Source organism: Ranitomeya imitator, chromosome 4 (genome assembly GCF_032444005.1).
Source record: "Ranitomeya imitator isolate aRanImi1 chromosome 4, aRanImi1.pri, whole genome shotgun sequence".
NCBI lineage: Eukaryota > Metazoa > Chordata > Amphibia > Anura > Dendrobatidae > Ranitomeya > Ranitomeya imitator.
In genome coordinates this window covers 171,894,549-172,038,727 of record NC_091285.1, presented here as the reverse complement: position 1 = coordinate 172,038,727, position 144,179 = coordinate 171,894,549, and the positions used below count along the sequence as shown (strand labels likewise).

Sequence of the window (144,179 nt, the reverse complement as noted above, 5' to 3'; positions counted from 1 at the left end):
CTTCCTATGTGGGCTGCGTGAAATGGTAGTCAAGGCTGGTTCTGTAGTGCCAGTAGGCCCAGCTCCCCCTGTAGGACTGTTGGGGTTCGGTAACTGCGGCTGCCTCGCGGCCTAGCTGTTCTCTCCTCTCCTGTGGGCCTTCGGGTCCACCACCTGGTTCCAGCACCGTCAGCTGGTTCCAGGCCGAGCCTTTGGCTTAGGTGCCTCCTCCTGGGTATCCGAGTTCCGCCAACGTCAGGCGGTCCTTGGTAGTGCTTTTAAGCGCGGGCACCTACAGCTTAGTAACCGGGTTCCAGCACCGCCAGCTGGTCCTCGGTCGTGCCATTGGCTCTTGCACACTGGGGCAACGCATCTGGGTTCCAGCACCGCCAGCTGGTTCTCGGCAGTGTTCTTGACACAGGTACTCCCTCGTGCCAAGCCTGGTTTCATCACCGTCAGCTGTTTCTGGGTTGTGTCAAGCTCACTGAGACGCCTATGCTTGCCCCGTCGTGGTGTGGTCGGGTTAGCCAACTCCAGGGTGCCTCCAGTTTAGGAGCTTCCTATGTGGGCTGCGTGAATTGGTAGTCAAGGCTGGTTCTGTAGTGCCAGTAGGCCCAGCTCCCCCTGTAGGACTGTTGGGGTTCGGTAAGTGCGGCTGCCTCGCGGCCTAGCTGTTCTCTCCTCTCCTGTGGGCCTTCGGGTCCACCACCTGGTTCCAGCACCGTCAGCTGGTTCCAGGCCAAGCCTTTGGCTTAGGTGCCTTCTCCTGGGTATCCGAGTTCCGCCAACGTCAGGCGGTCCTTGGTAGTGCTTTTAAGCGCGGGCACCTACAGCTTAGTAACCGGGTTCCAGCACCGCCAGCTGGTCCTCGGTTGTGCCATTGGCTCTTGCACACTGGGGCAACGAATCTGGGTTCCAGCACCGCCAGCTGGTTCTCGGCAGTGTTTTTGTCACAGGTACTCCCTCGTGCCAAACCTCGTTTCAGCACCGTCAGCTGTTTACGGGTTGTGTCAAACTCGCTGAGACGCCTATGCTTGCCCCGTCGTGTTGCGGTCGGGTTAGCCAACTCCAGGGTGCCTCCAGTTTAGGAGCTTCCTATGTGGGCTGCGTGAACTGGTAGTCAAGGCTGGTTCTGTAGTGCCAGTAGGCCCAGCTCCCCCTGTAAGACTGTTGGGGTTCGGTAACTGCGGCTGCCTCACGGCCTAGCTGTTCTCTCCTCTCCTGTGGGCCTTGGGGTCCACCACCTGGTTCCAGCACCGTCAGCTGGTTCCAGGCCGAGCCTTTGGCTTAGGTGCCTCCTCCTGGGTATCCGAGTTCCGCCAACGTCAGGCGGTCCTTGGTAGTGCTTTTAAGCGCGGGCACCTACAGCTTAGTAACCGGGTTCCAGCACCGCCAGCTGGTCCTCGGTCGTGCCATTGGCTCTTGCACACTGGGGCAACGCATCTGGGTTCCAGCACCGCCAGCTGGTTCTCGGCAGTGTTCTTGACACAGGTACTCCCTCGTGCCAAGCCTGGTTTCATCACCGTCAGCTGTTTCCGGGTTGTGTCAAGCTCACTGAGACGCCTATGCTTGCCCCGTCGTGGTGCGGTCGGGTTAGCCAACTCCAGGGTGCCTCCAGTTTAGGAGCTTCCTATGTGGGCTGCGTGAATTGGTAGTCAAGGCTGGTTCTGTAGTGCCAGTAGTCCCAGCTCCCCCTGTAGGACTGTTGGGGTTCGGTAACTGCGGCTGCCTCGCGGCCTAGCTGTTCTCTCCTCTCCTGTGGGCCTTCGGGTCCACCACCTGGTTCCAGCACCGTCAGCTGGTTCCAGGCCGAGCCTTTGGCTTAGGTGCCTCCTCCTGGGTATCCGAGTTCCGCCAACGTCAGGCGGTCCTTGGTAGTGCTTTTAAGCGCGGGCACCTACAGCTTAGTAACCGGGTTCCAGCACCGCCAGCTGGTCCTCGGTCGTGCCATTGGCTCTTGCACACTGGGGCAACGCATCTGGGTTCCAGCACCGCCAGCTGGTTCTCGGCAGTGTTCTTGACACAGGTACTCCCTCGTGCCAAGCCTGGTTTCATCACCGTCAGCTGTTTCCGGGTTGTGTCAAGCTCACTGAGACGCCTATGCTTGCCCCGTCGTGGTGCGGTCGGGTTAGTCAACTCCAGGGTGCCTCCAGTTTAGGAGCTTCCTATGTGGGCTGCGTGAATTGGTAGTCAAGGCTGGTTCTGTAGTGCCAGTAGGCCCAGCTCCCCCTGTAGGACTGTTGGGGTTCGGTAACTGCGGCTGCCTCGCGGCCTAGCTGTTCTCTCCTCTCCTGTGGGCCTTCGGGTCCACCACCTGGTTCCAGCACCGTCAGCTGGTTCCAGGCCGAGCCTTTGGCTTAGGTGCCTTCTCCTGGGTATCCGAGTTCCGCCAACGTCAGGCGGTCCTTGGTAGTGCTTTTAAGCGCGGGCACCTACAGCTTAGTAACCGGGTTCCAGCACCGCCAGCTGGTCCTCGGTCGTGCCATTGGCTCTTGCACACTGGGGCAACGCATCTGGGTTCCAGCACCGCCAGCTGGTTCTCGGCAGTGTTCTTGACACAGGTACTCCCTCGTGCCAAGCCTGGTTTCATCACCGTCAGCTGTTTCCGGGTTGTGTCAAGCTCACTGAGACGCCTATGCTTGCCCCGTCGTGGTGCGGTCGGGTTAGCCAACTCCAGGGTGCCTCCAGTTTAGGAGCTTCCTATGTGGGCTGCGTGAATTGGTAGTCAAGGCTGGTTCTGTAGTGCCAGTAGGCCCAGCTCCCCCTGTAGGACTGTTGGGGTTCGGTAACTGCGGCTGCCTCACGGCCTAGCTGTTCTCTCCTCTCCTGTGGGCCTTGGGGTCCACCACCTGGTTCCAGCACCGTCAGCTGGTTCCAGGCCGAGCCTTTGGCTTAGGTGCCTCCTCCTGGGTATCCGAGTTCCGCCAACGTCAGGCGGTCCTTGGTAGTGCTTTTAAGCGCGGGCACCTACAGCTTAGTAACCGGGTTCCAGCACCGCCAGCTGGTCCTCGGTCGTGCCATTGGCTCTTGCACACTGGGGCAACGCATCTGGGTCCCAGCACCGCCAGCTGGTTCTCGGCAGTGTTCTTGACACAGGTACTCCCTCATGCCAAGCCTGGTTTCATCACCGTCAGCTGTTTCCGGGTTGTGTCAAGCTCACTGAGACGCCTATGCTTGCCCCGTCGTGGTGCGGTCAGGTTAGCCAACTCCAGGGTGCCTCCAGTTTAGGAGCTTCCTATGTGGGCTGCGTGAATTGGTAGTCAAGGCTGGTTCTGTAGTGCCAGTAGGCCCAGCTCCCCCTGTAGGACTGTTGGGGTTCGGTAACTGCGGCTGCCTCACGGCCTAGCTGTTCTCTCCTCTCCTGTGGGCCTTCGGGTCCACCACCTGGTTCCAGCACCGTCAGCTGGTTCCAGGCCGACCCTTTGGCTTAGGTGCCTCCTCCTGGGTATCCGAGTTCCGCCAATGTCAGGCGGTCCTTGGTAGTGCTTTTAAGCGCGGGCACCTACAGCTTAGTAACCGGGTTCCAGCACCGCCAGCTGGTCCTCGGTCGTGCCATTGGCTCTTGCACACTGGGGCAACGCATCTGGGTTCCAGCACCACCAGCTGGTTCTCGGCAGTGTTCTTGACACAGGTACTCCCTCGTGCCAAGCCTGGTTTCATCACCGTCAGCTGTTTCCGGGTTGTGTCAAGCTCACTGAGACGCCTATGATTGCCCCGTCGTGGTGCGGTCGGGTTAGCCAACTCCAGGGTGCCTCCAGTTTAGGAGCTTCCTATGTGGGCTGCGTGAATTGGTAGTCAAGGCTGGTTCTGTAGTGCCAGTAGGCCCAGCTCCCCCTGTAGGACTGTTGGGGTTCGGTAACTGCGGCTGCCTCGCGGCCTAGCTGTTCTCTCCTCTCCTGTGGGCCTTCGGGTCCACCACCTGGTTCCAGCACCGTCAGCTGGTTCCAGGCCGAGCCTTTGGCTTAGGTGCCTCCTCCTGGGTATCCGAGTTCCGCCAACGTCAGGCGGTCCTTGGTAGTGCTTTTAAGCGCGGGCACCTACAGCTTAGTAACCGGGTTCCAGCACCGTCAGCTGGTCCTCGGTCGTGCCATTGGCTCTTGCACACTGGGGCAACGCATCTGGGTTCCAGCACCGCCAGCTGGTTCTCGGCAGTGTTTTTGTCACAGGTACTCCCTTGTGCCAAACCTGGTTTCAGCACCGTCAGCTGTTTCCGGGTTGTGTCAAACTCGCTGAGACGCCTATGCTTGCCCCGTCGTGTTGCGGTCGGGTTAGCCAACTCCAGGGTGCCTCCAGTTTAGGAGCTTCCTATGTGGGCTGCGTGAACTGGTAGTCAAGGCTGGTTCTGTAGTGCCAGTAGGCCCAGCTCCCCCTGTAAGACTGTTGGGGTTCGGTAACTGCGGCTGCCTCGCGGCCTAGCTTTTCTCTCCTCTCCTGTGGACCTTCAGGTCCACCACCTTGTTCCAGCACCGTCAGCTGGTTCTCGGCAGTGTCTTTTGCTCTTGTACCTTCTGCTCCCCATCCTGGTTCCAGTACCGTCAGCTGGTTCCGGGCAGAGCCTTTGGCTTAGGTGCCTCCTTCTGGGTATCCAAGTTCCACCAACGTCAGGTGGTCCTTGGTAGTGCTTTCGGGCACGGGTACCTCCTGCTTAGTAACCGGGTTCCAGTAACGTCAGCTGGTCCTCGGTAGTTCCATTGGCTCTTGGACCTTCGGCTACCCATCCGGGTTCCAGTACCGTCAGCTGGTTCTCGGCAGTGTCTTTTGCTCTTGTACCTTCTGCTCCCCATCCTGGTTCCAGTACCGTCAGCTGGTTCCGGGCAGAGCCTTTGGCTTAGGTGCCTCCTTCTGGGTATCCGAGTTCCGCCAACGTCAGGCGGTCCTTGGTAGTGCTTTTTAGCACGGGTACCTCCTGCTTAGTAACCGGGTTCCAGTAACGTCAGCTGGTCCTCGGTAGTTCCATAGGCTCTTGAACCTTCGGGTAGCCATCCGAGTTCCAGTTCCATCAGCTGGTTCTTGGCATTTTCTCAGCCTTCTTGTATCTTCTGCTACATTTCCAAGTTGAAGACCCTAAAGTCGACGACCCGGAAGACAACCCCGATGACGACGACGACGACCCGGAAGACCACCCCGATGACGACGGCGGAGACGACGACGGCTGAGACGACGACGGCGGAGATGACGACACTGGAGACGACGACCCTGGAGACGACGACATGGAAGACCGAGAAGCAGAAGAACAAGAGGCTGCAGAACAAAGAGCAGAAGAACATTAAGCATAAGACTTAATATCAGAGCAAAAGATATTATCTAAATTATATGCAGAAGAAGACTAAGCAGTGTATGGGGGTGAGTCCGTTCCTCCTCGTGGTGCCCCTGGATAAAGCCTGATGCTGCAGGCCAAACTGAACGCGGACAAATGTAACTTTTGTGACTGGCAGAACGGAAGGTGTAATCTTCCAACTTTTATAGATAACAACTACGGGAATGCCTGTCACAAATGAGAATATGATGAAGAAGTAGAATAGGAAGAATAATAACAATGGAATAAAAAGAATATGTAGAATAGGAAGAATAATAATAGTTGAATAAAATGAATATGAAGAATGTAATCAAAAAAAAAAAAAAAAAAGGTAAAGGATGAAGAAGAAGATGAATAAGGTGAAGAAGAAGTTGATGTCAAAGATGCTGATGATGATGAAGATGAAAGTGTGGGAAAAGAAAAAAAAAAAAAGAAAAAAAAGAAGGGGAAGGGCGTGGAATAGTGAAACATCAATATCTGACAAAATAAAAAAAAAAATTTACATAGTCAATATCTTTGTCACTCCGAACGTCTTAAATAAACCCAAAAAACATGCTATTCTATTTGATTGGGATAAACCTCTATGACTTTAATGTCTCCGCCACCTCCCCAAATACATCCGGCATTATTCTTAGTTGTTTTCCTTCATGTAGAATGAACCTACAAGGCAAGAAAGGGTTTATTTTAATTCCGATATTTTGTTCCCATTAACTTGCATTGGGATCGGGGATCGGTATCGGCGATATCCGATATTTTTTGAATATCGGCCGATCCTATCCGATACCGATACTTTCCGATATCGGAAGGTATCGCTCAACACTATTTAGGACTTCAATATAATAATTTGTTTCTAGATGAATGCTTGGCTCTATTATAGGCCCTTTTTATACTACGGTGGCTATAACCGCGGTCCATAAATCTGATTTTGACTTCCTGTGCACATGTCTCGAAATCACTGTCTGTGGAACACAGACGTCTGAGTCTCAAGAATTGGCCAACTGGGATCGATTTAAATAGAGACTCAGGATGTGCAGATGAAGCGTGTAGAAATGAATTGGTTGAAGTTTGTTTCCGAAATATATCCGATTGAAGAATGTTATCAGTATCGCGTTTAACAGTAACATCCAATAATTCTATATAAGACTTGTGATGATGATAGGGTAATGAATAAATGATTTTTTATATATATCCATTAGTAGAGAATATCCTTCAGATATGCTCCATCTATGCCGATATCAATATAATAATAAAAATATATGGCATATATTTATGCCCCGTGGACATTTAGCGATTAATATCATCTATTTTATCTTTGCTTTTGTTGCGCTGGCACTCTGGGATGATGCGTTTCTGTTCTGCCCGCTTAGTAATAGTGATTTTTGGCGCATGCCCAGTATGCCCTTTGAGGTAAGTGATATGCGCTGATCGCTAGAGCATTGTTTTGAGACTCTTGAAACAGGAAGTGCCATTGTATCCATCCAAGCAGCACTTCCGCCCGCTTGCGTTCCAGGCTGGAGTGCATAGCGCTACTTTAGGTGCCTGTTCCAATTCTCTGATATCTTTATATTGATAGTTGATCCTGTACAGCCGTGCTAAGTGGGAATAGGCATGGATTCATGGAAGTATATAATAAATGAGTCAAATTAGGGACTTTATTATTACGACACCTGGTGCATTCTGGTTATAGGGGTGTGCTTCTAATGGCTGACCATGATTGGTTGAGGGAGTCCATTTTGGACTATTTGAACTGGCCCCACATGGGTCTATACAGGTCTGTCTCTCCATCGTGACACCTGCATCTATGGAGTAGCTGGTTCCATATTTTTGCCTCCTGATGAACCGTATGGACGGGGAAACGCATCGAGGCTGTGGCTGAAAGCTAAGTTTTTTGGAATAACACCCAGATATGCTTTTTCTTCATTATTTGGTTATAGAATTCGCTTATCTTTATATCCTGATGTGAATTATCATGATTTTCTTGTCTGAACCAGGCTTGTTGAATTTATGATCTCTCCTCCTCTTTTGCGATACAGGTCTTGTTTGACCGAGAAGTGGCCTTAATATTTATCTATTGTGCATCTATGTTATAGGTATCTTAAGTATAGTGTGCATTGGCACCACTGGCTATATGTCATTGAGAGACCAGTATTGTGTGGATGAGAGTATCTTTTTTTGCACAATGACCATTTATAATAAGTTCTTTCCCTTCCTTTCTTTACACTGCTTATTGTTTTCCCACCTATAGCAAAGTAGGATAAAAACAGGGTTAGGTTGGGATAGCCGCTGTTGAGTGGGGGCACCAAACAACCATATCTTTTAGGGTTCCAACCTCCACTGATAGGAAGGGACAGCAGTGAAGTACAGGGAAATTGTCAGGTTATTGTTATAGACCTACTATTTTATTATATGTATTATTGTCTGCACTGAAAATGCCAAGCATCCTGCACGGTGTTGGGCTGTGAGCACAACCCCCATCTGTGGATATTGGGCACTCAGATGATCCTGATGAAGTTGGTTTCTAACCGTTTGTGCAGACACTTGCACATTTCTGACCTGTTGGAGGTCATTTTGCAGGGCTCTGGCAGTGGTCCTCCTGTTCCTCCTTGCACAAAGGTGGAGGTAGCGGTCCTGCTGCTGGGTTGTTGCCCTCCTATGGCCCCCTCCACGTCTCCTGGTGTAGTGGCCTGTCTCCTGGTAGCGCCTCCAGCCTCTGGACACTACGCTGACACACACAGCAAACCTTTTGCCACAGCTCGCATTGATGTGCCATCCTGGATGAGCTGCACTCCCTGAGCCACTTATGTGGGTTGTAGAGTCCGTCTCATGCTACCACAAGTGTAAAAGCACAACCAACTTGCAAAAGTCACCAAAACATCAACCAGAAAGCATTGCTACTGAGATGTGGTCTGTGGTTCCCACGTGCAGAACCACTCCTTTATTGAGGGTGTCTTGATAATTGCCAATAATTTCCATCTGTTGTCTATTCCATTTGCACAACAGCATGTGAAATTGATTGTCAATCAGTGTTGCTTCCTAAGTGGACAGTTTGATTTCACAGAAGTTTGATTTACTTGAGTTATATTCTGTTGTTTAAGTGTTCCCTTTATTTTTTTGAGCAGTGTATATGGGGCTGACCTGACCTTGCAATTGATCACTGTACTAAGCTTGTTGATGTATTCAAGTACTAATGATGGTTCTGTCGATGTATTTATAAACTGATGGTGATTCTGGAAATGTATGTATGCACTGATATTGGTTCTTGTGCTGTATTCATGTAGTGATGGTGGTTCTTGTGATTATTTATATACTGTGGTGGTTATGGTGTTGTATTCATGTAATAATCATGGTTCTGGTGATGTATTCATGTGCTGATGGTGTTTCTGGTTATTTATGTCTGTATTTAAGATGGCTCTTGGTCTGTATTCATGTACTGATGGTTGTTTTGATACTGTATTTCTGTACTGTTGGTAGTTCTGCTGTATTTCTGTACTGTTGATGGTTCTGTTGATACACCTCTGTACTATGATTGATTCTGATTCTGTACACATCTAGCAATCCATAGTTTATCAGATAATGGAATACATGGCTATGTGAATAAATTCTATGCCTGTAAAAATGACCAGTTACTCAATAAACAAGCATGTTCTTTGTATATTGGGGGATTACTTGTACATATGAGTGAACCTTTTAAAATTCGGTTTGGTTTGGATTCGGCAAATGGACCGATGTTCAGCAAATGTATTTAAACCTCATTGAAAGTAATGGGAGAAAAAATTTAACTCATAGACAACACCTTCAGGGGGAGGGGCAAAAAGCTGCCCAAAAAGCTCATACTAGAGGCACACACCATGAAAAGTGTCATCAATTGACCAACAGTGGAAATTTTATAATGGCACAGCAGTCATGCATGGACCATGGATGATATAGGATCTGAGTCAGAATTTACAGCTTGAAATTGAAGTTTGAATGAGGACCTGGTGGTTAAGGGAGCGGTGTAAGCCTTCTTAGCTGGGAGTCCTGATACCTCATGAAACACTTCCAATTTTTTTTATTCTAGCCACACTCAGATGGCACGCACATCAGTTTCATAGACTACTATAGATGGAAAAATGTTAGGAAAGTAACACAACTAGTTGACTGAAAGTAAGTGCAGGCCTGCCTGTCTGGGAGCTCTACTTACATTGGCAACCCACCAGATGGAGACCCAACTTTGAGACTCAACATTACAAGAAATATTTGTCACACAGCACTAAAGTGGTATCAATTTCCACAAAGTAGAAACAGAATAAAAGGCCTCTGACACACCTTCTACTACAGGAAACCAACCAGATGGGCACCCAACTTTGAGTTTCCACATTTCAAAAAAATAATTGTCACACACGACTAAAGTGACATCAATTTGCACAGAGTAGTAACAGTATAATTGGCCTCTGACATACAGTACTTTTTACTACAGGCAACCCATCAGATGGAGACCCCTTTGAGTCTCCACATTTAAAAAAAATGTTTGTAAGTGTACCATCAGCAGCACCAATAGCAGGCACAGAGGACACCACAAAGATGGCACAGACTGCAATAATGCAAGATCATTACATGACACTAAAAACGACACCATCGCCTTGTCTGCCCAATCTGTGACTGGGGTGTAAAAGTAATCTGAGATTCATGGCCTGTTCATTTTAATGAAAGTTAGATGGTCTACACTTTGAGGGGACAGCCAGATGCACTTATCCATCAGGACACCACCAACAGAGCTGAAGACACATTCTAAGAGAACTCTGGCTACCGGGCTTGACAAAACCTCCAAGGCATGGCACGTGAGCTCAGGCCACTCCTCTATTTTTGAAGACCAAAATGCAAAAGTGTCCAAACCCCCATGATGGCATTGATATTGAGCTCCAGATACTTCTGCACCATCATCTCTAGTTATTTACAATGTGTCAGACTTGTACTTTGTTCTCTTAGTGCATGGGCTGGTCTAAAAAAATGTTTTAAACATCTCACAGAAATTGCTTATGTCACAGATTGTCTACAAGTTTGTTTCAATACTCCAGCATGCGTTCATCCCTTTCCTGAGGGGGGGGGGGGGAGGGGATTCTGGCTGAATTTACTCTTGTACCATGGATTTAACAGAGTGTCAACCCAGTAGTCAGCACTATTTCAAACGAGCATCCTATTGAAGATATTGTAGCAAGAAGGTGCTCATTTGTTGGGCGCTTCCATGATGTCCAAGTCCATGCTGTGTTTGTGGTGGGGTAACACTCAAGGTTGCTTCCTCCATCCTTTCCTGCCAACAACGGACAACAGAGAGCGGATCATTATCCTCTTCATCTCCTGACTGTTGGGCGTCTATCACCTCATCTTCCTCCATTTGTTCCTCGGCTTCTGCATCTTTACTAACAGTTTGTCTAGTACCATGGGCCCCCCTTGATTGCTGTAAGCCACCCTCCCATGACACCAACCTATGCAAAGACAGTTATCCCTTCTGCAACCTCTTCTACGTCCATCTCTTCCACTGGGACCATCACCTCCTCACGCAAACTATTCAGAGTGTGCTCCATCATGTAAATGACTGGAATAGTGATGCTGATGATGGCATCATCAGTGCTAACCATTTTACTGTGACACTAGTCACAACCCACGGACAGGCTGTGAGTCAACAAAGTCAGACATTCTGGGGTCAATACCAAAAGAGCAAGTAGTAAACCAAAGGAAAATATGAAGTCGTAAGACAGGTCTCATTCCAGGGTCAGAATACCAGAGAAATAGCAGATAGGCAAAGGGGCAATGTCAAAAAGGTAGATAGAACATGGTCCAAAGGACAGTAGCAGAAGATCAGAAGCAAAGGGGCAATATTAAATGGGTAGTCAGACTGTGGTCCAAAAGTCAGTAGCAGGAGATCAGAATTTACATTACAGGGACCAGGCAAACACACACTAGAGAGCACAAGCTTTTGACTGGCACTGATCTGGGCCAGACAGCTCCCCTTAATAGCAGGGCAATTACCAAGAACTGGGAGCACCTGTGGAAATATTCGCACATCCCAGTCTCAGATAGATCAATCAAGCTGTCAATCAAAACACTGACAGATCAGCAAGCCCCAGCCCCAGCCCCAGCCCCATCGGATGATAGAGCTGTCTATCACTGAGTCTAAGACACTCTGAGCAGATTTATTGTATCACTTAGTAGCCCTTTCAAAACTGTGCTTAAGGGTGCAGAAGTCCCTCACCTGTGCCCACTCTGCAAGGGTCATTTGCACCACATCTGGACTGCATTGGCCAAGGCTATGCAAAAGGATATAATGCACCAGGGATCATCGCTACTGCAACAGTCGCTGCAACAAGGGTAGAGTGGAATTCCATCATGTCGGAACATCGTTAATCATACTGTTAACTGGTAGGCCAAAAGACTTCTGTAGCTATGCAAGTTGATGACCTGCGGCATTTGATCAGGAAGTAAGCACACAGCCACAGTGCTTTCTATAGCAGAGCAGCCAGGCCGGGATATTGGCAGAGAAATTGCTGTACCACCAGGTTTTGGACATGAGCCATGCAAGGCACGTGTGTGAGGTGGCCACGGCGTAGGTACGCCACCAGGTTTGCACCTTTATCCCACATGACCTGCCCTGGCTCCAGGTTTAGTGGAGACATCCATTGCTCTGACTTGGCCTGGATACTTGTCCACAACTCTTGAGCTGTGTGACTGCGATATCCAAGGCATATTGATTTTAACACTGCCTAATTGCGGTGAGCTATGGCTGCGCAGTGTAGAGGTGGGGGAGATTCTATCTGCGCTGTTGGAATGCGTGTCTGATTAAGGGAGAGGTTGAGGGCACAGGTGGAGGCCCTAGAGGAGGTGGAAGAGGCAGAAGCCTCTGGAGGAATTGTTAGATACAGAGGTTTGTCCAACAAGCCTTGGGGATTCCAAGACTTGTGGAGCAGCCCCTAGCCCACCTGCCTACACAGCCACCAGAGTCACCCAGTGCTCAGTATTTGAGATGTAACGCCTCTGCCCATATTTGCTCATCCAGGTAACAGTGGCGAAATTAACCCTGGCAGATATAGATTTTTTCAGAGAATGGATGATTTTGTCAGTGACAAGCTGGTGTAGCTCAGGAACAGCTTTCTTAGAGAAGTAATGGCAACTGGGCATCTGGTACTGGGGGACTGCGACAGCCATCAACTTTCTGAAATCGTCTGTATCCACCAGGTTGAAAGGCAGCAATTCCATGGCTAAAAGATTTCAGACGGTGGAGTTCAAGCCCTTAGCTTTGCCATGTATAGGAGGAAACATTCTTTTACGTGACCACAACTGCAGGACCGAGGGCTGGCTGCTGTGCTAAGAGCAAGCGGAGTACGGAGAACAGGACAAATTGCTGGACTGTGAGTGAGGTGCAGGTTAAGATGTTATGGTGAATTGAGGAGAGAGGTGTGTTGTGTTAGATGATGCAAAAGCAGCAGTCATGTCTACTTCCATAAAAGCTGACCGACTTTCACTCACGCCGACTATGGTTGGTAAACCATTGTAGTTTCTGTGGCCGGAGACCTGTGTAAGAAGATTTGTAATGGTGATGTAGGAGGAAGAAGCTGCAGATGGAGTTGATGGCACAGCCGGTGGTTGGCGAAGCCTGCTAGTCCGCATTTTAGCACAGTGAGATTAACACACTAAGGCATGTTGATCACGCATGTGCCAGTTCATGCATGTAGTTGTCCAATTATTGCAATTTTTGCCTTTACTGAGTTTTTTTTGCAAATTTGACAGATAACGTGTGTGTTGGGTCATCCTTTGCGATCTCAAAAAATGCCAAGGCTAGGCAACCCTTACCGCCCCTGCGAACTGCACACTGACTGATGCTGGCCACAGCCAGAGTTGGGGCTGAGGATGCAGTGCTTGTCATGGTTGCGTCACTTCATGTCTGTGTAGGAAGCCGCAACTTAACCTCCTCATCTTCTTCCTCCTCCACCTCCTGTGCTAAGCTACTCAGCTGTGTACCTCTGAGTTCACACCAAGTGGGATCTACAACCTCATTGTCATCCTCTCTGTTTTCACACTCCTCACCCTGAGAGTCACCCTCCTCCTCTTCTTGCCCTGAAACCACAGTACAGTAAACGTGCACCTCTGATATCTGAGTCTCATCAGGATCACCTCCACCCTTAGTTGTTAACATCTGGTGATGAGGGTCTGGATTCTGTTCGGACCCTACTTTGTCTGGCCTGGATCCAATATGAAAAAATGTTGGGAATCGGTGCAGATATTTTCCTCCTCTGGATTCTGTGATTCTTCGGAGCAGACCTCTGATGCCGATGTCATAGAATGTGCGAACAGCTCTTAAGAATGGCCCATCTGAGGTTCCCCATATTCAGTTGGACATTTAGAAATTTTTGACTTGGGGAAACAAGAGTGATAAAGGTGCCATCTCTGAGGATTGTGCTTTTGTGTGACGTTAAGGTAGAGGAAGAGGAGGAGAGGCCACTTGATACAGCATTTGCTATCCACTGTAGCACATGCACTTTCTGAGCCTTATCAAGGCGTAATGCCGTATGGCTGCCAAAGAAAGGGAGTTAAGTAGCCGGTCCAGTAACAGATGTCAGCGGTCTTTGGAAAGCATGAGACAGTGTTTGTTCAGTTGATCTTTCATTCACATTAACACCCAATATACGTACACGTCGAACACCAAGCCTATTCCTGCTTCCACCTCCCATTTTTCTCACTCATGTTGCAAGTAGCCTTCCCCTCTTGTAACGTACTGTTTCATAACTTTAGGTCCACAGCTGTCAGTCATCTGTCACTAAATGAATAATCGCTATTTATTTTCTTAGGTAGTGTGCCTGAACAACACTGTTATACTTAATGATTTTAAGTGGAAATCTGGCCTTCTGATTTGCCACTGAAAAAGTTTTATCACACACGATTTGGAATAGCTAATTGGGCATCGTGGCTGCACCACAATATTTGCCACTGAAACACAGTTTTAGCACAAGCGATTTGGAGTTGGTAATTGGGCCTCATGATTACGCCTAATGATTTTTAAGTGGAAATCAGGCCTTCTGATTTGCCAATGAAACACCGTTTTAGCACAAACTATTTGGAGTTGATAACTGTCCCTCCAAGCAGCAACCTAATATAAACCCTAACGATTTTTAAGTGGAAATCTGGCCTTATGATTCGCCCTGAATCACAGTTTTTGCACACAAGATTTGGAGTAGCAAATGGGGCTTTTGGAGACTGCCACGCAGTTTTTGCACAATCTACTTCGATGTTGGAAGATCTATTTCATAAAGGACAGGATCCTATCTATTTAACTGACAAGTTCACTATCAACACCAACACTAGTGCAAGAGCAATCTCTCTGCAATGTGACACTGACCAAATGGCACCAGCAAAACAAGATGTCCGCTTTTTATATGACCATGAACATGTGACTTCGGCAGCAAATCACAGAAGACTTTGTGTCATGATGTTGTGGATGGTTTCTGCTCCATGATTGGTCGCTGGAATCAGCACATGTAAAGTTAATGGAAAAAAAAGTGTGCGCTGCTCCTGTAATCTCTTCACACACTGTTCTAACCTCTCCACATCTCCTCCTCTCATCAAATTGTTCTCCAAATCCCTCCCACTCATTATACAGCAGCACTATCCAAGCCAAAGTAATAATAAAAGCATTAGCAGAAACGCGATGATTTAGGCTAGGTTCACATTACCGTATTTGTGCGCAGCGTATCATCTGCATGCGCAAACACGTACTAAAATGCATTTAAACACATGTTTATGCTGCATTTTTTAATCCGCATCAGCTTGCACATGATGCAAAAAAAGCTGTGTTTGTATGCGTTTTTGCCTGCGTTTGCATTGTTTATGTGCGTGTGTGATGCCCACTAGGGCCGAGGGGTACTCGGAACTGAGTCGGACGGTTTTTAAAGCGGTGGTAATGGCAGCAGTGACCTAGTCCATGGCCCTGAGCACGCAATAAAAGTGATGAGGGAATGTTTGTAGGGGATTTCACGTGACACCACCTGTGGTGTTCGGCTATAGATGGCCGACGCTGCTTAAGGAGACCGCTGGGGCTGATGGTGATGGTGATTGTGGACGTTGGGGTGTAGGACTGAGGATGTGGGAATGGGAATTGAGGACACAAAGACTATAGTTTCTTTTACCTTTAATAGCAGATGCAGTCTGTGGCACTAGTGACAGGTGGTCATGAAGATCCGGGCAGCCTGGAATCATTTAAGGGTCCACCTAGCTCCCCACAAGTTCCTGTTAAGTCTGTCCATAAAATGGAACATTTCCCCGCATGGCAGGCAGCTTGAGCCTGTTCCAGGTGTCACTCCCTCGTGGTGACTCCGGGCTCTCGTATGCTGCTGTGCCTCAGGGTGTCAGCTGGGGCCAGGAGACTTGCAATCTCCTGCCCTCCAGCTATAGTTGCTGGGCCAGCAGTTTCCACACAACCATGGACTCCGGTGTTCAGTCTTTGGCGCTTAGTCCTGGGGTGAGCTCAGTCGCAGCTCCAATCCCCCAGGTTCTCCTCACTTGCCTCTTCCACTGTCACTGTTTGCTCCCCAGACTCAGACTCACTAACTCTGCCTCCAGGCCAGAACTTATAGGAAAGCTCCCCTAAAATCAGATGTTAGAGCTCCCCTTCTGGTCTGGAGTAGGAAAGGTGTTGGATGCTTGTATTACCTGCTAAGGGGATCCCTCCTTGCTTCCAAGTGTAATAGAGTGCAGGGTAGACTATGTCACCACGGAACAGACAGACCAACTGTTGAGGGGGGTTTATTAACAGGGGCGATATTCTCCTCGCAGGGAGAAAACAGTAGAATATAAACTGCAGAAATAATGGTGCAAAATATATGGGAAGCAGTATAACAGAAGTAAACAGAAATTCTTGGGAAAAGCACTTATCAGTATCATGAGGACTTGCTTGTAGGGTCGTCTTCTCCAACATAGGCACCGGGAAACAGCAGCACTTGTCATCCCTCTGTTATCCGTGAGCTGTGTAGACTCTGTGAATCCACAACCTGGTGTTTGAGGGGTTACTGTGGTGAGTAGATCGGATGCTAGGCAAACGGGGTCCCTGTGCTCTGAGTCTTCTGCCTCAACAGTGCAGCCTATCTCGGGAGAATGATGCTCAGTCTATTATTGGGTCTCCCAACATGAATCAGGGGCTCTGCACTAATGCCATGGGTGCTAGGGGCCACTGTCTCTGCATGGGTCACTGTCTTTGCACGAGCGTCAGGGCACACCTCTCCAGTTACAGCAGAGTCCGCTTTCACGTACTCACAAGATGCAGTCTTTCTGGGCAATCTTCCTGTCTCAGTCCTCCGGCCGTGAGCTCTCTCTCTCCTGCCCCGGAAGCGCAGCTACGTGCTGTTCTGTCTGCTGGATCCGCTGCTCTCTCTCCTGCACACGCTGCTCTCTCTGCTGTGCCCGCTGCTCTCTCTGGTGTGCACGCTGCTCTAGCCCTGGAAAGCGCACCTCTTTTCTCTCTCAGCCCGGCTTCCTTCCTGTCCCAGCCTCTAAATCTGTCCCGAGGGAATCCTGCTGCACAGCTAAGTGGTTACAGGCACGGAGCAGAGAAGGTAACCCCTTACACAGGCATGGCATCACCCCCTGTGAGGAAGGCAATGCCACTGTGTTGGAATAAGTTTAAATGCAACAACTCCATTCCTGTTGTAGTCTGCATTGAATGTCTATGAGTGTTCATTTGTCAGCTATGCTGTGATTGTTAAAGTTTGTACAAAAAAAAAAAAAAAAAAAGGTCAGAGGACTCTCACTGATTGCATCATTCTGCTGCTTTTTCCTTCACAGAGAGACATGTGTTACATGGACTAGATTATATCGGTAGTTACTGTCAAAGCTTTCTTATTTTGTTCCAGTTCAAGCTGCATATATTAAACACAGTTTGCCTTACGTTGGATTCTGCTGCTTATATGAAGTAACACGCGCTGCTGTGGTAATACTCCGGCTAACAGGTTATGGGCCCAGCCACCGGAAAGTAAATGGTAAAAAGCCCAGTCACCGGAATAAGCAGCGAGCCAAGCGCAGACAGCACAGAGGAACCCCCGGAATACAAGGACACCGGAACGCAAAGGTACCGCAGTGTACAGAGCACCGGACAGCGCAGCTTAAAGGGCCAGTAACAAACAAAAAAAAAAAAAAGGTACAAGAGACAAGAATGTCTACAGAAAGGAATGCAGTGAAGTACACAGTGCCAAGTCTCACAAATCACAATTACAGCTCCTGGAAATTCAAGGTAAAGATGTTACTTATAAGAGAGGGTACATGGAAATGTATTGAACAGCCTGTGCCTGACCCAGTACCGGGTGATTGGCTAGAGACTGATCAGAAAGCACAAAGCACTATTTCCCTCAGCATAGATGATAACCAGATTGTACATGTATGCAAATGTGATACTGCAAAGAAAATGTGGGAAGAATTACAGAAAGTGCATGAAAGGTCAAATCTCAGCAATAAGCTATATCTTATGAGAAAGCTGTATCAGTCTAAATTAAGTGATGGCCAGCATATGCAGGACTATATCAGAAACACCCTAGAGATTGTGGAGCGCCTAAGGGGTATTGGTGAAGAAATTAAAGATTTTCATGTTGCTGCATTACTATTAAGTGGTCTTCCAGAAAGTTATGACACGCTTGTGACTGCATTAGATGCCAGACCAGATGATGAACTCACACTAGAATATGTGAAAGGGAAACTTGCAGATGAATACAAGAGAAAGTCAGAGACTATTAGCAATAATATATGCAAAGCAGAAGCAGCATTAAAGACACAGTACTTTTCTAAAGCTCAGAGTCATTTAAAGGAAACTCGTGAATGTTTTGTCTGTAAAAAGCCTGGTCACCTTAAAGCAGACTGCAGAGTGTGGAAAGCAAGAATGAATCAGTTTAAAAAGCAGGACAGTCATCAAAAGGTTAAAACAGCTGTAAAGAAGGAAGATGCATGTATTGCGACTGCATTTGGGGTCAGCACAAGCCCATATGCAAACCATGTTTGGTGTATTGACTCTGGAGCGACTGCTCACATGACACGTGATAAAGATTTCTTCATTAATCTAGATGAAAGCAAGTCTGAAAAGGTAATTTTAGCTAATGGTCACTATATGACATCAGAAGGAATAGGAGATGGTTATCTCCATTGTCAAGTTCAATCCTCAGCACAAGTCAGAAAAATCCCAGTTAAAGACGTGCTGTATGTTCCCAAACTTGAAAGTAACCTTTTATCTGTAAAGAAGCTTGCACAACAGGGAAATATAGTTACATTTAAGGATGACAGATGCATCATTTCAAAGAAGGGTCATACCCTTGCCGAAGGAAAAATCAAAGATGAACTTTATCAGCTGAAATGCAATGAAACTGTTTACAGTGCTAGACAAGATTTTCATAAGGACTGTATTCATGTGTGGCACAGACGCCTAGGCCACAGAGATCCAGAAGCAGTAAAGAAACTAGCTCAACTTGCAAATGGTATTGCAATCAACCAGTGTAATCAAACAATGAAGTGCACAAGTTGCCTAAAAGGGAAAATGTCCAGAAAATCGTTTCCTAAAGTAAGCACTACTAAATCTGCACAGATACTGGATTTGATACATACAGATGTGTGTGGTCCAATGAGTGTTCTTACTCCCAGCAAGAAGAGATATTTTCTCACATTCATTGATGATTATTCCAGATATACTGTTACTTACCTACTTCAAAGTAAAGATGAAGTTCCACAGAAACTTGAAGAATATCTTGCTGCAGTTCTTAACAAATTTGGAAGAATACCAAAGGTACTGCGAGCAGATAATGGAACTGAATATACAAGTGGTAAAGTGCAAACCATCCTGAAAAAGAATGGAATCGTGTTCCAGACAACCGTTCCATACAACCCAGAGCAAAATGGCACAGCAGAGAGAAAGAACCGAACTCTTTGTGAAAGTGGAAGAAGTATGCTATTTGATGGAAACCTACCTACAACATATTGGGGAGAAGCCATCATGACTGCTACCTATCTTCAAAATCGACTGCCAAGTAAAGCTACAAGTAAAACTCCATATGAGCTATGGAACTGTGAGAAGCCCAACCTGAAGCATCTCAGGATATTCGGAAGCAAAACTTTTGTGCATGTTCCCAAAGAAAAACGTTCTAAGTGGGAATCTCATGCAAAGGAAGGAGTTCTTGTGGGGTACAGTGAAACTCAGAAAGGATACAGAATCCTGCACCCACAGACCAACACAGTAACAATCAGCAGAGATGTAGTGATTGATGAAAACTCAGTATCGCTCAAATTTCATGAGGTTACGCAAATAATTCAACCTAAGGAACAAGAATTTCAGTCAGTGATTCCAGACATTGAAGAGAATCTCAAAGAAAATACTGAAGTCTGGATATGCTCTGAAAGTACTGAAAAAGAAACAGAAGAACCAAGCCAACCTCAGGAGATCAGAAGATCAGAAAGATCAAATAAAGGAATTCCAGCTAAACGCCTTTCTTATATGGTCAGATCAATTCCAGAAGAAGAGCCACAGTCATGGCAGGAAATGCAAAAACTGCCTATTCATAAGAAGCAAAAATGGATAAAAGCTGCTGATGAAGAAATGGAATCCCTTCATAAGCTCAAAACATGGGAGCTCACAGAGCTACCTCAAGGCAAGAAAGCAATTGGATGTAAGTGGGTCTTTAAGAACAAATATGACTCCGAAGGTAATGTTCACCGTTTTAAAGCAAGATTGGTCGCAAAAGGATATTCACAAAAATATGGTGAAGATTATGATGCTACTTTTGCTCCAGTTGCCAAGCAAACTACATTCAGAACTTTATTATCCATAGCTGCTGTTCAGCAGATGAAAGTAAGACATTTTGACATCAAAACAGCCTTTCTACATGGAGACATTGAAGAAGAGCTGTACATGACTCAACCAGAAGGCTATGTTAAAAGGGGTAAAGAGAACCTTGTTTGCAGAATGCAAAAATCTCTCTACGGCCTTAAGCAATCAGCAAGAGCATGGAACACTAAGATGAACAAAGTGTTAATCGACGAAGGATTTAAAAGGTCTCAAGCGGATCCATGTTTGTATACAAAAGGTGTATCACAAGATTGGATGTATGTTATTCTATATGTGGATGATGTAATAATAGCGCATCAAGAAGAGAGAGAAATTTCAAAACTAGGTCAAATTCTGAACAAGCATTTCGAGACCAAGGACCTTGGAGATGTGACATACTATTTGGGAATCCAAATCCAGAGAGAGGGAGATGGAAGTTTTCTTCTTAATCAAAATTCTAAAATCTCCACAGTTCTAAACCAGTTTGGAATGTCAGAAGCCAAAGGCATATCAACTCCAATGGATCCATCTTACCTAAAATTGGAAGGAGAAGAAGATCTGCTACCCACAAATGACAGTTACAGACAAGCAGTGGGGGCACTTCTATACATAGCAACCACAACCCGTCCAGATATCTCAGCCACAGTGGGAATTCTCTGCCGACGTGTAAGCAAGCCACGCCAAAGAGATTGGAATGCAATTAAGAGACTTCTTCAGTATCTTAAGGCAACCCAAGAGTTAAGTCTAAAGATTTCTGCATCAGGAGATCTAATTCTCAGAGGATATGTAGATGCAGATTGGGCTGGAGACTCAAGTGATCGAAGATCAACAAGTGGTTACTTGTTCAAGTTAGGACACACTTCAATCTCATGGTCCAGTAGAAAACAAGTGTCAGTTGCATTGTCTTCTACAGAAGCAGAATATACATCAGCTGCTCATGCAAGTCAAGAGTTAATTTGGTTGAAGCAACTTTTGGAAGAATTCGGCAAACCACTAGCTGAACCAACTGTTATCTATGAGGACAACCAAGGATGTATCAAGCTCGCCAGCAGTGAAAGGATAAGTGCAAGAACAAAGCACATTGATGTTAAACATCATCACTTGCGTGACTTAGTAGAGCGTGAAGTTCTAAAGTTTGTTTACTGTGAATCTGACAAGATGTTAGCAGATGTTTTGACAAAGCCATTGTCAAGAGCCAAGTTTGAAGAATTCAGAACTGCAATGGGACTAACAGGATAAGCAGTTGTTGAGTGGGGGTGTTGGAATAAGTTTAAATGCAACAACTCCATTCCTGTTGTAGTCTGCATTGAATGTCTATGAGTGTTCATTTGTCAGCTATGCTGTGATTGTTAAAGTTTGTACAAAAAAAAAAAAAAAAAAAGGTCAGAGGACTCTCACTGATTGCATCATTCTGCTGCTTTTTCCTTCACAGAGAGACATGTGTTACATGGACTAGATTATATCGGTAGTTACTGTCAAAGCTTTCTTATTTTGTTCCAGTTCAAGCTGCATATATTAAACACAGTTTGCCTTACGTTGGATTCTGCTGCTTATATGAAGTAACACGCGCTGCTGTGGTAATACTCCGGCTAACACACTGTGACAACCGGACTCCTGGGGTCCCACACATTCATTCGATATTTTCAGGAGGGCGTGTCTCAATGGGCGTGTCTCAATCAGTTTCTGGACATGCGCAGTCCGAAGTATGCAAGCGCATCGAACGCATGCGTACGCATGTCCTTGAGTACCAATGCGTTCCCATAGACAGTAATGCGTTGTTTTGACACACTCATCCACATGCGCATGCCTGCGCATATTTGACGTGACAAAAAATGCAACATGTTGCGTTCGGCGGGCACGGCGAAACAACGCATGCTGACACATCCGCATACAAATTGATGCCAACACATGTCCCTGGTTACACAATGTTAAATATACTGTAGGTACGCAAGATGCATGCGGATCTATGTGGATCTGTACGCAGGCATACGCTGCACACAGATACGCTAATGTGAACCCAGCCTTATCAAACTGTGACTTAATTTTGCCGACTATGAGTAAAAATGCTCGTGAAAGAGAACATAAATCCGAATTTGATATATTTGTGCTGAAATTGAGCTTATCTCTAATCACTAGCATGGTCCCTCATTTCTCATCCCACTGAAATGAAGGTATGAAGCAAAATTCTGACACCTATGTTGTTGTAACATTGGGCTACTTGAACCTTAAGACGTGCAGAGATTGTTTGCAGATCCTATTACATTGGTGACAAAAAATCTAATATCTATATTCTGCTTCTTATGCAAATACAGTGGCATGTAAAAGTTTAGGCACCCCTGGTTAAAATTGTTGTTGTGATCAGTTAAGCAAGTTGAAAATGAAACGATCTCTAAAAGGCCTAAAGTTAAAGATGACATATGTCTTTTGTGTTAGGGAAAAAAACATATATTTCCATCTTTTACATTTTAAAAATTACAAAGAGGAAAATGAGCTGATGCAGAAGTTTGGGCACCCTTCATGGTTAGTACCTAGTAACACCCCCTTTTGAAAGTATAACAGCTTGAAAACACTTTTTGGAGCCAGCCAAGAGTCTTTCAGTTCTTGTGAGGAACTTTCATCCATTCTGCCAGTTCTGTGACTTTCCTGGGTGGTATTGCGATAAGATGCCTATCCATTACTAATCCTATAGTTATATTGTACAGCCAGAATAAAGTCCTTTATTTGAAGTAAAACAAAACACACTTTTCCATTTTTATTTAAAAATAACAAACACAGTTATACTCACCTAACGCCTATTACACCAAAGCCCTCGTCTTCTGTAATAAAATAAATAACAATATCCCTCACCTGTCCGTTGCTTTGTCCCATGCCATAATCCTGGACGGTGCCAAGATGCGACTGTCCAAGCTGAGATCCGCTAGGGAATGATCTTCTGCGAGCGCAGCGTCAGTGACTAGTGGTGATGTTATCGTGGTTACCTCCAGTCACTGAGGCTGCGTTCCCCGCTGGCAAATGAACTGCAGTGACCTCTGCACAGTGGGAAAAATCTCACGGTGCAGAGATGAGTTCACCCCAATTCACAGGGAGAATGTCACTGCGGTGAACTCGCTATCTGACCGGCGGTGATGATTTTACCGTCGATCAGAAGCAGTGTTTGCAGCGGTGTCTTTCACATCACAGCACGACAAACACCCAGTGTTTGGGTTGCTGAACCTGAACAGTAACACAAACTTCGTGGTGAAGTCTGTGTTCGGTCGCCTGAACAGTAGGTGCTCAGTAGGGACGCTGTACTTTACTGTTCAGGTTGACCCATCTCTACTCAGGAAAACTGCAGCCTTAGGTAGGTCATTCATGCACGTGGAGGCCACACACATTAGTGAACATCATTTCCTTGTCTTGAGGCATTTCCACTGAAGTTGGATCAGCCTGTAATTTGATTTTCCACTTTGATTTTGAGTATCATTCCAAATCCAGACCTCCATGGGATATTCATTTTGATTTACATTGATCATTTTTATGTTTTATTGTTCTCAACACATTCCACTATGTAATGAATAAAGATTTACAACTGAAATATTTCATTCAGTGACATATAGGATGTGGTATTTAGTGTTCCCTTTATTTTTTAAGCAGTCTTTCTTTCTTCCTTTCTTTCTTTCTTTCTTCCCATTGGTATCTCACCAAAATCATGTAAAAAGTGTTTTTTAAAGATAATTTGTCAGCAGATTTTTGCTATGTAGTCTGAGGACAACATGATGTAGTAGCTGAGACACAGAATTCAGCGATATGTTACTTACTGGGCTGTGTGCTGTTCTTTACTTAAAATAAAGGTTTTATCACTAGGGCAATATCAACTGTCAGGACTGCTGCCCACATGAGCATTTGTCTAACCATGCCCTCTCCTCTGATAAGCAGTTCATTGTCAATAGACAATGTACATAGAAAGCTGTGACTCAGTCATGTGGGCAGGGTTACCTTTCTGACCTCTTTTTCATGCTACATCTAAAAACTCTTTTAGTGTCACAACTGCTTTACCTAGTGAACTAAATGATACATCAATGGAATCAGGCTCATTTGCCCTACATTATGCTACTATCCGAAAAATTCCCTTTAAGGACCCCAAGATCTTAGGGATCTAAATGCTAATCAGGCCCCACGTATTTCAATGGCAAGAATCTGTGGATTCCATAGCAAGCATTCATGTGCTCTTAAATAGTAAATTCATATGTCCGGGCAGTTAAAAGCTACCAAATTTAACTTGAATTTAGGTACAAAATTCATGGCTAATTCTTAACAGAATACTCAATGTATGACCATAGTCTAAAGGTAATATTACAGACAATTGCACTGAACTAGATGAAGATAAAACACTAATAGTAAGCCGTGCCTCTAAAATGAAGTATCGACCCTGATTGGTAAGGAAAGCAATGTACAATAGCCTGCGATTTTCCTCCAAGCACCACAAGATGGCAGAAAAGAACAAGTCACTGTCTATATTATATGGCTGCTATTACGGGGAAACCAAGGGAAATCTACTTTACATGCTAATTTGCAAAGCAGAGGTTGTGTGATGAAGGAGAAGCAACATGATTAATTGCTATGGACAATTAATCATTTTCAATCCATTTCCTATATCAGTTTCACTGGGGGGGATTCTCATGTATTTGCTTTGCTTTGTTCTGTTATTTTTGCTGCTATGGCCGTTTTCTGCCAAGATAGGAAAGAGGGACATGCATTTTTTGGTGCATTCAGCAGCAATCTTTTTTATGTGAAATCACACATCTAATCCATGCCCAGTTCTTTTTATGCACCCACCCATGTATAATGCTGCTAGTAAAGTCTCCTCCTAGTGTTTCCACATTGTACAATACCCTTTTCACGGCTCCAACACAGTATGATGCCTTCAAAACCAGTATGACACCATCACAGTGCACCTCCACATAGTATGATATTCCCTACATACTGTGTATGGCAGGGTGCTAATAGAGGCAGACCATAAGGTTGATATGGGATTTTAGGAGTTGAGGGAGGTGGGCTGCCAAACCACTATGCTTATTCCTCAATCCAGGAGGGGTGAAACACATTTAATTGTGCCCTCAACCCATATTTACAACTATGCAGGCTTGGAAGATACAGTAGCAATAACCAAGGACTAACACTCACTAGCAGTCTGAGGGTTTTGGGCTCCCCATCACGACACAAAGTTGAGACCTTTCTTCATAAAAACAATGTAAAGATACCAGTTGCAAAACCAAAGAAATTAGCAGAAGCATAAGTTGGTGTATAGGGGAAGACCGGGCTGCAGGTACCTTTGCTGCACTGGGTTTGGAACTGTCGAGGCTGCATCCCTTGTTTCCTGGGTGAAGGCAAAAAGGACCGGACGAGGGCTCTGACCCGGAAGCTGGGGGTGCTGTTAAAAGGGAAAGCGCGCTCAGCGTTGGAGAGTTTCCCGCCAGCCGTGAGAGAGGCAAGGTGCATGCGCAGCGGGCTCTGAGGGGTGTGCAGCCAGGCCGCAACGAAACGGGGCTGGCCATATGCCAGGATGCTGCCAAAACCTGCCGCAGTAATAAGGATAGAGCCAGGAGCCCTGTTCAGCTGAGTGCCGCACGTAAGCTTAAGAGCCAGGGCAGGGTGCGGGACTGTTTGTTGCTGCCCACATTGCCTGATGTTGCCACACCATTCGACCAGGACCCTGACAGTATTGTGGCCTTGCCTGCATTGGCCGCAGCCATTTATAGACTAGGGACCCAGTGGAAGGTACCAGACTCTGACCACTGCCGCCAGAAGACAGACCACCGTTACCAGCAGGACCTTCTTGGACAAGCACTGCGCCAGCTGTTGTTGGCGCTAATGACTTTCAAGCAGCATCTACAGTCGGAGGAACTTCTGACACGATAAGTGTCCAAAATGACTGCCGTTACCTTGCTCATTAACCCTGCATATTATTACACGTGAACTGTTTATTCTGCTTAACCATTTGCAGTATATTCCTGCAATGAGTAAATCCCTTGTTTAATTAAGACTGTTAGAATTGTTAACCCTTGCTTTGCCTCCTGTCTGTCACTGGATCCCGCAACCTGCTCACATTGGTATACATGAAACCTGTAGAAGCATGTTCACACTGTAGTCATTTAACACACAAAACCTAAGATAGAAACAAAATGCGCATATGCAATTGTGTGAAAAAGTGTTTGCCCCCTACCTGATTTTATTCTTTTGCTTGTATGTCATGCTTGAATGTTTCAGATCACCAAACAAACTTAAATAATAGACAAAGATAATAACACAAGAAATCACAAAATTCAGTTTTTTGAAAGAAGGTCTTTCTTATTGATGGCAAAAGAAATCCAAACCTACAGGGCCCTGTGTGAAAAAGTGATTACCCCTAAACCTAATAGTTGGTTGGGCCACCTTTAGCAGCAACAACTGCAATCAAGCATTTGTGATAACTGGCTATGAGTCTTTTACAACGCTCTGGAGAAATTTTGGCCCACTCATCTTTGCAGAATTGTTGTAACTCAGCCACATTGGAGGGTTTCCGTGCCGCCTTTTAAGGTCATGCCACAGAGTCTCAACCAGATTAAAGTCAGGACTTTGACTAGGCCACTTCAAAGTCTTAATTAATTTAAACCGAATATTGCATAGAAATTGAGGAGTTCTATAGACCTGATGTAACACATATAAATTAGATAATGTACCCATATTTACAACTCAACAAGACACAAGGCTAAAACTGTACTTCATAAGAAGAATGTGAAAGCACTTCTTCTCTGAATGTCACTGTAGAACTTTCAAAAGCAATTTACAAGAGTCCACTGTTAGCCTGAATAACTTGCAGTGCACCAACGTGTGACATGGCCTGTACTTTTTCTTCTTGTTTCAACTTTCCACAACATAATGTTATTTAGTGAGGCACTTTCTTAATATTTGTGGCCTCATAGCCAGGTGAACATTCACTCTCAGTCACATACAGACCTTTCTATTTATTTTCTTATTCTGATAGGTATCTCCAATTCATGGAAAAAAAGGTGTTGTCCCAGCGTCTGGTAAAATATTTCTTTATTTTAAGTCCATTAAAAATTTACAAAAATTACAAAGGTTGCATAGACAGGGCAAGGGTGGTTATATTCAGGTTGCTGACCAAGCATTGGCCTGGTTGCTCCATTAGGTCCCCATTTACCTGGTTCCACCCATACTACTTGCTGCTGACCTATATCACAGTATCCACTGTTCAGCAAATAAGCTCACTCTTTTTGAAAGACAATGGACTCCCAAAACTGGTCAGCGGTCACTACTCTTTTCCCAACTTGGCCTTCCATTTCTACCCATGAGATTGTAGGGTTACGATTTTCCTCTTGATGACTTCTCTTTTCATCTGGTTCCTTCCTCTGCTGTGCCTTTCTTTCTCAACTGAAACACGCCACCTTCCTGTCTGCCTCGCTATATATCCAGCACACCCAAGTATTTCTAGCGCCACCAATTCATCCATCAATCACACTCCCCTAACATGCCTTATCATGATACTATCTGCACAGTAATCAATCCCTTCTCACAAAGAGAGAAGAGATGGCACTGTTGGATGTGACAGTTTGTTTCATACATTAAAACTCACAACACAGAATAAAATAAGAATGATATAAATATATCATAGGCTCACTCTAATTATACTTATTAACATAATCATAAAGCACTACCATACAATGTGGCCGAGAGCAGGCAGGAAAAGCTCTCCCAAAACACAGCAAGGTGTCAAGTCAAACTGACAACTCCAGACAGGTATAATAAAAAAAAACTGGAGTAAAAATGTCCAAAACACCATATTTATGAGATAAAAAATACACAGTTTATTATTCTAACAATACAAATGGACAAAATGCACATATACATGCTGTGTACAATATACAAAAACCAGGAAGTAAAACGGTGGAACATGACGGAATACCGGGTTAGGGGAGGATAGCAAAATTCATCCCCGGGATATAAGCATCAAAAGTATGAGTTATATAGGTTGTATGCAAACCCACGGGCGTCTATCACAATACATCAGTCATCTTTAGCCCAAACACCCTATAGTATTTTCATTCTCACTGCTTACCCATCAGAACAATCAGGGCAGCATCCCCACCTCGCCTGGCAGCCCCGACGCGCGTTTTGCGGTTTAGCTTTTTCAACAGGGGTTGATCTTTTGCTAGTCTCATGTGTTTATATATTTGAGAACCCGGAACTGTCGCCGACAAGACGGCGCATGCGCGCCAGCATCGTGCGCACATCACCACCAGAAGCCGTCAGAGCAGGGCGCACATGGAGCGGAAATCTGCTGTGTGACGTCAGGTAAAATGTGCACTCTGCCTCTACTGATAGCCATGTGTGAGAGCGGGTACTGGAATTAACAAGCGCGCATCCGCTCCGTTGACGGCCATTTTATAGAAGACCACAGACGCAGCCATGTCCTCAGGGACAATGGTATCATACTACTGCATCCTGGACTCAAATGCCCCGCTGCATAACTACAAATGACTACAATGACCAGGATTGTGTTATTACAATAGTGACAAGTGCAATATAACATCCTACTGAAGTGACCATCATTGCATAATGTGATCGTCACAGTAATATAATATATCATATTCAATCGTACATAGCAATCAATAAAGATTAAAGTGACAATAGTGCATAAGTTGTATAGTCCCAAGAAAAAAGAGAAACATATGCTACATATAAAGAATATAAAAACAGCAGAGAAAATCTTCTTGTTTCTTTACAATATCCGTAGAAAAGGGGGGAAGATGAGTCCATCGTAACTCATATGACATCTGAAATCGTCGTGATCATTTAGGAAAATATAAACTAAAAATTAAAAAACACCAAAAGACAATAAATATACAAATAAAACAGAATGGGAGACAAGTTCATTGAAAGGAGAGGGAAGACAAATTTGTTATAAATCAGGTTTTTACATCCAATAAATTGCATAAACAGGACGAGTAGATGTGGAAATAGAGTATGGGGCAGGATATGTCACAAAAAGGGATCAAAACTCAACTTTTCAATGAGTCCCTTGGTGGCGAGGGTATCAAGGATGACAATCCATTTACATTCACGCTGTGCCAAAATTTTGGCAATATTGTCACCCCTGATTCCTCCATGGATCTTATCGATGCCCCTCACCTTTAAGCCACTAGGTTTGGATCCGTGATACGTCCGAAAGTGCCTTGGCAGAGTCTTTAGACTGGACAAACCAGTGGCTTCTTTAGCAGCCAAAATGTCCCGTACGTGTTCGCGTGTCCTAACCTTCAATTCTCTGGACGTGAGACCAATATAAATCAAAGAACAGGGACATGTGGTATAATATATCACATATGTTTGTGTTACATGAAATAAATTCCCTGTTCCCATCAGACGTCTTAAAGGTCCCACATCTCAGGATGTTAGAGCACGCAACACATGAACCACAGGGGAAGCATCCCTGTCTAGGGCTCCCCACATTAAAGAAATTCTTATTCTTGGCCACATAGTGGCTCCTTACTAAATTATCCTTTAGATTTTTTCCCCTCCCTTGTATCATTAGAGGTGACTTTGTCAATTGTGATGCCAACACACTATCGGTCTGTAAAATCGACCAATGTTTGTTAAGTATCTTCTGGATCCGACCCCAGTGGAAGTTAGAGGTGGAAATGAACCTAACACCAGACTCATTGTCCGCTTTAGATTTTTTAGATTGTAACAACAAATCCTCCCTTCATGATGACTTCGCCCGTCCATACCCTGCCCTGATACACCGACGGCTCTAACCTCGAGCCTTATACTGTTCAGTAAGAATGGCAGACTGTCTCTCAAAGCGGGCCTCCATAGAACATACCCACCTATTCCTCAAGAATTGCCCAACTGGGATGGCCTTAATCACTGAATAGTTATGTGCCGAGTAGGCATGCAAAAGTGAATTTACAGATGTCTCTTTTCGGAACAAGTCCATTTCAATAGAGCCATCCTCGGCAACATATAAAGTAATATCCAGAAAATCAATCTTATTTGCGTGCCCTGTATACGTAAACCTTAAATTAAAAGTGTTATTGTTGAGTTCCTGCATAAATCTGGTTAGGCTGGTCTCGCCACCATTCCAAATCATGAGAACATCATCAGTGTAGCGCAGTGGTCCCCAACTCCAGGCCTCGAGGGCCGCCAACAGTGCAGGTTTTCAGGATTTCCTTAGTATTGCACAGGGGTTGGAATCATCACCTGTGCAGATGATCACATTAACACCAATGCAATACTAAAGAAATCCTGAAAACCTGCACTGTTGGCGGCCCTCGAGGCCTGGAGTTGGGGACCCCTGATGTAGCGAAACCAGCCCACCACCGGGTACGTGGCATGTGCCCCGTCGCCCTGAAAAATCTGTCTCTCCCAATATCCCAAAAATAGATTTGCATACGACGGGGCAAAGGCCGCGCCCATCACAGTACCCTGTGTCTGCAAATAAAATCTATCCTTGAAAACAAAATAATTGTGAGTCAAAATAAACTAAAGTAAATCCAAAGCAAACTCTGAAAAATGTCCATCCCAGTTGGCAGTCTCGAGGAAGAAGCGAGCCGCTCTCAACCCATCCTTGTGTCTAATCGATGTATAAAGAGATTCGAAGTCAATAGTGACAAGAATCATGCCCGCCTCGAGAGACAGCCCATCCACTCTCCTCAGTACATCAGTAGTGTTCCTGACATAGGAGGGAAGCGTTTCCACTAAAGGTTTGAGAAATTAATGAATTTCCATACATTGTCACACAACCCTCCTATGACAGAGACAATTGGTCGGCCAGACGGGCTCACAGTGTCTTTGTGTACCTTAGGCAAGACATAGAATGTAGCGACCCTAGGGAACTTGGGCAGCAATCCGTCAAGAACTCCTCCGTATTACTTCCTGTTTTTTGTATATTGTACACAACATGTATGTGTGCATTTTGACCATTTGTATTGTTAAAATAATAAACTGTGTATTTTTTATCTCATAAATATGGTGTTTTAGACATTTTTACTCCATTTTTTTCTGATTATCACCCTAATTATAGTGGGCCTAGTGAGGACCCTAGCAGACTACAATCCTGTTACTGAGTAATAATCACCATTTAAAAGACCAAGATCAATATATCCACCATATAGTGGCCATTTAGTGGTAGATCCAGTTCTGTAGATTGTATCAAGGTACCTTCACACTGAACGATATCGCTAGCGATCCGTGACGTTGCAGCGTCCTGGCTAGCGATATCGTTGAGTTTGACAGGCAGCAGCAATCAGGATCCTGCTGTGACATCGTTGGTCGGAGCAGAAAGTCCAGAACTTTATTTCGTCGCTGGACTTCCGCAGACATCGCTGAATCGGCGTGTGTGACGCCGATTCAGCGATGTCTTCACTGGTAACCAGGGTAAACATCGGGTTACTAAGCGCAGGGCCGTGCTTAGTAACCCGATATTTACCCTGGTTACCAGCGTAAACGTAAAAAAAACCAAACACTACATACTTACATTCCGCTGTCTATCCCCCGGCGCTGTGCTTCTCTGCACTGTGTAAGCGCTGGCCGGAAAGCAGAGCACAGCGGTGACGTCACCACTGTGCTTTCCGGCTGGCGCTCACAGTCAGTGCAGAGAAGCACTGGGCCGGGGGACAGACACCGGAATGTAAGTATGTAGTGTTTTTTTTTTTTTACGTTTACGCTGGTAACCAGGGTAATTATCGGGTTACTAAGCGCGGCCCTGCGCTTAGTAACCCGATGTTTACCCTGGTTACCAGGGGACTTCGCATCGTTGGTCGCTGGAGAGCTGTCTGTGTGACAGCTCTCCAGCGACCACACAGCAACGCTGCAGCGATCGGGATCGTTGTCTAGATCGCTGCAGCGTCGCTAAATGTGACGGTACCTTAAGACTTCACAGTATAGTTGCATCCAGTGACTTATGGATTACATCCTTTCTTATTTGAGTTATTCCCTTTTCCCATCTTTTTAATTTGTCCCTATTACTGCACTGGTCCCACAAACTGGAAAAGAGGTAAGTTGCAAAAAAGGTGCTTGAGTGTGTTACAAAAGGGGAATACGCAAGGACACTATTTATCAATGCGACACCTGCCCCAAAAAACCTGGCCTGTGTATGAAGGATTGCTTTAAATTGTACCACACCTCCATTCACTACTAAATTACTTGACAGGAAACAGTAGATTAGTTCCAAAAAGGTGCACATCTAGATAAGTTCCTTGGGGAATGTAGTTTCCACAATGGTGTCACTTGTGTTTTTTTTTTACTGTTTAGGTACATCAGGGGCTCTGCAAACGGAACATGACACCCACAGACCATTCCATCAAAGTCTGCATTCCAAAACGTAATGACTTCCCTTCTGAGCCCCGACGTGTGCCCAAACAGTATTTTTTTCCACATATGGGGTACCAGCATACTCAGGACAAATTGGACAACAGGTTTTGGGGTCCAATTTCTCCTGTTACCCTTGGGAAAATTTAAAATTGGGGACTAAACGATCATGTTTGTCGAAAAAATATGATTTTTTATTTTCACGCCCGGGCGTTATTAACTTCTATGACTTCAAATGTGAGGTGGTCCCTAAAAAAAATGGCTTTGTAAATTTTGTTGTAACAATGAGAAATCGCTGGTTAAGTTTTAACCCTTACAACTTCCTAGCAAAAAAATATTTTGGTTCAAAAATTGTGCTGATGTAAAGTAGACATGTGGGAAATGTTGTTTCATAACTGTTTTGTGTGACATATTTCTCTATTAAAAGGGCATAAAAATTAAGTTTGAAAACTGCAAGATTTTACAAATTTTTGCCAAATTTCCATTTTTTACACAAATAAACGCAAGTTTTATCGAAGAAATGTTACCACTAATATGAAGTACAATATGCCATGAGAAATCTGTCTTAGAATCGCCAAGATCTGTGGAAGCTTTCCAGAGTTATTACCTCATAAAGGGACAGTGGTCAGAATTGTAAAAATTGGCCCGGACATTAACATGCAAACCACCCTCGGGGGTAAAGGGGTTAATAATAATGTCCCGAGCAAACCTCAAAAAGTAATAATATCACCTAAGTGATAACAAAGTTAATACCCAGACTTTTTTCTTAATAATTAATAATGCCTGAGGGTACAATGTAAAAAGTAATAATGCCCAGAGTATGCTCAAAAAGTATTACTACTCAGAGCGCTCCCCATAAGTTAACCCCTTTACCCCCAAGGGTGGTTTGCACGTTATGGACCGGGCCAATTTTTACAATTCTGACCACTGTCCCTTTATGAGGTTATAACTCTGGAACGCTTCAAAGAATCCAGGTGATTCTGACATTGTTTTCTCGTGACATATGGTACTTCATGATAGTGGTAAAATTTCTTTGATATTACCTGCGCTTATTTGTGAAAAAAACAGAAATTTGGCGACAATTTTGAAAATTTCGCAATTTTCCAACTTTGAATTTTTATGCAATTAAATCACAGAGATATGCCACACAAAATACTTAATAAGTAACATTTCCCACATGTCTACTTTACATCAGCACAATTTTGGAACAAATTTTTTTTTTGTTAGGGAGTTATAAGGGTTAAAAGTTGACCAGCAATTTCTCATTTTTCCAACACCATTTTATTTTAGGGACCACATCTCATTTGAAGTCATTTTGAGGGGTCTATATGATAGAAAATACCCAAGTGTGACACCATTCTAAAAACTGCACCCCTCAAGGTGCTCAAAACCACATTCAAGAAGTTTATTAACCCTTCAGGAGTTTCACAGGAATTTTGGGAATGTTTAAATAAAAATTAACATTTAACTTTTTTTAACAAAAAATTTACTTCAGCTCCAATTTGTTTTATTTTACCAAGGGTAACAGGAGAAAATGGACCCCATAAGTTGTTGTACAATTTGTCCTGAGTACGCCGATACCCTATATGTGGAGGTAAACCACTGTTTGGGCGCATGACAGAGCTCGGAAGCGAAGGAGCGCCATTTGACTTTTCAATGCAAAATAGACTGGAATTGAGATGGGACGCCATGTTGCGTTTGGAGAGCCACTGATGTGCCTAAACATAGAAACCCCCCACAAGTGACACCATTTTGGAAAGTAGACCCCCTAAGGAACTTATGTAGAGGTGTGGTGAGCACTTTGACCCGCCAAGTGCTTCACAGAAGTTTATAATGCAGAACCGTAAAAATAAAAAATTATTTTTTTTCACAAAAATTATCTTTTCGCCCCCAATTTTTTATTTTTCCAATAGTAAGAGAAGAAATTGGACCACAAAAGTTCTTGTACAATTTGTCCTGAGTACGCTGATACCCCATATGTGGGAGTAAACCACTGTTTGGGCGCATGGGAGAGCTCGGAAAGGAAGGAGCGCCGTTTGGCTTCTCAATGCAAAATTGACAGGAATTGAGATGGGACACCATGTTGCGTTTGGAGAGCCACTGATATGCCTAAACATTGAAACCCCCCACAAGTGACACCATTTTGGAAAGTAGACCCCCTAAGGAACTTATGTAGAGGTGTGGTGAGCACTTTGACCCACCAAGTGCTTCACAGAAGTTTATAATGCAGAACCGTAAAAATAAAAAATCATATTTTTTCACAAAAATTATCTTTTCGCCCCCAATTTTTTATTTTCCCAAGGGTAACAGGAGAAATTGGACCCCAAAAGTTGTTGTCCAATTTGTCCTGAGTGCGCTGATACACCATATGTGGGGGGAACCACCGTTTGGGCGCATGGGAGGGCTCGGAAGGGAAGGAGCGCCATTTGGAATGCAGACTTAGATGGAATGGTCTGCAGGCATCACATTGCATTTCAGGAGCCCCTAATGTACCTAAACAGTAGAAACCCCCCACAAGTGACCCCACAACTAGACCCCACAAGGAACTTATCTAGATGTGTTGTGAGAACTTTGATCCCCTAAGTGTTTCAATACAGTTTATAACGCAGAGCCGTGAAAATAATAATGAAAAAAATTTCCCCCCAAAAATTATTTTTTAGCCCCCAGTTTTGTATTTTCCCGAGGATAACAGGAGAAATTGGACCCCAAATGTTGTTGTGCAATTTGTGCTGAGTACGCTGATACCCCATATGTGGGGTGAACCACCAATTGGGCGCATGGAAGGGCTCGGAAGCGAAGGAGCGCCATTTGGAATGCAGACTTAGATGGAATGGTCTGCAGGCGTCACATTGCGTTTCAGGAGCCCCTAATGTACCTAAACAGTAGAAACACCCACAAGTGACCCCATATTGGAAACAAGACCCCACAAGGAACTTATCTAGATGTGTCGTGAGAACTTTGAGCCCCCAAGTGTTTCACTACAGTTTATAACGCAGAGCCATGAAAATAATAAAGAAAAAAATTTCCCCCCCAAAAATATTTTTTAGCCCCCAGTTTTGTATTTTCCCGAGGCAAGCAGGAGAAATTGGACCGCAAATGTTGTTGTTCAATTTGTGCTGAGTACGCTGATGCCCCTTATGTGGGGGGAACCACCGTTTGGGCGCATGGGAGGGCTCGGAAGGGAAGGAGCGCCATTTGGAATGCAGACTTAGATTGGTCTGCAGGCGTCAAATTGTGTTTGCAGAGCCCCTAATGTACCTAAACAGTGGAAACCCCCCACAAGTGACCCCATATTGGAAACTAGACCCCCCAAGGAACTTATCTAGATGTGTTGTGAGAACTTTGAACCCCCAAGTGTTTCACTACAGTTTATAACGCAGAGCCGTGAAAATAAAAAATCTTTTTTCAGACAAAAATTATTTTTTAGCCCCCAGTTTTGTATTTTCCCAAGGGTAACAGGAGAAATTGGACCCCAAAAGTTGTTGTCCAATTTGTCCTGAGTACTCTGATACCCCATATGTTGGGGTATACTCCTGTTTGGGCGCATGGGAGGGCTCGGAAGGGAAGGAGCACTGTTTTACTTTTTCAACGCAGAATTGGCTGGAATTGAAATCGGATGCCATGTCGCGTTTGGAGAGCCCCTGATGTGCCTAAACAGTGGAAACCCCCAATTATTACTGAAACCCTGATCCAAACACACCTCTAACCCTAATCCCAACGGTAACCCTAACCACTCCTCTAACCCAGACGCACCCCTAACCCTAATCCCAACCCTATTCCCAACCGTAAATGTAATCCAAACCCTAACCCTAACTTTAGCCCCAACCCTAACTGTAGCCTTAACCCTAGCTCCAACCCTAACCCTAACCCTAGCCCTAACCCTAACCCTAGCCCTAACCCCAGCCCTAACCCTAACCCTAGCCCTAACCCTAACTCTAGCCCTAACCTAGCCCTAACCCTAACCCTAGCCCTAACCCTAACCCTAGCCCTAACCCTAACCCTAGCCCTAACCCTAGCCCTAACCCTAACCCTAATGGGAAAATGGAAATAAATACATTTTTTTAATTTTTCCCTAACTAAGGGGGTGATGAAGGGGGGTTTGATTTACTTTTATAGCGGGTTTTTTAGCGGATTTTTATGATTGGCAGCCGTCACACACTGAAAGACGCTTTTTATTGCAAAAAATATTTTTTGCGTTACCATATTTTGAGAGCTACAATTTTTCCATATTTGAGTCCACAGAGTCATGTGAGGCCTTGTTTTTTGCGGGACGAGTTGACGTTTTTGTTGGTTACATTTTCGGGCATGTGACATTTTTTGTTCGCATTTTATTCCAATTTTTGTGAGGCAGAATGACCAAAAACCAGCTATTCATGAATTTCTTTTGGGGGAGGCGTTTATACCGTTCCGCGTTTGGTAAAATTGATAAAGCAGTTTTATTCTTCGGCTCAGTACGATTACAGCGATACCTCATTTATATCATTTTTTAATGTTTTGGCGCTTTTATACGATAAAACTATTATAAAAAAAAAAATTATTTATTTATTATTTACTTTATTCTGAGGTCTATAACTTTTTTATTTTTTTTGCTGATGATGCTGTATGACAGCTTGTTTTTTGCGGGACAAGATGACGTTTTCAGCAGGCCCATGGTTATTTATATCTGTCTTTTTGATTGCGTGTTATTCCACTTTTTGTTCGGCGGTATGATAATAAAGCGTTGTTTTTTTGCCTCGTTTCTTTTTTTTCTTTTACGGTGTTCACTGAAGGGGTTAACTAGTGATATAGTTTAGATAAAGAAATGTATTTATGGGAATAATATATATATATTTTTTTATTTAGAAATTTTTTTTTTTTTTTTACACATGTGGGAATTTTGTTTTCTACTTTTTTACTTTGTCCCAGGGGGGGACATCACAGATCACTGATCTGACAGTTTGCACAGCACTCTGTCAGATCAGTGATCTGACTTACAGTGCTGCAGGCTTACCAAGCGTCTGTTCTGAGCAGGCACTTGGTAAGCCACCTCCCTCCCAGCAGGACCCGGATGCCGCGGCCATCTTGGATCCGGGCCTGGAGCAGGGAGGGAGGTAAGGAGACCCTGGCAGCAATGCGATCACATCGCGTTGCTGCGGGGGTCTCAGGGAAGCCCCCTCCCTGCGCGATGCTTCCCTATACCGCCGGCACATCGCGATCATGTTTGATCGCGGTGTGCCAGGGGTTAATGTGCCGGGGGCGGTCCGTGACCGCTCCTGGCACATAACGCCGGATGTCAGCTGTGATAGGCAGCTGACACCTGGCCGCGATCGGCCACGCTCCCCCCGGGAGCACGGCCGATCGCGCTGGACATACTATTCCGTCCTTGGGAAGTAGGGCCCACCCCACATGGACGGAATAGTACGTCCGATGGCAGAAAGGGGTTAATAGTGCCCTGAGAACCCCCATTCATATTCTCTGAAAAAGCGCGGCCGATCGTGCTGGACATACTATTCCGTCCTTGGGAAGTAGGGCCCACCCCACATGGACGGAATAGTACGTCCAATGGCAGAAAGGGGTTAATAGTGCCCTGAGAACCCCCATTCATATTCTCTGAAAAAAGGCATAGAAAGCAAAAATTCTTCTGGGGTATGTAAACTTTGAGCACAACTGTATGTCCTCTACGTGGCATGGAAGAAGGCACTTTGGTCAGTGCCTCTTAGAGCTTATTTAAAAGTAATAATGCCCCAGAAAAAATCACATGCCCCGAGCTCCTAACAAGCACCCTAGCCTTCTCTTATACAGGTGTAGAAATGCCAAAATATCATCACTCCACCTAAGAAGGAACGTTACCGCAGGTCCTTTCATAATACAGAAAGTGGTATAGCAGGCCAGTTTTATCACAGGTTCTAATTGTCTTGGGGTTTTGTGCTTGTGCAATTGCAGTGTCATTTCTGCAGAGAATTATTCAGCTGTTATGCTTTAATGGGAGTCAAAGACCTTTTTAGTGGGTTGAACACTTGAAGAAGTTATGTCTGCATTATAAATTGTTCTGTTGGTTGTAGTTACAATATGCACTATATATCTTCCCTAGAGAGGAGACGTTCCTGTTCCGCATTTTGTTCCATCAATCTCCTTTGACATTCCAAACAGTGAATCACTTACTGAGGTATCGAGTAAAGCTATTGCATCATTATGGTTCTCATTTTTTGTTGGAGGCATATTCTTTTTCATAATTTATGATCACATATCATTACAGTTACCATGACATTTAACTAAACAATTCAGTTAAACCTAGAGATCTGTCATGCAAAAGCAAAAAGCTACAGTATATTAATGATATATACAGTGCCTTGAAAAAGTATTCATACCCCATGAACTTTTACACTTTTCTTTTCCATTGCACCCACAAACTTTATATATATATATATATATATATATATATATATTTATATAAGTATATATATATATATATATATATATATATATTAGGATTCAGAATAAGAACCCGAGAGTGGACCCTCTGGGTTGTGGCTCTAGAGCCCCCGATTGCGAGTGGGCCAGATGGAACCACCCCTAATACAGGGAGCATTAGGAGCAGGCCCAGGGGGGATGGAGACACAACTGCTAGAGCCAAAGGGGCGACTACTGGCTGGAGAAGAAAAGAGACGGAGGACTGAAAGGAACGGACCGATGCAGGGAAAACTGGGAATATGGATGCTGATGGAGAACTGAGAACCGGACAAAGATCAATACGATGCTGCAAAAAAGGAGACAAAAATAATGGAGACTGGGAGACAAGACTAGATGCCTGACAAGCACGACAGAGACACAGGGCAGGCAAGGCAGAGACACCGGTCAGGCACGGCAGAGACACAGGAAAGGAACGGCAGAGACACAGGGGGCCTGAGGACCACAGAGAGTGCTGGCAGGAAATGCAGCAAAACACCACAGAAGCACAGGCATCTTACCTAGGAAGACACTGGGAAGAAATACCTGATTGATGGTGGGGATGGTGTTTTCAGGGCAATGTGTAGTGTTTGGTTGTTTTCTGTCACACATAGCGTTTTGCATTTAGCCCAAAAAGTTTTACCTTGGTTTCATCTGACCAAAGTGCCTTCTTCCATGCCACGTAGAGGACATACAGTTGTGCTCAAAGTTTACATACTCCAGAAGAACTTTTGCTTTCTATGCCTTTTTTCACAGAATATGAATGACTAGATGGTGGCCCGATTCAAACGCATCGGGTATTCTAGAATATGTATGTATATATGTATATAGCAGCCACATAGTATATAGTACAGGCCACGTAGTATATAGGAGTAAGAAATATAAGCCAGCTCACCCATGATGCATAAACCAAAACTTCAGGAGCATGGACCCGCTGTGTCCAGGCGTATAAAGTCCAAAATAAGAAAAGAATGTCCAGCTTCACCGAATCCGTAAAAAAGAGTTTTCTTTATTCATGACATGATTAAGGGAGCTCAGTCTCCAGAAACGCGTTGAGATTCTTACCCATATGGTTCGTACTGGAGTCTGTATCCTCTATGCTTAAAGCTTGTGAATAAAGAAAACTCTTTTTTACGGATTCGGTGAAGCTGGGCATTCTCTTCTTTTTTCAGTATATAGGAGTACTACGTGGCCTGTGGTATATACCATGTGGCTACTATATACATACATACATATTGTAGAATACCCGATGCGTGAAAATAGGCCACGCAGTAAATAACACTGCCCACGTAGTATATAACACAGCCCACACAGTATATAGCAGCCACGCAGTATATAACACAGCCCACGTAGTATGTAACACTGGCCATGTAATATATAACACAGCCCACGTCACATAGTATATAGCAGCCATGTAGTATATAATGCAGCCCACGCAGTATAGAACACAGCTCACATATTATCTAACACTGGCCAGGTAGTATATAGCAGCCACGCGGTATCTAACACAGCCCACGTAGTATATAGCAGTGTGGGCACCATATCCCTGTTAAAAAAATAATTAAAATAAAAAATAGTTATATACTCACCCGCTGGCGGGATACAGCAAAGCTCTGGCGATGAAGCTCTGGCGATGAAGCTCTGGCGATGCGCGCACGGCTACCGCCATCTTTCGTTCCCAGGATGCATTGCGAACTTACCCAGATGACTTAGCGGTCTCGCAAGACCGCTAAGTCTTCTGGGTAATTTCGCAATGCATCTTTGGGAACGGAAGCTGGCGGCAGGCGCGAGCTCATCGTCGGACTACGGAAGGTGAGAATAGCCGTTTTTTTGTTTTTTTTAATTATTTTTAACATTAGATCTTTTTACTATTGATGCTGCATAGGCAGCATCAATAGTAAAAACTTGGTCACACAGGGTTAATAGCAGCGGTTATGGAGTGCGTTAACTGCGACATAACGCGGTCCGTTACCGCTGGCATTAACCTTGTGTGAGCGGTGACTTGGAGGGGAGTATGCGGACGCTGGGCACTGACTGCAGGAGAGAAGGGAGGGACTAATTGGACTGTGCCGTCGCTGATTGGTCACAGCAGCCATGATAGGTAGCTGGCGAGACCAATCAGCGACGCGGGATTTCCGTGACGGAAGTTACCGACAGAAAGACAGACAGACGGAAGTGCCCCTTAGACAATTACATATATAGATAACAACAAAACTTTTCTCCACTCATGGTTAGTAGTTGAGTGAAGCCATTTTGTCATACTACTGTGTTTTCTCTTTTTAAATCATACTGATAACCCAAAACATCCAAATTACCCTGATGAAAAGTTTACATACCCATTTCTTAATACCGTGTATTGCCCCATCTAAAATCACTGACAGCTTGAAGTCTTTTGTGGTAGTTGTGGATGAGGTTCTTTGTTTTCTCAGTTAGTAAAACTGCCCACTCTTCTTGTCAAAAAGCCTCCAGTTCCTGTAAATTCTTGGGCTGTCTAGCATGAACTGCACGCTTGAGATCTCCTCAGAGTGGCTCAATGATATTGAGGTCAGGAGACTGAGATGGCCACTTCAGAATCTTCACTTTGTTCTGCTGTAGCCAATGACAGGTCGACTTAGCCTTGTGTTTTGGATCATTGCCATGTTGGAACGTCCAAGTACGTCTCATGCCCAGCTTCCAGGCTGATGAGTGCAAATTTGCCTCCAGTATTTGCTGATAACGTGCTGCATTCATCTTTCCTTCAACTTTGACCAATTTTCATGTTCCTTTGTAGCTCACACAGCCACAAAACATCAGCGATTCACCTCTGTGCTTTACAGTATAAATGGTGTTCTTTTCATCATATGCCTTGTTGACCTCCCACCAAATGTAATGCTTATGGTTGTGGCCAAAATGTTCAATTTTGGACTCATCACTCCAAATTACCTTGTTCCAGAAGTTTTGAGGCTTGTCTCTGTGCTGTCTTGCATATTGTAGTTGTGATACTTTGTGGCATTTGCACAGTAATGGCTTTCTTCTGGCGATTCAACCATGCAGCCCATTTTTCCTCAAATGCCTCCTTATTGTGCATCTTGAAACAGCCACATCACTAGTTTTCAGAGAGTTCTATGTTTCATCTCATGTTATTTGTGGGTTTTCTTTGCATCCCAAACAATTTTCCTGGCAGTTGTGGACGACATTTTTTTTGGTCTACCTGGTTTTGCTTTCACAGAGCCCATGATTTTCAATTTGTTAATCACAGTTTGAACACTGCTGACATCATCAATTCTTTGGTTATCTTTTTAAATCCCTGTCCTGTTTTATACAGTTCAACTACCTTTTCCCATAGATCCATTGACAATTCTTTTGCTTTCCCCATGACTCACAATCCAGAAATGTCAGTGGCTGGATGAAAGATGCAAGAGTCTGTCTGGATCCCAGAAACTCACTCAGCTTTTATGCACACACGGATTAGAAGCAAACAGGTCACAGGTGAGGATGTTACCTTTAGTAGCCATTCAAACCCATTTGTGTCAACTTCTGTGCATGTTATCAGTCCAAAATCACCAGGGTTTGTAAAGTTTTGATCAAGGTCATTTGGATGCTTTGGGTTGCTATTAAGATTCAAAAAGAGAAAACACAGTAGTTTGACAATAAATGGCTTCACCCAACCACTAGCCATAAGTGAAGAAAAAGTTTTGATGTTATTATTCATATTTCCTGAAAAAAGGTCAAGAAAGCAAAAATTCTGCTGGGGTATGTAAACTTTAGAGCACAACTGTAACTAGTATGTGCAAGCAGATGCTCTTGACAAAATCTTAAAGATTCTATTGATGAACAAGCGGACCCCATACATATTGCATTTCAGCAAACTATGTAGTCCTATTGTTTTCCCTGAGAGGTGCACTGAAACAAATGTCTGGCAGCTGCTTACCCTCCCATTCTCTACACATACAACACGTGGAGCTGGATGCATGTTCATGAAAGAGTGGGGCTAGTATCGCATTCAAGACTCCTAGTTCTTGTACAACAGGCCAATTTTAACTACTTACCAGGTTATCACAAACAATGAGAACAGTAAAAAGAAAATAATGTTTTTTCTCATATAAACCATTTAGGTAACATCTTTATGATTTTCTACAGGATTTGACCAATTTACAATGTACAAATAGAGCAGAAGTCGCCAGGAGTGGACACAGATAGATGGTAGCTGTGCCAGAACTTCATTTGGGCCCTTTACAGACCCTTAGCTCATCATCATACACAATTCCACCTGCTTTGGAGGTGCTAGTGGGCCCCTTTACCTCTAGCCCCCTGTGCGACTACCCAAAGTTGCACCAATGGTGTGTCTGTCCTTGCCTCTCACTACACAATTCGCATGCCATTTTTTCACTACTTGTCTTCCATAGTCTTCTGTAAAGAAATCACTAGGATATCAATTTGGAAGATGATGTAGTTCTATACCAATAGCGCTGTACTGTCACTTTTTGAAATGATAAAACCAAAAACAAGACTTGGGAGTCCACCACTCCTCTGTGGGTCATTTGCATTGTAGCTGTTCCATCTCGCATGTTCTATGTGGATATTTTCTCTCTGAACCCTGTTCATACAGTTACTATACAGATGATCAGGTTTTTAAATACGGTACATCAGATAGGGATTATATACATTAGACAGGACTGCTCTATTATGGGTATACCTTGGCGATTGGTGGAGCAGCTTAACATACTTTTTTTTGCAAAAAAACGTATTAACTAAATACCCTGTATTTTTTCATTTTTTGACTAGCACTTGGTTATTTACTGTGACTTTTTTACAACAGAGTATTTTTTGACCTGTCTGTGCGCTTTTGTGTCTTACTTTTTGAAATGAGAAACGGATGCAAATGATTACCTTAATCACATCAGATGCCATTGATAACTTTCTTTTAACAAATTTGCAGTGTTGGGATTTGTGGACTAATTCACACAGTAACAAACGTTTGATATGGTCAAGGTCAGTTGAGTTTGTAGGATGTTATATGCTACCATACCAATCTTGGGACAGGAGAAACTCCATCTAGATCTCCCCAGAGTCCCCATCCCATAATGTAGAGGTCCCAGTAGGTGGTCAAGAGCCACTGCTTGTGAATCACTAACTTAATTGATCCACAGTAACCATAATACCACTATTAAGGTGCTCACAACCATGATCAAGGCAACATCTCAGTAAATAAAAACTTGTGTATGTAAACCAAAATCTTTGATACTTCGGCGTTGTTGTAACTTGACATCTACATGGAAACATTCCCATAAAAGCTATGCTTGGAAACAGTTTTCACTAAAATATCAAATTTTTAGCCTTAGGCCTGCAAAATGACTGTTTAATATAACATTTACTTCAGGTTTTTGCTGCCCCACTTGAAAGCATCATGATGTAGGAGCAGAGGTCCCGATTCCACCTATATATCGCTTACTGGGTTGCTTGTTGCAGTTTTGATAAAATCACTGTTTTTCTTGCTGCAGATCTAGCAGTTCTCTGAATGCTGAGCTCTGTATAACCTCGCCCTCTTCACTGGTTGGCATCTTTCTGAGTACACTGTGCATAGGCAGAATGGTGTTAATTGTTGGGGGTGTAGTTATATAGCGCCCCCAAATATGGGCGACTTCATGGCAGCAGGTTTAATAGTCCGCTAGTGATAATATCCTCCTGATAAAGCAGTGATTTTATAAAAACTTCACTATTCAGCCCAGTAAGTGAAACATCACTGGAATCTGGGTCTCTATCTCTACACTATAGTGTAAAAACACATTGACAGATCGCCTTCAAGTCAATGTTCACACTGCGTTCAGCATTAATATTTTGTGTATATGTTTGTGTGACCCAATTCTTTTTATATGAATGTTGTAAATAACCAATCACAGCAGTAATAGGTAAATACACACAAGTCTGATTAAACATAAAATGTTTATTAACAATAAAATAATTATAGCAATAAATAATGTGTTATGACATTAATAACATTACAGATCCGCATAAAATTATATTAAGTTGCTTAACAAAATATACTACTAGTGGCTTAAAATATGTACAACACAAGGTGGGAAAGAATGTAAATTAGCAAAAGTGGTGGAAGGAACAGAGAAGCCTCTGCCCATAGCATTTTTGTATAGGCTTCTGAAAAATGAGAGCTGGGACCTTCAGTTTTAATAAACCTCTCCCAGTGTACCTGTGTTTGTACATGGGTATAGTAAGAAATGTGTGCGCACAAAGTGCATGTGTATAGATATATATATGCATATTGTGTTCATAAAGAAAAACAATACAATAAATAGGAGCAAGAAATATATACAATATGAAAAACTCAACCAGTAGATATACAAGTAAACAGACGTATCTTCATCCGAAACGCCATCCAGTCCCATCCATTCTAATGTGTGAGTTCAAACACCTACAGTATGTAAGCTCACACACACACAGTGGGTATGGAAGTATTCCGAACCCCTTTACATTTTTCACTCTTTGTTTCATTGCAGCCATTTGGTAACTTCAAAAAGTTCATTTTTTCTCATTAATGTGTACTCTGCACCCCATCTTGACTGTAAAAAATAGAATTGTAGACATTTTTGCAATTAAGAAAAAAAACTGAATTATCACATGGTCATAAGTATTCAGACCCTCATATTGAAGTTACAAGCTGTCCATTTTCTTGTGATCCTCCATGAGATGGGTCTACTCCTTCATTGGAGTCCAGCTGTGTTTAATTAAACTGATAGGACTTGATTTGGAAAGGCACACACCTGTCTATATAAGACCGCACAACTCACAGTGCATCTCAGAACAAATGAGAATCATGAGGTCAAAGGAACTGGCCAAGGAGCTCAGAGACAGGATTGTGGCAAGGCACAGATCTGACCAAAGTTACAAAAGAATTTCTGCAGTACTCAAGGTTCCTAAGAGCACAGTGGCCTCCATAATCCTTAAATGGAAGATGTTTGGGACCTTCAGAAGTCTTCCTAGACCTGGCCATCCAGCCAAACTGCGCAATCGTGGGAGAAGAGCTTTGGTGAGAGAGGTAAAGAAGAACCCCAATATCACTGTGGGTGAGCTCCAGAGATGCAGTAGGGAGATGGGAGAAAGTTCCACAAAAGTCAACTATCACTGCAGTCCTCCACCAGTCAGGCCTTTCTGGCAGAGTGGCAAGACGGAAGCCTCTCCTCAGTGCAAGACATATGAAAGCCCGCATAGTGTTTGCTAAAAAACACATGAAAAACTCCCAGACTATAAGAAATAAGATTCTCTGGTCTGATGAGACGAAGATAGACCTTTTTGGTGATAATTCTAAGCGGTATGTGTGGAAAAAACCAAGCACCTGCTCATCACCTGCCCAATACAATCCCAACAGTGAAACATGGTGGTGGCAGCATCATGCTATGGGGGTGTTTTTCAGCTGCAGGAACAGGACGACTGGTTGCCATTGAAGGAAACATGAATGCGGCCAAGTGCAGAGATATCCTGGATGAAAACCTCTTACAGAGTGCTCTGGACCTCAGATTTGGCCGAAGATTCACCTTCCAAGAAGACAATGACCCTAAGAACACAGCTAAAATAACAAAGGAGTGGCTTCAGAACAACTCTGTGACCATTCTTGACTGGCCCAGCCAGAGCCCTGACCTAAACCCATTTGAGCATCTCTGGAGAGATATGAAAATTGCTGTCCACCAACGTTCACCATCCAACCTGACGGAACTGGAGAGGATCAGCAAGGAAGAATGGCAGAGGATCCCCAAATCCAGGTGTGAAAAACTTGTTGCATCATTCCCAAGAAGACTCATGGCTGTACTAGCTCAAAAGGTGCTTCTACTCAATACTGAGCAAAGGGTCTGAATACTTTTGACCATAGGATATTTCAGTTTTTCTTTTTTAATACATTTTCAAAAGTTACTACATTTCTGTTTCTTGTTTCAGTCAAGATGGGGTGCAGAGTGTACATTAATGAGAAAAAACATGAACTTTTTTGAATTTACCAAACGGCTGCAATGAAACAAAGAGTGAAAAATGTAAAGGGGTATGAATACTTTCCATACCCACTGTATACGGTATATATACAGAACATGTATACAAACATACACACACTCCATCGCAGCAACATTAATTATATAAAGATGAAGAAATGTATCCCCATAATAGGAAATAATCATTTTAGATGATGAATGCTGAGGTGATCTGTTGAACAAGACATTCAATGTTTTGCATGGACACGTTGGATGAGTGATATGCCTATTACGTTCTACATATACAGGAGATAATTACCCATTGACCATTATTAGTTAACCAGTATTTGGTTAACTTCTAGAAAAAAAGGTTTTGGAAACATCTTCTAAGTGTGGATTCATATGCAAAAGATTTATTGCAGTACTTTATGTCCTCATGTGTGAATGGAACTTGCAGAATTCCATGTGCTTGTTGCGAAAACAATCCCTTAATATTAATTATACTGATCAGTTGCAGAAATTTCTGAAATAAAATTTGTCCCATGTAAATACACCCTAATCAACCCTAGAAGTAAGGCCAGCCATACACATTTGATGGCTGTTGGCCAAATGATGCTTTGGTTGATCATTTGGCTGATAGCCATCTCAGATGTCTCTCATGTACACAGGATCACACGCTCAGGTGGGTACTTCTGTGCTCTCCTTGAGAAAGCTGCTGACAAACATCACTACTTCTGGATTATCTCCGGGAGAATAATGTGATTGGCAGTCCGATATTGGCTATGCCTTATCAAAATCTCCAGTGAAGATCAGTTGGCCGGCGCCCCCATACACATGGGTTTGTTGGCTGAACTCATCAATAAGTGTTGCCAACACTATTCTAATGTGTATGGGGGCCTTAAATTTAGTGTCTAAGGCATAGGTGCACCCATGATGTGATAACACAAGGCTATCAAGAAGATCAGCCTGGATTTCAAATTGACTACAGCAAAGATCAGTTTCATTGTTAATGATCGCAAAGTTACATACTGTTTAAAGGCGATATCTGGGACTTAAAAAAAAGTGGCAGGCATGTAGTAGCTAAACCTGTCTGCTTTACCAGGGTTATTGACCACTCCTGCCATAGATTCAGCTGCTCCCCATTAACAGAGCAGCGATTACTCTTCCGGTTGAAAGGCAGCACTACTGGCATCATGCTGATTGATAGCCGGCTTCCCAAAATTAGGTAGTGGAAAGCCGGCTGTCAATCAGAATGACATCAGTAGTCACGCTGATGAACAGGAAGAGAAACTGCTGCTCCGCAGATACGACATCAGCAGATGTCTGTGACTGCTCAGAACGGGTGGAGAATGGCGCTGGGCACAAAAGGCACGTAAGTAGCAACTATCTGCCTGTAAGTGCTAAGGTACATTTTTTTTTGTTTTGCAAAGTCCTGGATATCCCCTTTAATTGCACAATGATTGACTATGAAGCATTAGAGAACTACACCGACCTCCATAGCAGCACTCTTTTGGCTGATCTCTATGTCAATGTGGTTTACTTTATAGACATTACTCATCTTTAATTAGGAGTCAGGTTCCATGCTAGGTAAAAGGAGAATCAAGCAAAGGCTGTTCTGGTCCCTTCAGAAAAGGCAATGGTCCCAGTGTAAAGGCACCCGTAAACTATAGATGAAAATTGTCCAAACCTTTCGATTTCACTGGACCGGCATCTGATGTGTATGGGGGTCTCTTGATTCACCCCTACAGATTATGTCAGGGAAGAACAAAGATTAGGCAGCTGAAATTTCAATGGCCAATACTTTTTTCTCCTCTCTTTCCGTTGGAAAAACATGACATGTCGGCCAAGCCGAATGCTCAAGTGTACAGAGGAGTAGGCATAGATAGCTGTAAGCTGAATGGAAGTTTAGCCAACAACTATCTCATGTATATATCCAGTTATAGCAAGGAGAAGAAATAAAGCTGATGGACAATCCCTTTATGAGTATATGGGACAACTAATGAAGAATAGAGGTGTGGTCGTGAGGATGCATCTAACAAAAATGTAGTTTCCTCTTCACACAATACTATTAGACTGGTAAAGTTATGCAATAAATAAAGTGTGAAGAGTACCTATAGAAATTATAGAATTAATTATAAGTAATGATTATTTCATAATTCAATAGTACACTTGAGAATAAGCAACTTTGTAATATATTTTATCAGAGTAATCTGCTTTTTTCTCTGCCAAAACAGAGATTTCATTTTCAAAATTCTCAATTCTGAGGTAAAATCTATATTCAGTGAAAATAAATTATTACGTTACTGAGATAGGAAATGGCAGTTGGTGCTAATAAGTTTCTATATAGATAAGGAGGGGTGGAGCTCTGCTTCCAGCTCATCACTCTGTCTGCATCTTGTCACCCTTCGTAGTCGAAGACGACCATGACTTTGGGGTTTAGAGGAACGGTGGCCTTGGAGAAGGAGGTGACTGATGAGGCTAATCTGGGTCCTGATGGCTCGCCCACATATGGGACACCAGTAAGTAGACATAGTCAAGACAGTAGATACAGCTTGTGCCTTGTGCATGCTTTCGTTTGCCTCAAAGATTCTCCTGTCTTCAGCTTCATGAGCACCTGAGGTGATCCTGCCTTGCGACGGTCCAGGGCAAGCTTCTCCCATTCGTTGACTGTCTACATAGAAATTTATTAAAAGCAACTGCCATCTCCGATCATACTAATGTAATAATCTGTCTTCACTGAATACAGATTTTACCTGAGAATTGAAAATTTTGAAAATAAATGATCAGTTCTGACAGAGAAAAAGGCAAATTTCTCTGATAAAATATATTACAGGTTTTTTTAATTTTCATGTGTACGCTTGATTTGTGAAATAAAAATGAAAATTGGTGTTTTTCCTTATCAAATCCAACATTAAGGCGTATATCAAGTTTATTTATAGTGTAGGCTATAGCTTGAATATCAACCTTTTTTTTTTTATAGAGGAGCAGTATATCATATAGCTTAACTGGACCTATTTCTATCAGTGACACCGTAGCTTTCAATGTAACTTGTTAGACGGGCAGATGAACTGTTTGAACATGCAGCAATCTCGGCTTTTGTGTAACCTCAAAGGGGACGAATGATTTTTACAACAGTTTGTATATAGGCAGCATATCCCTGTACACACAAGGATACCTACGATGACTATGGGCGATTTATATGCTCACATAAAAGATTAGAACAGCTCACAAATAAGTGTTCAGATAAACATTCAATGGCCCGAATAAAATGGCCTTAATCTACTTTAATTGTTTAATTTTATCTTAATCTCGTTATTTTGGTACATATCATATCTAAATATATTGTATTTTGGCGCTCCCATCATGCTACTGAAATTAGCGCCCGAAAAATCTGTTGTAACTTTTTCCTGCTACCAAAGGTAGAAATATAAAAATCAAAGTTGTAAACCGTGCCATAAAGCAATTGAAGAAACACTCCACGTAAGTAGTAAATTGTTCCTACCTAAAGATGCAGTAATCCAAAGTCACCAGTAGCGTTTCCGCTGGATCTGTTACTTATCCAAAATCTCCAGCTTTCAATAAATAAGAATTAGAGATCATCCATGGATCGTTCGTCAGTTGTAGCTTTTTACTTCTGTGCGATGTTCAACGATGTCTGTGATGGTGAGTCCAAGTTTTCTTGCAAAGCTCTGGCCACTAGCGTTGCGGTCAGCGGATTTGCTTCTGAGCAACCTTCTCTAAGTGATGTGACGTCACTCGCTATGGAATGGTCCGTGAAACTAAAAGATGTAACTAATCCTCTACCTTCGAAACGCAAAGTCACATCTTTTTGATTCACGGACCTTTCTGTAGCAAGTGTTTTCACATCGCCCAGAGCAGGTTGCTCTGAAGCAAATCAATTGACTATCCAAGACATCGCAGAACTTTTCCAAGTATCGGGCGATCTTATTCATTAAAGGCTGCACATTTTGGATAAGTAACAGATCCAGTGAACACGCTACTTATGACTTTGAATTGCAGCATCTCTAGGCAGGGACAACTTACTACTTGGACGTGGACAGTTTCTTCACTAGCATTACCGTGCAGTTTGTAACTTTGATTTTTACATATCGTATCTAATACCAGCCATCTCAGAGGGTGAAATGAGCTGAGGAAGGGTACAATTCTGAAAGTCTGCTCCATCTTCTCCATAGGAGCTTGGGGTAATGCTGCAGGATCTGAGAATGAACTGCAAGCACAGCATTACGCTTATGTATTATAAATGCCTTGGAATGTCCATAGTAGGAAATATGAGAAACTTCTGAATGAAGGAGATGGGAAGAACCTTGTCATAAGACAATTTCACCTTCGGACATCTGTTAGACCGACCGGTTTATCAGAGCTTTCTGTGGCACTGAACACCATTTTGTTGAAGCTCGTCTTTCCACGATTATTTGGTAATAACTTGTTAACTTTTTCACTTTTGGAGGCTTTGGCATCTCTTTCCAAATCAGATTGAAAAGAAAAATCACTATGGCTTCGAATGGACTTCCCAGTGTCACCTTTCACTAAATCGCCTTGTTTTCTTGCTGGGCTGGTATTGGACCCTTCTGAAGCATCTACTTGTATGGCCGAAGTACAAAAGCTAAGAATATAACAAAGGCTTCCCCAATTCTGGGCACACTGGGCTTGTACGCTACGGGTAATTGCCTCTTTCACCTCATCTCCGCAGGTTAACAGAATGTTGACCAAGTCAACATAGGGCCTGTAGAAAGAAAGAATAGTTTATTGAAAGATGAATACGTTATATGAGCTAAAAGAAATATTACTGAATATTACACCACATCCCATGGATTCTAATATCAACTATGGCTGTCAGATAACATTTCTTCTAATTTCTATAGATACTTACATAAAACACATATATTGAATTTCCTGCCCTTTTAACTATTGTTTTATTTTTTTATTTCATAAATCAATAGTAGAGAAGAAAATAAGCCACTTTGTAATATATATTAGTATAGAAATCTGCTTCTTTATCTGCCAAAATTGATCAATTATTATGAAAATTCTCAATTCTGGTGTATTCAGTGAAAATAGATTTTCCCATTACTGAAATAAGAGACTGCAGAAATAGGGAGGAGCTAGTGACAGAGCTCCTCCCTCCTCCCCTTCCTGTCTACAGCAGATAGAATCTCATCAGTAGCAGCTCTCATCTCCTATCTCAGATTCAGTGTAACGAGTATCTTAATAATTAAAACCCTGTTCCTCCTATGCTTAGTAGCCCAACAGGTGGCCCAAACCTGTCACTGACAGCCACCTCTGTATGCATGCTCATGCTCAACTCCTGCACTGTGTAAAGCTGCCCACTGGACTCCTGGGCATTTCAGTCAATAAGTTACAATATACATACATTGATTTTCCTATAAAATAATAATAATAATAATAATAATAAAATAATAATAAAACCTGCTCAGATGCTGATATTCTATAACATGAAGTTGATGAGTTGGATTGCATTTTATTAGAGATAGATTCCCTTTAAAGGATTCCAACGGCATCACCTTCATATCTTCTTTAAGAAGAATAGTTAAATTTTCACCAATATCGTGTTTAAAAGTCCTTAAGTAGAATGAGCATAAGAACTGATCTAGTTAGACTAGGAAGATGATCTTTCGTGTTATATGTAAGAAAAACATGTCAACTTGCTGTCCAAGCCCATGGCATAGTCAAGGTTATATATTAATGCCTATGGTAGGGGTTTAAATCCCAAATGTGACAATTGTTCTATCCTAACATCTTACATTTGAGACCAAGGTGAATGTTTTGATTTCGGAACAGCAAATTGGACTTGGATGACTTTGATCTGATATGGGCCTTGGGAAAAATAGTGGACTTGGGCGACTTTGATCTGATATGGGCCTTGGGCAACTTTGATCTGATATGGGCCTTGGGGAAAATAGTGGACTTGGATGGCTTTGATCTGATATGGGCCTTACCTATAAGAACATCCATGGACACTACTACATAGAAATGAGAGCAATAACAAATTACCCACAAGGAAGTGCCCCCCATACTGTCTCAGTAACCAGATAGCAGTTAACCAAATGTTATACACATCTTAGGAATATTGTTGATGGATGTGTTGGAGTGATAAAAATCCTGATAATATATTATTTTTAGCAAATGATGTGTGAAGGCTTCACGGTTTCTTAGCGTCACAACAACAAAAAACAGCCCTAATGCATGACTATTCAGCTATCATTAATAAAAATATCAATTCTACATTTGACATGTATTTGAAATGTCAGATTTATGCTACTAGCTAAAAACTTTACAAGAAGGAATTCCTGAACTAATGGACATAAAATGCTCTTGGCAAATCTATGACGCTTCCTGACCATCATCACTTACTCATGTAACAGAAGATCTTTGAAGTGAATCATCTCCACAATCACTTGGACATTTTCCTTGGCAGCAGAGCAGAGGTCATGCTTGGCATAGCATTCTTTTTGGAGCTGGTAGACCATCTCTTTAATGGCAGGACACTTACGACTGATGCAGCTGAATTTATGTCTTAGACCATGAGCTTTGCATTTAAGGGCATCTTTGATAAATGATTTTCCCTGAAAGACAAATTTTAAATTTTACAATTGTATAATACAATAAGCAATATCTGCATGGCTCGGTCTTTAAACTCATCTAATCGGATGTCATGCATTACATGCAAACCCTAAGACCGATCCTTTGTTACACTTAGCAGTTATCACTCTTGGCAATCATGTATATAGAAAAGAGGGGATATATAGCAATGATCAAAATGGTTTCCTCAATGCTATTGCTTTGTTTGCATCTCAGCACGGTTTACGAACTTTGTGGGAACCCTACTCTTATGCATGACAAAAAGTAGTTCCTCCGCTAAGAAATGTTTTAAACCATAGTGTTTTCAGCTAGTGGCAAAGAGGATGGCACTAATCAGACAGTGGCCCCTGTCCCTAAGGACCCCATGGTAGCCTTAGCTGTCCTCTATAGAATACATTATGTCTGGTGTTTAATTTGTGGTGTGTGTCCTGCTGGAACAGAAGTAGAAATCAAATACCATTGATCTAAATGCCTTAAACAATTTGGATATTTTGCAAGAAATTACAATACTATTAGGAAATCAAATCATGAACTGTCAAACACATGTCTTACATTACCTGGGCATCAAATCTACCGGCATTGTGTAAAAAGGTCATGCAGATTTCATGAAGACCTCGGATCTCACAAGAATTGTTCTCAAAGCATTCAAAGACTCCACATCCAACATCTCCAGCATTCACTAGACAATGTTGAATTTCAGCTGAAACAATATAGAAAACATTTATAAAAACAATTATAATAATAATCTTTATTTTTATATAGCGCTAACATATTCCGCAGCGCTTTACAGTTTGCACACATTATCATCACTGTCCCCGATTGGGCTCACAATCTAAATTCCCTATCAGTATGTCTTTGGAATGTGGGAGGAAACCGGAGTGCCCGAAGGAAACCCACGCAAACACGGAGAGAACATACAAACTCTTTGCAGATGTTGTCCTGGGTGGGATTAGAACCCAGGACCCCAGCGCTGCAAGGCTGTAGTGCTAACCACTGCGCCACCAATTATGACCATATATAAGATTTGCATAAAGAAAATGGATTACAGTGGATTGTAAAATAAATAAAAGTAAAATACTCTACTTTCAATTGACGTTTGGGAGCGTCGCCTGCTTTCTCTGCTTTGCATAAAGAAAAGTGAGTCATACAACAGATTTCAAAAAGAATAAAACAAAAGGGGCATGCATAAAGAGTTTTGAGCCAATTTTCAGGTGCCTAAAAGTTTCATATCTTAGCACAGGCCAATTTTAGTGCAAAAAAATCTGACTTTTAGCTAGTTTACTCTTCTTTAAAAGTCGGCATGGTTAGCTATAGAAATCAGGCTTAAGCTAGTTTTACGATTTGCGACTTGTTAAACTCCCTGCAGTAAGGGTGTGGCAAAAAAGTGGAGGAACAGTTCTGGACAGAAGCGTAATATCTTAAGATGTAACAAATGTATCAAATTTTATGCTAGACTTGGATAAATTTGGCACAAATAACAACATTGAGACCACAATGAAAAATGAATTTAAAAAGCCCCCTCTTCATTTTTTTTTTAATTATGCTCACTTACAGTATTTAGCACTACCATATTCCACAGACATTACTGTCCCCAATGGGGCACACAATCTATACTCCCTATCAGTATTTCTTTATCGGGAAACCCACACAAACATGCGGAGAACATACAAACTCCTTGTAGATGTTGTCCTTGGTGGGATTTGAACCCAAAAGCCCAGCACTACAAAGTAACAGTGCTAACCACTGAGCCACTGCGATGCCCACAATAACTAACTGCTGAAGTGTTCACTAGATACATTAGGTGAGGGGCAGAGATGCTCAAATGTCCTCAAAGTTTACATGATTTATTGGCAAGAGGTGGTATAAATGTGGGGACATGTGGGGACAACAGTTAAGGAAAACAGTAGATAAGATTATATGCCTTTAGAAAAAAGTATCCATTCAGGGTGCATTCATGGTAGGTAGTGATGAAAAGAGTGGAGGATATCCGATATCTAATGCCAATCAGTGAAAGCACGCCACAATTTACAAAATTACTTTTGTTTGAGCAAATATTTAATCATCTATAGCAGTGTTTCCCAAACTCCAGTCTTCACGGACCCCAAGGGTCATGTTTTCAGGATTTCCTTAGTATTGTGGAAGTAGTGGAAGTATCATCAAGGCATCAGGAATTATCTCACCTGTGCAACACTATGGAAATCCTGAAAACAGGACCCGTGGGGTCCGTGAGGACTGGAGTTTGGTAAATACTGATCTATAGTGTTGCGAATTTATATGGTTATGAATGGTTAAGCAATTTGCACACTATATCGACCATTTGTTCTAAGCGCTGGGAATAGAGACTAGAGGTGAGCGAACATTTCAATATATATACAGTACAGACCAAAAGTTTGGACACACCTTCTCATTTAAAGATTTTTCTGTATTTTCATGACTATGAAAATTGTACATTCATACTGAAGGCATCAAAACAATGAATTAACACATGTGGAATTATATACTTAACAAAAAGTGTGAAACAACTGAAATTATGTCTTACATTCTAGGTTCTTCAATGTAGCCACCTTTTGCTTTGATGACTGTTTTGCACACTCTTGGCATTCTCTTGATGAGCTTCAAGAGGTAGTCACCGGGAATGGTTTTCACTTCACAGGTGTGCCCTGTCAGGTTTAATAAGTGGGATTTCTTGCCTTATAAATGGGGTTGGGACCATCAGTTGTGTTGTGCAGAAGTCTGGTGGATACACAGCTGATAGTCCTACTGAATAGACTGTTAGAATTTGTATTATGGTGTCACCTAAGTAAAGAAAAACGAGTGACCACCATTACTTTAAGAAATGAAGGTCAGTCAGTCTGAAAAATTGAGCAAACTTTGAAAGTGTCCCCAAGTGCAGTGGCAAAAACCATCAAGCTCTACAAAGAAACTGGCTCACATGAGGACCGCCCCAGGAAAGAGTCACCTCTGCTTCTGAGGATAAGTTTATCCGAGTCACCAGCCTCAAAAATCGCAGGTTAACAACAGTTCAGATTGGAGACCAGGTCAATGCCAAACAGAGTTCTAGCAGCAGACACATCTCTACAACAAATGTTAAGAGAAGAGTTTGTGCAGCAGGCCTTCATGGTAAAATAGCTGAAAGGAAACCACTGCTAAGGACAGGCAACAAGCAGAAGAGACTTTTTGGGTTAAAGAACACAACAAATGGACATTAGACGAAAGGAAATCTGGGCTTTGGTCTGATGAGTCAAAAGTTGAGATCTTTGGTTCCAACCACCGTGTCTTTGCGCGATGCAGAAAAGGTGAACGGATGGACTCTACATGCCTGGTTCCCACCATGAAGCATGGAAGAGGAGGTGTGATGGTGTGGGGGTGCTTTGCTGGTGACTCTGTTTTGCATTTATTCAAAATTGAATATGCAAATTGCCTCTTCAGAGAAAAAGAGGACTTAAATTCTATAGCGCCACCTGTTGGAAGTAGTGATCCTACAAGTCACAATCAACCCTTTAACGAGTCGTGCAATATGACTTAGGATAAAAGCCAGATCAGTATCTCAATTCTGCATGAGGACTAATTTGGCTAGGTGAGAGGCTATGGACTGGGGTCTAAGGGGTGATGTTTCTCCTTATGGAGAGTGACATACCAGCTCTGGCTTGTCAAGGTAAGGAGGCTTATTCACTGTGCAATGCTCCTCTGGGAATTTTAATATGCAAATTGCCTCTTCAGAGAAAAAGAGAATAAAAGCCAGATGAAAGCCAGAGCTGGTATCTCACTCTCCATAAGGAGAAAAGTCACCCCTTAGACCTCAGTCCATAGCCTCTCACTTAGTCAAATTAGTTCTCATGCTTCGCACTGACGAGCGCCAACAGCCCGAAACACTGTGTCTGCGAATTGATACTCCAAAATTGAAGGCATACTGAACCAGCATGGTTACCACAGTATCTTGCAGCGGCATGCAATTCCATCCGGTATGCGTTTAGTTGGACCATCATTTATTTTTCAACAGGACACAAACACATCTCCAGGCTGTGTAAGGGCTATTTGACCAAGAAGGAGAGTGATGGAGTGCTACGCCAGATGACCTGGCCTCCACAGTCACCAGACCTGAAGCCAATCGAGATGGTTTGGGGTGAGCTTGACTGCAGAGTGAAGGCAAAAGGGACAAGTGCTAAGCATCTCTGGGAACTCCTTCAAAATTGCTGGAAGACCATTCCCGGTGACTACCTCTTGAAGCTCATCAAGAGAATGCCAAGAGTGTGCAAAGCAGTCATCAAAGCAAAAGGTGGCTACTTTGAAGAACCTAGAATATAAGACATAATTTCAGTTGTTTCACACTTTTTTGTTAAGAATATAATTCCACATGTATTAATTCATAGTATTGATGCCTTCAGTTGAATGTACAATTTTCATAGTCAAGAAAATACAGAAAAATCTTTAAATGAGAAGGTATGTCCAAACTTTTGGTCTGTACTGTATATACTATCCTGTCCGACGTAGTTCAATTAATACCGAGCTTCCCACGGCAATTTCACATGTAGAACAGTCACATTAGGAGATGTGACCACTCTACCCGGCCCACGGCGATACACTAAAAGGAGGTAATCGCTCTTGCACTGTATCACTGAGCTGCTGTGAGAGAAGTCAGACGAGTTCATGATGAACTCTGGTGAACTTTTTCACACAGCACTAGTGCCATAAGGGAGATCGCCGGAGCTGAGGGAGCGATTGCCTCCTGTCAGGGTATAGACGGCTGTCACATTAGTGACTGCTCTCAAAGTCATCAGGATCATTGTGGGACATAATGGATTATCATTTTGGTGGACAGGTGAGGAATATTGTGGTTTAATATTTTATTTTTGTTGCAGGAGATGTTGGCGTCAGTGGATTAGGCATACAGTAAGTATGGTTTAATTTAGATTCAATAAAGGAGTCTGTCATTATTTCAAATAAATAACTTTATTCTGGGTGTCTGTGTTTTTTTTAATAATATCACTATGGGGTTAGTAATGGGGGCATCATACATACTCCTCTCCATTACTAACCTGTTGGCTTGATGTCACCTGACAATACAAAGGTGAAATCAACCTACCAGCCATTACCCCACTTGCCACCACTACAGGGCAAGTGGGAAGAGCAAGGCTAAGCACCAGATTTTCCACATCTTATAGATGCTCATTTTCTGGGGTGTCTGAGAGCTGATGTTTTTAGTCTGGAAGGGGGCCAATATCCATGGACCCTTCTTAGGCTATTGATATCAGTCTGCAGCTGTCTGCCAAGTCTTTGCTAGTTATATTTTATAGGGGGACCCTATGTCAATTTTTTTTCTGGAGACCCTCTGTAAACTAGCCAGTAAATGCTAAGCAAACAGCTGTGAGCTGATAGTAATAGCCTGTGAACCTTTATGGCTACTAGCTCCTTCCCAGAATATTAACATCAGCCCAACAGGGCTTTCCCTCTGCTGGTTAAGAAAATTATGCGGGAGACCGTGCAATTTTTTTTAAATTAACAGTTGCTGTTTGGTTATAGCCTATGTAGGTTCATTCTGTTAATGCTCACACATAGGCTGGTTACAGCGTGTGAGTGCGTGCGCATGTGTGTGTGTGTGTGTGTGTGTGTGTGTTTACTTACCGACTTAGTAATGAGGGTGTCTGAGTGACATCTTTTCATTACTAACCCTAGGGCTTGGTGTCAATGACAGCTGCTGACACCAAGCCCTAATCCCATTACCCTGATGCTACTGCATCAGAATGGAAAACAAAGAAATTACATCACCAAACTAATTTTATATATCTTTATTTAGCTCAATAAAGCCTTCATTGCTGTACAAAAACAAATACAAAGCTGCGGCAAAAAGCGCTCCAAAAAACGCAGAAAATGTGCATTTTTGCCACAGGGTTTTTGCTGTCAAGAGATGCAGAAACCTTGCAGAATTTTCTGCAAGCAAATACTCAACGTACTCACATACCCTAAGGCTGGAGTCACACTAATGATTTTAAAATCGGTCCAATTTTGTTCCTGCACAGTCGGATGAGTGTAATGCAAGTGTCATGCATTTTTCATGCGAGTACAATCCAATTTTTAACACCTAGCATCCGATTTACATCTTAAGGCCGGTTTCACATATCCTGATATTTCTGGTACTGGGAGTACCAGAGATGTCAGTGATATATACAATTAGTACAGTGTGCAGCTTTTTGAACATGTAATTAATTATTAAAAGATTATTTTTAAAAAATGGCATGGGCTCCTGCGTAATTTTCTTTACCAGCAGAGGGAAAGCTGATGGCTGGGGGCCGATATTTTTGGCCTGGGAAGGGGGTAATACTCCTGGAGCTACTCAGGCTATTAATATCAGTTCAGAGCTGTTTACTTGTATGCTTAACCTTTACTGGCTATTAAAATGGGGGATCCCCATAACAATTACGTAGGGTCCCCCTATAATTAATAACAAGCAAAGGCTATGCAGACATCTGCGGGCTGATATTAATAGCCCCCCAGGCTAGAAACAGCAGCTCTCAGCTGCCCCAGAAAAGGTGCATCTCTACAATGTGCCAATTCTGGCACTTAGCCTCAGTCTTCCCACTTGCGCTGTAGCTGTGGCAAGTGGGGTGATAGTTAGAGGGGTTGATGTCACCTTTGTATTGTCAGATGACATCAATGTGAAAGAAGGCAGCCAAGGGCAGATGTACATGGGATGAGTGGCATGGAATGCAGTCCCTTGGAGGGCATAGTTGTTATTTGATTTGAGATCTGAATACATTCTTGAGTTTGGTTGAGGCCTGAGTTTCTTCAGGTATATTGTGTGGGATGTCATTAATTTTTGCGTCTGAATTAATGTTGAGGCCTGATCAAGGGTTTGAATTCATTTTGGGGAATAGTGCCATATGGGGCAGCAGAAAACACAGTATTAATGGCAGCATCAAAGAATAGGGGATCTATGTTTCTATAGGAAGTGGTGATGGCAACAGTAATGAGGAGCCAAAGATATATGGGGAGTGTTAGGTGTCGAGTTCCCGTCACTACACAGGGAGAATCTTGAACCATGTCTGCTGTGGTCTCCCTTTCTCCTCCAGCCGCAGTGGAGCCTGCTCAGCGGAGACGTCGGTCCCAGTATCTGGCTCAGGCTGGCTGACCATGTGAAGGACACTTTGGCCACTATACGGAGATTCCCCTCACACTGGAGGAGCTAATAGCTGTGTCCACTCGTATTGACCTCAGTTTTAACGAGCGGAGGTTAGAGCGAGCCCAGTGTAGGCAGAGGTTTCGGCTGGCTCCCACCTTTGCCAAACCTTCGGAATCTCTAGTCCGAGCCCCTGAGTCACATGAGGCCATGGGAGTGTCACGAGCAGGATCTAAGTCCCCGACCGCTCGTGCACTCAAGGTATGTCATGTTTGCCACCAGTCAGGACATCTTGCCACCAGATGTTCCCAGCGGTTGGGGAAATGTCAGCGTCTAGTGGTAGCAGGTGGAGGTACACTAGACACGGTGACGTTTGCCTCCAAATTGTCCTTTAAGGAGACAATTACAATTGGCTCATCCACTCATTCGGTTGAGCTCTGCGTGGATTCGGGGGCGGAGGGCAATTGTATGTCTTCTGCCTTTGCCCAACGTCACGCAATACCCCTGGTGATGCTTGCTTAACCAGTAATTGTACGAGTGGTGAATGGGTCGACTGTTGTGAATTCTGTTATCGAACTCCCTCATGTGGTCATGAATGGTACTTCGGCGAGTTCTGTCCATGGACTCCCTCTGGTGGCTGTGAGTGGAGCTGCTGTTTCTGAGGTTCCTTCCACAGGTGACTTAGTTTATTCTTTGGTTGGCTGATCGTTACTCCATGCCAGCTGTCAATGTTCTTGTACTGGTTCAGTTCGCTATTGGATCTTTCTGGTGACCTGTCTACTCCAGCAGAAGCTAAGTCCCTGCTAGTTAATTATTTGTTCATTGTTTTCTTGTCCAGCTTGCTATCATGATTTTGCCTTGCTAGCTGGAAGCTCTGGGATGCAGAGTGGCACCTCCGCACCGTGAGTCGGTGCGGAGGTCTTTTTGCACACTCTGCGTGGTCTTTTTGTAGTTTTTTGTGCTGACCGCAAAGATACCTTTTCTATCCTCAGTCTATTTAGTAAGTCTGGCCTCCCTTTTCTGAAACTTGTTTCATTCCTGTGTTTGTGACTTTCATCGTAACTCACAGTCAATATATGTGGGGGGCTGCCTTTTCCTTTGGGGAATTTCTCTGAGGCTAGGTAGGCTTTATTTTCTATCTCTAGGGCTAGTTAGCTCTTAGGCTGTGAAGAGGCGTCTAGGCAGCGTTAGGTACGCTCCATGGCTATTTCTAGTGTGTGTGATAGGTTTAGGGGTTGCGGTCAGCAGAGCTCCCACTTGTTCTGTGTTAGTTTAACCATCAGGTCGTTCCGGGTGCTCCTAACCACCAGGTCCATAACAGTCAACACTGCCCTCACAGATAACACACCAGACCATCCCTTTTACTTTGTCCATGTCGCCATCTCATCAGGAGATTATATCTCTGCTCGTCATTCCTGAAGGAATTGATGAGGTCCTGTTAGGGATGCCTTGGCTACAGTATCACTCTCCTCATATTGAGTGGTCCACAGGCAGAATTTTGGGATGGGGTGAATCTTGTGGGGGTAAATGTCAGAGGGAATGTGTTCAGGTTGCTACTACTGAGGTACCCAAAGATCTATCCTCACTCCCCAAGCAATATTGGCCTTAGGCGGACATGTTCTCTAAAAGGGCTGCGGAGACCCTTCCACCTCACTGCCTCTATGACTGTCCTATTGACCTCTTGCCTGGTGCTGAGCCTCCCCGGGGTCGAATCTATCCTTTATCTCTCCTGGAGACGGAGGCAATGTCACAGTACATCTTGGAAAATCTGGCAAGAGGATTCATTAGGAAGTCAGTGACACCTGCTGGGGCGGGGTTCTTCTTCGTGCAGAAGAATGGGGAACTACATCCATGCATAGACTACAGGGGTCTTAACACCATCACCGTTAAGAATAAGTATCCTCTGCCCTTGATATCTGAGCTCTTTGATAGGCTTCTGGGAGCAAGGGTATTTACTAAACTAGATCTGAGGGGTGCTTACAACCTGATTTGCATCCAAGAGGGGGACGAATGGAAGACGGCTTTTAACACCAGGGAAGGGCACTATGAATAACTAGTGATGCCCTTTGGGTTCTGTAATGCCCCAGCCGTTTTCCAAGTTTTTGTTAATGATATCTTCCGGGATACGCTTTCCACCTCGGTCATAGTCTATCTGGATGATATTCTCATCTACTCTCCGGATATTGACTCCCACCGGAGAGATGTTTGCATAGTCTTTGACCTCTTACGGGTGAATTCCCTCTACGCTGTTAGAGAAATGTGTGTTTGAGAAGGAGTCCTTACCTTTCCAGGGCTATATCATCTCCGCCCATGTATTGGCTATGGATCCTGCTAAATTACAAGCTGTGATGGACTGGCAAGAACCCCATTCTCTTAAAGGGGTGCAGCGCTTTATGGGGTTCATTAACTATTACCATCAGTTCATCCCTCATTTCTCGACTTTAGTAGCTCCCTTGGTAGCCCTCACCAAGAAGGGAGCAAATCTCAAATTGTGGTCTGAGGAGGTCTCCAAAGCCTTCACTTCTATTAAGTCTCATTTTGCTAGTGTGGCACCCCTAGGGGTATTTGCCACAAAAATAGTTACTGACAGTAAGTACAAATACTAAAATAGCAAGACTGCACTACCACCTCCGGCCAGAAGGGGGAGCTCCAGAGACTCCCCTTGATCCATTCTGGTCTGAGAGAAGAAATGGCAGTTAGGCTAAGGAGCTGAAAGTGAGAGGTCATACAGTTGAATCTCTAACAGCCCTGTGACTGTTACCAGGCCCAAATCACCGGCCTGAGGAGAAGAGGGATAGAGAAAAAGGACATTGTGAGAACCGGGTAGCATTAATCACTACCCAGAACAGGCGCAAAGACGGATACCGGATCCGTGGCTGTATTCATTATATATAATACAGCAACCGGAAAAACGTGAGGTGATATCAGCTTCACTAGGGCCGGACGCAGCAACAGACACAGAGTTCAGCGGTACTCCCAGAGGGGGTAAACCGATAAAAGGACTCGGGTTGCCCGTCGAACCAGGACCCGGAGGGGACAGATTGGGCCGGCAGCCAGTTCACATACAGCAGCAGGGCCACACAGAAATTGCGCACAATAAGAGGCGAAGACCCCGGCAGGGTCAAAGTAACTCAGAGTTCCCATACAGACTCCGGTGACAGGACTGGTTGTAAATCCTTTTATGTTAAAGTAAACTGGTTAAACGTTTCAGTGCCTCAGTCTTTCATTTGGACAATAGCCATCTATCCAGAATCGGGATCGTCACCGCTGGGAGAATCTGCTGCTGATCAAGTAAGTGCCTGTCCCCTCATGATACCCCTTACACTGTGCATTGCCTGAGGCCACAGCACCGGGTCAAGCCACCCGTGACATCCCCCTCAAGAGACAGACTCCATTGGTCCGGTGCTGGGTATCCCGGTCTCCTGGGCGTCACAATTGGCGTCACGAACAGGATCTAGCCAGCCCGTATACCGGGTATTGTGTGCCGTGATTGGAGCCCAAAACTGTGAAAACTGGGATGAAAAATCTTGAAAATTGACTTTATTAAAGAAAAATCCATTCCCCATTGAAAACTATTGAAAGTGACTTTTCCCCATTGGTTATAATGGAGTAAAGATGGCCGCCATCCCCTGAGGTAATCACTTCATAACCGTTAGGCACGAGACTGTTAATTGAGCTACGCCATCACCTGAGCCCCAGTCTAACTGAAAAACTTCAGAATCCGCCGTTACAGAGCGCGGTGGGTGAGAACAGCAGGGGGCGTGTCATTGTGGGCGGCACCAAGCTGAGCGCTCTGACATCAGAGCAAGGGGAAAATCGATCCTGCTGCACAGCGGAACGAATCTACACTATCCCGACGGAAGCGGAGGACCGGAAGGGTCCGGATTAACTAAGGGGGCACAGTATGTCGCAGCACAGAGACGCCGCAGCACCCGGCAACGCTAATGCAGCTAAAAGACAGAGTGTCAATAGAGAGTCCGGCAGCGCAGCGGTGCAAGGAGTGGCGCCCATCATGCCGGTGCTGATGCCATATACCCCGGGTGGCCCATGGCTTCCAATGTATGAAGGTGAGCCTAATACCCTTGACGATTTCAGAGAAAAGATGCTGGCCCATTTTGACATGTTCCCTGTGGGTGAAGTTCAGCGTGTTAGTCTCCTGATGATGCAGTTAAGTGGCCATGCTAAGCGAGAAGTCACAGCATGGGCAGCTGATCTAAAAGGCACTGTTGAACGCATATTTGCTGGATTAAAAGCTACATTTGAAACCACGGCCAGCAGCAAAGCTAAAATACGATTCTTTAATTGCAAACAAAAAGCTAATGAGGGCGTGAGAGACTTTGCCTTAAACCTGCAGGAAGCCCTTAAATCACTTACACTGGCTGAACCCATTTTTAACACCGGAGCGGATAAACTGCTAAGAGATCAATTTATTGAGGGACTCTACACCCCTTCTCACCGGGGGCATGTGAGCATGCTTGTTTTTAAGAACCCTGAATTGACATTTGCCCAATTAAAGGAGAGCGCTATACGTCTCCAGCTGGCAGAGGCACCTCGGGATCAGGATCCTGCGCAACCCATGGCAGAGGCACCTCAACAACAGGGAGTGCCAGTGACATCAGCTATGTCTGGGGCCATTGCTAAGCCCCTGGGGCCCAGTACTAATGAGGCTCTTCAACAAAAGCTTGACTCTTTAGCTGATGTTGTTGCTTCAATGGCTAAAACCATGCAGGAGATGAGAGGACACAAGATGGAGTTGGCAAACTGTATAGAGGATGTTCCATGGATGAGACCCCGGAGATACCCGACATGGAGAGGACGACCCCGCGACCGCTACCAACCGGATGGACAGCCCATTTGCCGCCGTTGCCAGCAGCCGGGCCACTTTGCACGAGATTGTGATTTAAACGGGAATCCCCTGGGAATGCGGGCCGCTTCGCAGGAATGAACTTTCAAGGCCCAACACCCTGGCACGACAGGTACATCGGAGGACGACCCATTATCCCTATCGTGCTGGACGGAATTCCCCTCAACGCTTTGCTGGACACAGGTTCCCAGATTTCATCTATACCGTATATCCTTTATAAGAGGTACTGGGCTGATGCAGATATTGATAAAGGGCCCTCTGATGTTGAACTAGATATATGGGCCAGTAATGGTAAGTTGGTACCGAAACTAGGATTCAGGGAGATGACCATAAAGATTGGTAAAGTAGAACTGAAGAAACAGGGTATAATTGTTGTTGATGTTGACCGGCGGAACTGTGAACCAACTGTATTGATAGGAATGAATGTGTTAGAGAACTGCTTTTCCGAAGTCATTTCTGTCTTACAGCAAATTGCTGAAACTGCCCAATCCTGCCAGCAGAGAGTTCTCCGGAGGGAAATAAAAGTATTGATGTTAAGGCAACAGGTAGAAGTTGCAGGTGGAGAAATCGGCAGTGTGAGGGTAAGTGATCCAACGTCTATTGTAATCCCACCAAAAACAGAAATGCTGGTATGGTGTAGAGCAGCCATTGGTACTAAGGGACGAGATTATCAAGCCTTAATAGAACCAGTGTACACCGACAGCAGGCCCACTATACTCACAGCACGAGGGATAGTCGAGGTTCACCGGGGACGAGTGCCGGTACGACTTTTGAACTGTGGAGAGGAAGAGGTCACTTTGCCAAGATATGCTACAATGGCAAAGCTATATACTGTTGACAACAATGCCATCACAACCATTGAGCCCTTAGAACCAACCTGTCAGGTGGAAGGCAATGGCTCAGATGGAGAAATGGAGGATTGGTGCCAACAGCTACACGTGGGCATAAATTCAACACCTACCCATCAAAAACAAGGGGTGTATAGGCTAGTGACGGAATATGAACAAGTCTTCAGTAAACACCCATTGGACTTCGGACGGATAGAAGGGGTAGAACACACAATCCCCACAGGTGACCATCCCCCAATAAAAGAAAGATATAGACCCATACCGCCCGCTCACTATCAATGTGCAAAAGATATGCTGAGGGAAATGAAACAGGCCGGGGTAATAAGAGACAGCTGTAGCCCCTGGGCGGCCCCTCTAGTGATTGTCAAAAAAAAGGACGGAACCATGAGAATGTGCGTAGACTACCGGAAGATTAATTACATCACCCATAAAGACGCCTACCCCTTGCCTAGGATAGAAGAGTCCTTAACTGCTTTGAAATCTGCTAATTATTTTTCCACCTTAGACTTAACAAGCGGGTATTGGCAAGTCCCTGTGGCTGAGAGAGATAAGGAAAAGACGGCATTCACCACACAAATGGGTCTATGTGAATTTAATCGCATGCCGTTCGGACTCTGCAACGCATCCGGTACCTTCCAGCGGCTGATGGAATGCTGCCTCGGACACAAGAACTTCGAGACCGTCCTCCTGTACCTAGATGATGTGATCGTCTACTCAAAGACTTACGAACAACACTTAATAGACCTGGCAGAAGTGTTCGAAGCCTTATCCAGGTATGGCATGAAAGTCAAGCCATCCAAATGTCACCTTCTCAAGCCAAAGGTACAGTACCTGGGACACATCGTGAGTTCGGAGGGAGTAGCACCAGATCCCGAGAAAATAAGCGCCATAAGGGATTGGCCAAGACCTACCAGCGCAAAAGAAGTGAGACAATTCCTGGGATTGGTGGGTTACTATCGCAGATTTATAAAAGGATTTACCAAGTTGGCAGCACCCTTGCAAGACACCTTGGTAGGGCAGACGAAGAAACCTTCAAACCGAAACCCTCCTTTTCAGTGGAACGACGAAAGGGAAGACTCCTTTGAACAACTAAAGAAGGCACTAACTGGAGAAGAGGTTCTGGCATACCCAGATTACCATCAACCTTTCATCCTCTACACCGATGCCAGTAATGTGGGACTAGGAGCGGTGCTGTCACAAAAGCAAGAAGGTCGGGAGAAAGTCATCGCCTTTGCAAGTAGAAAGCTCCGGCCTACTGAAAGAAATTCAGAAAATTACAGCTCCTTCAAATTGGAACTACTGGCAGTAGTTTGGGCTGTGACGGAGCGTTTCAAACACTATCTGGCCGCTGCAGAATTTATTGTCTATACTGACAACAATCCGTTGACCCACCTGGACACAGCCAAATTAGGTGCGTTAGAACAGCGATGGATAGCCCGGTTATCTAATTACAACTTCATAATCAAGTATCGAGCAGGTCGCAAGAATGGAAATGCCGATGCCCTATCCCGGATGCCACACTTGAGAGATGTAGAAGAGGAAACGGGGGAGCTTGAAGAAATTGAACTACCAGCCTTCCATCGTCCCAAGGCAAAACATCATCAGTCAAGTACCTATCAGAAACAACAAGAGGTGAATTTTAATCCGTTAGCACACCATAGATGGGCTGACACCCAAGACAGCAATCCGGCTGTGAAGTTGGTGAAGGAACTGTTGACTGAGCAAAGTGCATATCCCGATGAGGATGCCCCAGAAGAGACGCATCAACTCTGGAAAGAGAGAGGCAAAATGTTCCTGTATCAAGGGAAGCTCTGTAGAAGATACACCAATCCGAAAACACATGAATTGGTTTGGCAGATTATTGTGCCTAAACAAGATGTGAAGATGGTCCTCGAAGCTTACCATAATGGTGCTGGTCACTTCGGTTGGAAAAAGTTAGAAGTACTTCTAAGAGAAAGATTTTATTGGGTCGGGATGAGAAAATCAATCGAACAGTGGTGCAGAAATTGTGGCCCGTGCAACCTCAGAAGAAACGATCAAAAGAACCAAAGAGCACCACTGCAGCCCATAATCACCAAACAACCACTTGAACTTGTAGCCATGGACCACGTGAAGTTGACACCAAGCCGGTCCGGCTATGTCTATGCCTTGACCATCGTGGACCATTATTCACGTTTCTTGGTAGTAGTACCCGTAAAAGATCTGACAGCAAAAACAGCAGCCAAAGCGTTCCAAACGTACTTTTGTAGACCCCATGGATATCCGGAACAGGTTCTCACCGACCAAGGTACAGCCTTTGAATCAGAGATCTTCAGAGAATTCTGTAATATGTATGGTTGCAAAAAGATCCGGACGACGGCCTATCATCCACAAACAAACGGCTTATGCGAGAAGATGAACCATATTGTAATAGACCTACTAAAGACTTTACCTGAGACAGAAAGGAATCAATGGCCAGAGAAATTGCCTGACTTGGTGGATCTGTATAATCATGTCCCGGTGAGCTCCACCAACTGCACCCCAGCTTACCTTATGCGTGCAAGACCCGGCCAATTACCAATCGATCTAGAAATGGGAATTCTGAAACCAGACGCAGAAGTTCAAGACTCCAATTGGGATATCATACGGCAAAAGCAGTATCGCCAAGTGCAAGAGAGTGTGGAAAGAAGCCTTCAGCAAACTAGAGAAAGACAAGAGCGAACTTTCAACCAGAATGCTCTAGCGACCCCATTAAGACCGGGTGACCAAGTGCTCAAGAGAAATCGTCGAACCAATAAACTGGACAATCAGTGGGAAGCCGTACCCTACACAGTTTTACCAACAAGAGTGGATAATCCTAAAATGTGTCTCATTAGCAAAAACGGAGGCTTAACATCTGCACTAGTGTCAAGAGACAATCTTAAATTGTGTCCGGAAGCATTGAAAGAGCCAGACGTTGTCCAGCCAGAACCAGAAGTTATTCAACCCATACAGGTTCAACCAGTAAAGGAAAAATAAGAGGAAGTGTATCACACCTGTATAGGAGACTTTCCCAAAACCCTACTAACATACCATGGTGCAGTAGTGGTTCCCATGGTGGCCTTTTACCCAACACCGAACCCAATACCAGAAGTCCCAAGACAGGAAGAGGCTGACCCCGTACTACAGGAGGTTCCAGGCCAGGAAGAACAGATTCCTGGTCAGAGTAATCCCATTCACGGTGGACTTGCCAACTCCATAGTCGTGGAATTATCTTTAGCAGAGCAGGCAGATACTACATCCGCAGTAGACAGTAGTACACCACATGAAGAGACACCGCTATTACGTAGATCACAGCGTAGTACCCAGGGTCAATTACCGGCCAGGTATGCAGATTACCAACTATAAAGCTCATAATGTGAATTGTATATATGTTATGCCGTATATAGTTAAACAGAAAATGTAGTATAGTCATTGTTATCAGTCTGCAACGTTTAAGCCCAGTGCCTACAGAGACTTGTCTGTATGAACTTATTGCATATTCTTGAACTTTTTATCAGCCCGGAGGCACTAAATCAAAGCTCCGGAAAGACTGCTTTTTGAACTTTGCTTTTTGCTCTTTTTGAACTTTCTTTAGACTTTATATTGATAACTCCGTTGGAAAAATGGAATTAAATTCCTGGACACTAAGTACAGTGCCTTTCCTAATACCTTCAAGGATAGAACTGTATTAATGGACGCTATTTGAAGTGACTTTTTTACAGAACTCTATTTTTGTTTCCTTGAGTGGTTTTTGTAACTTTTCATTTTTAAGACTCTGTACATATTAATTGTTATTTCAAAATGTTATTGTCCCACAGTCCCGGAGTACTGTTCTTAACTAAGGGGGAATGTGGCACCCCTAGGGGTATTTGCCACAAAAATAGTTACTGACAGTAAGTACAAATACTAAAATAGCAAGACTGCACTACCACCTCCGGCCAGAAGGGGGAGCTCCAGAGACTCCCCTTGATCCATTCTGGTCTGAGAGAAGAAATGGCAGTTAGGCTAAGGAGCTGAAAGTGAGAGGTCATACAGTTGAATCTCTAACAGCCCTGTGACTGTTACCAGGCCCAAATCACCGGCCTGAGGAGAAGAGGGATAGAGAAAAAGGACATTGTGAGAACCGGGTAGCATTAATCACTACCCAGAACAGGCGCAAAGACGGATACCGGATCCGTGGCTGTATTCATTATATATAATACAGCAACCGGAAAAACGTGAGGTGATATCAGCTTCACTAGGGCCGGACGCAGCAACAGACACAGAGTTCAGCGGTACTCCCAGAGGGGGTAAACCGATAAAAGGACTCGGGTTGCCCGTCGAACCAGGACCCGGAGGGGACAGATTGGGCCGGCAGCCAGTTCACATACAGCAGCAGGGCCACACAGAAATTGCGCACAATAAGAGGCGAAGACCCCGGCAGGGTCAAAGTAACTCAGAGTTCCCATACAGACTCCGGTGACAGGACTGGTTGTAAATCCTTTTATGTTAAAGTAAACTGGTTAAACGTTTCAGTGCCTCAGTCTTTCATTTGGACAATAGCCATCTATCCAGAATCGGGATCGTCACCGCTGGGAGAATCTGCTGCTGATCAAGTAAGTGCCTGTCCCCTCATGATACCCCTTACACTGTGCATTGCCTGAGGCCACAGCACCGGGTCAAGCCACCCGTGACATCCCCCTCAAGAGACAGACTCCATTGGTCCGGTGCTGGGTATCCCGGTCTCCTGGGCGTCACACTAGCACTCCCATCCTACATCACCCCGATGTAGATAAGCCGTTTATAATGGAGGTGGATGCCTCATCCGTTGGTGCTGGAGCAGTCCTCTTCCAAAAGGATGCTCAAGGTTGGAAGCATCCTTGCTTCTTCTTTTCCAAGACTTTCACACCAGCAGAGAGGAATTATTCCATCGGGGACAGGGAGTTGCTAGCAATGAATTTGGCTTTCTCAGAATGGAGACATCTTTTGGAGGTGGCTCGCTTTCCCTTCCAAGTATTCACAGACCACAAAAATTTGGTCTACTTGCAAACAGCCCAGCGGCTAAATTCTCGCCAGGCCTGATGGTCGCTGTTCTTCTCCCGGTTCCATTTCACTCTCCACGTTTTATCTGGGGAGAAGAACATTCGTGCCGATGCTCTCTCTCACTCCGTTGTATCATCTGAGGAGGAGGAAGAGGAGCCTCAGCTTATTGTACCTTCTGAGAGCCTGAGAACCATGGCTCCGGTTTTGCTAGAGTCTGTGCCCCTGGGCAAGACTTTTGTTCCTTTAAATTTGCATCCGGAGGTTCTCTCTTGGGCTCACTCATCCAGGGTGGTTGGACATTTTGGGACCAAAAGGACGTCTGAGCTGCTGGCGAGGTGCGTATGGTGGCTGCATATGGCCCGTGACATCAGAGATTATGTTTGGGCGTGTGTTTTCTGTGCCAAAAACAAGTTTCCTCGACAACGGCCAGCTGGGTTGCTTTACCCCCTACCGGTGGCCGACAGGCCCTGGGAGATGGTCGGGAAGGATTTTGTGGTGGGCTTACCCAAGTCTCATAGCTGCACCATTATCTGGGTTATTACCGGCCATTTTTCCAAAATGGTGCACTTGGTGCCTCTTCCATGGCTACCTTCTGCACAGGCTCTGGCAGCATTGTTTATCAAACACATCTTTCGCCTTTAAGGTATGCCGGACAAAATTGTCAGTGACCGGGTCCCCAGTTTGCATCTTGGTTCTGGAGAGAGCTTTGACATCTACTCAGCATTGATTCCACTGGTCAGTCTCCATTCCTCCTTAATTACGGCCAGCATCTGCGAGTTCCTGTGCCTATGCACGTGTCTTCCTCCAACTCCAGGGTGGCAGACAGGGCTGTGGAGGCACAGGACATTTGGGACCGCGCTCAGGATGCCATCCGGGCTTCCAAGGAGAGTATGAGGTCCTCCGCCGATGAACATCGACTCTCCGCTCCGATCTTTGCTCCTGGCGACTAAGTGTGGCTCTCCGCCCGTAGCATCAGGCTGCAAGTTGGGTCCACTAAGTTTGCACCTCGCTACTTGGGTCTCTTCAAGGTCCTCGAACAGGTTAACCCTGTGGTCTACCGTCTGGGTCTTCCTCCACGCCTAGGTATCACCGACACCTTTCATGTGTCCCTTTTAAAGCCCGTACACATGTCCCGGTTTTCCGAGTCATCTGCCGGGACAGCGGGTTCGTCTATGGACGATTACGAGGTGAAAGTTATTTTGGGGTGCAAGGTGGTACGTGGCAAAACATTTTATTTGGTGGACTGGAGGGGTTATGGCCCAGAGGACAGGTCCTGGGAGCCTGCTGAACACATTCGAGATCCGCAGCTCATTGCTGCCTTCGAGCGTAGTGAAGTCCAAGGAGTGGGGTAATGTTTGGTGTCGAGTTCCCATCGCTGCACAGGGGGAATCTCAAACCATGTGTGCTGCAGTCTCCCATTCTCCTCCAGCCGCAGTGGAGCCTGCTCAGCGGAGACATCGGAGCCTGCTCAGCGGAGACATCGGTCCCAGCATCTGGCTCAGGCTGATACTGGATGATTGGTTACTACTGCCCATCCAGGCTCTGTCATTGTAGCCAGCAATGTTCAGCAGCAAGCAGGTCTTTCTGGGACTAAGCCCGCTTTTCCCATACTAAGCATGCCCATGGGACGACCTCCCATTGGAGGTCTGGGGTCAGATGCTCAGGTCCTTTAGCAGCTCCTATTGGACCTCCAGGAAGGTCCTTGTCTACTACAGCTAGAAAAGGTTTCCATGGCTGTATGTCCATGCGCTAGTATCAACCTATGTTTTGAACCTTGCTACTGTGTGGTCATGTTTGCATGAGGTCAGGGTTGGCTGAAATTAGCCCCTAGAATACTGACACCTCCGGTGAGGAGTTTTATGTGTTTGGATTCAGGTCTTGGCTGAAATAAGCCCCTAGAATACTGGCACCTCCGGTGAGGAGTTGTTTGTGTGCTATGCTGACTGCATGACCACAGTTTTGCTCTGTTTGGTAGCTGTGTTCCTCTGTGAGGTTAACAGGGCACAGCATTTCTATCCCAGCGATTCTGTGAAGTAACAGATTTTGCTAATACCACCATATAGCGCCGCCAATTGCTAGCAGCAGGTTCCTCTCCCGCACGGTGGACCCCAGGTTGCGAACGCACCTATTATTACATATATTTATACTCGGTGCATTCCGCCAACCCTAACAGGGAGTAAACTCTGTAGTGGCCAGAAGATGTTATACCTGCCTGGGCAAAAAAAGGACAATAACGTTTACAACCAGAGAATAACTTGAGACTGGACTGAGCTATAATACAGATGCATTTTAAGGTTGGTAACAATGATGAGCGAACATGCTCAGCTAAGGTGTTATCCTAGCACGCTCATGTGCTAATAGAGCATCTTTGGCGTGCTTGAATATATGTTCAAGTCACCTCGGCTGCATGTCTTGTGGCTGTTCGACAGCCACTACACATGCATGGATAGCCTGTTTGTTAGGCAATCCCTGCATGTCTTGCGGCTGTCAAACAGCTATGAGACATGCAGCCGCGGTGACCGAAGATACTCTTTTAGCACACGAGCGTGCTAGGATAACACCTTCTCTCAGCACATTTACACATCATCACTAGTTGGTATTATTTCACATTTCTATGGAATTAAACCTAGATTATCATGTGTTTGTCATTTGTATGGCTTTCCCAGGTTAAGATTTGCAAGACAGTCCCTGCCCCATGGAATAGCCATTTTAATGAGTGCTGTAGCTAATTGTGACACTGTGAGCTCCCACTGGTCGGCATTTGACACTAGCGTCCTAGAGACAAATGGTCAATGAAATCCTTTATGGCACAATAATGGTTCTGATTAGGGTTGAGCGAAACGGATCGTTCATTTTCAAAAGTCACCGACTTTTGGCAAAGTCGGGTTTCATGAAACCTGACCCGACCCCTGTGTGTGGTCGGCCATGCGGTACGTGACTTTCGCGCCAAAGTCGCGTTTCAATTACGCTAAAAGCGCCATTTCTCAGCCAATGAAGGTGGACGCAGAGTGTGGGCAGCGTGATGACATAGGTCCTGGTCCCCACCATCTTAGAGAAGGGCATTGCAGTGATTGGCTTGCTGTTTGCGGCGTCACAGGGGCTATAAAGAGGCATTCCCGCCGACCGCCATCTTACTGCTGCTGATCTGAGCCTAGGGAGAGGTTGCTGCCGCTTCGTCAGAAGCAGGGATAGCGTTAGGCAGGGTCCATTAACCACCAAACCGCTTGTGCTGTAGCGATTTCCACTGTCCAACACCACCTTTTGTTTGCAGGGACAGTGGAAGCTACATTTTTTTTCCTCAGCGCTGTAGCTCATTGGGCTGCCCTAGAAGGCTCCCTGATAGCTGCATTGCTGTGTGTACGCCGCTGTGCAAACCAACTGCTTTTTTCAAAGCACAAATCCTGTTGTTCCTTCCTTTCTGCACAGCTATCTTTTTTGTTTGTCCACACTTTTTATTTAATTTGTGCATCAGTCCACGCCTTATTGCTGCCTGCCATACCTGGCTGAGATTACTGCAGGGAGATAGTAAATGTAGGACAGTCCCTTATTTTTTTTTTAATTCTCCCTAAAAAAATAAGTTGTGGGAGATTAAGATTGACATTTCTGCTAGAGTGCCATCCCTGTGTGTGCCATCTCTCTCACATAGTGGGCCATAGAAAGCCTTTTTTTTGTCTTTTTTTTTATTGGGTTTATAAATTATCCCTGAAAAAAAACAAACAGTGGGAGATTAATATTGGCCTTTGGGCTTGTGTGCCAGTCCTGAGTGTGCCATCTCTCTCTCAAATAGTGGGCCATAGAAAGCCTATTTATTTATTTATTTATTTTTTAAATTTGGTTTCTAAATTCTCCCTGAAAAAATAACAAAAAACCGTGGGAGATTAATATTGGCCTTTCTGCTTGTGTGCCAGTCCTGACTCCTGAGTGTGCCATCTCTCTCTTTCAAATAGTGGGCCATAGAAAGCCTATTTTTTTTTTTTTATTTGGTTTCTAAATTCTCCCTGAAAAAATAAAAAAAAACAGTGGGAGATTAATATTGACATTTGTGCTTGAGTGACAGTCCTGCATGTGTGGCATCTCTCTCATTTGGTGCCACAGAAAACAGAGTGTGTAACATTGTGCCTGATTTTCCTTGCGGTCTCACCTACCTGTAAAGGGATATCTAAATCATACTGAAGTTATAGCTCACCGTGTAAGTTGTTTGACAGCAACAAATACCATTACTTTGGTTACGTTTTTAAAACAATGAGGAAGTCTGGTGGAAGAGGTCGTGGCCGTGGGCGTTCATTGCCAGCTGGTAATGATGGTAGTGGTAGTGGAGCATCAGGTGGTCGTGGGAAAAAAATATAGCACCTAAGTCTGGAGCTCTGGAGCCAGGTTCATCGTCTGGCTACACAAGGCCTCGAACGCTCCCTTTTCTGGGAGTAGGAAAACCGCTTTTAAAGCCAGAGCAGCAAGAGCAAGTTTTGGCTTACCTTGCTGACTCAGCCTCTAGCTCTTTTGCCTCCTCTTTTGAAACTGGTAAATGTAAAAGCAGCGCGTCGTTAGTGGATGTTCACGGTCAGGGACAAGTCGCTTCCTTGTCCTCTTCAGCAAAAACAACAACAGAGAAGGATGCAGCAGGCGACACAACGGGTTACTCCATGGAGCTCTTTACACATACCGTCCCTGGCTTAGAAAGTGAAACAGTTAACAGGCCATGCCCATTACTAGTTGAATCGGACATGGAGTGCACTGATGCACAGCCACAGCCAGACTACTATGCTTTTCCTTTGACTCAGACCACAACATTGCCCTCGCAGGGTACTGATCCAGAATCAGACCCTGATGAGACTATGGTGCCCCGTCACGAACGCTATACCACCGACTTACACGGTGACACAGACGAAGTTGCACACGAGATAGAAGAGGAGGTTATAGATGACCCAGTTGTTGACCCCGATTGGCAGCCATTGGGGGAAGAGGGTGCAGGCGGCAGTAGTTCTGAAGCGGAGGAGGAGGGGCCGCAGCAGGCATCAACATCGCAACAGGTTCCATCTGCCGGGCCCGTATCTGGCACAAAACGCGTGGCAAAGCCAAAACCTGTTGGAGGACAGCGTGGCCATCCGGTTAAAGCTCAGTCTGCAATGCCTGAAAAGGGATCCAATGCTCGAAAGAGTGCAGTCTGGCATTTTTTTAAACAACATCCAATTGATCAGCGCAAAGTCATCTGTCAAAAATGTTCAACTACCTTAAGCAGAGGTCAGAATTTTAAAAGTCTCAATACAAGTTGCATGCATAGACATTTAACCACCATGCATTTTCAAGCTTGGACTAACTACCAAACGTCCCTTAAGGTTGTAGCACCCTCGGCCAATGAAGCTAGTCAGCAACGCTACATTCCTTCCGTCACTGTAAGGCCACCATTTTCCGCACCACCTGCAGTATCTGTGCAGGTTTCTTTGCCAGGCCAAAGCAGTCAGGGTCAGGGAATCACCAGTTTCGTAGTAGGAAACACTGCATCTAGGGCACCGGCGGAAACAATACCATCTCCAACCGTCTCTCAGTCTGCCATGTCCACCGGCACACCCGCTAGTTCCACGATCTCCAGCTCTCCAGTCCAGCTCACCCTACATGAGACTCTGGTTAGAAAAAGGAAGTACTTATCCTCGCATCCGCGTACACAGGGTTTGAACGCCCACATAGCTAGACTAATCTCGTTAGAGATGATGCCCTACCGGTTAGTTGAAAGTGAAGCTTTCAAAGCCCTGATGGACTACGCTGAACCACGTTACGAGCTACCCAGTCGACACTTCTTTTCGAGAAAAGCCATCCCAGCCCTCCACCAGCATGTTAAAGAGCGCATCGTCCATGCGCTCAGGCAATCTGTGAGTACAAAGGTGCACCTGACAACAGATGCATGGACCAGTAGGCATGGCCAGGGACGTTACGTGTCCATCACGGCACACTGGGTGAATGTGGTGGATGCAGGGTCCACAGGGGACATCAATTTCGGGACAGTTCTGCCTAGCCCACGGTCTAGGAAACAGTTGGCTGTAGGCGTTCGCACCCCTTCCTCCTCCTCCTCGTCCTCCTGCAGAAGCGAGAGCTCGTCCACAGACCGCAGTCGCCCAACCACTCCATCCGCAGCTGCCACTGTTGCACACCAGTTGTCCCATTATGGGGCAGCTACTGGCAAGCGTCAGCAGGCTGTATTGGCTATGAAGTGTTTGGGCGACAACAGACACACCGCGGAAGTTCTGTCCGAGTTCTTGCAGAAAGAAACGCAGTCGTGGCTGGGCACAGTAGATCTTGAGGCAGGCAAGGTAGTGAGTGATAACGGAAGGAATTTCATGGCTGCCATCTCCCTTTCCCAACTGAAACACATTCCTTGCCTGGCTCACACCTTAAACCTGGTGGTGCAGTGCTTCCTGAAAAGTTATCCGGGGTTATCCGACCTGCTCCTCAAAGTGCGCGGACTTTGCTCACATATCCGCCGTTCGCCCGTACGTCCAGCCGTATGCAGACCTATCAGCGGTCTTTGAACCTTCCCCAGCATCGCCTAATCATAGACGTTGCAACAAGGTGGAACTCAACACTGCACATGCTTCAGAGACTGTGCGAACAGAGGCGGGCTGTTATGTTTTTGTGGGAGGATACACATACACGGGCAGGCAGTAGGATGGCAGACATGGAGTTGTCAGGTGTGCAGTGGTCGAAGATACAAGACATGTGTCAAGTCCTTCAGTGTTTTGAGGAATGCACACGGCTGGTTAGTGCAGACAACGCCATAATAAGCATGAGCATCCCCCTAATGCGTCTGCTGATGCAAAGTTTGACGCACATAAAGGATCAGGCGTCTGCAGCAGAGGAAGAGGAAAGCCTTGATGACAGTCAGCCATTGTCTGGTCAGGGCAGTGTACAGGACGAGGTAGCGGGCGAAGAGGAGGAAGAGGATGAGGAGGATGATGGAGATGAGTATATTTTTAATGAGGAAGCTTTTCCGGGGCCACTGGAAATTGGTGGCGTTGCAAGGCCGGGTTCTGGTTTTTTGAGGGACACAAGTGACGTAGATTTGCCTGAAACTGCCCCTCAACCAAGCACAACCGCAGATTTGACAACTGGAACTTTGGCCCACATGGCGGATTATGCCTTACGTATCCTCAAAAGGGACACACGCATTACTAAAATGATGAACGATGATGATTACTGGTTGGCCTGCCTCCTTGATCCTCGCTATAAAGGCAAATTGCAAAATATTATGCCACATGAGAACTTGGAACTAATATTAGCAACCAAACAATCAACTCTTGTTGACTGTTTGCTTAACGCATTCCCAGCACACAGCGCCCGTGATCGTTCTCACACGAGCTGCAGGGGGCAGCAGACCAGAGGTGTTAGAGGTGCAGAAATCAGAAGTGGCGTTGGACAGAGGGGTTTTCTGACCAGGTTGTGGAGTGATTTTGCTATGACCGCAGACAGGACAGGTACTGCTGCATCAATTCAAAGTGACAGGAGACAACATTTGTCCAGTATGGTTACTAACTATTTTTCATCCCTTATCGATGTTCTCCCTCAACCGTCATTCCCATTTGATTACTGGGCATCCAAATTAGACACCTGGCCAGAATTGGCAGAATATGCATTGCAGGAGCTTGCTTGCCCGGCAGCTAGTGTCCTATCAGAAAGAGTATTCAGTGCTGCAGGTTCAATATTAACCGAAAAAAGGACTCGTCTGGCTGCCCAAAATGTTGATGATCTAACCTTCATTAAAATGAACCACAACTGGATTTCGAATTCTTTTGCCCCACCTTGCCCGGCCGACACCTAGCTTTCCTATGAAAAGGTCTTGCCTGTGGACTACTCTGAATGACTTTTCCAATCTCGTAATTTGCAGCAGCTGATTGTCCAGCATACGACATGTATACACCTCCCTAAATGGCCAAACTCCCCACACGGGGCCGTGGTATCGCCACTTGGCGCAAGCACCCGTGAGAGTGCTGTTTGTCTGAAGAGGTGGGTGTGCCCGCTTTTGGTCGACGGCACTGCCACTGGGTCCCTCATAGTACAATAAAGTGTCTCTGGCGGTGGTGGTGCGCACCCAACGTCAGACACACTGTTGTAACATGAGGGGCCCAGGGCCTGTACCGCCGGCCACAAAAGAGTTCCCCCACCCCCAGCTCAAACATTGCTCTACCACTTGCACAATTATCTCTCACAGTTCCACCAATGTTTAGTCTATGCGCTGACATCCTTAAATTCCTGCCACTGACAATACCATTGTGTTGACATGTATGATGGTACTTAACATAGTCAGGGGCAGTGTCCTATATTTACCCAAGTAAATACTTTGCGCCAAATTACTAGGTCTGAAACTACGCAGAGGAGCCCACCCCTGTACCTAATGATTGCACCCTTTTGTGTTTTCATTTTGTTGTAATGCGAGACATTAACATGTATTTATTGTTTGGGACTACTAACTGCCAGACACTCATTACAATCGGCCTCCGCTGACAACACCAATGCTGCCTGTGTACCCCTGCAAGAGAATTCCAAGTGTCTACAGCCAAATTTTATTATGTTAGGCCTACTACGCCTGTCTGCGGTCCCTCCTTCCACTAGTCCTCCAGTGACCAGACCACTGCTGCCCGTGTACCCCTGGAACCAATTTTAAAGTGCCTACAGCCATATTTTATTATGTTAGGCCTTCGAAGCCTGTCTGCGGTCCCTCCTTCCACTAGTCCTCCACTGACCAGACCACTGCTGCCCGTGTACCCCTGGAACCAATTTGAAAGTGCCTACAGCCCAATTTTATTATGTTAGGCCTACTACGCCTGTCTGCGGTCCCTCCTTCCACTAGTCCTCCACTGACCAGACCACTGCTGCCCGTGTACCCCTGGAACCAATTTTAAAGTGCCTACAGCCATATTTTATTATGTTAGGCCTACTACGCCTGTCTGCGGTCCCTCCTTCCCTAGGCCTCCACTGACCAGACCACTGCTGCCCGTGTACCCCTGGAACCAATTTTAAAATGCCTACAGCCATATTTTATTATGTTAGGCCTACTACGCCTATCTGCGGTCCCTCCTTACACTTGTCCTCCACTGACCAGACCACTGCTGCCCGTGTACCCCTGGAACCAATTTTAAAGTGCCTACAGCCCAATTTTATTATGTTAGGCCTACTACGCCTGTCTGCAGTCCCTCCTTCCATTAGGCCTCCACTGACCAGACCACTGCTGCCCGTGTACCCCTGGAACCAATTTTAAAGTGCCTACAGCCATATTTTATTATGTTAGGCCTACTACGCCTGTCTGCGGTCCCTCCTTCCACTAGTCCTCCTCTAACCAGACCACTGCTGCCCGTGTACCCCTGGAACCAATTTTAAAGTGCCTACAGCCATATTTTATTATGCTAGGCCTACTACGCCTGTCTGCGGTCCCTCCTTCAACTAGGCCTCCACTGACCAGACCACTGATGCCCGTGTACCCCTGGAACCAATTTTAAAGTGCCTACAGCCATATTTTATTATGTTAGGCCTACTACGCCTGTCTGAGGTCCCTCCTTACACTTGTCCTCCACTGACCAGACCACTGCTACCCGTGTACCCCTGGAACCAATTTTAAAGTGCCTACAGCCCAATTTTATTATGTTAGGCCTACTACGCCTGTCTGTGGTCCCTCATTCCACTAGGCCTCCACTGACCAGACCACTGCTGCCCGTGTACCCCTGGAACCAATTTTAAAGTGCCTACAGCCATATTTTATTATGTTAGGCCTACTACGCCTGTCTGAGGTCCCTCCTTACACTTGTCCTCCACTGACCAGACCACTGCTACCCGTGTACCCCTGGAACCAATTTTAAAGTGCCTACAGCCCAATTTTATTATGTTAGGCCTACTACGCCTGTCTGTGGTCCCTCATTCCACTAGGCCTCCACTGACCAGACCACTGCTGCCCGTGTACCCCTGGAACCAATTTTAAAGTGCCTACAGCCATATTTTATTATGTTAGGCCTACTACGCCTGTCTGTGGTCCCTCCTTCCACTAGTCCTCCACTGACCAGACCACTGCTGCCCGTGTACCCCTGGAACCAATTTTAAAGTGCCTACAGTCATATTTTATTATGTTAGGCCTACTACGCCTGTCTGCAGTCCCTCCTTCCACTAGTCCTCCACTGACCAGACCACTGCTGCCCGTGTACCCCTGGAACCAATTTTAAAGTGCCTACAGCAATATTTTATTATGTTAGGCCTACTACGCCTGTCTGCGGTCCCTCCTTACACTTGTCCTCCACTGACCAGACCACTGCTGCCCGTGTACCCCTGGAACCAATTTTAAAGTGCCTACAGCCATATTTTATTATGTTAGGCCTACTACGCCTGTCTGCGGTCCCTCCTTCCACTAGGCATCCACTGACCAGACCACTGCTGCCCGTGTACCCCTGGAACCAATTTTAAAGTGCCTACAGCCCAATTTTATTATGTTAGGCCTACTACGCCTGTCTGCGGTCCCTCCTTCCACTAGTCCTCCACTGACCAGACCACTGCTGCCCATGTACCCCTGGAACCAATTTTAAAGTGCCTACAGCCATATTTTATTATGTTAGGCCTACTACACCTGTCTGCGGTCCCTCCTTACACTTGTCCTCCACTGACCAGACCACTACTGCCCGTGTACCCCTGGAACCAATTTTAAAGTGCCTACAGCCCAATTTTATTATGTTAGGCCTTCGAAGCCTGTCTGCGTTCCCTCCTTCCACTAGTCCTCCACTGACCAGACCACTGCTGCCCGTGTACCCCTGGAACCAATTATAAAGTGCCTACAGCCCAATTTTATTATGTTAGGCCTTCAAAGCCTGTCTGCCGTCCCTCCTTCCAATAGTTCTCCACTGACCAGACCAATGCTGGCCGTGTACCCCTGGAAACCAGCTGAAAGTGCATGGAGCCTACTTTTTTTCTTTGTTTTATATTTATAAAGCCCAGATGAACTACGCTGTACCACGGTTTAAGCTACCCAGTCGACACTTCTTTTGTGAGGAAAGCCATCCCAGCCCTCCACCAGCATGAAAAAGTCTGCATTGTCATAGCACTCAGGCAATCAAACAGTAGAAAGGTGCACCTGACAAGAGACGCATGGACCAGTAAGTATGTCCACAAAAAGTTACGTGTCCATTACGGCGCACTGGGTTAATGTGTTGGATGCATGGTCCACAGGGGACAGCCTATAAAGTCTGTCTGCAGTCCCTAATTCAAATTGTCCTCCGCTGACCACACCACTGCTGCCCGTGTACCCCTGGAACCAATTTTAAAGTGCCTACAGCCTAATTTTGTTATGTTAGGCCTACTACGCCTGTCTGCGGTCCCTCCTTCCAATACTCCTACACTGACCACACCACTGCTGCCCGTGGACCCCTGGAACCTATTTTTAATTGCATAGAGCATCCTTTTTTTAATAGTAGGCGTACAAAGTCTGTCTGCGGTCCATAATTGAAATTGTCCTCCACTGACCAGACCAATGCTGCCTGTGTACCCCTGTAAACTTTTTTAAACTGCATTGAGCCACATTTTTGGTTTAAGGCCTACTACCTGTGTCTGTCTGCGCCACTCAATACAGCTGTCCTCCTTTGAAAAAAGCTGAGCGTCAATAGTCTGGTTTTCAGCCTCTAGGAATTTGAAAACTGCATTGGGGCTACTACTTCAGTAGGGCCTACTAACGGTGTCTGCCGCTCCAAGGTGTTCCCCAGGTTTCCTCGCCATTGCTTCAATCTTCTGACTCTCGTTTAGTAGTTGTTGAGAACTACACTGCATTAGGCCTACAAATTGGGTATGGGGTGTAGAGACGGTGTGTTCCACTCCAAGGTGTTCCCCAGGTTTCCTCTCCATTGCTTCAATCTTCTGACTCTCGTTTAGTAGTTGTTGAAAACTACACTGCATTAGGCCTACAAATTGGGTATGGGGTGTAGAGACGGTGTGTTCCACTCCAAGGTGTTCCCCAGGTTTCGTCTACATTGCTTCGATCTTCTGACTCTTGTTTAGTAGTTGTTGAAAACTACACTGCATTAGGCCTACAAATTGGGTATGGGGTGTAGAGACGGTGTGTTCCACTCCAAGGTGTTCCCCAGGTTTCCTCTCCAGTCTCCATTTCTTCGATCTTCTGGCTCTACTTTAGTAGTTGTTGAAAACAACACTGCATTAGGCCTACTAATTGGGTATGGGGTGTAGAGACGGTGTGTTCCACTCCAAGGTGTTCCCCAGGTTTCGTCTCCATTGCTTCGATCTTCTGGCTCTTCTTAAGTAGTTGTTGAAAACAACACTGCATTAGGCCTACTAGTTGGGTTGGGGCCTTCTATCTGTGTCTGCCGCTCCTTGCTGTTCTCCTACAGTGAACAAAGCTGTGCCGCCGGTTTACTACTGTTGCCAATTTTGAACTGCATTTAGAATACTTACTGATTTGGGCCTACTCTCTGTGTCAGCCTCTCTTTCCAGTTGTCCTCCACTGAACAAAGCAATACCCCCTGGTTAGTCCTGTTACCAATTTTGAACTGCATTTAGCCCACTTTATGCTTTGGGCTTATATCTGTTTCCCCCTCATCCTGCCCATTGCCCAGCCAGTGATAGATGAGTCTGCTGGTACATTGACCCATAACGCAACATTCCCCGTGCACGCTACACTGCAAGATTGTGACCCTGCTGAAAGTCAGGTCCCCCTTCCCGCATACCATACCACCTTACACGGGGACAAAGAGGAAGGTGCAGATGAAGGTGCAGGTTCCTTCATCAGGTGGGGGGAGGAATACTCGTTGGCTACGTCACTGGCACAGGGCCTCTCATAGTACGCAAAAGTGTTGCTGCCAGTGGGAGGCGCCACCGCCGTGCAAACACACCGCTGTACTTTGAGGGGCCCTGTGCCAGTGCCAATGCCAACGAGTGGCCCCCCCCCGCTTGCTCAGGATCACAGCACTTGCAAAGTTGAAATACTTACCTCTCCCTGCTCCACTGCCGTGACGTGGTCCAGATGTCCTGGGCCCACTAATTGCTTGAACCAGCCCTACCCCCCACAACTTTAGCCAAATTACCCCCAATTTCAAATGCCTTACAATTATTATAAGCTAAATTACGATTGACAAGCTTCAGTAGCAAGAATGGATGTTTTTGCCAATACAATGGGCTCTGTACATGTTTTCCTGGCCTCTACTCACTGCCGACTATGCTCCCCCATTGACTTGCATTGGGTTTCGTGTTTCGGTCGATCCACGACTTGTCACGATAATCGGCCGATTCCACTCGACTCGACTTTTGAGATAGTCGGGTTTCGCGAAACCCGGCTCGACTCTAAAAAGGTCAAGGTCGCTCAACTCTAGTTCTGATATCTTCTGCAGTATTATCACCCATGTGAATGTACCATTCATTAACCCCGTCATAACGGGAGGTATTTTTGTTTGCTTTTTGCTTCTTCCCAGAGCCATAACTTGATTTTTGCAGGACAAGTTGTACTTTTGAATGACACCATTGGTTTTAGCATATTGTGTACTGGAAAATGGGGAAAAAATTCCAAGTGCGGTGAAGCTGCAAAAAAGGTGCAATTCGACAGGTGCTAAAACTGACCTGCCATTATGATTCTCCAGGTCATTACTATTTCATAGACACCAAACATGTCTAGGTTCTTTTTTATTTAAGTGGGGAAAAAAAATCCAAACTTTGGTAAGAAAAAAATTGCGCCATTTTCCGAGACCCGTTACATCTCCATTTTTCGTAATCTTGGGCGGAGTGAGGGCTTTTTTTTGCGCGCCAAGCTGTTGTTTTTATTTATACCATTTTGGTATAGATACGATCTTTTGATGCTCCATTATTGCATTTTATTGCAATGTAGCGGCAACCAAAAAAACGTAATTCTGACCTTATTAATTTTTTTATCGTTACGCCCTTTAACAATTGAGTTAATTCTTATTTTATATTGATAGATCAGGTGATTCTGAATGCGGTGATGCCAAGTATGTGTATATTTAATTTTTTTATATTTTTATTTTGAATAGGGCAAAAGGGAGGTGATTTGAACGTTTATATATTTTAATTTTTTAAATATTTTTTAAAACTTTTTTTTTACTTCTTGCATGCTTCAATAGTCTCCATGGGAGTCTAGAAGCTGCAGTACTTTGATCGGCTCTGCTACACTCAGGCAACTATCAAATCGGGCCGGGCGGCGCTCATAGCAATCTGGGTATGACAAACATAGAGGTCTTCTGGAGACCTCTGGTTGTCATGCCAACCCATCGGTGACCCGCGATCATGTGATGGGTCACCGATGGGCGGGATTTCTGGCACGCTTCCAGAAAGTGCGAGTTAAATGCCGCTTGTGGATTGCCATTCCACCCGCAGCTGTTAGGCTGGGTTCACATTGCGTTAGTGGGTGTCCGCTAACGGAATCCGTTACATGGCGCAATTGACGCTATGTAACGCATCCGTTAGTGCACCCATTGACCGCAATGCACTAACGCATCGCTAACGCATCGCTAACATATGCCTTTTTTGGCATGCGTCAGCGATGTCCCGTTATTTTTGGATGGACCTCGAACGCTGCTTGCAGCGTTCAGGGTCCGTTCTTCACTAGCGCAGATCGGGCATCTGCGCTAGCGGGATCGCTAAACACAATCCCTTTTTGGACGTTGCGTTAGCGCATTCCGTTAGCGTATGCGCTAAACAGATTGTAGTAACGCAATGTGAACCTAGCCTTAGAGACACATGTCAGCTGTTCAAAACAGGTGACATGTACTGGGAAAGATGTGGGCTCAGCGCCGGATCCCACATCAAAGGGAGAGATTCCGAAGTGGGCGTTCTATTATGCCCAATGTTGGAAAGGGGTTAATGTGAAGCAACCTCTTTCTGTTTTATAGTTACATAGTTACATAAGTTGAAAAAAGACCTAGGTCCATCAAGTTCAACTTTTCTCCACCAATTGTACATTTTGTTACTAATTTAACTATAACTTGCAATGTTATGTGTGTCAATGAAATCATCCAGCCCTTTTTTATCTTTATGTTTGTTATCTTTCTTTCGATATAACCTAAAATCTTGTTTTCTTTTGCGGCTTCTGCTTGACTTTGAAGCTGATCAAGAGAATGCCAAGAGTGTGCAAAGCAGTCATCAAAGCAAAAGGTGGCTACTTTGAAGAACCTAGAATATAAGACATAATTTCAGTTGTTTCACACTTTTTTGTTAAGTATATAATTCCACATGTGTTAATTCATAGTTTTGATGCCTTCAGTGTGAATGTACAATTTTCTTAGTCATGAAAATACAGAAAAATCTTTAAATGAGGTGTGTCCAAACTTGTGGTCTGTACTGAACATTAAACCTCATTTTCCAAGTGTTTGCCCATTCAGACATCTTACCCAGATCATTTTGCAATATTGTAATGTCAGATTTTAGTATCATACTTAGTTAGGTGTCGTCAGCAAAGATTGACACTTTACTCTCATTGTTTAGTATTGATTATTTTCTGTCCATATATTGTCATGTTTGTGTTTTGCTTTACATGATTGCAAAATATGCCGATACTAACTACTAATAAATAATGTCTAGTATTTCTACTATTATTCCAATACTTGGATCCAGTGCCATAGCTATAAATTATTTCTTCTCTTGGGCTCCACAGTCTTGTGACATTAAATTCCTCTGTGGTTGAAAGCCTAGAGTAACATGAAACACATTTAGGTTCTCATATTCTACTCTCCCTGTCCAACTGACTCACTATTACAATGATGGTGAACATCAAGTGATGCATTATTGAGGAAGTGTTTGCAGTCTCACATGATCAATACAGCGTAGTATATAGTGGAATGTATATTGAGGTTTCAACGTGAGTTGTGAAGAGACAGAGCTTCATGTTCTTATCAAATTACCAAAACATAGCTTACGATATCAGCTCATGTTTTCCTGATGTGTGGCATATCCTATAACTGGAAAGTAATTCTTGGAAGCACTTATTTCAATTGATGACTAGAACAGCTGTGCTTGGACACTGCTGTGTATACTTCTGCTTAGTTATAATATTGATCAAGAGTGGACTAAAATGTATGCAGTGGATATAAAAAGTCTATACATCCCTGTTAAAATACCAGGTTTTTGTCATAAATTAAAAAAAAATTATACCAAGAAGAACAATTTCAGAACTTTTTCCACCTTTAGGGTTCACTCACACAGACATATAGTTGTGCTCAAAAGTTTACATACCCCGGCAGAATTTTTGCTTTCTTGGCCTTTTTTCAGAGAATATGAATGATAACACTAAAACTTTTTCTCCACTCATGGTTAGTGGTGGGGTGAAGCCATTTATTGTCAAACTACTGTATTTTCTCTTTTTAAATCATAATGACAACCCAAAATATCCAAATGACCCTGATCAAAAGTTTACATACCCCATTTCTTAATACCTTGATTTGCCCCCTCTAACATCAATGACAGCTTGAAGTCTTTTGTGGTAGTTGTGGATGAGGTTCTTTATTTTCACAGATGGTAAAGCTGCCCATTCTTCTTGGCAAAAAGCCACCAGTTCCTGTAAATTCCTGGGATGTCTAGCATTAACTGTGCCCTTGAGATCTCCCCAGATTGGCTAAATGATATTGAGGCCAGGAGACTGAGATGGCCCCTCTGTAGCCTTCACTTTGTCCTGCTGTAGCCAATGACAGGTCGACTTGGCCTTGTGTTTTGGATCGTTGTTTTGTTGGAACATCCAAGTACGTCCCATATGCAGCTTCCGGGCTGATGAAAGCAAATGTACCTCCAGTATTTGCTGATAACGTGCTGCATTCATCTTTCCTTCACCTTTAACGAAGTTTACTGTGCCCTTGTAGCTCACACATCTCCAAAGTGTCAGCCATCCACCTCAGTGCTTTTCAGTAGGAATGGTGTTCCTTTCAAAATAGGCCTTGTTGACCTCTCTCCAAATGTAACGTTTACGGTTGTGGCCAAAAAGTTGAATTTTGGTCTCATCACTCCAACTTACCTTGTTCCAGAAGTTTTGAGGCTTGTCTCTGTGCTGTCTTCCGTATTGTAGGCAAAATACTTTGTGGCATTTGGGTAGTAATGGCATTCTTCTGGCAACTCGACCATGCATCCCATTTTTCTTCAAGTGCCTCCTTATTGTGCATCTTGAAACAGCCACGCCGCTATTTTTCAGAAAGTCCTATATTTCAGCTGATGTATTTTGTGAGTTTTTCTTTCCATCCTGAACAATTTTCATGGCAGTTGTGGATGACATTTTTGTTGGTCTACCTGACCGTGGTTTTGTTTTTTACAGAGCCCCTGATTTTCAATTTGTTAATCACAGTTTGAACGCTACTGACTGGCATTATCCATTCCTTGGATATCTTTTTGAATCCCTTTCCTGTTTTATACAGTTCAACTACCTTTTTCCATAGATCCGTTGACAATTCTTTTGCCTTCCCAATGACTCACAATCCAGAAACGCCAGTGGCTGGATGAAAGATGCAAGAGTCTGTCTTGATCCAAGATGCTCACTCAGCTTTTAGGCACACACTGATTACAAGCAAACAGGTCACAGGTGAGGATGTTACTTTTAGTAGCCATTCAAACCCATTTGTGTCAATTTCTGTACATGTAATCAGGCCAAAATCCCCAGGGTATGTAAACTTTTGATCAGGGTCATTTGGATGTTTTGAATTGTCATTATGATTTAAAATGAGAAAACACAGTGGTTTGACAATAAATGGCTTCATCCAACCACTAACCATGAGTGGAGAAAAAAGTTTTGGTATTATCATTCACTTTCTCTGAAAAAAGGCCAAGAAAGCAAAAATTCTGCTGGGGTATGTAAACTCTTGAGCACAACTGTATAAAAATCGGTCCCATTCTCATCCAGAAAAGTGGGACGATTTTCTCACACTTGCCATCCGTGTGCTGTCTGTATGCAATCCGTTAATTACAGCAGCGGCTAGTAGTCATTTACAAGACCATGTATAGTTTTCTATGTTACAGAATTGTAATACATCCATAAAAATCAGATTCCAGCTATTCATAACTCCCTTTACTGTAACTGAAGCCCCAGTTCCAGGTTCTGAAAAACAGCCCTATAGCATAATGCTGCCCCCCATGCTTCACTGTGGGTATATTGTTGTTTTGGTGATGTGCAGAGTTGGCTTTGCACCAGACATACCATTCAAAATCACGGCCGCAAAGTCCAACCTTGGTCTCATCAGACCATACCATGTATTCACACATTGTTTTAGCAGATTTGATGAAGGTTATGTCAAAATATAGCCTGAAACCAGAAACCCTAGGAAGAGGGAGCCAAGCACCCTAAGATTATAGGATACTGTTGGTCGTTTGATGCTGCCTAACAAAGGTCAGCATGAAGTCCTAAAATGCTCCCTCTCTATAGAAAGTCATGTTTTATTATAAAATGCTATAACATTTCAAAGAAATCTGTGCTTGCCAAAAAAGCTGGGCACAAGAAGAAGAGGCTCATACTGTAGCTTTGCTTGATTGACAGGTACCATTTAGCCCTTTACTGCTCTAGACCACTACAGAAATTACCATTAACCCTTTTATATCACCGACAAATTCTAAACTACCTACCGTATGTTAAATTATGTGATATAAGAAAATGTGAGTCAATATTGGTGGCAATTTTCTTTAACTTCGGAGAGTTGCGAATTTCTGCTTGCCAAGTTCAAAATTCACTCCAACAAAAAAAAAGAAACAAACCTACACTAACTCCAGTTTAAGCTTCAAAAATGTAAATGTAAAATGTTTCAAACGCTGTAATTTGGGTCTACACTGGCTTCTAATTACAAAGAGAATATTCCAAATATTATGGGAAAAAGGAAAATAGGTCCAAAGGTTGTATTATGATGATGACTCCTTACGTACAGGTGTAATAGAATTTTATTAGAATGCAATGATCATGTCTTACAAATCAGCATGAGCCATTATGTTCATTTTTAGGATTGGACTAGAATTGCAGATTTTATGAAAACAATATTCAGAATTGACCTAGTTTAATTTTGCACTTGAAAGGATTCCCTCAACGGTCTGTTCTACTGTGTGCCAGTTCATTCTTCATTCATATCACATGAGTGAATGAGAATCTCAGTAACTTAGTAATATAAACGCTTTGGAAACTCCAATCCAGCCCCTCATCCGTGGGTATTAAGTGCACTAAGCGTTGTAAATCGAAGATATCAAATACTCCACAAAATGCTGACCTTACGACCTATGGGAGTAGTGTAAGTTTTAAACATCTGCTGAAGCAGCCAAGAATGTGTGATCCTACGTGTACTTCACTTGGCTTTTATACTTAGCAAACATTTCTTTACTAGGAAAAACATACTGCTGAGAATTGACTGTTCTCACAAGGTAACAAGCCATGTCCTACTAGTCAAAACTTTTGGAGTGTGACCTAAGCCTAAGTCTGCTAACCCAAGAATGTAATGGTATCACTATAAAAGGCTCAAAGCTACATTCATATCTACATATGAAGTTCTGTCACATAAATGCATTAATTAGATTTTTGATTAAAAAAACACTGTCTTATTTCTTGAGCTTTTGCTATTCAAAGGGAGGCGATAATCAGAAAAAGAGCTATTGTTTTCATCAAGTTTTTGTGTTTTTTATGCTCACAATCATTTTGTTTTTACATATCACATTCATTATTATTACATTATCACATTCCTTTTTTTTTTTAGACTTATACCTTTTTTCTTGTTTCAGGAAACAACACATTGCATATCCACAATGGTAGAATCCCAACCTTTTATTTTGTATTGAAGTGTCTAATGAGTGGTCATTGTGAGTGGATGGTGTGTAGGGTCAAGTGTGAAATCGTCCATTGTTAATGATGGATCCTATGATAGCAACTGTGATATCAATGGTGTTAGGCTACTTTCACACTAGCGTCGGAATCTCCCCGTCGCAATGCATCGGGGAGAGATTCCGACGCTAGCGTTTAACGCATTGCACAACGGAGGCAGCGGATGCATTTCTCCAGTGCATCCGCTGCCCCATTGTAAGGTGCGGGGAGGTGGGGGCGGAGTTCCGGCCGCGCATGTGCGGTCGGAAAAAGCGGTCCGTCAGGAGTAAAAAAAGTTACATGTAGCGTTTTTTGCTCCCGACGGTCCGCAGAAGCACGACGCATCCATCGCACTACGGATGCGACGTGTGGCAATCCGTCACAATGCATCATCAATACAAGTCTATGGGGAAAAAACGCATCCTGCAAGCACTTTTGCAGGATGCGTTTTTTCTGCAAAACGACGCATTGCGGCAGATTGCAGTTAACGCTAGTGTGAAAGTAGCCTTACCTGTCATTGTAATGCTGCCTCTGAAAGTATGGAGGCTTGCTGTAAACTCTTCCTGAGAGTTTTAAAAACATTGGTTGCCACTGTAAAGATTGAAGCATACTATCTTTTTAAATGCTAGCAATATTTTTTTCTTGTAAAATGAAAAAAATACATTTCTAATATAAAAAAATACACAAAACCCTGATCTAAATAATAGATTTGATGATAGCTTGCGTATAAGTCCTTGGTATTCATTAACTACTAAATGCAGTTTTTTAATAAAGGTCTTTATTATTAAGGGATAAGAAAATCCAAACCTACAGGGTCCTATGTGAAAAAACGATTGCCCCCTAAACCTAATAATTGGTTGGGCTACACTTAAGAGCAACAACTGCAATTAAGCGTTTGCGATAACTGGCAATGAGTCTTTTGCAACGCTCTGGAGGAATTTTGGTCCACTCATCTTTGCAGAATTGTTGTAATTCAGCCACATTGAAGGGTTTCCAAACCTTTTGTAGATCATGCCACAGCATCTCAAAAAGATTAAGGTCAGGACTTTGACTAGGCCACTCCAAAGTCTTAATTTTGATTTTCTTCAGCCATTCAGAGGTGGACTTGGTGTGTTTTGGATCATTGTCCTGCTGCATAACCCCAGTGTGCTTTAGCATGATGTCACAAACAGATGGCCGAACATTCTCCTTCAGGATTTTTTGGTAGACAACAGAATTCATGTTTCCATTTACCACAGCATGTCTTCCAGGACCCGACGCAACAAAACAGCCCAAGACCATCACACTACCATCACCATATTCCTTTTCTGAAATGCGGTGTTACTTCTATGCCAGATGTAATGGCACATACACCTTCCAAACAGTTAAACATTTTTGTCTTGTCAATCCAGAGAGTATTCTCCCAAAATTCTTGGGGTGCATCAAGACGTTTTCTGGCAGAACTGAGATAAGCCTTTATGTTCTTATTGCTCAGTAGTGGTTTTCTTCTTGGAAATCTGCAATGCAGGCCATTTTTGTCTAGTCTCTTTCATATGGTCGAATCATGAACACTGACGTTAACTGAAGCAAGTGAGGCATGCAGTTCTTTGGATGTTTTTGTTGGGTCTTTTGTGACCTTTTGGATGTCTCGTTGCTGCGGTGTTGGGGTTATTTTGGTCCACCGGACACTCCTGGAAAGTTTCACCAATACTGATGGGCGAACTCCTGGATCATTACCACCAGTCAGAGAGCTGCAGTTCTCACGCTGTCAGATGATAAAAAGTTTACCTTTGGTCTCAGGTGTCAGCTGATGGATTTATTACTCCTATCAGCCTACGCCTGCTCTCATGGATAACAGCGAGAGCAGGTACCAGCTTATGGGAGTATTCATCAGCGAGCACCTGCACTATAAATAAAAAAAATGACTTGGGTTCCCCTGTTTTTTTGATAACCAGCCAGGCAACACTCAGCTGACAGCTTTAGCATGGCTGGTTATCAAGAATAGAGTCCTCAAGCTCTTTTTTAAAATTATTTAAATAATTTTAAAAAATGGCATGGGGTCCCCCCATTTTCTCATGGATATTTGGCCACTTCAGCCTAAAAATAGCAAACCGCAGCTGCCCCAGTAAAGGCGCATCTATGAGTACTTTGCCCGACTCTTCCCACTTACATATACTGTATGACTATAGAATTAGTAATGGAGAGGCGTCTTATAGATGCCTCTTAATTACTAACCCGTTAGCTTGATGTCACCAGAGAATACAAAGGCGACATCAACCCCAAAGATATTACCCCACCTGCCACTGCCACAGGGCAATATCCATGGCCCCTTACCAGCCTGAAAATACCAGCCCCAGCTGGCCATTTTTTAAAATTATTTAATTAAATCATTTAAAAAAGTGTGGGGACCTCTTTATTTTTTAAAAAAACAGTCATGCTAAAACAGATGAGGATTGCAGCCCACAGCTTTCAGTTTTGCCTGGCAGGTTATCAAAAATGCAGAGGAACTCATACCATTTTTTAATATATTTATTTATTTATAGCACAGGCATCGACTGGTGAATACTCCCATCAGCTGGTGCTTACTCTCGCTGTTATCAGTGACAGCAGGCGTAGTACCATCAGTCAACGCCTGTGACCGGTCATAAACTTTTTACCTGTGGTCACAGCTGCTGGTTCACGCTGTCATCTGATGCAGTGGGAGCTGCAGCGATCTGACTGGTGATAATCTTAAAGTCGATCAGAGCCACCGGTGTTTCTCATGCATGCATGCATGCATGACAGCGTGGGAAACACCCGGTATTTGGGGTGCCAATCCCAAACAGTTACACAGACTTCCTTGAGAAGTCAGTGTTCGGGGTCCATGTCTTAAAAGCAGGTGTTGGGTATGAACCCTGAACTTTACTGTTTATTTCACCCATCTATATTCACAACTGTTCCGTGTTTTCACCATTTGTGGATAATGACTCTCTTTGTGGCAAAAATTCATATGCTTCTTTTGACATGATTAAATAGGCACTTTTATTGTAGAAAGTGTATGACATTATAAATGTATCTTACTTAAAGCAATTTACAAACTTGTGTCACTAGAAAGAAAACTGTAGTACAGCAGTTCATTATTCTTAAAATATTTTGGAAGGTTTTCCCATAATCAACAACAGTGTTTTGTTCCCCTCGTTTAAGCCCAGTGGTGTCTTTGTGATTGCACACTAACATTACAATCAGTGTCCACGGAGACAGCTGACAAGTGTAGTCACCTGCCTTTATCAGTCCCATAAATTTTGACTGAAGTAGCAATGTGGAAGATTGACTACTGCTCCATTGAAATGGGAGTAATATTTGGAAGACACCGCGCACTCTAATTGATGCTTATGCAAGATAGTGCAAATTTATTGAACACAACTACACATTAGAGACACATGGGAGCAATATACAATTTAAGGATAAGCGACCACTGTAGTAACATTGACGTTTCGGCTCTCCCGAGCCTTAATAATTATATCGCTTGGTATAGCAATGATAAGTAAGCATAGCGACTCCTTCACTTTAAGGTATAGGTGGTGCTAGTAGATGGTGAGGTGGTGTATGGCCAGCCGTTGTTTGCTGCCCTGTGTGTTGGACCTGGAGTGGACGTCTTGTTTAGCGGCGCTCCCGTGCTCTGCTGATGTCGGCCATACACCGCCTCACCATCTACTAGCACCACCTATACCTTAACGCGAAGGAATGGCTATGTTTACTTATCATTGCTATACCAAGCGATATTATGATCAAGGCTCGGGAGAGTCGAAACGTCAATGTTACTACAGTGGTCACTTATCCTTAAATTGTATATTGCTCCCATGTGTCACTAATGTGTAGTTGTGTTCAATAAATTTGCACTATCTTGCATAAGCATCAATTAGTGTGCGGTGTCTTCCAAATATTACTTGTATTGGGACTTTTATAGTCCATGACACATGCACTTCACCTTTAACCCCTTCGTGACATGCGCCGTACTAGTACTGTGCTGCCGGCACTGCATTTGTGCCAGCAGCAGTACTAGTACGGCGCACCGATCACCGCGGTCTCGCGCTGAGCGCCGCGGTGATCGGGTGCGGGTGTCAGCTGTATATGACAGCTGACACCCCGCAGCAATGCCCACGATCGGCGGTAGCGCCGATTGCGGGCATTTAACCCCTCTGATGCCGCTGTCAGTAGTGACAGCGGCATAGAGGGGGATCGCTCAGGGCGGGGGCTCCCTGCCCTCTCCCACCGGAGCAAAGCAATGAGATCGCGTTGCTCCGGTGACCCGGAAGGAGTCCCCGGATCCAAGATGGCTGCCGGACTCCTTCCGGGTCATGAAATGACCTGGCTAGCCGGCGCCTGCTGAGAGTTGCTGAGAGCAGGCGCCGGAAAGCCAGCTAAACTGCCTGTCAGATCATTGATCTGACAGAGTGCTATGCACACTGCCAGATCAACGATCTGATCTAATACAGTGATGTCCCACCCTGGGACAATGGTAGAAAGTAAAAAAAAAAAAATAGAATGTATAAAAAAAAAATTAAAAAATCCCAAAATAAAAAAAAAACAACATTTCCCAGTAAATCCATTTATTTATGTAAATTAAAAAAAAACAATAAAAGTACACATATTTGGTATTGCCGTGTCCATAACGACCCGCTCTATAAAACTATCCCACTAGTTAACCCCTTCAGTGAGCACCGCAAAAAAAATAAATAAAAAACAAGGCAAAAAACATTGCTTTATTATCATACAGGCAAACAAAAAGTGGAATAACACGCAATCAAAACGACAGATATAAATAACCATGGTACCGCTGAAAACATCATCTTGTCCCGCAAAAAAAAAGCCGCCATACAGCATCATCAGCAGAAAAATAAAAAAGTTATAGCTCTCTAAATAATGTGATGCAAAAACAATTATTTTTTTATATAAAAGAGTTTTTATTGTGTAAAAGCGCCAAAACATAAAAAAATGACATAAATGAGGTATCGCTGTAATCGTACTGACCTGAAGAATAAAGCTGCTTTATCCATTTTACCACACGTGGAACGGTATAAACGCCCCCCCTAAAAGAATTTCAAGAATTGCTGGTTTTTGTTCATTCCGCCTCCTAAAAATCGGAATAAAAAGCGATCAAAAAATGTCATCTGCCCAAAAATGGTACCAATAAAAACGTCAACTCGTGCCGCAAAAAACAAGATCTCAGATGACTCTGTGGGCCAAAATATGGATAAATTATAGCTCTCAAAATGTGGTGATGCAAAAACTATTTTTTGCAATAAAAAGCGTCTTTTAGTGTGTGACAGCTGCCAACCCTAAAAATCCGCCCAAAAACCGCTATAAAAGTAGATTAAACCCCCCTTCATCACCCCCTTATAATAAAATGTAAAAAAATGTATTTATTTCCATTTTCCCATTAGGGTTAGGGTTAGGGCTAGGGTTAGGGCTAGGGTTAGGGCTACGGTTAGGGCTAGGGTTTGGGCTAGGGTTAGGGCTAGGGTTGGGGTTGGGGCTAGGGTTAGGGTTTCAGTTAGAATTGGGGGTTTCCATTGTTTAGGCACATTAGGGGCTCTCCAAACGCGACATGGCGTCCGATCTCAATTCCAGCCAATTCTGCTTTGAAAAAGTAAAACAGTGCTCCTTCCCTTCCGAGTTCTCCTGTGCGCCCAAACAGTGGTTCCCCCCAACATATGGGGTATCAGCATTCTCAGGACAAGTTGGACAACAACTTTTGGGGTCCAATTTGTCCTGTTACCCTTGGGAAAATAAAATCATAGGGGATTAAATATCATTTTCGTAAAAAAAAAATATTTTTTATTTTCACGGCTCTGTGTTAAAAACTGTAGTGAAACACTTGTTGGTTCAAAGTTCTCACAACACATCTAGATAAGTTCCTTGGGGGGTCTAGTTTCCAATATGGGGTCACTTGTGTGGGGTTTCTACTGTTTAGGTACATCAGGGGCTCTGCAAATGCAACATGACGCCTGCAGACCAATCCATCTAAGTCTGCATTTCAAACGGTGCTCCTTCCCTTCCGAGCTCTGCCGTGCACCCAAACAGTGGTTCCCCCCAACATATGGGGTATCAGCGTTCTCAGGACAAGTTGGACAACAACTTTTGGGGTCTAATTTGTACTGTTACCCTTGGGAAAATAAAAACGTAAGGGCTAAAATATCATTTTCGTGGAAAAAAAATATTTTTTATTTTTACGGCTCTGCGTTATAAACTGTAGTGAAACACTTGTTGGTTCAAAGCTCTCACAACACATCTAGATAAGTTCCTTGGGGGGTCTAGTTTCCAATATGGGGTCACTTGTGGTGGGTTTCTACTGTTTAGGAACATCAGGGGTTCTGCAAATGCAACAGTACACCTGCAGACCATTCCATCTAAGTCTGCATTTCAAACGGTGCTCCTTCCCTTCCGAGCTCTGCCATGCACTCAAACGGTGGTTCCCCCCCCACAAATGGGGTATCAGCGTACTCAGGACAAATTGGACAATAACATTTGTGGTCCAATTTCTCTTGTTACCCTTGGGAAAAAAAATTGCGGGCTAAAACATCATTTTGTGGAAAGAAAAAATGTTTTTTTAATTTTCACAATGCTACATTCTAAACTTTAGTGAAACAATTGGGGGTTAAAAGTGCTCACCACACATCTAGATAAGTTCCTTAGGGGGTCTTCTTTCCAAAATGGGGTCACTTGTGGGGGGTTTCCACTGTTAAGGCATGTCAGGGGCTCTCCAAATGCGACATGGCGTCCGATCTCAATTCCAGCCAATTTTGCATTGAAAAGTCAAATGGCGCTCCTGCCCTTCCGAGCTCTGCCATGCGCTCAAACAGTGGTTTATCCCCATATATGAAGTATCAGCGTACTCAGGACAAATTGCACAACAACTTTTGGGGTCCAATTTATCCTGTTACCCTTGGGAAAATAAAAAATTTGGGGCAAAAAGATCATTTTTTGTGAAAATTAATATGAAATTTTTTTTTACGGCTCTACATTATAAACTTCTGTGAAGCACTTGGAGGTTCAAAGTGCTCACAACACATCTAGATTAGTTCCTTAGAGGGTCTACTTTCCAAAATAGTGTCACTTGTGGGGGTTTCCACTGTTTAGGCACGTCAGGGGCTCTCCAATCGTGACATGGGCTCCGATCTCAATTCCAGCAAATCTTGCATTGAAAAGTCAAATGGCGCTCTTTCCCTTCCGAGCTCTGCCATGTGCCCAAACAGTGGTTTACCCCCACATATGAGGTATTGGCGTACTCAGGACAAATTGTACAACGACTTTTGTGGTCCAATTTCTCCTGTTACCCTTGGTAAAATGAAACAAATTGGACCTGAATTAAAAATTTTGTGAAAAAAAAGTTAAATGTTCAATTTTTTTAAACATTCAAAAAATTCCTGTGAAGCACCTGAAGGGTTAATAAACTTTTTGAATGTGGTTTTGAGTATCTTGAGGGGTGCAGTTTTTAGAATGGTGTCACTTTTGGGCATTTTCTGTCATATAGACCCCTCAAAGTCACTTCAAGTGTGAGGTGGTCCGTAAAAAAAATGATTTTGCAAATTTTGTTGCAAAAATGAGAAATCGCTGGTCAACTTTTAACCCTTATAACTCCCTAACAAAAAAAATTATGTTTCCAAAATTGTGCTGATGTAAAGCAGACATGTGGGAAATGTTGTTTATTAACTATATTATGTGATATAACTCTCTAATTTAAGGGCATAAAAACTAAGAGTTTGAAAATTGCTAAATTTTCATAATTTCTGACAAATTTTAGTTTTTTTCACAAATAAATGCAAGTCATATCGAAGAAGTTTTACCACTATCATGAAGTACAATATGTCTCGAGAAAACAATGTCAGAATCACCAGGATCCGTTGAAGCGTTTCAGAGTTATGACCTCATAAAGTGACAGTGGTCAGAATTGTAAAAATTGGCCCTGTCACTTAGGTGAAAACAGGCTTTGGGGTGAAGGGGTTAATTGACTGAGTGCACACCACTGTACCTTATTTACTCCATTGAAATGGGAGACACAGATTGGTTGCTCTTGTGATCAGTGGGATCTCAGTAGTTAGACCTCCGGTGATTAAACACCTATCTTGTGGATTTTGATGAAGGGAATACCATTTCAACACTTCTGTTTAATGGCATTTCATAGAAACCAAAAAGCTGTATATCAATGTTGACCAGTATTTTCTTTGTAAGCTTATTGTTTCCATATACAGATATTGTGATGGTTTTCAGCTTCTCTGTAAACTGATTTTGATATACAGTATGTACAGTGGGTACGGAAAGCATTCGTACCCCTTTACATTTTTCACTCTTTGTTCCATTGCAGCCATTTGGTAAATTCAAAAAAGTTCATTTTTTTCTCATTTCTCATTCATATACACTCTGCACCCCATCTTGACTGAAAAAAACAGAAATGTAGCAATTTTTGCAAATTTATTAAAAATAAAAACTGAAATATCACATGGTCATAAGTATTCTGACCCTTTGCTCAGTATTGAGTAGAAGCACCCTTTTGAGCTAGTACAGCCATGAGTCTTCTTGGGAATGATGCAACAAGTTTTTCACACCTGGATTTGGGGATCCTCTGCGATTCTTCCTTGCAGATCCTCTCCAGTTCCATCAGGTTGGATGGTGAAAGTCGGTGGACAGCCATTTTCTGGTCTCTCCAGAGATGTTCAATTGGGTTTAGGTCAGGGCTCTGGCTGGGCCAGTCAAGAATGGTCACAGAGTTGTTCTGAAGCCACTCCTTTGTTATTTTAGCTGTGTGCTTAGGGTCATTGTCTTGTTGGAAGGTGAACCTTCTGCCAAGTTTGAGGTCCAGAGCACTCTGGAAGAGTTTTTCATCCAGAATATCTCTGTACTTGGCCGCATTCATGTTTCCTTCAATAACAACCAGTCATCCTGTCCCTGTAGCTGAAAAAACCCCGCATAGCATGATGCTGCCACCATGTTTCACTGTTGGGGTTGTATTGCTCAGGTGATGAGCAGTGCTTGGTTTTCTCCACACATACCGCTTAGAATTATCACCAAAAAGGTCTTTGTCTCATCAGACCAGAGAACCTTATTTCTCATAGTCTGGGAGTCCTTCATGTGTTTTTTTTAGCAAACACTATGCGGGCTTTCATATGTCTTGCACTGAGGAGAGGCTTCCATCGGGCCACTCTGCCATAAAGGCCCGACGGTGTAGGGCTGCAGTGATAGTTGACTTTGTTGACCTTTCTCCCATCTCCCTACTGCATCTCTGGAGCTCAGCCACAGTGATCTTGGAGTTCTTCTTTATCTCTTACGCTCTTCTCCCATAATTACCAAGTTTGGCTGGACAGCCATGTCTAGGAAGACTTCTGGTGGTCCCCAAATTCTTCCATTTAAGGATCATGGAGGCCACTTTGCTCTTAGGAACCTTGAGTACTGCAGAAATTCTGTTTAACATTGGCCAAATCTTTGCCTTACTACAATTCTGTTGCTGAGCTCCTTGGCCCGTTCCATTGATCTCATGATTCTCATTTGGACTTTAATATGAGTGTCTGAGCAAAGGGTTTGAATTCTTATGACCATGTGATATTTCAGTTTTTCTTTTTTTATTAAATTTGCAATAATTTCTACATTTCTGTTTTTTTTCAGTCAAGATGGGGTGCAGAGTATACATTAATGTGAAAAAATGAACTTTTTGGAATTTACCAAATTGTTGCAATGAAACAAAGTGTGAAAAATTTAAAGGGGTCTGAAGACTATCCATACCCACTGTACTTACAATCAGATGTGTGATCCTGATTGGAGAGATTGTGAGAGCAGTATCTAAACTTTTTGTAATGCATTACTTGATTAAATAATTATTGAATATATTAACAATGCCGTAAACTAACACAGCTCATCCAGTATTTGCTATGCCACCGCAGTCTCCTAAGGAAATGTATGATATGAGGATCCAATAGTCAGCTGAGATTTCTCTGACCACTCTGTGATGCATTCAGCTCTCATTCATAAAACAGATTATTTTGTTCTTTGAAACTAAGAGTTTCCCACATTCTGAAAAGGAAAGGACTTCAAATCAATGGCACATTTTCTCCTTATAAAACAGTCTGGAACAAACCTTTGTTTGCGCTTTCATATTTTACTATATGGAGTCTTAAGTCCTTATGTTGCTCGTTTATAAATGGATGAGAGCACTTAAATCCTTGATCTAAATGTCAGTTGCGCAGTTTATAACCAATAAAAAACAAACACAATGACAGAGAGTATACAGACAGAGCAGCATGGGATTGCAGATGATTCTTTCTGTGAGGTAAAACATTTTGTTTCTGTGAGGTAAAACATTGCTATTAAGCAGGCAGGAAGTTGGGAAGCAGGGAGTGGCAAAAAGGAAGTCAGGAGGCGGGGAGTGGTGGGCAAGAAGTCAGGAGGCAAGGAGTGGCACGCAGGAAGACGGGAGGCAGGGAGTGGCACGCAGGAAGCAGGGAGTGGCACACTTCCGAAGACAGAACATGGGACAGCCCCTAAACTTATTAAAAAGAGTTCATTTTAAACAGACGACAAAATATTGTCAGCTTGGTAGAGAAAGAACAGGATCTTTCCCGCTCCTTAGATGCTGGCCACTTGGCACAGTGTAAGCCAGTGGCTTGTAAACAGAATAAATCATTATCAAGCCTTGCTTGCTAGGAATGTAACTATGCCTGACACAGGCACAATCAGGCTAGGTTTTACAGACCACAGAGGTAATGCAATGTTCCCCTGAGGGAAAACTGCAGAGAAATGCATAGTGTACACAGCGAGAATAAAAAGCACATTACATGTTTAAAGTCGTGTTTTTAATCCTTAAAAAATGGGCTATGTAGATATGCAAATTATAATTCGAAAAATCAGCACATACCATTACTCTCTGAATAGTCTTTACAGTAGCAGCTTTCTGTGCAGAATGCTTTCTTGGGCATCTCCCAATCACCTCAACGTACTAGTGTTACCCAAATTGGCAAACGGGATCTCGCTGACATGTTTGCTAAGCGCCAGACAGGGCATTTCTTGTAAAAGATCTCAGCCTTGGTCTTTTTCAGACAAAACACCCAGCTATTTACTTCTGCAGCCTGTCTGGGGATGTGTGTTTTTTTCATCCTCTGGGTAGAAGACATTAACTCTGCAATCCCCATGTGACTGGAGTAACATTCCAGCTCTGCTATGCGCTCTTAGCACGTGGTTTTACACAAGCATTGCAGATAGTATCTGGTGCTGGCACACCGCAAATCACAGCACTTGTCATCAAGCCCCAAGTTATTGCTACAAATGTCTTATTCAGGCAGCACTTCTTTTACAGGATTCCTAAAATATGTGCTATATCCCATTAAACTAACAATGTGCCCTCTATGCGGCGTCACAGGGCGGTACGGAGACGCCTGCTGCTTGGACAAAAATGTGGGAATAAACAATAATAATAAATAGTAGTAGAAACCTAGACAGATGTAACAGAGCTGAATCTGTTAATTGGTGAAAAGTCACAGCGTAACACATTGCGACCTCTAGGCACTGTATAACTAATGACAAACTCAGCTTACACCTCCTGATCTACTATTTAAATATATATATATATATATATATATATGTGAGTGGCTTGAAAAAGGCTCACATCTATTTGAACTGAAATAATAATAATTAATAAATAATAAAAGTAGCTCCTGCTTTTTCACTGAGAATGGTGTGCTGCCTCTACTTTTTTGGATTCCTATTTCCTATATATATAAATATATATACATATATATATATATATATATATATATATATATATATATATGAATAATATATATATATATATATATATATATATATATACACACACACTGGGAAACCCCATATTATAGACCGTCCTGGCTGCAGTTAACCGTAACTTTGCCATGACCCATTGACACACACCCATTAATTCTTATGCATTGTTATAAATCCTATTATTGAGCTGTGCAGTGCGCCCATGTATTTCTAACCGCAGAGCTTGCAATCTAAAGCATAGTAAGTAATGAATGCCAGTTGATACAGTGTAATGACAAATTGATCAATTCAAATCCCTTAGAGAGCTGAGTTTTCCATTTGACACCAGGTATCCATGTTATGTCAGTAGGTTCACATAGCACATGCTTTGTGTTATCTGGGTGACTTATCACACTATGCAAAGAAAGTAACTACAAAAAGGGAAATGACAAATGTGACATGGGATGAGCAGAATTCCTGTGCCATAAATACCTGTGTTCTGCAAGGAGAGCCTTCCCTTCTGATTAGCCAGCTTGTCTCTATCCTGGGTGCTGTCAGGCAGGTCTGTAGCATCTGTCCCATAAACTGCATCAAGGCTTGCAAACACCAGCCCCAGTGTCACCAGCCTGCTGAGGACTTCCCTGCACATGGTCCTGCCTTACTGTAGTGGAGGGCTGAGAAGAGAGATCAGCCTGCTGTGCTCTGTAGCCCTATCCTTAGCCAGCCCCGTCCACTGTCAGTACAACTGGAGCTAGGAATGATGAGGATCTGGGAGGGATGGTGCCTCAAATATCCCCTGGAAGCTCTGGTGTCACTTGAATGAAGGAGTCAAGCAGGTGTTGTCTTCAGTGGGAACCAATAGCTTCATGCAGGCACTTTGACAACACACTTAGTGGGAGGGAGATCCAGCCCACATACTACTACTGAAAAGGAGCACGTATGTCAACTTGTCCCATCAGTCACTACTTGCTTCACTTCTCTCAAGAGGCTGAAGGTCTTAATCATCCAGTTTCTTACATTCCGCTTACGCTCTGCTAGTTGTTACTTTAGGTCGATCTGTCTAAATTCATTTTATCTACCTCTCCGTCTGTCTTGATGTCTGTCTATTCTATCTATCCAGGGTTGCCAACTTGATTCTTTCTTTTTTTCTTGACAGCTTATCAAAAAATCACAGACAGACAATAGGTTTTACAGACATATTGGAAAACCATAATAATTCATTATTATTACAGTGATACCTGTCTACAGCCCATAATTCTGATATGAAGATTGTCATGTGCTACAGAACCACTCAGCACCCAGAATATGTTGTGCAGTTATATGTATGTATAATAGGTTCCATGTGAGATGCATGTCCCTAATGCATCAGCCCACAGGCTGCGCCCCTGGGCAGAGGGGACACAATATTCCCCTTTTGTCCACCCCCCACCTTTGTAATTCCCACAGTAAATATCGGCAGGCTCTGGCCACCTGCGGCTATTGTAATGTATGTCTGGCCTGCCGCTTTTCTATTGGCCTGCCCTCTGTATCTGTGTGATATATTCTGTGTCCTGTGAGTAAAGTTTTGTCAGACTGGAAATATGTGGAGAAGCAGTGATCTTTTATATGCGCCCATGTAACCAAGGAATTCCAGCCAGCGTCCTTCATTCAGACTCCAGCCAAAGCAGAGTGGACCTCCTGAAACACAGGGTGGTACTGGAAGAGGTACCCCAGCTTGGTAGCCCCCCATTACAAAGATATAAGTTGCATTCACTGTAAATGATGAAAATTACTGTCAAAATGATCTGTATTAAAGGGGTATTCCCATCTCCAAGATTCAATCCTAATACGTAGTAGGTGCAATAATAATATTAACAAATACCTCCAATTAGAAATGTAGCAGTTTTTCTGATTCACTGTGTCTCTTTCCCCATGTGCAGGCATTGCAGGACCATGGTTATGACCACTGATAGTTCATAACCATGAATACCTAATGTCCTGCAATGCCTGCACATGATAAATTAGACATATCCAATCAGAAAAACTATACTACATCTGTAATTGGACATATTTGCTACTATTATTAATTTTACACCCAGGGCCGGGACAAGGGGTACGTCGGGCAGGCACCCTCCTAGGGGGATGCACTTTGGGGGGGAAAAAAGAAGATAGTCCGGCTGTGGCTGTAGGAGGGGAGCTGCGGCAATGGAGGAGAAGGAGCGGTGTCACAGGATGCAGGAGCCGATGGCTTCAGTTAACAGTGTGCCCGCTTTTAAAGAAAATGAATATTCACTGCTCCCCACACTCAACAATCCCACCCACCTCACTGAGGTTTATGCAGTACCTAAATAAACCAGTGGAACATTTAAATCGACAGCGTTCCTGTGTCTAACTCTCTGAGCAGCCGAATTAACAGATCTACCACAGTTAGTGCTAGAAGTGCAGGCAACTTCCCCAGGGAGAGTGCGAATGTAGTAGTGAAGAGATGGCACTCTGCGATCTAGTAAAAAAATCCTCTTTATTGCATGAAGATGAAAAGCATGTCTGTGGAGAGCAGGTTCTGTGGTGGACGACGGCCGTTTTGTTAACTGGTTATACTTCAACGGGTCCTCGACAATATTGTGATAATCAGCCCGGATTGGGGAAGTCATCTGCAGAAGTTCCAGGTCATGCAGGATGTGCTAAAGAAGGCATAATACTTGGGCTACATCGTTGAAAGAGGTGAAATAAAGCTACAAGTGAACAAGGTAGAGGGGATCCATAATTGGCTGCAGCCGCTCTCCAAGAAAATGGTTAGGGCATTTCTGGGAATTTTGGGATACTATAGATGATTCATCCCAAATTTCATCATGCTAGCCGCCCCCCTAACTGATTTTCTTAAGGACATGAGACAATGATGGCCATGTGGTCCTCTGAAGCGGACTTGGTGTTCCAGGAGTTGAAGCTCGCCCTATGCAAACAGCCGGTCTTGGTCGCTCCTGACTGCTGTAAGGAGGTCATGGGCTAGACAGATGCCACTTGCGAGCCGTGTTATCCCAGAAAATCACTGAGGATGAATATCCAGTCCTATACGTGAGTAGGAAACTATCCTCCTGTGAAAAGAACTATGGAATCATAGTGAAAGAATGAGAATGCTTGGCCATCAAATGGGCAATTGACACCCTGAAGTACTACCTGTTGAGCCTGACGTTCAGAAAAGTGTCTGATCATGCACTCCTGAGATGAATGAGGGAAAAAAGAGGAAGAATGTCCCAGGAGACTAGGTGATTTCTGGCGCCCCAACACTTTCACTTTCATGTGGAGAACAGGCCCGGAAAACTACATTGTAATTCAAATGCCCTGTCCAGACTTCCCTGTTTAGTGGATAAAGGTGCCCAAACCCCCGACTTTTGGCAGGGGGGGTGGGAGATATGTGATAAAATCACTGTTAAAGTCCTGGATGTGAGATATATATCACTGAAATTGTTTGCTTCAGTGATATGGGCCTAGAGACATTGCTCCAGCACACTAAGTGCTGAGAGGGGTTAAATGGCCATTTTAAGGGCTAGGTTTTTAAGTGAACAGCTGAAGAGCGGGTGGGAGTCTGTTCAACATATCTCCTCTTAAGGGTGAGGTTTAGAAGGTAAATAGTCAGCCTTCTGAGTCATTCGGTGTTGAACTCCAGAGCTGTGTGTGAAGATAAAGGAAACATGGACCTTTTTTTTCCTTACGTTTGTTTTGTGAGATCCCCTCAGCAACACAGGCTGTGCCATTTGTTTTGTTTTATTTTCCGTTGTATTTATGTTGCTAATCCTGCCCTGGTTTATGCTGTGCCTACAATGGGTATGGAAAGTATTCATATTCCATTATATTTTTTCACTCTTTGTTTCTGTCATGGTTTGTTTGGAAGTTTTGGCTTGTACCTCAGGGGTTAAGCCTTTTTGGCCTCTCTCTGGCTGTGAGAGGGCTTTAAATGGCCTCAGATGGGCTCCGGTCTTTGTTACTTATACTTCTGACGTTGGCTGAGTAGTTTGACCCTTGATTGCTTGTGCCTTGTACCTACTTTTGTATGTTATCCTGTTACTGACCTGGTTCTGTCCCCCATTTTTGCTGTTGCCTATTGATTCGGTACTGCTCATTCGTTTGCTTGGTTTCTGACACTTGGCTTGTATTTGATTCCTCCTCTGTACCTCACTCTTGCACCTTGCTGCCCTCTTGGTACTGACCTCGGCTCTCCTGTCCTATTCTAGTTCTGCCGGTGCCCGCCGTTCTCTGATATCTTCCCCGGGAGTGTTGCAGCTGGCTCCACCTCTGGTTCACCCCCTGTAGTCATGTGCCGCAGGTCCTGCACGTCAGTGGTCGTACCCCATCCTGAAAAGCTTTCTGTGTACTGCCCAGCCTCAGTAGTCTGGGACATAGCGGAACGCATGTACTGAGTGAGCTTTATCAGTCATGGTGTTCCTGACATTATAACTGACCATCACAGTCTCATGGCGCTGGGGGTACTATGTACCCCATGCACACCCTTTCTGTGCAGATGAAGTACCTGACTCAGATGAAGCAGAAATTGGCTATGGAGACAAGCCCTTGCTCAGACTCAGCAACTGGTATCCAATTCGGTGCAAGGAGCTCTGTCATCGGGGGTTCAGGGGCCAGAGGCTAGAGATGCTACTCTATTTCCTCCTGAACCTCCGGTTAGGTTGCCGGATACCTTTTCTGGGGACAAAGTGAAATTTAGAGCCTTTAAAGGGACTCTGTCACCTGAATTTGGAGGGAACAATCTTCAGCTATAGGGGCGGGGTTTTCGGGTGTTTGATTCACCCTTTCCTTACCCGCTGGCTGCATGCTGGCTGCAATATTGGATTGAAGTTCATTCTCTGTCCTCCATAGTACACGCCTGCGCAAGGCAAGATTTAGGGGTGGCCAAATAGTAGGTTTATGCACCACAGCAAGCCTTTGAAATATCCTACACCTTGAGGTTTGAGGGACTCCAGAGGCACCAGCAGCTTCAAATATCTGTTTGCTGATTTGTAATGGCTTTTTAGCAGCTGCTCTCTTAATCCGATGAGCTTGCCTGGCAGAAACCTTCCTCATTCCGCCTTTATCAGCACAAACACGTCTGTGCTCAGAATCAACCACAAATCTCTTAACAGTACGATGATCACGCTTAAGTTTTCAGGAAATATCTAATCTTTTCATCCCTTGACCAAGGCATTGCACTATTTAATGCTTTTCGGCAGCAGAGAGATCCTTTTTCTTTCCCATGTTACTTGAAAACTGTGGCCTGCTTAATAATGTGGAACATAATTTTTAACTAGTTTTCCCTTAATTAGAATCACGTGGAAAACTAATTATCACATGTGTTTAGGATTGATTTCAGTGATCCATTGAGCCCTGAGGCACAATACCATCCATGGGTTTTTAGTTGAAAAACAAAGCAATTAAATCTTTACAATACTTAAGTCCAATTTGCATTTGAATTTCATTATTGTAGTGTTTGCTGATCTTATAGGGCGTTTTGTTGTTATCTATCTTGATGACATTTTGGTGCATTCCCCAGACAGTCATACTCATTTTCAACATTTACGAACTGTTCTCCAAAGACTCAGGGAAAATCAGTTGCTCGCTAAATTGGAGAAATGTTCATTTTTCGTACAAGAACTGTCTTTTTTGGGCCTGATTGTTTCCTTTGAGCGGTTTCGTATGGATCCTAAGAAGGTAGAGGCTATTGCTGACTGGGTCCAATCCTGGGATCTTAAGGGACTCCAGCGCTTCTTAGGGTTCGCCAATTATTATCGTAAATTTATTAAGGGGTTTTCACAAGTGGTTAAACTGCTTACTGATCTTACACGTAAGGGTGCGGATGTAAAAAATTGGTCTGTATCTGCCGAAAATTCCTTTTTGACTCTGAAAAAATGTTTCATATCCGCTCCGATTTTGGTGCAGCCAGACTCGTCTAAACCTTTTATTGTGGAGGTGGACACCTCTGTGGTGGGGGTGGCAGCAGTGTTGTCCCAGGGACCAGCCACTTTGACCCATCTTAAGCCATGTGCCTTCATTTCCAGGAAGTTCTCTTCAGCCGAAAGAAATTACGATGTGTGCAATAGAGAACTTCTTGTTGTCAAATTGGCATTTGAAGAATGGAGACACTTTTTGTAAGGGGCGGCTCATCCGATCACTGATATTACTGATAAAAAAATGCAGCCTATATTGAGTCTGCTAAAACAGGGGTCCCCAACTCCAGTCCTCAAGGCCCACCAACATGTCATGTTTTCAGGATTTCCTTAGTCTTGCCCAGGTAATAATTGCATCACCTGTGCAATGCAAAGGAAATCCTGAAAACATGACCTGTTGGTGGGCCTTGAGGACTGGAGTTGGGGACCCCTGTGCTAAAAGATTGACTCCCAGACAGGGAGCTTTTTTTCTTAGTTTCAGTTTTCTATTACTTTCTGTCCTGGGTCCAAGAATGTTAAAGCTGATGCTTTGTCCCGAAGTTTTGATTTCGTATTTCCCCCGAGCCGCCATCCTTCATTCTTCATCTAGGGTGGTGGTGGCTGGCATCTCACCGGAGTTGGAGCAGGAGATTGTGGGGGCTCAGTCTCTTTCCCCTGCTTCCAAACCGGGGAGTAAATTGCTTGTCCCAGAGTGGTTTCTGCTTAGGCTCCTTCAGGAGTTCCATGAGTCTAAGCTGTATGCTCATCCTGGTATTTCGACCACACGGGAGGTGGTGGCAAGGGTTTTTTTGTGGCCCTCACTGGGTATGGGTATCAAAAAATTTGTATCTGCATGTGGGGTTTGTGCCCATTCTAAGAGCTCCCATTGCCATGCCACCTGTCCATGGACTTTATCACCAATCTCCGTTCTTTCAGGGGTAATACTGTAATATAGGTGGTGGTGGACAGGTTTTCTAAACAAGCCCATTTTGTACTCTTACCTGCACTGACCTCAGCTGAAACCTTGTCTAAGTTGTTTGTGTTACATGTGCTGCGCTTGCATGGGGTAACCTCGAATGTGGTGTCTGGCCTCAGTTAGGCAGGGTGACTGGTCTGATACATTACCTTTGGCGGAGTTCGTCTTTAATAATCGTGTGAGTAGGTAGACCGGTATGTCAACATTTCTATTCAACTATGGGTTTAGCCCACATTTTGGGGAGTTTTCACGCCTGGATTGTGGTTCGCCTAGGCAAAGGGGTTGGTTCAGCGGTTAAACAAATCTGTGGGTCAAGGTCTTCCGTAATATCCCCAAGGCTCAGGGGAGGTATAAGTTCTTCGCTGACAAGAAAAGAGTTTCTGGTCATGCGTTTCGGGTTGGGGAGAAGGTTTGGCTTTCCACACGGAATATCAACCTTAAGCTTCCGTTGTCCAAGTTGGGTCCTAAGTTTATTGGGCCATATGAAATTGTGGAGGAGGTCAATCCTGTAGCATATAGGTTACATCTCCCAGCCTCTTTTAAGATTGCTAATGTATTTAATAAATCTCTTCAGAAACCCGAAGGCGGTTGAGGAGGACTCTGGGTCAGCTCTTCCTCCTGTGTTGGTTGAGGGTCATATGGAGTATGAGGTTGGACACATTGTGGATTCACATCTGGTACGTCGCTCCTTGCAGTATCTGGTTCATTGGAGGGGGTATAGTCCAGAGGATTAGTCGTGGGGTCTTGCCCACTCTGTACACGCTGTTCGTCTGGTTCGGGCCTTTCATGCCAGACACCTTGAAAGGCCTGGGGGTACAGTGGCTTCCTGTTGAGTGGGGGGTACTGTCATGGTTTGTTTGGAAGTTTTGGCTTTACCTCAAGGGTTAAGGTTTTTCGGCCTCTCTTTGGCTGTGAGAGGGCTTTAAATGGTCTCAGCTGGGCTCCGGTCTTTGTCAGTCATACTTCTGCCATCGGCTGAGTAGTCTGACCCTTGTGAGCTTGTGTCTTGTGCATGCTTTTGTATGTTATGCTGTTACTGATCCGGTTCTGTCCCCCGTTTTTGCTGTTGTCTATTGATTCGGTACTGCTCATTCATTTTCCTGCTTTCTGACTTCTGCTCCGCCCTTTCCACCCATTTTGCCTGTCCCCCAGGTACTTTTGCTCCTCTCTCTGGTTTCTGACACTTGGCTTGTATTTGATTCCTCTTTTGTACCTTGCTCTTGTACCTCACTGCCCTCTCAGTATTGACTTCGGCTCTCCTGTCCTATTCCAGTTCTGTCAGTGCCCACAGTTCTATGCTATCTTCCCCGGCAGCATTGTGGCTTGCTCGGCCCCCTGATCCACCGCCTGCAGTCCCATGCCTCAGGTCCTGCACGTCAGCGGTTGCGCCCCTTCCTGGTAAGCTTTCTATGTGCTGCCCAGCCTCTCTCGTCTGGAACATAGCGTATCACGTGTACTGAGTGAGCTTTATCAGTCACGGTGTTCCTGACAGTTTCATTGCAGCCATTTGGTAAATTCAAAAATGTTCATTTTTTCACATTAATGTACACTCTGCACCCCATCATGACTGAAAAAAAAGAAATGTAGAAATTTTTGCAAATGTAATAAAAAAGAAAAACTGAAATATCACATGGTCATAAGTATTCAGACCCTTTGCTCAGACACTCATATTTAAGTCACATGCTGTCCATTTCCTTGTGACCCTTCTTGTGATGGTTGTTGTGAATTCTGTTGTCGGGCTCCCTCCTGTGGTCATGAATGGTACTTCAGCTGGTTCTGTCCATGGACTTCCTCTGGTGGGTGTTTCTGAGTTTCACAGGTGACGAGGTTAATTCGTTAGCTGCTGCTCTATTTAACTCCACTTAGATCTTTGCTCCATGCCACCTGTCAATGTTCCAGTATTGGTCTAGTTCACTCCTGGATCGTTCTTGTGACCTGTCTTCCCATCAGAAGCTAAGTTCCAGCTTGTATTTCTTGGGTTTGCTATTTTTCTGTCCAGCTTGCTTTTTAATTTGTTGTCTTGCTTGCTGGAAGCTCTGGGACGCAGAGGGAGCGCCTCTGCACCGTTAGTCGGTGCGGAGGGTCTTTTTGCGCCCTCTGTGTGGTCTTTTTGTAGGTTTTTGTGCTGACCGCAAAGTAACCTTTCCTATCCTCGGTCTGTTCAGTAAGTCGGGCCTCACTTTGCTAAATCTATTTCATCTCTGTGTTTGTATTTTCATCTTTACTCACCGTCATTATATGTGGGGGGCTGCCTTTTACTTTGGGTAATTTCTCTGAGGCAAGGTAGGCTTTATTTTTCTATCTTCAGGGCTAGCTAGTTTCTTAGGCTGTGCCGAGTTGCAAAGGGAGCGTTAGGCGCAATCCACGGCTATTTCTAGTGTGATTGATAGGTTTAGGGATTGCGGTCAGCAGAGTTCCCACGTCCCAGAGCTCGTCCTTATTATCAGTAACTATCAGGTCATTCCGTGTGCTCTTAACCACCAGGTCCATTATTGTCCTGACCACCAGGTCATAACAGATGGTTCTACTCCTTCATTGGAGTCCAGCTGTGTTTAATTAAACTAATAGGACTTGATTTGGAAAGGCACACATCTGTCTATATAAGACCTCACAGCTCACAGTGCATGTCAGACCAAATGAGAATCATGAGGTCAAAGGAACTTCCCAAGATGCTCAGAGACAGAATTGTGTCAAGTCAAAGATCTGGCCAAGAATACAACAGAATTTCTACAGTACTCAAGGTTCATAAGAGTACGGTGGCCTCCATAATCCTTAAATGGATGAAGTTTGGGACCACCAGAAGTCTTCCTAGACCTGGTCGACCAGCCAAACTGAGCAATCATGGGAGAAGAGCCTTGGTGAGAGATGTAAAGAAGGACCCCAAGATCACTGTGGCTGAGCTCCAGTGATGCAGTAGGGAGATGGGAAAATGTTCCACAAATTCAACTATCACTGCAGCCCTCCACCAGTAGGGCCTTTATGACAGAGTGGCCAGATGGCAGCCTCTCCTCAGTGCAAGACATATGAAAGTCCGCATAGACTTTGCTAAAAAACTCATGAAGGACTCCCAGACTATGAGAAATAAGATTCTCTGGTCTGAAGAGATGAAGATAGACTTTTTGGTGATAATTCTAAGTGGCATGTGTGGAGAAAACCAGGTACTGCTCATCACCTGCCGAATTTAATCACAATAGTGAAACATGGTTGTAGCAGCATCATTCTATGGGGGTGTTTTTCAGCTGCAGAGACTTCCTAGATGAAAACCTCTTCCAGAGTGCTCTGATCCTCAGACTTGGCCAAAGGTTCACCTTCCAACAAGACACTGACCGTAAGCACACAGTTAAAATAACAAAGGAGTGGCTTCAGAACAATTCTGTGACCATTCTTGACTGGCCCAGCTAGAGCCCTGACCTAAACCCAATTGAGCATCTCAGGAGAGACCTGAAAATGGCTGTCCACCAACTTTCACCATCCAACACAATGGAAATGGAGAGGATCTGAAAGGAAGAATGGCAGAGGATCCCCAAATCCAGATGTGAAAAACTTGTGGCATCATTCCCAAGAAGACTCATGGCTGTAGTATCTCAAAAGGATGCTTCTACTCAATACTGAGCAAAGGGTCTGAATATTTATGACTATGAGATATTTCAGTTTTTCTGTGAGGGCAAGAATAACATGAAGGACAGTCTGTGAGGGAGAGAATAACATGGAGGACAGTCTGTGAGGGGGAGAATAACATAGAGGACTGTCTGTGAGGGAGAAAATAACATGGAGGACAGTCTGTGAGGGAGAGAATAACATGAAGGACAGTCTGTGAGGGAGAGAATAACATGGAGGACAGTGTGTAAGGGAGAGAATAAAAATTTTCCCCATTTTTATTAAGTTTATCATATGGTAAAATAAATAGTGTCTTTGAAAACTATAAGTCATCCTGTAGAAAACAAGCTGTCATACAGCGATAGATGACTAATAAAGTTTTGGCTCTTAAGATAAAGACAGGAGAAAAACAATGGCAATGTGTCCAAAGGGTAAACATATATGTAAGCACCAATGTTTATATGAATACTAGATGGTGGCCCGATTCTAATGCATCGGGTATCTACTATATAATCGTCTAATTCTGTCTGTTTGTCTGTAACAGAAATTCCGCGTCACTGATTGATCTCGCCAGCTGCCCGCGACCAATCAGCAACAGTCGCAGTCCGGCCGCGAATTGGCATGGGATTTGAACCACGCTTTGCTGATTGGTCGCGCCTGGCTGGCCGCGACCGGTCAGCGACAGGCGCAGTCCGGCCGCGAATTGGCCTAGGATTTGAACCCGCTTCGCTGATTGGTCACGCCCGGCCAGACGCGACCAATCAGCGATATTGGCATGGGATTTAAACACCGCTTCACTGATTGGTCGTGCCTGGCCGGCTGCAACCAATCAGAGACAGGTGCAGTCCGGCTGCGAATTGGCGGGATTTGAACCATGCTTCACTGATTGGTCATGGCCGGCCGGGCACGACCAATCAGTGATATTTGCTTGAGATTTAAACACCGCTTCACTGATAATGTATATATTTTACCCAGAAAATCCTGTGTATTCATTGCATTATTCTTAAATCTTCATAAATAAACTACATACATATTCTAGAATACCTGATGAGTTAGAATCGGGCTACCATCTAGTATATATATATATGCACTGCTCAAAAAATTTAAGGGGACAATTAAACAACAGAATATAACTCCGAGTAAATCAAACTTCTGTGAAAACAAACTGTCCACTTAGGAAGCAACACTGTTTGACAATCAATTTCATATGCTGTTGTGCAAATGGAATAGACAACAAATGGAAATTATTGGCAATTATCAAGACACGCTCAAAAAAGGAGTGGTTCTGCAGGTGGGGACGACAGACCTCATCTCATTACCAATGCTTTCTGGCTGATGTTTTGGTCACTTTTGAATGTTGGTTGTGCTTTCACACTCATGGTAGCATGAGACGGACTCTACAACCCACACAAGTGGCTCAAGTAGTGCAGCTCATCCAGGATGGCACATCAATGCGAGCTGTGGCAAAAATGTTTGCTGTGTGTCAGCGTAGTGTTCAGAGGCAGGAGGCATTACCAGGAGACAGGCCAGTACACCAGGAGACAGGGAGGGGGCCGTAGGAGGGCAACAACCCAGCAGCAGGCCCGCTACCTCAGCCTTTGTGCAAGTAGGAACAGGAGGAGCACTGCCATAGCTCTGCAAAATAACCTCCAGCAGGCCACAAATTTGCATGTGTCCGCACAAATGGTTAGAAACCGGTTCCATGAGGATGGTCTGAGTGCCCGATGTCCACAAATGGGGGTTGTGCTCACAGCCACTGGCGCCCTGTGCTCTTCACAGATGAAAGCAGGTTCACACTGAGCACATGTGACATACGTGACAGAGTCTGGAGACTCCATGGAGATCAATCTGCTGCCTGCCACATCCTTCAGCATGACCGGTTTGGAAGTGGGTCAGTAATAGTGTGGGGTGGCATTTCTTTGGAGGGCCACACAACCCTCCATGTGATTGACAGTGGTAGCTTGACTGCCATTAGGTACCAAGATAAGATCCTCAGACCTCTTGTGAGACCATATGCTGGTGCAGTTGGCCCTGGGCTCCTCCTAATGCAGGGCAATGCCAGACCTCTTGAGGCTGGAGTGTGTCAGCAGTTCCTGCAAGATGAAGGCATTGAACTATGGACTGGCCCACCCGTTCCCCAGACCTGAATCCGATTGAACACATCTGGGACATCATGTCTTGTACCATCCACCAATGTCACGTTGCACCACAGGCTGTCCAGGAGTTGACGGATGCTTTAGTCCAGATCTGGGATGAGATCCTCAGGAGACGATCCACTGCCTCATCAAGAGCATGATATTAGGCTCAAAATAAATCTAATCGGGAATTCTAAAATTTTGTGCGTACATACAATCCCTTATAACACTCATCAGGAGCATGCCCAGGTGTTCTAGGGAGGTCATACAAGCACATGGAGGCAACACACACACAACCGAACATCATTTTCTTGTCTTGAGGCAGTTCCACTGAAGTTGGATCAGCCTGTAATTTGATTTTCCACTTGATTTTGAGTATCATTTCAAATATAGACCTCCACGGGATATTAATTTTTTTATTCATATAAACATACATTCATATACAGTACAGACCAAAAGTTTGGACACACCTTCTCATTTAAAGATTTTTCTGTATTTTCATGACTATGAAAATTGTACATTCACACTGAAGGCATCAAAACTATGAATTAACACATGTGGAATTATATACTTAACAAAAAAGTGTGAAACAACTGAAATTATGTCTTATATTCTAGGTTTTTCAAAGCAGCCACGTTTTGCTTTGATGACTGCTTTGCACACTCTTGGCATTCTCTTGATGAGCTTCAAGAGGTAGTCACCGGGAATGGTTTTCACTTCACAGGTGTGCCCTGTCAGGTTTAATAAGTGGGATTTCTTGCATTATAAATGGGGTTGGGACCATCATTTGCGTTGTGCAGAAGTCTGGTGGATACACAGCTGATAGTCCTACTGAATAGACTGTTAGAATTTGTATTATGGCAAGAAAAAAAGCAACTAAAGTAAAGAAAAAAAAAAAGGCCATCATTACTTTAAGAAATGAAGGTCAGCCAGTCCGAAAAATTGGTCAAACTTTGAAAGTGTCCCCAAGTGCAGTGGCAAAAACCATCAAGAACTACAAAGAAACTGCCTCACATGAGGACTGCCCCAGGAAAGGAAGACCAAGAGTCACCTCTGCTTCTGAGGATAAGTTTATCTGAGTCACCAGCCTCAGAAATCGCAGGTTAACAGCAGTTCAGATTAGAGACCAGGTCAATGCCACACAGAGTTCTAGCAGCAGACACATCTCTACAACAACTGTTAAGAGAAGGCTTTGCGCAGCAGGCCTTCATGGTAAAATAGCTGCTAGGAAACCACTGCTAAGGACAGGCAACAAGCAGAAGAGACTTGTGTGGCCTAAAGTACACAAGGAATGGACATTAGACCAGTGGAAATCTGTGCTTTGGTCTGATGAGTTCAAATTTGAGATCTTTGGTTCCAGCCACCGTGTCTTTGTGCCACGCAGAAAAGGTGAACGGATGCAATCTACATGCCTGGTTCCCATCGTGAAGCATGGAGGAGGAGGTATAATGGTGTGGGGGTGCTTTACGGGTGATACTGTTGGGGATTTATTCAAAATTGAAGGCATACTGAACCAGCATGGCTACCACAGCATCTTGCAGCGGCATGCTGTTCCTTCCGGTTTGCTTTTAGTTGGACCATCATTTATTTTTCAACAGGACAATGACCCCAAACAGACCTCCAGGCTGTGTAAGGGCTTTTTGACTAAGAAGGAGAGTGATGGAATGGCACGCCAGATGACCTGGCCTCCACAGTCACCAGACCTGAACCCAATCGAGATGATTTGGGGTGAGCTGGACCGCAGAGTGAAGGCAAAAGGGCCAACAAATGCTAAGCATCTCTGGGAACTCCTTCAAGATTGTTGGAAGACCATTCCCGATGACTACATCTTGAAGCTCATCAAGAGAATGCCAAGAGTGTGCAAAGCACTTATCAAAGCAAAAGGTGGCTACTTTGAAGAACCTAGATTATAAGACATAATTTCAGTTGTTTCACACTTTTTGTTAAGTATATAATTCTACATGTGTTAATTCATAGTTCTGATGCCTTCAGTGTGAATGTAAACCTTTCATAGTCATGAAAATACAAAAAAATCTTTAAATGAGGTGTGTCCAAACTTTTGGTCTGCACTGTATATATATATATATATATATATATATATATATATATATATATATATATCTAATATATAATTGCCTAGAATACTACTTCCTGCAATTTGTGCCAACTTCCGTGGCTTTGTCCGGAGCTAATGTCCGGAGCTAATGTCCGGAGCTAATGTCCGGAGCTAATGTCCTGAGATTAATTGCCTAGAATACTACTTCCTGCAATTTGTGCCAACTTCCGTGGCTTTGTCCGGAGCTAATGTCCGGAGCTAATGTCCGGAGCTAATGTGCCGAGATAATGTCCGGAGCTAATGTCCGGAGCTAATGTCCGGAGCTAATGTCCGGAGATAAGTGACGTCAACAGTGTCCAGTGTCTGATTGGTTGCCGCCTGCTGCGAGCGACCAATCAGAAACGTGCCGTACTGTGACACACTCCGCCCGCCATTTTGGTGTGATTTTTGAATTTTTACCTCACAGCAAGTTTCTACTGCGTGAAGGCGGGCCCAGTGACGTTGCTCTTCAAGCTCCTGCCGAATTTCGTCAAAAAAATGATAACACCATTTACCAAAACTATATATATTTAGTTGTGAAGTGGTTCAGTGACATTTTCACACCAATTTTGAACTTTTGTTTGGTGTTTTCTCCATATACTGCCTATTATTTTTGTTCTTTCTTACTATTATTTATTAATTGTATTATTCTTACATTTGAATAAATAAAGTATATATGGATTCTAGACTCCCGATTCTTTAGAATCGGGCTGCCATCTAGTCTACTATATAATTGTCTAAGGGTCACTTCAATCTGTCTGTCTGTCACGGATATTCATTGGTCGCGGCCTCTGTCTATCATGGAAATCCAAGTCGCTGATTGGTCGTGGCAAAACGCCCACGACCATTGCCACGACCAATCAGCGACGGGCACAGTCCGGCAGAAAAATGGCCGCTCCTTCCTCCCCGCAGTCAGTGCCCGCTCCATACTCCCCTCCAGTCAGCCCTCACACAGGGTTTATGGCAGTGTTAATGGACCGCGTTATGCCGCCGTGTAACACACTCTATTAACGCAGCTATTAACCCTGTGTGACCAACTTTTTACGCGCATATTGATGCGTATGCAGCATCAATAGTAAAAATATCTAAGGTTACAAATGATAATAATAAAAAAAAGGTTATTCTCACCCTCCGACGTGGCGCACTGTACTCAGCAGTGCAATCGGCAGGTTCCAGTGCCAAGGATGCTATGCGAGAAGGACCTTCCATGACGTCACGGTTTTGTGACCACGACGTCATCACAGGTCCTACGCTCATACCAACCCTGTTACCGGAAGCTGCCGCGTGCACCGCACACAGGCGCCAGGACTTCAAGGGGCTCTTTGGAAGGTGAGTATATGTTTATTTTTTATTTTAAGTCTTTTTTAACCACGCATATAGTGCCCACATTGCCATATACTACGTGGCTGCTATGTACTACGTGGGCAGTGTTATATACTATGTGGGCTGCGTTATATACTACATGGCTGCTATATACTATGTGGGCAGTGTTTTTTACTATGTGGCCAGTGTTATATACTGCGTCGGCTGCGTTATATACTACATGGCTGCTATATACCACGTGGGCAGTGTTATATACTGTGTGGGCTGCATTATATACTGCATGGCTGCTATATACTACGTGCCTAGTGTTATATACTATGTGGGCAATGTTATACACTGCGTGGGCTGTGTTATATACTGTTTGGGCTGTGTTATATACTGTGTGGCCACTGTTATATACTGCGTGGCCTGTATTAACGCATCGGGTATTCAAGAATATGTCGTGGCCTGTGCTATATACTATGTGGCTGCTATATCTAATATATAATTGCCTAGAATACTACTTCCTGCAATTTGTGCCAACTTCCGTGGCTTTGTCCGGAGCTAATGTCCGGAGCTAATGTCCGGAGCTAATGTCCGGAAATAAGTGACGTCAACAGTGTCCAGTGTCTGATTGGTTGCCGCCTGCTGCGAGCGACCAATCAGAAACGTGCCGTACTGTGACTCACTCCGCCCGCCATTTTGGTGTGATTTTTGAATTTTTACCTCACAGCAAGTTTCTACTGCGTGGAGGCGGGCCCAGTGACGTTGCTCTTCAAGCTCCTGCCGAATTTCGTCAAAAAAATGATAATACCATTTACCAAAACTATATATATTTAGTTGTGAAGTGGTTCAGTGACATTTTCACACCAATTTTGAACTTTTGTTTGGTGTTTTCTCCATATACTGCCTATTATTTTTGTTCTTTCTTACTATTATTTATTAATTGTATTATTCTTACATTTGAATAAATAAAGTATATATGGATTCTAGACTCCCGATTCTTTAGAATCGGGCTGCCATCTAGTATATATATATATATATATATATATATATATATACATATATATATATATATATATATATATGTATATCCATCCTTATAGAGTGATGTATCCAGTCATGGCTGAACATGTTGGCACTCTTGAAATTGTTCCAGAAGTTGATGAAGTATTTGTCCCAGAGAATTATTGCACTGTATTCATACTCACACTGACATGGTCAATACACAAACCCAGACTCATATTAACCCCTTCATGACCCAGCCTATTTTGACCTTAAAGACCTTGCCGTTTTTTGCAATTCTGACCAGTGTCCCTTTATGAGGTAATAACTCAGGAACGCTTCAACGGATCCTAGCGGTTCTGAGATTGTTTTTTCATGACATATTGGGCTTCATGTTAGTGGTAAATTTAGGTCAATAAATTATGTGTTTATTTGTGATAAAAACGGAAATTTGGCAAAAATTTTGAAAATTTTGCAATTTTCACATTTTGAATTTTTATTCTGTTAAACCAGAGAGATATGTGACACAAAATAGTTAATAAATAACATTTCCCACATGTTTACTTTACATCAGCACAATTTTGGAAACAAAATTTTTTTTTGTTAGGAAGTTATAAGGGTTTTAAATTTGACCAGCGATTTCTCATTTTTACAACGAAATTTACAAAACCATTTTTTTTAGGGACCACCTCACATTTGAAGTCAGTTTGAGGGGTCTATATGGCTGAAAATACCCAAACGTGACACCATTCTAAAAACTGCACCCCTCAAGGTACTCAAAACCACATTCAAGAAGTTTATTAACCCTTCAGGTGCTTCACAGCAGCAGAAGCAACATGGAAGGAAAAAATGAACATTTAACTTTTTAGTCACAAAAATTATCTTTTAGCAACAATTTTTTTATTTTCCCAATGGTAAAAGGAGAAACTGAACCACGAAAGTTGTTGTCCAATTTGTCCTGAGTACGCTGATACCTCATATGTGGGGGTAAACCACTGTTTGGGCACACGGCAGGGCTTGGAAGGGAAGGAGCGCCATTTGACTTTTTGAATCAAAAATTGGCTCCACTCTTTAGCGGACACCATGTCACGTTTGGAGAGCCCCCGTGTGCCTAAAAATTGGAGCTCCCCCACAAGTGACCCCATTTTGGAAACAAGACGCCCCAAGGAACTTATCTAGATGCATAGTGAGCACTTTGAACCCCCAGGTGCTTCACAAATTGATCCGTAAAAATGAAAAAGTACTTTTTTTTCACAAAAAAATTCTTTTAGCCTCAATTTTTTCATTTTCACATGGGCAACAGGATAAAATGGATCCTAAAATGTGTTGGGCAATTTCTCCTGAGTACACCAATACCTCACATGTGGGGGTAAACCACTGTTTGGGCACATGGTAAGGCTCGGAAGGGAAGGAGCGCCATTTGACTTTTTGAATGAAAAATTATTTCCATCGTTAGCGGACACCATGTCGCGTTTGGATAGCTCCTGTGTGCCTAAACATTGGCGCTCCCCCACAAGTGACCCCATTTTGGAAACTAGACCCCCCAAGGAACTTATTTAGATGCCTAGTGAGCACTTTAAACCCTCAGGTGCTTCACAAATTGATCTGTAAAAATGAAAAAGTACTTTTTTTTCACAAAAAAATTCTTTTCGCCTCAATTTTTTCATTTTCACATGGGCAGTAGGATAAAATGGATCATAAAATTTGTTGGGCAATTTCTCCCGAGTACGCCGATACCTCATATGTGGGGGTAAACCACAGTTTGGGCACTCGGCAGGGCTCGGAAGGGAAGGCGCGCCATTTGACTTTTTGAATGGAAAATTAGGTTCAATTGTTAGCGGACACCATGTCGCGTTTGGAGAGCCCCTGTGTGCCTAAACATTGGAGCTCCCCCACAAGTGACCCCATTTTGGAAACTAGACCCCCCAAGGAACTTATCTAAATGCATATTGAGCACTTTAAACCCCCAGGTGCTTCACAGAAGTTTATAATGCAGAGCCATGAAAATAAAAAATAATTTTTCTTTCCTCAAAAATGATTTTTTAGCCTGGAATTTCCTATTTTGCCAAGGATAATAGGAGAAATTGGACCCCAAATATTGTTGTCCAGTTTGTCCTGAGTAGGCTGATACCCCATATGTGGGGGTAAACCACTGTTTGGGCGCACGGCAGGGCTCGGATGGGATGGCACGCCATTTGGCTTTTTAAATGGAAAATTAGCTCCAATCATTAGCGGACACCATGTCACGTTTGGAGAGCCCCTGTGTGCCTAAACATTGGAGATCCCCCAGAAATGACCCCATTTTGGAAACTAGACCCCCAAAGGAACTAATCTAGATGTGTGGTGAGGACTTTGAACCCCCAAGTGCTTCACAGAAGTTTATAACGCAGAGCCATGAAAATAAAAATAAAAAATTATTTTCTCAAAAATGATCTTTTAGCCTGCAATTTTTTATTTTCCCAAGGGTAACAGGAGAAATTTGACCCCAAAAGTTGTTGTCCAGTTTCTCCTGAGTACGCTGATACCCCATATGTGGGGGTAAATCAGTGTTTGGGCACATGCCGGGGCTCGGAAGTGAAGTAGTGACGTTTTGAAATGCAGACTTTGATGGAATGCTCTGTGGGCGTCACGTTGTGTTTGCAGAGCCCCTGATGTGGCTTAACAGTAGAAACCCCCCACAAGTGACCCCATTTTGGAAACTAGACCCCGAACTTATCTAGATGTGTGGTGAGCACTTTGAACCCCCAAGTGCTTCATAGAAGTTTATAATGCAGAGCCGTGAAAATAATAAATACGTTTTCTTTCCTCAAAAATAATTATTTAGCCCAGAATTTTTTATTTTTCCAAGGGTTACAGGAGAAATTGGACCTCAAAAGTTGTTGTCCAGTTTCTCCTGAGTACGCTGATACCCCATGTGTGGGGGTAAACCACTGTTTGGGCACACGTCGGGGCTCAGAAGGGAAGTAGTGACTTTTGAAATGCAGACTTTGATGGAATGGTCTGCGGGCGTCACATTGCGTTTGCAGAGCCCCTGGTGTGCCTAAACAGTAGAAACCCCCCACAAGTGACCCCATTTTAGAAACTAGACCCCCCAAGGAACTTATCTAGATATGTGGTGAGCACTTTGAACCCCCAAGTGCTTCACAGACGTTTACAACGCAGAGCCGTGAAAATAAAAAATCATTTTTCTTTCCTCAAAAATTTTGTTTTAGCAAGCATTTTTTTAGATTCACAAGGGTAACAGGAGAAATTGGACCCCAGTAATTGTTGCGCAGTTTATCCTGAGTATGCTGGTACCCCATATGTGGGGGTAAACCACTGTTTGGGCACACGTCAGGGCTCGGAAGTGAGGGAGCACCATTTGACTTTTTGAATACGAGATTGGCTGGAATCAATGGTGGCGCCATGTTGCGTTTGGAGACCCCTGATGTGCCTAAACAGTGGTAACCCCTCAATTCTACCTCCAACACTAACCCCCCCACACCCCTAACTCTAATCCCAACTGTAGCCATAACCCTAATCACAACCCTAATCACAACCCTAATTCCAACCCTAACCCTAAGGCTATGTGCCCACGTTGCGGATTCGTGTGAGATATTTCCGCACCATTTTTGAAAAATCCGCGGGTAAAAGGCACTGCGTTTTACCTGCGGATTTTCCGCGGATTTCCAGTGTTTTTTGTGCGGATTTCACCTGCGGATTCCTATTGAGGAACAGGTGTAAAACGCTGCGGAATCCGAACAAAGAATTGACATGCTGCGGAAAATACAACGCAGCGTTTCCGCGCGGTATTTTCCGCACCATGGGCACAGCGGATTTGGTTTTTCATATGTTTACATGGTACTGTACACCTGATGGAACACTGCTGCGAATCTGCAGCGGCCAATCCGCAGCCAAATCCGCACCGTGTGCACATGGCCTAATTCTAAAGGTATGTGCACATGCTGCGGAAAAGCAGCAGTTTCCCATGAGCTTACAGTTCAATGTAAACCTACGGGAAACAAAAATCGCTGCACACATGCTGCGGAAAAACTGCACGGAAACGCAGAGGTTTACATTCCGCAGCATGTCACTTCTTTGTGCGGATTCCGCAGCGGTTTTACAACTGCTCCAATAGAAAATCGCAATTGTAAAACCACAGTGAAATGTGCAGAAAAAACGCGGTAAATCCGCCATAAATCCGCAGCGGTTTAGCACTGCGGATTTATCAAATCCGCAGCGGAAAAATCCGCAGAGGACCAGAATACGTGTGCACATACCGAAACCCTAACCCTAGCCCTAACCCTAACCCTACCCCTAACCCTACCCCTAACCCTAACCCTAACCCTACCCCTAACCCTAACCCTAACCCTACCCCTAACCCTACCCCTAACCCTAACCCTAACCCTACCCCTAACCCTAACCCTACCCCTAACCCTAACCCTATTCTAACATTAGTGGAAAAAAAAAAGTCTTTATTTTTTTATTGTCCCTACCTATGGGGGTGACAAAGGGGGGGGGGGTCATTTATTATTTGTTTTATTTTGATCACTGAGATATAATCTATCTCAGTGATCAAAATGCACTTTGGAACGAATCTGCCGGCCGGCAGATTCGGCTGGCGTACTGCGCATGCGCCCGCCATTTTGGAAGATGGCGGCACCCAGGGAGAAGACGGACGGGACCCCGGGAGGATCGGTAAGTATGATGGGGTGGGGGGGACCACGGGGGGGGGGGGTCGGAGCACGGGGGTGGGGGAATCGGAGCGCGGCAGGCGTGGAACGGAGCACGGGGGGGTGGAACGGAGCACGGGGGGGTGGATCGGAGTGCAGGGGGGGTGATTGGAGCACGGGGGGGTGATTGGAGCACGGGGGGAGCGGACAAGAGCACGGGGGGAGCGGAGCACTGGACGGAGGGGAGCCGGAGCAGAGTACCGGCCAGATCGGGGGGCTGGGGGGGCGATCGGTGGGGTGGGGTGGGGGCACACTAGTATTTCCAGCCATGGCCGATGATATTTGAAGACACAAAAGAGAATAGTAAAACCAAAAACACTCAGTTTGAAAAAATGTTGCAGTAATCCGCAAGTGCTAGTAAAAGATGTAAAAAACAGGGTATTTGGTTGATACGTTTTTTGCAAAAAATGTATACTAAGCTGCTCTACCAATATTGCAGCATCGGCCATGGCTGGATTGTAATATTTCACCCGTTATAATGGGTGAAATATTACAAATCGCTCTGATTGGCAGTTTCACTTTCAACAGCCAATCAGAGCGATCGTAGCCACGAGGGGGTGAAGCCACCCCCCTGGGCTAAACTACCACTCCCCCTGTCCCTGCAGATCGGGTGAAATGGGAGTTAACCCTTTCACCCGGCCTGCAGGGACGCGATCTTTCCATGACGCCACATAGGCGTCATAGGTCGGATTGGCACCGACTTTCATGACGCCTACGTGGCCTCATGGGTCGGGAAGGGGTTAAAGGGATAAGCCAAGAGTTAACATAACATATTTTAAAAGGATGACAATAAGAGTTTTTTAAAAAAATCAATACACAAATATTTATTAAACACCACATAATCAGTTAGAAAAACACATGCATATAAAATACAGATTAAGGACACCATAAAATGGAATCCAGTACGATATCAATCATGAAAATCAAATGTGAACAATAAGGGAAGAGTAAGCCCTAATTTTTAAGTAAAGTGAGTAAGCCCCCCACTTTCAAGCCGTGACCCTCTCTATTGCTTAGTAGCAATCACTGTGTAACCCATTGTACCTACTGTCAACCATTCACATTTGATTTTCATGATTGATATCTTATTGGATTCTATTTTATGGTGTCCTTAATCTGTATTTTATATGCATGTGTTTTTCTAATTGATTATGTGGTGTTTAATAAAGATTTGTGTATTGATTTTTAAAAAACTCCTATTTGTCCTCCTTTTGAAAAATATCACACTGACATGAACAGCACTGTTTTAGCAACAGTACATTTCAGGCTGGTGTGGTAAAAAGATGAAAAGTAAAATGCTTAAAAAATAGAAGTGTTAATTTACTTTTTATCAATTAACAAAATGCAAAGTTTATGTACAAAAAAGAGATCTAAATCAAATCAATATATGGCATGAACTCATTTTATCTTCTAAACAGAATCAAAGCATCAATTTTTCTAGGTACACTTACGCTTAGTTTTTGAAGGAACTCAGCAGAAGGTTGTTCCAATCTTCTTGAATAACTAATCACATATATTTTGTGGATGTAGGCTTGTGTAAATCCTATTGTCTCTTCATGTAATCCCAGACAAATTTGATGATGTTAAGATCAGGGCTCTGCAGGGGGCCATATCATCACTTTCAGGACTCCTTGTTCTTCTTTTGACTGATAGTTTGCGGTCATTGTTCTGCTGCAGAATAAATCTGGAGCCAATCAGATTTCTGCCTGATGATATTGCATGATGAGTAAGTATCTGCGTCTATTTCTCAGCATTGGGGACACCAAGAAATTGTCAGCATTGAGGACCAAAGACCCAGTGCTCGGAAATAGATATTTAGTACATCATATGAAAGGCACATCATGCTCACTTCGCTTTGAAATCCAAAGATGTCCGGCAGTGCCATTAGCTCATAGCTGGCAGCAACAATTGGAACCCAGCTACATCCATCTACTGTTTGAAGAAGTCTGTCCAGAAGTGGTCTCCATGGAAGAACTGTGGCCAAAATTCATACTTTTGACAAATATAAATACTGTATGGCAAGTGACTCATATATATATATATATATATATATATATATATATATATATATATTGTAGCGTGGCTAAAGGTCATGTGATTAATGTACGGTATGTATCGCAGAGGTGGGTGGCCCTGTGATGGAAGCCTGGGTATGTTTTGCTCAAGCAGATCTACTGCTTAGGGATTTGTTTACATTGGGAAGGCTTCCAGGTGATTGGAGAGATGGGTGGGTTCAGTCACCTACAAACACACCCTAAGAGGCGTGTTTGAATACCTAAGATGGTTTTGTGTTGAAGGACCTGTGGTGATGTCACACTCACCTGACTGGCCATGTGACAGGTATCTGGGTGTGGTTACACTTATGTAAAGAGGTGTGTGTAGCCCATGTGGTGAGTGTGTTTGGGAGTCTGCAAGAGTGGACAGACTTCCATGTGTCCTGGCTGGACACTGCAGAGTGGCCTGTGTGTTGGACGGTTCCAAGTGGGGACAGACATCCTGAACAGCACACAGAGACCATATTTAGGCTGGAGAGCCTACGTGCTGGACATGGCACAGGCTGTATGCCTACAGGTCTGAGAGAGAGCGGAGCTCTAATATGGACATTGAGGATTCAACTGTCTGAAGTAAAACTGTTTACCTGTTGTTCCTGTTGCTATGTGGTTTATGGAGCAATAAACCTGTGAACTTTTAATGAAACGTGCCTCCAGAGTGTCATCCGCCGCACCTGAGCGAGTACAATCCCTACTATATATATATATATATATATGAATATATATAACATAGGAATTGGGATGCACAAACAAGGCAAGAAGGAGCATTAGACTGACGAATCAAAATGCTAAATATTTGGCTGGAACAGAAGGCAGTTTGCTGTGAGTCTGGAGAGTGGTACAATGACGAGTGTCTGCAGGCAACCGTTACGTATGGTAGCAGTTCCTTGAAAGTTTGAGGCTGAATATATACGGTGTATTGTGTCAACTCCATCTTAATGAATTCCAAGATAGGTTCACATTTTTTTCACATAATATATTCCACACCAAAATCTGTGTGAAATCGGGATTTTATTGATTTCAATAAGAAATGCTATGCATATTTTCTATATTTTCTGCAGGTTAAGCAGCGACTATAACACTGACCAAATAGATACAATTTTCAATTTTCCGAACAGAAATGAATCAAGTCTTTCCATTTTACGAGGAAAAAGTGTCTAGGACTTACTGAGATGGATTCTGTGTTATTTAGCTTGTGAATTCCACACGGAAGCAAAATTAAATGAGACTCAATGACATATCCAAATGCAGATTCGCAGCAGAAATCAAATGGTTGACTGAAGATTCCTGCTATGAAATCACTAGCAAATCGGCACCAAATTATTTTTCTAGCTTCATCATTTGTGCGTAAACATACCTTTTAGGCTTCATTCATTTGTCCGTTTTTAACATACGTGTTCTATTCGTATTTTCATGAATAGAATATATATTCTATAGAGTAATTCACATGTCCTATTATTTTTTTGAACATCATGTAGCCCACAAAAAAATGGAGTCATCAGTTTTCCTTCCAACTCATGGATCGAAATCACCCATACGTGTCAATAGTCAATAATGGATACATATTCAATCTGTGAAACAATTGATAGAACACATGTGAGAATATTGGCCGTGTAAAAGTGGTCCAGGGGTAGTTGTAGGCTCGGGCATCACCCACGGCTTCAATCAAAATGTTTAGGGGGTCTACTCTGGTTACTAAGGTCAACTTCTCAAATCTGTTTCAAATGGACAGGGCACAAATACAATATGGATTGTATCCATGTGATCTGTTTAAATCATGGATCAATTCATTAAAATGTGAATTTGGTATACAAGTTGGTCAAAATTTAATCATGTAATTTTTTGGGGGTCATTGGTCTACAAAAACAAAAAAACTATGTGCTATCCTTAGAAAGTGGATAAGATGCATAAGATTAAAAAACAGATGTGTAAATGTAGGTTTAAGTAGAGCTATAGTTTGAATTTCTTTGGTGATCTTAAAGTTCTGTTCTGAGGTCAGAATTTATTTGTGCTTTTGTAGAAGCCTGGCAGAGGCATAGCCAGAGATTGAGCTCAAGGAGAGGCAAAACATCTGAGTGGGCCCCTAACTGCTAAGCCTGATTACTAGCATGGTGGCGCAGCCCAATAGTGGGTACAGTGAAACTTCAGCATATGAACGCATCATTAGTGGAAACAAAATATCTACAAAGACCAAGATCTATATTACTGCCATATGGTGACTATATAATGGTAGATACCAGTTCTGCAGAACATATAATAGATTACACTACAGTTATAGATAGTAAATTAGAGCTGATGTTCTCTCTTACGGAGTTGTTCACTTTTCCCGTCTTTTCCACATGGCCCAGACAGACTTTACAACTTCTACATCCACGACTCATCTGGAGAGATCACAAGACACATTTGACTTCTCACATTTCCTGCACTGTCCCAATCTTTTCCCAACCTGCAAAAATGCCTCATCCTGCTGGTACACCAATACTGAGCAGCTGCTGCCATGTCCCTAATACTGCACCTGCTGTGTGGTACAAGAATGGCTCCTCTTACTGCCCCACATAATAATGCCCACGACTGTGCCTCTTACATAGTAATAATACCTCCTTGGTGCCCTCTAGAATTGCCCCCAAGAAAATATTAAAGCCCTGTGCAAGTGCCCTAGAAAACAGACTCCACATTTTGTCGTAGAAAGTAATAATGCTCCCTGTGCACATTTGACAATCACAGTACTCTGAGGGCCCCTAGAAAAATAATGCTTCTTATGTGCCCACTTAACATCTAATAATTGCCCCTGAGGCCCCCATGTACAGCTCCTCTATATACATTATGATGGGCCCACAGCTCCCCTATGCACAGTATAATACACCCACATCTCCTCTATACACAATATGATGTTCCCATAACTGCCCCCTGCACAATATAATGGTCCCACAGCTCCCATATACACAGTATGATTAACCTAAAGCTCCGCTATACACAAAATAATAGACCCACAGCTCCCATATAAACAGTATGATGTCCCCACATCTCACCTATACGCTGTATAATGATCTCAGAGCTTCATTATTCACAGTATGATGGGCCCACAGCTCCCCTACACAAAAAATAATGCTCCTAATGTTTCCCCCAAACACAGTATAAAAATCCACACAGTATCCTTCAGACTATATCATGGTCCCTGCATTAGCCCCCAAACTGTATAACAGCCACCACATTAGCTACCAAACTGCATAATGTCTCCCACATTTGCTCCCAATCTGTATAATATTCTCTACATTAGTTCCCAAACTGTAAAATGGCCCCCACACTATCTTCCACACTTTTTAATGGACCATGCATCAGTTCCCAAGCTGTGTAATGGCCCCCATATTATCTCCCACTGTCACGGGTGTGTCAGAAAATGCAGATTTTCATATTGCATCTGACTACAGAAGGCCCCAGCAGTTTGCTTTGCAGACTTCTTCCTGGTCCTTCTGACACTAGGACCCAGTGGCAACCTTCCTTCTACTCTAACGGACACACCTGGGACAGGGTGTTTATAATTCCCAGCTTGCTGCTGGAAGTTGTCAGTGATATTTCCATTTCCCAGTTGAGGCTTCGAGCTACAGCAGTCAGCTGTCTTCCTCTTATGTGCTGCTGGAGGATGTCTGTGCTTCTCTCTCAGTCTACTCAAGCTAAGTGTTCCCCTTGTTTGTCTATCCTCTTCTGTCTTTAGTTGTAGTGGGCATTGACTAGTGCATATCCTGTCCTCCCCAATGCCAAGCTTACTGCTAGGGTCAGGCAGAGTTTAGGTATCCTGCTCAGCGATAGGTGCAGAACCTATATAGGAATGTTAGGGCAGAGAGGTTGACTATAGATCTGCCTAGGGGTCTCCACTTCCCCTTCCCTAGTGTTGGATTCTCTTCACCTTATCCCTTCATGTTGCACTTAGTCTTTCCTACACTGTGCGTGACACCAACACTGTATAATGGCCCATTAAGAATAGCGTGGCTCCATGTGGACCCTGAGCATGGGGTCAGGAGCAAATGCCCACTCTGCTACCCCCTCTCTTTAGCTATCCTACTGAGGCCTGGGATGGCTGTTAAATGAAGGGACCAATTTTTAGTGATATTATTGTTTGCAATGTGCTAGTACACTAGCATCAGAGCAGACACTTGTTTCTGACTGAAAAAGCAAGTGTATATCTGTCACTGGCAGTGTGATAAAGTGTTTCTATGTCTGCTTTTATTCTCTGTCTTCATGATGTGGCATAAGCTAACTTCATAAACCTACTTTCACAGTCTGCTTACGGACTGCAATTTCCAGAATGACCAAGGTTTTTTTTACCTGAAATTAACAGCCTTATACGTGCCTGTGAGACTGTTGATTTAGTAAGGACATCAACGATGGTTTTGGAAATTGACGTCTGTACATAGAGTTTCAAACTAGGGCTTGTAAACCCAGTCTTATATATTAAAGGTATTGTGAGTGGCGTGGCGCATAACCAAGTAAATCAAAATTCGCTTTAGCTATTTTTCCACCATGAAATAAGAAGGGAATTGAGCAATATTGCATGTGGCCTACAGAGGTTTGTGTACCAGGGATGATTTTAAGTCCCAGTTTAGCTCTGACTGGGTCCCACTTGTCGCTGCCAATTCTGAGCTGATGTCACTGCTGTATATCTTTCAGTTTTCAAGGGAAGTATACATGATGTGTCTTTCATCTGCTGTACTAAGTTTCCTTGGCTGACCACTGAGCCTACTGTCCTCCTTGTTGCCCATTCTTCATGTCTCTTCAAAAGAGCATGAACAGCATATTTTGAAACAAAAATTTGCTTTGAAATCTTTGCTTGTAGAAGACCTTGCTGATGCAGTATTACTTCGTTTTTGCTATGCTTATCTTGTTGCTAACTTTGTCTTGCCATGGTCTTTGACCTGTGACATGAAACTGTCTTTCACAACCTCACCTTTGAAGTAGAGTGTGACTGTTCCTCACCTAGTTTTAAACTTCCTACTGATCTGTTTCTGTTTCAACTTACTGTATTTTGTGGATAATAAAAAGCACCAGATTATAAAACTCACCTCAAATTTTGGAGAGGAAGATATATAAAAAAAAGTTTTAATAACATGATGTTGTGCCATATAGTCTGCTTGTATGGTAGCTAACCTGGGGGGGGGGGGCGGCGGGGGGTCAGCGGTGGCGGATCAGGGTGCTAGGAGGCAGGTCCGCTGGTACAGGAATCGTAGACAGGAGTGGGGCGATGCTGCAGGCTCCAGACTAGTAGGAGAAGGTGTTCAGCGGTGCAGTGACTCTGCTGACATTTAGTGAAAGCTTGGAGTCTTGCACTTTCCATGGTTTTCGACGAGGTGGACTACAGGAATATGACTGCTGGAGATGCACAGATTGAGATCTCGGGAGACGAGATTTCGGTGCCAAGACCACAATATTATTATTTTTTTTCATTATTATTATTTATTGATATAGCAACATTAATTCCATGGTACTGTACATGAGAAGGGGTTACATACAAATTACAGATATCACTTACAGTAAACAAACTAACAATGACGGACTGATACAGAGGGGCGAGGACCCTGCCCTTGCGGGCTTACATTTTACAGGATTATGGGGAAGGAGACAGTAGGTTGGGGGTTGCAGGTGCTCCGGTGTTGGTGAGGCGGTAGCTTCGATAGTGATGAGGCGGCAGCGGTGTCAGTGCAGGCTGTAGGCTTTCCTAAAGAGATGAGTTTTCAGGTTCCGTCTGAAGGATCTGACTGTGGTTGATAGTCGGACGTGTTGGGGCAGAGAGTTCCAGAGGATGGGGGATATTCGGGAGAAGTCTTGGAGGCGATTGGATGAGGAGCGAATAAGTGTGGAGGAGAGAAGGAGGTCTTGGGAGGACCGGAGATCACGTGAGGGAAGATATCGGGAGATTAGTTCAGAGATATATGGAGGAGACAGGTTATGGATGGCTTTGTAGGTCAATATTAGTTATTTGAACTGGATACGCTGAGGGAATGGTAGCCAGTGAAGAGATTTGCAGAGGGGGGAAGCGGAGGAGTAGCGAGGAGAGAGATGGATTAGTCGGGCAGCAGAGTTAAGGATGGACTGGAGAGGGGCAAGGGTGTTAGCAGGGAGGCCACAGAAAAGGATGTTGCAGTAGTCAAGGCGAGAGATGATGAGGGCATGCACAAGCATTTTAGTAGATTGGGGGTTGAGGAAAGGACGGATCCTGGAGATATTTTTGAGCTGGAGGCGACAGGAGGTGGAAAGAGCTTGGATGTGTGGTGTGAAGGACAGGGCAGAGTCGAAGGTTACTCCGAGGCAGCGGACTTCGGGTACAGGGGAAAGCATGATGTCATTGACTGCGATAGATAGGTCAGGTAAGGAAGATTTGTGGGATGGAGGAAAGATGATGAGTTCAGATTTGTCCACATTGAGTTTGAGGAAGCGAGAGGAGAAGAAGGAGGATATGGCTGATAGGCACTCTGGGATTCTGGACAGCAGAGCGGTGACATCTGGGCCAGAGAGGTAGATCTGATTGTCATCAGCATAGAGGTGGTACTAGAATCGATGGGACTTTAAGAGTTGTCCCAAGCCAAGTGTATAGATTGAGAAGAGTAGGGGTCCTAGAACAGAGCCTTGGGGGACTCCAACAGAGAGAGGGTGGGATGAGGTAGTGTGGGAGTGGGACACGCTGAATGTGCGGTTGGAAAGGTACGAAGCGATCCAGGATAGGGCGAGGTCTTTGATGCCAAAGGAGGAGAGGATCTGTAGTAGGAGGCAGTGGTCAACTGTGTCGAAGGCAGAGGACAGGTCTAGAAAGAGGAGTACAGGGTATTGTCCAGTAGCTTTGGCGGTAAGTAGGTCGGGTGATTTTGGTCAGGGCAGTCTCAGTTGAGTGATGGGGGCGAAAACCAGATTGTAGATTGTTGAGCAACAAGTTAGATGAGAGGTGGGAGGAGTGTTCAGCATGGATGTGCTGTTCCAGAAGTTTGGAAGCGAATGGGAGCAGCGATATTGGGCGATAGCTGGACATAGCAGTTGGATCGAGGGTTGGCTTTTTAAGGATAGGCGTGATTGTGGCATGTTTGAACGCAGAGGGGAAGGTGCCAGAAGTTAGTGATAGGTTGAAGAGGTGGGTTAGGGATGGGATAAGTGTGGTGGTGAGGTTGGGGAGGAGGTGGGATGGGATGGGGTCGAGCGCACAGGTGGTGAGGTGCGATTTGGAGAGGAGACAATTAAGCCCCCCTTCAGTGATGTTGGATAGGGAGGTTATGGGGTTTGGGCATTGGTCTGGTATACAAAGGGGTTGTGGTGGTTGAACAATGAAGACTTGCCTTGTTTGGTCGATCTTATTTTTAAAGTGTGTGGCAAAGTCCTCAGCAGAGATGGAGGGGGCAGTGGGGGGCGGAGGAGGGAGTTAAAGGTTTTGAATAACTGCTTGAGGTTGTAGGATAGGGAAGATACGAGGGTTGTGAAGTAGGCCTGTTTAGCTGAGGTAAGTGCAGATTTAAAAGCGAGTGTTGCTTGTTTGAATACAGTGAAGTCATCTTGCGAGTGTGTGTTCTTCCAATGCCGTTCCGCAACCCTGGACACTTGCCGGAGCTTTTTGGTGGTGTTATTGTGCCAAGGTTGTCTATTGATACGTCGCACTCTGCCATGGACGAGAAGGGCAACCGTGTCAATAGCTGATGCGAGGGTGGCATTGTAGAAAGCAGTGGCAGTGTCTGTATCGTGGAGTGAGGATATGGATGCCAGTGGTAGGATGGAGTCAGAGAGTGTGCGGGTGTCTAGGTGTGCAAGGTTTCTGCGTGGGTGAGCATGTTGCTGGACATGGATGACTGGTAAGGAGGACAGGGATGAGAAGATGAGCAGATGGTGGTCGGATAGAGGGAGAGGGGAGGTGGTGAAGTTAGATAGAGAGCAGAGACGGGTGAATACCAGGTCTAGTGTATGCCCGTCCGTGTGGGTGGCTGCAGAGGACCACTGAGTAAGTCCAAAGGATGAGGTAAGGGACAGAAGTTTGGAGGCTGTTGACTGAAGGGTATCAATGGGGATGTTGAAGTCACCCATGATGATGGTGGGAATGTCAGCAGAGAGAAAGTGAAGAAGCCAGGTGGAGAATTGGTCAATAAAGGCAATGGCCGGGCCCGGAGGTCGGTATATGACGGCCACTTGGAGGTTGGAGGGAGAGTAGATGCGGACAGAATGGACTTCAAAAGAGAGGAGGATAAGGGAGGGAAGAGGCGGGATTGAGTTAAAGGTGCAGTTTGAAGAAAGGAGAAGACCCACTCCTCAACCATGTTTGTTGCCGGGTCGAGGGGTGTGGGTGAACTGGAGGCCTCCGTAACACAGTGCAGCAGGGGAGGCGGTGTCAGAGGGTGTTAGCCATGTTTCTGTGAGGCCAAGGAAGGCAAGATTGCGGGAGAGAAAAAGGTCGTGAATCACATGAAGCTTATTGCAGATTGAGCGGGCATTCCAGAGTGCTCCAGAGAGAGGGAGCAGGGGGGTGGGCTTCAGGGGCATGGGTTTTATGTTGGAAAGATTGCGGTAGTTCATATTAGATAGGGAGCGATAGGAGGGAGTAGTAATGGGAGGTATGAGATGTGGGGGTCCAGGGATGGGAGATATGTCTCCAGCAGTGAGGAGAAGCAGAGAGAGAGAGCAGGTGGGAGAAAGAGAGTGCCCGATTTTTTTTTATGTGTTTTTAGGAAAGATTTGATGTTGAGGAGCAGGTCAGCAGAGGACAGGTGGGGAGGTAAGAGGGAGGGGGAGATGATTACTAGGTTAGAGAGTGCTGGGCTTTGTGATAGCGAAGGAGAGAGAGGACTAGTGGAACAAACACTGTAGGGGCATATGTAAACATGGTGAAAGAGTAAGATGGGTTAATAGAAAAGCTAGATACAAGTAATAAGAAGTGCTTACTCAGAAGACGCACCCAGAAGAAACAGAGCATAGAGTGGAGTCCTGACTCCTGCCGTGACTAACTGCCATTGAAATAACTGCGGCGCCTGTATGCTTAGCTGCGTAATGCTTTGCTGCAGGGATGCGCGTGCCTGACCCCACACGCGTGTCCCCCTTAAAATGCTACTAAATTTATAGGACTGAGTAAAGGATCAGGTGAGAGGGATTGTGGGTCCTTATTTGGGATAAATTAGCAATTGGCCAACACCCCAAGGGAGGTTACATGATCAAAGGCACTGAGACTGGCTGCAAACATATGCTCTAACACCTTGACCACAATAATATCTCCTGTGACCCCAGCATGGAGGGACAGCAGTAAAGGCCCCTTCACATTTAGCGACGCTGCAGCGATACCGACAACGATCCGGATCGCTGCAGCGTCGCTGTTTGGTCGCTGGAGAGCTGTCACACAGACCGCTCTCCAGCGACCAACGATGCCGGTAACCAGGGTAAACATCGGGTAACTAAGCGCAGGGCCGCGCTTAGTAACCCGATGTTTACCCTGGTTACCATGCTAAAAGTAAAAAAAAACAAACACTACATACTTACCTACAGCCGTCTGTCCTCCAGCGCTGCGCTCTGCTTCTCTGCTCTCCTCCTGTACTGTCTGGGAGCCGGAAAGCAGAGCGGTGACGTCACCGCTCTGCTTTCCGGCTCCCAGACAGTACAGGAGGAGAGCAGAGCACAGCGCTGGAGGACAGACGGCTGTAGGTAAGTATGTACTGTTTGTTTTTTTTACTTTTAGGATGGTAACCAGGGTAAACATCGGGTTACTAAGCGCGGCCCTGCGCTTAGTTACCCGATGTTTACCCTGGTTACCAGTGAAGACATCGCTGGATCGGTGTCACACACGCCGATCCAGCGATGTCTCCAGGGAGTCCAGCGACGAAATAAAGTTCTGGACTTTATTCAGCGACCAACGATCTCCCAGCAGGGGCCTGATCGTTGGTCGCTGTCACACATAACGATTTCATTAACGATATCGTTGCTACGTCACAAATAGCAACGATATCGTTAACAATATCGTTATGTGTGAAGGTACCTTAAGTAGTACAATGCAACAAATGAATTTAGCAAACATTCAACAGGCACATTAAAGGGGAAGGTGCAGGATGATAGGCGGCACATATGCGCATGTATTTTCCCGAACTTCACCTAATTGAAAACCATGGAAAGTGCAGGAGCTTGAGCCTATCACAAAATGTTGGTGGAGCCACCACACCGCCGAGCAACCTTCTCCAACAGCCAGGGGCCCACATCTTTGCCCTACTCCTGCCACTGCTGCCAGCTTCATGCAGCAGCGACTCTGGTTCCCCGCCCCCTGTCGGCAAGTTACATTCGAATTATAGGATGTGCCTCCTTTCCCCCAAAAAAATATTTTGAGGGAAATAAAGTGCATCTTATAATTAGAAAAATGCGGTATATATGAAAATGATGATTAGCTGTTGGGCGCAGAGATTCTCCCACTGCAGAGGGTGGATCCTGTTATGTTTGCTAATGACAGGTGTTATGAAGGCAATCCAGAAACACAGTGTGCTTAGCGATCAGAGCGCACACAGTGATCTGACAAATACCCAAAAATACAAGAACGAGCTCTGAGACGTGGAAACTCTGTAGACTGCACACCTGATCCTATCCTAAACACAACTAAAAGCGGCTGTGGATTGCGCCTAACAACTACCTAGGCAACTCGGCACAGCCTAAGAAACTAGCTAGCCTGAAGATAGAAAAATAGGCCTGACTTGCCCCAGAGAAATTCCCCAAAGGAAAAGGCAGCCCCCCACATATAATGACTGTGAGTAAGATGAAAAGACAAAACGTAGGGATGAAATAGATTCAGCAAAGTGGGGCCCGATATTCTAGGACAGAGCGAGGACAGTAAAGCGAACTTTGCAGTCTACAAAAAACCCTAAAGCAAAACCACGCAAAGGGGGCAAAAAAAACCCACCGTGCCGAACTAACGGCACGGCAGTACACCCTTTGCGTCTCAGAGCTTCCAGCAAAACAAAAGACAAGCTGGACAGAAAAAAAGCAACAAAAAAGCAAAAGGCACTTAGCTATACAGAGCAGCAGGTCACAGGAACAATCAGGAGAAGCTCAGATCCAACACTGAAACATTGACAAGGAGCAAGGATAGCAGCATCAGGCGGAGTTAAGTAATGAAGCAGTTAACGAGCTCACCAGAACACCTGAGGGAGGAAGCTCAGAAGCTGCAGTACCACTTGTGACCACAGGAGTGAATTCAGCCACAGAATTCACAACAGTACCCCCCCCTTGAGGAGGGGTCACCGAACCCTCACCAGAGCCCCCAGGCCGACCAGGATGAGCCGCATGAAAGGCACGAACAAGATCGGAAGCATGAACATCAGAGGCAAAAACCCAGGAATTATCTTCCTGAGCATAACCCTTCCATTTAACCAGATACTGGAGTTTCCGTCTAGAAACACGAGAATCCAAAATCTTCTCCACAATATACTCCAATTCCCCCTCCACCAAAACCGGGGCAGGAGGCTCAACAGATGGAACCATAGGTGCCACGTATCTCCGCAACAACGACCTATGGAATACATTATGTATGGAAAAGGAGTCTGGGAGGGTCAAACGAAAAGACACAGGATTGAGAACCTCAGAAATCCTATACGGACCAATAAAACGAGGTTTAAATTTAGGAGAGGAAACCTTCATAGGAATATGACGAGAAGATAACCAAACCAGATCCCCAACACGAAGTCGGGGACCCACACGGCGTCTGCGATTAGCGAAAAGTTGAGCTTTCTCCTGGGACAAGATCAAATTGTCCACTACCTGAGTCCAGATCTGCTGCAACCTATCCACCACAGAATCCACACCAGGACAGTCCGAAGACTCAAACTGTCCTGAAGAGAAACGAGGATGGAACCCAGAATTGCAAAAAAATGGAGAAACCAAGGTAGCCGAGCTGGCCCGATTATTAAGGGCGAACTCAGCCAACGGCAAAAAGGACACCCAATCATCCTGGTCTGCAGAAACAAAACATCTCAGATATGTTTCCAAGGTCTGATTGGTTCATTCGGTCTGGCCATTAGTCTGAGGATGGAAAGCCGAGGAAAAGGATAGGTCAATGCCCATCCTACCACAAAAGGCTCGCCAAAACCTTGAAACAAACTGGGAACCTCTGTCAGAAACAATATTCTCAGGAATGCCATGCAACCGAACCACATGCTGAAAGAACAAAGGTACCAAATCAGAGGAGGAAGGCAATTTAGCCAAGGGCACCAGATGGACCATTTTAGAAAAGCGATCACAGACCACCCAAATGACTGACATCTTTTGAGAAACGGGAAGGTCAGAAATGAAATCCATCGAAATATGTGTCCAAGGCCTCTTTGGGTCCGGCAAGGGCAAAAGCAACCCACTGGCACGAGAACAGCAGGGCTTAGCCCTAGCACAAATCCCACAGGACTGCACAAAAGTACGTACATCCCGTGACAGAGATGGCCACCAGAAGGATCTAGCCACTAACTCTCTGGTACCAAAGATTCCAGGATGACCAGCCAACACCGAACAATGAAGTTCAGAGATAAGTTTATTAGTCCACCTATCAGGGACGAACAGTTTCTCTGCTGGACAACGATCAGGTTTATTCGCCTGAAATTTTTGCAGCACCCGCCGCAAATCAGGGGAGATGGCAGACACAATGACTCCTTCCTTGAGGATACCCGCTGGCTCAGATAAACCCAGAGAGTCGGGCACAAAACTCCTAGACAGAGCATCCGCCTTCACATTTTTAGAGCCCGGAAGGTACGAAATCACAAAGTCGAAGCGGGCAAAAAATAACGACCAACGGGCCTGTCTAGGATTCAAGCGCTTGGCAGACTCGAGATAAGTCAAGTTCTTATGATCAGTCAATACCACCACGCGATGCTTAGCTCCTTCAAGCCAATGACGCCACTCCTCGAATGCCCACTTCATGGCCAGCAACTCTCGATTGCCCACATCATAATTACGCTCAGCGGGCGAAAACTTCCTAGAAAAGAAAGCACATGGTTTCATCACTGAGCAATCAGAACCTCTCTGTGACAAAACCGCCCCTGCTCCAATCTCAGAAGCATCAACCTCGACCTGGAACGGAAGAGAAACATCTGGCTGACACAACACAGGGGCAGAACAAAAACGACGCTTCAACTCCTGAAAAGCTTCCACAGCAGCAGAAGACCAATTAACCAAATCAGCACCCTTCTTGGTTAAATCGGTCAATGGTTTGGCAATGCTAGAAAAATTACAGATGAAGCGACGATAAAAATTAGCAAAGCCCAGGAACTTTTGCAGACTTTTCAGAGATGTCGGCTGAATCCAATCCTGGATGGCTTGGACCTTAGCTGGATCCATCTCGATAGTAGAAGGGGTAAAGATGAACCCTAAAAATGAAACTTTCTGCACACCGAAGAGACACTTTGATCCCTTCACAAACAAAGAGTTAGCACGCAGGACCTGAAAAACCATTCTGACCTGCTTCACATGAGACTCCCAATCATCTGAGAAGATCAAAATGTCATCCAAGTAAACAATCAGGAATTTATCCAGATACTCACGGAAGATGTCATGCATAAAAGACTGAAACACAGATGGAGCATTGGCAAGTCCGAACGGCATCACTAGATACTCAAAATGACCCTCGGGCGTATTGAATGCAGTTTTCCATTCATCTCCTTGCCTGATTCTCACCAGATTATACGCACCACGAAGATCTATCTTAGTGAACCAACTAGCCCCCTTAATCCGAGCAAACAAGTCAGATAACAATGGCAAGGGATACTGAAATTTAACAGTGATCTTATTTAGAAGGCGGTAATCAATACACGGTCTCAGCGAACCATCCTTCTTGGCTACAAAGAAGAACCCTGCTCCCAGTGGTGATGACGATGGGCGAATATGTCCCTTCTCCAGGGATTCCTTCACATAACTGCGCATAGCGGCGTGTTCGGGCACGGATAAATTAAATAATCGACCTTTAGGGAATTTACTACCAGGAATCAAATTGATAGCACAATCACAATCCCTATGCGGAGGTAGAGCATCAGACTTGGGCTCTTCAAATACATCCTGATAATCAGACAAGAACTCTGGGACCTCAGAAGGGGTGGATGACGAAATCGACAAAAATGGAACATCACCATGTACCCCCTGACAACCCCAGCTGGATACCGACATGGAATTCCAATCCAATACTGGATTATGGGTTTGTAGCCATGGCAACCCCAACACGACCACATCATGCAGATTATGCAACACCAGAAAGCGAATAACTTCCTGATGTGCAGGAGCCATGCACATGGTCAGCTGGGCCCAGTATTGAGGTTTATTCTTGGCCAAAGGTGTAGCATCAATTCCTCTCAATGGAATAGGACACCGCAAAGGCTCCAAGAAAAACCCACAACGTTTAGCATAATCCAAATCCATCAGATTCAGGGCAGCGCCCGAATCCACAAACGCCATGACAGAAAACGACGACAAAGAGCATATCAAGTTAATGGACAGAAGGAATTTGGACTGTACAGTACCAATGACGGCAGACCTAGCGGACCGCTTAGTGCGCTTAGGACAATCAGAAATAGCATGAGTGGAATCACCACAGTAGAAACACAGACCATTCAGACGTCTGTATTCCTGCCGTTCAACTCTAGTCATAGTCCTATCGCACTGCATAGGCTCAGGTTTAACCTCAGGCAGTACCGCCAAATGGTGCACAGATTTACGCTCGCGCAAGCGTCGACCGATCCGAATGGCCAAAGACAAAGACTCATTCAAACCAGCAGGCATAGGAAATCCCACCATGACATCCTTAAGAGCCTCAGAGAGACCCTTTCTGAACAAAGCTGCCAGCGCAGGTTCATTCCACTGAGTGAGTACTGACCATTTCCTAAATTTCTGACAATATACTTCTATATCATCCTGACCCTGGCACAAAGCCAGCAAATTTTTCTCAGCCTGATCCACTGAATTAGGCTCATCGTACAGCAATCCGAGCGCCAGGAAAAACGCATCGACACTACTCAATGCAGGGTCTCCTGGCGCAAGAGAAAATGCCCAGTCTTGAGGGTCGCCGCGCAAAAAAGAAATAATAATCAAAACCTGTTGAATAGGATTACTAGAAGAATGAGGTTTCAAGGCCAGAAATAGCTTACAATTATTTTTGAAACTTAGAAACTTAGTTCTATCTCCAAAAAACAAATCAGGAATAGGAATTCTTGGTTCTAACATAGATTTCTGATCAATAGTATCTTGAATTTTTTGTACATTTATAACGAGATTATCCATTGAAGAGCACAGACCCTGAATATCCATGTCCACACCTGTGTCCAGAATCACCCAAATGTCTAGGGGAAAAAAAAAAAGTGAACACAGAGCAGAAAAAAAAAAAAAAAAAAGATGTCAGAACTTTTTCTTTCCCTCTATTGAGAATCATTAGTTTGGCTCCTTGTACTGTTATGTTTGCTAATGACAGGTGTTATGAAGGCAATCCAGAAACACAGTGTGCTTAGCGATCAGAGCGCACACAGTGATCTGACAAATACCCAAAAATACAAGAACGAGCTCTGAGACGTGGAAACTCTGTAGACTGCACACCTGATCCTATCCTAATCACAACTAAAAGCGGCTGTGGATTGCGCCTAACAACTACCTAGGCAACTCGGCACAGCCTAAGAAACTAGCTAGCCTGAAGATAGAAAAATAGGCCTGACTTGCCCCAGAGAAATTCCCCAAAGGAAAAGGCAGCCCCCCACATATAATGACTGTGAGTAAGATGAAAAGACAAAACGTAGGGATGAAATAGATTCAGCAAAGTGGGGCCCGATATTCTAGGACAGAGCGAGGACAGTAAAGCGAACTTTGCAGTCTACAAAAAACCCTAAAGCAAAACCACGCAAAGGGGGCAAAAAAAACCCACCGTGCCGAACTAACGGCACGGCGGTACACCCTTTGCGTCTCAGAGCTTCCAGCAAAACAAAAGACAAGCTGGACAGAAAAAAAGCAACAAAAAAGCAAAAGGCACTTAGCTATACAGAGCAGCAGGTCACAGGAACAATCAGGAGAAGCTCAGATCCAACACTGAAACATTGACAAGGAGCAAGGATAGCAGCATCAGGCGGAGTTAAGTAATGAAGCAGTTAACGAGCTCACCAGAACACCTGAGGGAGGAAGCTCAGAAGCTGCAGTACCACTTGTGACCACAGGAGTGAATTCAGCCACAGAATTCACAACAGGATCCCAAGCCTTGTCTGCACCTGCGGTCTCCCATACGGTTTCTGCTGCTGTGGGTTTTGCTGAGCATAGACGTCAGGCCCAGCATTTTGCTCAGGCTCATGCTGTTTGTCTGATTATTGCTGGCTCTTCATGGTAACCAGCGATGAAAGGAAGCTCTGGAGACTAAGTCCAGAAATCATACCACTGAGCATGCCCGTGATGTGACGGAATCTCATTGGTGGTCGGTTGTCAGCTGCTTTGGTGGTGTGGCAGCCCCGGATTGGCCCACGAGCAAGGTCCTGTCTGACTGGAAATGAGTTGAAACCTATAAAATGGTCTCATAGGCGCTCGCTAGGGTTGAACGACCTTGACCTTTTTAGAGTCGAGTTGGGTTTCGCGAAACCCGACTATCTCAAAAGTCGAGTAGAGTGGAATCGGCCGATTATCGAGAAAAGTCGGGGATCGACCGAAACACGAAACCCAATGCAAGTCAATGGGGGAGCATAGTCAGCAGTGAGTAGAGGCCAGGAAAACATGTACAGAGCCCATGTTAATGGCAAAAACATCCATTCTTGTTACTGAAGCTTGTCAATCTTAATTGAGCTTATAATAATTGTAAGGCATTTGAAATTGGGGGTCATTTGGCTAAAGTTGTGGGGGGTAGGGCTGGTTCAAGTAATTAGTGTGCCCAGTAAATCTGGACCACGTCAGGGCAGTGGAGCAGGGAGAGGTAAGTATTTCAACTTTGCAAGTGCTGTGATCCTGAGCAAGCAGGGGGGGCCCACTCGTTGGCATTGGCACTGGCACAGGGCCCCTCAAAGTACAGCGGTGTGTTTGCACGGCGGGGGCGCCTCCCACCGGCAGCAACACTTTTGCGTACAATGAGGGGCCCTGTGCCAGTGACGTCGCCAACGAGTATTCCTCCCCCCACCTGATGAAGGAACCTGCACCTTCATCTGCACCTTCCTCTTTGTCCCCGTGTAAGGTGGTATGGTATGCGGGAAGGGGGACCTGACTTTCAGCAGGGTCACAATCTTGCAGTGTAGCGTGCACGGGGAATGTTGCATTATGGGTCAATGTACCAGCAGACTCATCTATCACTGGCTGGGCAATGGGCAGGATGAGGGGGAAACAGATATGGGCCCAAAGAATAAAGTGGGCTAAATGCAGTTCAAAATTGGTAACAGGACTAACCAGGGGGCATTGTTTTGTTCAGTGGAGGACAACTGGAATGAGAGGCTGACACAGAGAGTAGGCCGAAATCAGTAAGTATTCTAAATGCAGTTCAAAATTGGCAACAGTAGTAAACCGGCGGCACAGCTTTGTTCACTGTAGGAGAACAGCAGGGAGCGGCAGACACAGATAGAAGGCCCCAACCCAACTAGTAGGCCTAATGCAGTGTTGTTTTCAACAACTACTAAACGAGAGCCAGAAGATTGAAGCAATGGAGAGGCAA

General features: G+C 44.3%; 1 protein-coding gene across 1 annotated transcript; it reads right to left on the bottom strand.

The window, feature by feature from the left end:
• Window positions 1-50,874: 50,874 nt before the first annotated feature.
• Window positions 50,875-103,546, bottom strand: STC2 (stanniocalcin 2). Its single transcript, XM_069761992.1, has 4 exons — window positions 103,285-103,546; window positions 53,992-54,134; window positions 53,207-53,418; window positions 50,875-51,557 (listed from the first exon to the last, which is right to left on the bottom strand). The coding sequence occupies exons 1-4, from the start codon at window positions 103,439-103,441 to the stop codon at window positions 51,155-51,157; spliced, it is 915 nt and encodes a 304-aa protein (XP_069618093.1). The 5' UTR covers window positions 103,442-103,546; the 3' UTR covers window positions 50,875-51,154.
• Between the last annotated feature and the right edge of the window lie 40,633 nt (window positions 103,547-144,179).

Coding starts and splice junctions, on each gene's coding strand:
- STC2 (XM_069761992.1), bottom strand. CDS start 103,441: ATGTGCAGGGAAGTCCTCAGCAGGCTGGTGACACTGGGGCTGGTGTTT. Junction 54,135..103,284: donor GCTCTCCTTGCAGAACACAG/GTATTTATGGCA, acceptor ATATTGTTTCAG/CTGAAATTCAACATTGTCTA. Junction 51,558..53,206: donor AAAGATCTTCTGTTACATGA/GTAAGTGATGAT, acceptor TTCTTTCTACAG/GCCCTATGTTGACTTGGTCA.